At 37.0% G+C, this 144,179-nt stretch overlaps 1 non-coding gene across 1 annotated transcript; it reads left to right on the top strand.

Annotated features, from left to right (window-relative positions):
- Positions 1 to 103,032: 103,032 nt before the first annotated feature.
- Positions 103,033 to 103,139, top strand: LOC141694329 (small nucleolar RNA R71). The gene has a single exon (XR_012563646.1). It is a non-coding gene; the product is annotated as a small nucleolar RNA R71 (small nucleolar RNA).
- Positions 103,140 to 144,179: the final 41,040 nt, after the last annotated feature.

The raw sequence follows: 144,179 nt of genomic DNA, 5'->3' as shown, positions 1-144,179 counted from the left end.
CACGCACTTAAGCAACAATGTATGGTTATTATTCAATACTAAGACGTTAAAAAATTGAGGTTGTTTATAACTAAGAATTACGCTAACTATTATAACTACAAAATTAATATTGACTGAATTAATATATATGACAAACATGGGATTCTAACTTCATTAAATACTTCATTCAATAGCCTTATTATTCTCAACCTTAGCATGCAATGGTGATGACACTAATCGGACAACACGAAACTGATAATTGCCAACTTTCGTTGCACGAGTACCATACTACCAGACATCCACAAAAGAGATAGTAGCTGAATAGACACCAATTATATTGAGACCCTATATGTCTATAGAATTTGACAATATAACGGTTTAAGCACAAGTTATCTATCTTGATTACAAAGGGAAAGTAAGATGGTTAAAATTACCTACGAATCATGTATAACAATAACACATGAACCTATGCTAGCATGGCAAGTTCTAAATCCTTAAATTCACTATCGCTTCATTAAGAATTAACACCCTATCTTACAAGTTCGCGACGCTCATAAGACGAATACGCACAACCAATACTAGGATATCAATCAATCACCACATACTAAGGTATCAAAACAATTTAACCAAAGAAATCCATAAATTAATCCGCTAGAACCCCACGATAACAATTAGCCCATGATCGGACTCATCATCAACGTGGGTTCCGATGAAAGCATTGTATAACAAATGTAGTCTTTATAACGAATAAATAAAATCAAGTACAAACAAGAGTAAAGGTTCACAAGTAAGAAAACTAGCATCCAAATACAACTTAAAACAAAGATTCACAAGTGAAAACAAGATCATCTTCGCCTTCGTTGAATTGTGCTAAACGGTCTTCTTACGGCTCTCCTTGCGCTCTGGTATGTCTCTCTCATAAAAATGTTCTTATTTGAATATATATAGAAGCCCTTTGCAATCTGGAAGTCTCCCCACTTAGAATCGAAATAGAATCAAGATTCATATTTTCCGCACCGGCGCGGCCACGCGCTATCACAGTGCGGGGGCGCCGTCCTTCTGGGAAAAACTCAGATTTCATCTTTTTTCTCACTACTTCGATCCGTCTTTGCACAAGCTTTTATTCCAACACCACCTTGACACCAAATTAGCACCAAAACAATGCTAATTCACCTGATTCACGGATTAATGTCTGAAATGCAAAAACACTAGAAAATATATTAAAACACTTAAAAACTTGAGTACAAATGCATCAATTCAAAGCTTATTAGAGCATTATAAAGTGTCATAAATGCCACTCAACATACCCCCAAAATTGAATCGATGCTTGTCCTCAAGCATAAACAGACTCAAAGAACAAGAGAATAAAAATGCATGAATGCAACTAATATGAATGCAACGACCCCAATAGAAAAACTAAACCAATTGACAAGCAACATATCAACCAATGCAGTTACTCGCATAAAGATCAATTAAATCATGCAAATCAACTTACAAACTAGAGACGTGCGTGTGTGCAGATGCTTACAGATATACTATCACAACTAGATCGATAATCATGACTCACTACTTATCAAGACAATCGCAAGTTTATAAACAGAATAAAAGCTAGACTCAAAATAACTTATAACACTTCAATTCTATATCGGAGTTTAACATGGATTCATGCTTTTATACACAATAAAATAACACAAGTATGCTTATTTGATCGTGCAATAAGTGAGGTCCACAAAAGACTTATACAATAGTACCCATGTAGCGAGCGTTAGGTTAGCGGATCCCAGACTATAAAAGCCTTAGGTTACTAGGCACACAGTTCCCTAAGAACTTAATAACTCGAGTACTAAAGAGCCCACTCGTGATCAATTATACATAACACTTATTCTTTTCTTTTTTTCTTTTTTCTATTTTTTCTACGAATTTCTGAATGAGTGCGTTTCGCTCCATCTCATCCAACCCTAGACTACTCATATAAATATGAGCCGGCTACTAGCCATTTGACACCTAGCCACACAACTAGCAATGAACTCCAATTTCCTCCTATTTTTAAATATCCATGTCTTTTATTATTAAAAGAATATCCAAAATTCTATATATAAACAAGCGATTAAACCTCAACAAAACAACAAACCATGACTATGATCTAGCACTCTAGCAACCTATAAGGCTTAGTGAAATACAAGTGTCTCTCGCATGCAAATCAACTTAATATGATTTAACATCTCCAAACACGACAACACTACACTAGCATCAATATCACAAGTCAATCGGAAAAATTATCTCAGGGATCATGTTATAATGCAAATGCATGAAAACTATATGAAGAAAATAACATAAAACTACCAAAAAACATAAAAAAAAACAAAAAAAACTATATGGTAAAATATGCAAACTATATGAACTAAAATATCATGAACATGCAACTATATGAGACTCACACAAAAACATATTCCTTCAACTACTACCCCCAAACTTAAAATATTCACTGTTCTCAGTGAAGGTAATAGTAAGGAATCAGGCATACCTAATCAGAATCAGAATACTCACCCTCAGCGGGTGGAGTGTCGGGTGTGTCCAGAGGTGGATACACAGAATCCTCACCAAAAACTGGCCACTGGATATCAACTCCGGTGGCTCTGAAAGCTATCCCAAGTGCCTGGGTGAGAACACATGCGAACCTGCTGTGGATGTCATGCATCGCATCCATCCTCCGTGCTAGACACCTGTAATGCGTCATGCCCTTCTTCGACGATTCCTTCAACAGCGACGACTCTATATCCTCACCCAATTGAGCTCTCCAACCCGCTTCACGGGCAAACTTGGAACCACTAGTGTTATGGATAAAAAACTAGAGTATATTAATTGTTGTGCTTATTGCTAAGGTTCGGGAGCTCAAGGCCTATAATGGCTGCTCTCGTGTTTCACGACTTAACTCTGCCTTTACGAGATGCCTACGTATCTCTGTGAATTAGAGAATCAAGCCAAAAAATGTAGTTCTAGGTTGGTGGGGGTGAGACCCCTTATATAGATGTTGGGAGTCCTTGAATTGGACTTGGGTTAAGAGACTTGGTGGACAAGCCTTGGAATTAGAGACTTTGGAGTCCTAGGAAGTAGGAAGCTGATTCCTTATCCCATGAGGTTCATTGGAGACCAATCGACAATGATTTATATCTCCACTAGGACTCATCTTAATATCTGTTTTTCTCCCTTATTAATTAATTATGAAATTAATTAATATTCAGGGTTTTGGGCCTTCTTTGTTCCATCAGGCCTGATCTGGTCCATCAGGCCTGATCAATGTGTTAACCTTTTTGCTCATTTGCCCCCCAACTTTTGGGAAACAATAACTAGGTTTCGCAGAAGTTAAGTTCATTTGTTCCCTTAAAGGGTATCGTTTTCACATAAAGTATGGAATGACCTACACATTTACAACGATTTACTTTTATCCCTATTATTTAGGAACTACCTTAATTTACAGGAATTTCCCTTTAGCTTCTAGGATTTACAGGAAATTTTCCTTAATTTTTGGAATTTTCCCTTAATTTCTAGGATTTTTCCCTTAATTCTTTGGATTATCCCTTAATTCTGGGATTTATCCTTAATTTTCTAGATTTTCCCCTTAATTATGGAATTTTTCCTCAATTTATGGCTTAAAATCGATTAGGGGACATACCAAATCGATCAGGAATCTTGGTCGAAATTGACCAGGATCCTGATCAAACTTACTGTCATATTGTCACTCTGGTCGATAGAATCTTCGATCAGGATTTGTGCAAAATCGATCAGGATTCCTGATTGAAATCGATCAGGATCCTGATCGAACTAGCTTACAATGCACCACTCTAATCGATGGAATCTTCGATCAGGATTTATGTAAAATTGATCAGGATTCGTGATCGAAATCGATCAGGATTCTGATCGATTAATGCATACTTCTACCTTTTTGTTCGCATGAAAATTCGATCAGGATTTTATCCTTTTTCGATTAGGACTCTGATCGAACTAAGTAATTTTTTACCCTTATAATCGAATAACATATTGATCAGGGTTCTTTCCTTTGTCGATCAAAACTCTGATCGAACTAAGTGGCTTTTTACCCTTTAGATCGAATGAAATATCGATCAGGGTTCTTCCCTTTGTCGATCAGGACTCTGATCGAACTAAGTGGCTTTTTACCCTTTAAATCGAATGAAATATCGATCATGGTTCCTACCTTTTATCGATCAGGACTCTGATCGAACCATTTCTTCAAAATTCTGGTCGATTTTTGACTCTTCAGTTTCCATTCCTGCTTCAAGAATACCCCTGAAACTTCCCTATGGCGGGCTTTCCTCAAATTAGGCCTGGCTGTATGGGCCTAAAAATGCCCCGTATTCCGAACTTTTAACCTATAAAAGAGAAGTGAGAAGCGAGAATCCTCACTTCACTTCTCATTTCTCAACTTTTCTCTCAAAAACTCTCTCAAATTTCTCTCAAGCTTCCTCTCTTAGAAAGGTGATTTCCGGTGACTCAACCACCATAGCTCCACCACCTTCAAGTTTTTCTGGGTTTCAAGCCTTCATCCGAAGAATATCAATGGCGGATCATGATCTAGCTTGTTTGGGGAAGATGAACACTTCCAAGAGAGGTACCACCATTTAAATCCAATCTTCGTACAATTCTTTAATAGATATGATAAACTCTAGAGGCGATGAATATCCCTTTTTATCTGAATTAGATTCATATAACCATGTTAACACTTTTCACGAGTTGGATGGTAGAATTGAGTCCATGAACACCATGTATAAACTTGTACCCTATCTTGGGATAGGACATGTAACTGGGAGGGGGACACTCTGTTTATTTATCGAGGAGCCCTGACTGCGGGTCTTAGGTTCCCCTTTCACGAATTTATTCCTCGTTTACTTGCAAACTTAAAAATTAACCCTTGTCAACTCCTTCTGAATGCATGGAGGAATATTATCTGTTTTATGGTTCTGTGTCTTAGAAACAATTTTCCTCTTTCCGTAGCTGTCTTTAGGAAAGTTTTTCAATTTTATAACAGTTCCATGGGTCAACCAGGCTGGGTTTTAATTCATCAACGGCCCAAAATTCCCCATATTTTTGATAGCAACTCTATAATCGAGAACAACCCTAAATGGAGGAATGAGTTTATTAGGTTGACCTGGGCTGGGGGTGATTGGGGCACACTCTTCCATAGGCCCTTTTGCAAAGTGTCAGATGGGAGTCCTGGTAGCATTATGTTAACTGATGAGGAGGAGGTGGCCTATCAAGCCCTCATTTCAGATGATAGAAAAATAGATACTTGGACTCTTTTGGAGGAGTTCTCATTGAAAAAAGTTGGACTTTCTCATGCCAGTGATAAGGGTAACTCTACCTGCGCATCTATTTTACTCCTTCTTTTATTGCAACTCTATTATTTCCAGAATTTTAATACTATTCTTCTTTTTCTTTCAGCTTGTGAGACCATTAACAATATCAACAGGCCTAAGGAGGGGGAATCTGGCCGCCAGAAGAGGGCCAAGCTGAACAGAGACCCCTGGGGCAAGCCTGATGCTCCCACCTTCCTTAGGCCCCACGACCCTGTTGTGGAGCTGGGGGATGATGTGGATCTTCCACTTAAGGCGCACTCCTTTAGGTCTAACTGGGGCTTTAGGAGAAGTGATACGGTGGCTGGATCCACCAAGCATGCCAAGGATTGGTCGTACCATTCCATCACTCCCCATGACTTCACTAACATTGTCACGGGGAGTGACATCGAGTCTATTGAGCTTCTGGGTTCTCAGGCTCAAGCTGCGGTAACATCCCTTTCTTTTCTCCTTAAGTTCCAACCTTCTTGTTTTTAATGAACTTGTGTTAAATCATGCTTCTTTGTGCAGAGTAACACCTACTTCCAGGCGGCCCTCCATCAGGCTAGGTCTTGGAAGGGGAACTCTGATGAGTTTAAAAGGGAGATGAAGAAATGGGAGGAGAGAGCTAAGGTCCTGGAGAAGAAGCTGGACACATAGAAGGAGGAGTTGTTTAAGGCTCATTCGGAGCTGGTGAAACTAAGGAGTGATAAGGAAAAACTCATTGATGGTTACATGGATTCTGATAAATTCAAGAATCTCATTGAAATCCACGATGAGGGTCTTTATTCTTTGCAGTTTACCCATGGATGGGATGCAACCGTGAAGGCGGTCTCGGAGAAGCATCCTAAACTAGTAGATCCCAAGGACTTTATAAGTCCTGAGCAGCCAGAGAGTGAGGATAGCTTGGATGCTCTCTTTAACTCTCTTTCACATGATGATCATATTCTGGATCCCAGCACTGCCTGTACTCCTGCTTCTCTCGCAAAGGACGCTGAGAAAGAAGGTGCCGATAAGGAGCAAGGGAATGAAGGCTCCCGCATGGAGGAGTAGTGTTTCTAGTTTGTAATTGTATTCATAACTTATTGTTGAACTTTATTTGTATCCGGAACTTATTACCCTTCGGGGTTTATTTATGCTGCTTTCTTCTTCATACCTTTTTCCTTTAACTTTCCAGCACTTATTATGCTTTTAATGTTAAATGACCTGAACTACTTGGCCCTTTGTGCAACAAGCACTCCTTATAATAGAAGAATTCTTAAAGTCTTCTTCTTTTAATGATCAAAACATGATCTTTGTTAAAATCACACAAAGTATTATCATAACTTAAATATCCAAAGGTTGAAATAATTTCAAACTCATTAATATGAAGTCTGGTTTTCCAAAACCTTACATAGCATGGGTTTAACCCTTAACAATAATGAATCAAAGATGTAGATACTACTGGAATTAGAATATAAAATCCTACGTGAGCAAAGCTTCAAGGTGCTTTTCAACCTACTTGTCACCTTGACAAGTGAGAATCGTGCTCAACAACTTTACACATAGTAAATCTTCAGGTTTCGTGCATGCCAAGTTTTCGGGACTTCAAAATCATCTATAGTCTCTAACTTGTAGGTTCCTCTTCCTTGAACGCTCTTAACCTTATATGGCCCTTCCCAATTTGGGGCAAGCTTTCCTTTCTGCCCTACTCCAGAGGCTTCCACTTTTCTAAGGACCAAATCTCCTTGCTTGAAGAACCTTTCCTTAACCCTTAGGTTATAATAAAACAAAGCTTTCTTCTGATAGTTCATTATCTTCACATGTGCTTCATCTCGTACTTCATAGATTAAGTCCAAAGCTAATCTTTTCCCTTCCTCATTTTCCTCAATATTAAAAGCCTAGACCCGGGGAGATGAGTGCGATATTTCTACAGGGACAACTGCTTCTACCCCATATGCCAACATGAAGGGAGTGGCTCCGGTAGTCATCCACCCAATTATTCCTGGATTTCTCAATCCTCTTCTTTAGTCCATCCAGGATTATTCGATTTGCCACTTCCGCTTGCCCATTAGCTTGCGGATGAGCCACAGAGGTAAATCGTAACTCGATCTCATTCTCTCCATAATATTTCTTGAATTCTTCATTATTGAACTGTGTTCCATTATCGGTAACCAGAATACGGGGAATTCCATACTAGCACATGATGTTTTCCCACAGGAATTGTGCAATCTGCTTAGTTGTGATTTTGGCCAATGGCTTGGCTTCAATCCATTTAGTAAAAAATTAATGGTTACAATCAGGAACTTTCTTTGTGCCGTGGCCATGGAGAAAGGTCCAAGTATATCCATTCCCCTCATAGCAAAATGGATAGGTGAGTTGATGGAGGTTAGCATTTCGGGGGGTTGTCTAACGACAGGCGCATGCTTCTGACAGCGGTCACACTTCTTCACATACTCTTTGGCATCAGCCATCATTTTTGGCTAATAGAAGCTTAAAAGGGTTATCTTATGAGCTAGCGCTCTGCCCCCCAAGTGTTGCCCACAGATTCCTTCATGTACTTCTTCCAGAGCCAAGCGTGCCTCATTGGGCCTGAGACATCTTAAGTAGGGAATCACATAAGATCTTTTATACAAAATCCCATCTATCAAGGAGTATCTTAGCGCTCGAACAGCCAACTTCCCTGCTTCAATAACATCATTTGGAAACCATCTATCCATGACGTCCCCAGACCAATAGGAGCTACAAGCTTAACATCAATGCTCCGTGTCTTCAAAATGCGGAAGTATACTCTTCCTAAACTTTTCTCTATCTCAGATGAAGCAAACTTTGATAAGGCATCTGTCTTAGCATTTTCCTCCCATGGAATGTGCTCAAAATGGCATTCATCGAATTGGGTCATCACAGCCCTTACTAGGCGGACATACTTAGCCATTGTATCATCCCTTGTCTCAAACTCTTCCTTTACCTGGGATATGACCAACTTCGAGTCTCCACAGACTTTCAAGTTCTTGACTCTCACTGTCCCTGCTAGGCCGAGGCCAGCTATCAGAGTTTCATATCCTGCCTCATTGTTTGTGGTCGGGATGTCTAACTTCATAGCATATTCAATCAAGAACCCATCAGGACTTTGTAAAACTAGGCCTGCTCCACTTGAATTTTTTTTATGCTCCATCAAAATCGAGAACCCAATATTCCTTCTTCTTATCATCTTTACCTTTGTCCTCCTTGTCGACTTTCTTGTCTTGCGGTATAGTATCTTTCTGCCCCCCGACTTCTTGGTTAGGTATGGTACATTCCACCACGAAGTCAGCCAATGCCTGGGCTTTTATTGCCGTTCGTAGCTTATACTTAATGTTGAATTCTCCCAACTCTATTGCCCACTTGATCAGCCTCCCACTAGCCTTGAGACTATGAATAATATTTTGCAAGGGCGGATTTGTTAGTACTTTAATTCTGTGAGCCTGAAAGTAGGGACACAACTTTCTTGAAGCCATTACCAAGGCTGGTGCAAATTTCTCAATAGTTGAATAATTCAACTCAGCTCCATACAGAATTTTGCTGATATATTATACGGATTTATGGATTTTCAGTTCCTCCTTAACCAACACAGCGCTCAAGGCACTTTCCGAAATGGCCAAGTACAAGTACAAGACTTCATTCAAAGCTGGCTTGGCCAACAATGGGGCCTGAGCCATATATATCTTTAACTCCTCGAATGCCTTCTGGCTTTCCTCGTTTCTCATCATTCTCTCGGATATCCAGATCTTCAATAGGCAGAACATGCCCCCCAACTCCATCTACCCTTAAAGAGGCTACGTAACAACTCCTTGCTATTTTTTAATCTCCTCTCTCTTCTCCAATCCCATTCCGGGTGGGAAACTTCATGACTGAATGGTAGGAAGAAGGGACGACCTTGAAGGCATGTATAGTGATGACTGATAATTTTGCGACGTAATTAAGTCAATAAAGTGTGATTTATGTGAAGTGATTATAATTGTGTGATTAAGTGTTGATTAATTGTCTTTTCTATATATTAGAGTCTAGAAGCGTAAATAAAAGCGTTCCAATTTAAAGAGTCAGCTTAGGAGTTAAGTTGTGTAGTCGGACCGTCAAGTTGAACGGAACCCGTCCTAAAAAGGGGTTAAGATATTTAAAATGTGAAGTATATGTTTTTATGTGAAATGAAATGTTTAAGTAAATTATTTCATCCTAGTGACGTGTTGGTCGATAATGATAATGAGAAGCGTAATTGAAACGCTGAGCGTCGGGCCATCAGGTAGAACGTGACCCGGAACACATAAAAAGGAATAATATTAAAGAATGATAATTTATTATGATCAGACATGAGTTTAGACGTGTTCGTATGTGTGCTTACTTGTCTGTATGCATGATTACGTGATCTGTTGATATTTTTATGGATTTAAGGGAATTATTTGATTTAAATAAAGGTTTATTTAACCTTCGTGCATTTTTATAAAATTATCTGAGTAAGATAAAAGCATGGGATTTGTTCTGTTATCTTCATAATAGTCCTAGAGACTTTTTAAAAATGATGAACGAATTTATTTGGTGGTCATTGCATTTTAAATTGATTTTTATGTGATAAAATGTTATTATTAAAGCGAACTTGCGAAAATCATATAAAATCAACCGTACGCTCAAAATCTTATTTTGAGTAATGGTTGTAAAGCTAATTTCGAGATCTACGTTTTAAAATTGTCAATCGCTATAATTTTCAACATTCTGAGAGAGATATATTTATTATTCCACCAATATTCTATGAGAGTAAAAAGAGAAAGGAAAATCAATTTAAAAAGGGAATTTGTTAGTCCCTTGACAATGAAGCAAGAATTACAGAAGGGGGGTTGAATGGAATTCTTGAACCATTTTCTTGAAATAAAAATGCTCAACTCGATTATTGATATATTTGTTTTGATTAGCACAATGCGGAATATAAACTCAAATAAATCAAAACACAAGTAATTAAAAACAAGAGTCTTTAAAAACTTTCTGGTGGATTTAAACAATTCCACCAGAGATATATATATAATATATCGAGAGGACTCTGTGTGCAGAACTGCTCACAGCTGCTTACAAAATAGAACTTCTGAGAATACAGGAAATGCTAAAGATTAAGCTTACAAAGATTTCTCTGTTTTTGTGTTTCTTAACTATCTCAGTTATTTTTCTATTTGCTACTCTCTTGGTTTATATAATACCAAGATTACAAAGTCAAAAAGACTGAACAAATATAAAATCTAACAGTCTTAATCTTTGCTGCTTTTTGTCCTCTATTACCCAGTTAATGAGCTTCCACAATGTGTTTGTATCCAACTCGACGACTGTGTGTCAACTTTCACTGTTCAACTGATGTTTGAATTCTTGATATGATCATCCATCGACTTTCAGATCATCCGTCGATGACTTGATTGATCATCCGTCAACTGTTATGTTAAACATCCGTTGATAGTCATTTGATCATCCGTCGAAGGCTTTGTTAATCATCCGTCGGTAGCTATTTTGGCACTTGACTACATTTCACTTATACAGAATTATAAGACATTACTTATGTACAATTAATCAACCTATTATGCATATCTAATTAAAGTCAACATGACTTATATGCTACTGCAGATTCTATACAAAGGTGCATACATCATTGTGCTACAAACTTATTATTACATAAGCTACTCACTCGATGGATAATAAGTTAATCATTCATCGGGACTATAATGAGTTATCCGTCGGGACTATAATTCTTATCCGTCGAGTGCTACATTATTTCACTAAGTAAAATCTACTTAGATGTTTTGTTTAAGTGATCATCAAGTACACAACATATTCACAACAATCTCCCCCAATTTATGTCTATTGGAATTGTAGCCATAAATTAAGAGACACTTGATGATAACAAAACATCCTAAACATATATCTTTAAAGATAAGTAGATAAAACTGAAAGTGCTTCAAATAAAAAAAGTGTACAAGGTTTGACTCACAGTCAGTTCAAGATGCTCCTCTAGCCTGAGCAGGTTTTTCTAGTTTCTTGAAGGTCTGGATCTTCTTCCAAGCTTTCTATTGTTTTCTTCAATTTGATTCTGGAGCTGCCTGTGGAATTCTAGTTCATCAGATTCTGAGAGATCTAGCATTTCTTGCATCTCCAAGAGAGTCTCATTGCTAGAGATACTCAATTGGTCTTCTAGTCTGAAGAATCTTCTCACACCCTTGTCATCCATGAATTCCATCAGCCAGTAGGGCCTTAGATGCACTCTTCTCCCTGTGTATGGGATGATTATAGTCTTTGGGAGTGCATCTTTAGCTCTAACACTCCTCAGCTCTTCAATCTTCTTCAATACTAGTCTTTTTGCAGTTACATTGAACCCAAAGTTTTTCTTGAAGGATGAATAGACTTTGATCAACACAGCTTGGCTTTCTTGAAGTATCCTGTGAAGAGGCCACTGAATCTCCCTTCCTCCTTTGTATTTGAACACCAACCTTTCAGGTAGGTTTCTGTATGTATCAATTGCCCTTACTTCATCCAATTCCTCCAGATAAAGGTTTAGATCTGAGAATTCTTTGATGTCACACAAGTACAAGTAGTCTCCCCTGTTGACCTTGGGTTGAGCTTTAGCTACTAACTTGGATTTGAGAGGTGACAGCTTCACTTTCTTGACTGCCCTTGATTTTGTCCTTTTTGGCTTGGTAAGGATTGGCAAGTTGAAGTCAGGAATTTGTAATTTATCCCATTCTATTGGCTCATCCTTTGGCACAATAGGCTCTCCATTTATGTTCCTGTAGGGGTCCACCACCCTTATGTCTTCAAATACCACAGAGGGCTTTGATGCTTGAGTTTTAGCTGGTGTGGATTCCTTAGGAAATTGATCTTCCAATTCCTTGTCAACAACATCCAGTTTCCTTTTTGTTCTTCTAGCCAATTCCTTATTTCTTGGGGATTTCTTCTGTTCTTCAATCTTCTTCTTTGATTCAGCAGCTTCAGATGTTTGAGAGGGAATTTGTTGAGAAGAGTTTATAGCCTGTAGCTTGGCCAAGATGACAATCTGCTCTTTCTTTTGTTTAGATTTCTTAGCATCTAGAGCAGCTTGCCTCTTTTCCTTCTTTAATCTTGCTTTCTCTTCTTTCTTTGCTTGAGCAAATTGTGGATGTCCAACTACCACACAAATTTCCTTTCCGTTTCTGAATATCTTAGCAATTCTCCTTTTTGAGGCTGAATCAGCTGGATCTTTATAGAAGACAATGGATCTTGACAGAAGTTTCTTTTCATCAGGCTTAGGTGTCTCATACACAGTGTCCAAGGGATTCTTCAAAGATGGCTTTGGATAATTTGCCCTTGGTTTGAGAATTATTTCAGCCTTTTGTTATTTGATGCATGAAGATTGTCCTTTCTCCTAGTAGTTCATGCTCATCTCATTTACACTTATTGGCTTGACATGAGAGTGATGGATGGCTGACTTAACTGGCTCCTTGACTAGTTCAAACTTTTTCTGTATCTCTTCATCAATCTTATCCTAGTTGATCAAACTCAACTTTCCTTTTTCAGCAACTTTCAAATTTGTTGCTACTGCTTTAATTAGATCTATACCATCTGTAACTGGTGGCTTGGAGATGGTAATTGAAGGTATAATGACTTTGCTGATTTGTACTTGAAGTTTCTCCCCCTCTATTGGTCCTTTCTCCCCTTACTTGATTCTCTCTCCCCCTTTTTGTTATCATCAAGTTGAGGAGTTAGGCCTTGTGCTTTAGCCAGTTGCATGAGAAGATTTGTTTGAGTCTGTTGATTTTGAAGAAGAATAGCCACTGAATCTTCAATAACCTGAACTTATTTTTCCAGCTTGGCTAGCTTCTTTTCAGAGTCTGATTCTCTCCTCAATCTTAGTAGTAGATCTTGCATGGTACCATATGGCATTACTGAATCCAGCTTCTCAGAGTTATAGGTCTTCAAGTCAGCTATATCTCTTTTCAATTCATCCACACTGAGATTCTGTCTTAAGTGTTGGATCTTCATTAGATGTAGAGAGTCTAGGTGAGCTTGAAGAATAGCCTTGGTACCAGCGTCTGAAGTTTCCTGAAGGGCCTGTTGAATAGCTATTACTTGTTTGACCAAAGACACCTCAAATTGTCCTGGTGTAGATTCCTTTGCCCATGCCCATTCAGGTAAACTTAAAGCAGAACTTGGGCCTTCAGCTCCCCCTAAGTTCATGCTTCCATCCAAAGAACCAGAATCATCATCATTAGAATTTACTCCAAATTCTTCAGATGGCTCTCCAGCTTGAGAAGGCATCCTATTCACAGCAGCTTTATCTCTTTGAAGAGATTCTGTGGTGTACACCAAATTCAAAGTCTGTTCTGCCTCCACATTGCCCTGGGCAACCATTAATTGATAGGCCGGCACAGGATGAGTAAAAGTATCAGCATCCAAGGAAATGTTATCAATTACAGCTTTGTAATGTTGCTAAAATTGTCTTTCCTTTTCAGTATCATCCACAATCATTGACTCGCTAGCAATGGCTGGATCCATCCTTATTTCTCCTGTACCTGCCTTTCTCTCATATTCTCTCTTTTGTTGCATCAGGGTCTCACCCTGGCTCCCCACCCTCACACCCTCACCTTCACCTACTAAGGTGGGACTCCTCTCACTCACTTTTTCCAATCCTGAATAAATGGATTGCTGAGATTCACTCTTTTCCTCTCCTTTTGCCTGGGAGCAACCCATCCTCTCACTCAAAGCACTCTCCTCTCTCAGTCCTAAGAGTGATTGTATTACCACTAAATCTTCTGCACTAGAAATAATTAAAGTTTGAAGTTGTGCAGAGACACTCGACGGATAAGTGATATCCATCGGGTGAGTGGTAAAGCTATCCGACGGATAACTGCTGTTAAGCTTATCCGTCGGGATACAATCACTACTCGACGGATGATCAATATCCATCGAGAGAGTAGAAATGAATGAGGTGGGAAGAGAAACTATTGTTGACTCTGTGTTGATTGAAGTTATTTGAGACACAGATGTCACAATAGTGTCTGAAAGAATTGGCAAGTGAGCCAACAAATCATCTAAAAGATTATGCTCACTTGCACTGGATTTTGGCTTCCCCAACAGAGTTAAAGAAGGGGAATCAGGAATTGAAGTGTTTATCATATCCACTTCCAGTGAGTTAGTTGGTGAGTATGGTGTTTCAGTGGCTTCTATTATAAGAGATTTTGGCTGTGACTCCACATTTATTGGAGCCACATCAATCTGAATTTGAGAGGGTGCAGGGACTGTGTCTTTAGCACCAGTTTGCACTGTGTGTGTGCCCTGTGCATCCCCAGTTGTTTTGGATTTCTTCTTTCTAGTGTAAGTTTGGGGTGAGCTTGTGTCCCTAACCCTTTTGGCCTGTGCTCTTGGATGAGAGCTTTGTTCAATAGCTACATCCTTTTGGGAAGATGCAGCTAGAAGTGAGCTTTTATCCTTTTTAAGCACTGCAGTTTGTTGGGAAACTGCAGTGTGGCTAGGCTGGGATTCACTCAACTCTCCAACCTTATCCTTGGGGTTTCTTTGATGTTCACCCCTTCCCTCACCTATCTGACCCTCCTTCACACTCCCCTCTTTGGCTTTGGTAGATTTTTCAACTGGTACCTTTTGAGAGATACCAGAGGGGGTTTTCTTTGATTTGGATTTGGAAATTATAGTTGATTTGGCAGCTTTGGTAGGCAACTGTTTGGTCATTGTTACAGTTGCCATAGCTATGCCGGAAGTCAAAGAAATAGAGGAGATTGGAATAGTTGAAGGTATGGATGAACTTACCTCACTTACCTGAGGTGTCAGCATTACAGGGAAATAGAACATTGGCACATCCCTATGGTGGTTGGCTCTGTTAAAATCTGCAATGATTCTTCTCTCTTGAACCCAACAAGCTAATTTGTTGTTTGGGTTCTCAAGTGCAATTTCTTGACAGAGATGGTTAGCCAATAGCATAAAAAATCTAGCATAATATATGTTCTTTCCCCTTTTGGCTAACTCACCTAGTTTAAAACCTAACTCATATATGACAAGGTCACTGAAATTATAAAATTTGTCTGTAACTAGCATGTATAGCATGTTAAGCATGGAAATGTTCACAGAATCAAAATTACTGATTTTTCCAGAGAAAACTTTAGTTACAACATCACACATAAAACTCCATTCCTTCCTAAGACCTAATCTCCTAATATCACTTAGCTTATTAGTAGGAAGTGCATAATGCATGGAGTTAAGCATATTGATCAAATCAGTGTTAGTGTGTGGTGAAGTTACATTATCATCAGGAATCTTGAAACATGCTTTTATCACATCACTATTGATACAGAATTCATTACCTTTGATGGTCAGAGTGATGGTTTTGTCAGTAGAGTTGTAAATTGCAGAGGTCCACATCTCTTCTACGACTTCACAAAAGATTGTGGGTGATTCAAGCATGGCAAAACTTAACTTGCAGTTCTTCACGAAGTCCATCATCTTGTGATAGTCTTCTGATTGCTGAATGCCCTTGTTGATCAAAGCAGTGAAGTTGTTCTTCTCATAAATGAACCCAGTCTGAGACATAATCTTTACTACATGTGTCATTGTTAGAGAAGGAAAGCTTGAAGAGAAAGAGGATTTTTTCTTGAGAGAGAATGAAATAAACACAGTTGAATTTGAGAATGATAAAAGAAAATGATTACAATGAAATAAGCTTTTATACTTTGCTCAAAAACAACGGATAAAAATAATAAAGAGAAGTAAATTACCCAATAGAAATTGCCTAAATTAGCCGTTTTAAAAATAAGCTGTAAAAATTCCACTCATTATTCGTCGTGTAATGCTTACAAACTGTAAGTATACTCGATGGATAATGTTCAGGGAATTAACGTTTAAGATTTAGACACTTCGACGGATGAGGATAAACTGTTATCCGTCGAGTTTTAAAAGATTCCAGAAAAATAATTGATTTATATTTGCACATTGTATATCGATGGATGACTTAACTCGATGGATAATGGTCACCGTCGAGATGTAAATTTTGACTTAGTCAAAATTTCATTCATGACTAAAAATCAGTTAAATTTCTGGCTACTTTTCAACTTGCAAAATAACTCAGATAGATTCAAGAGTAATTAAGCATACCTAACTCACTTACCAGCCTAGAAAAAGTGGATTCATCCAGTGGCTTGGTAAATATGTCTGCAAGTTGCTTCTCACTTGGAACAAAATGTAACTCTACAGTACCATTCATTACATGTTCCCTTATGAAATGGTACTTGATGTCTATGTGCTTTGTCCTTGAATGTTGTACTGGATTTTCAGTGATGGCAATTGTACTTGTGTTATCACAGAAAATAGGAATCCTTTCAACTTGCAGACCATAGTCTAGCAATTAATTTTTCATCCATAAGATCTGTGCACTACAACTGCCAGCAGCAATATATTCAGCTTCAGCTGTAGAAGTAGGAACTGAATTTTGCTTTTTACTGAACCAGGACACAAGCTTGTTTCCTAGAAATTGACAAGTTCCTGTTGTGCTTTTTCTGTCAATTCTGCAACCTGCATAGTCTACATCTGAATAACCAGTTAGATCAAAACCAGAATCTCTAGGATACCAGATGCCAAGTTTTGGTGTTCCCTTGAGATATCTGAAAATTCTCTTAATAGCTATTAAGTGAGACTCTCTAGGATCAACCTGAAATCTAGCACATAAACATGTAGCAAACATTATATCTGGCCTACTATACCTTGAAATATCCGCAGACCTTTCAGTAGTGTTTAGTTCAAGCTTAGTTGCAGTGGCCATGGGAGTTTTTGCAGATGTGCAATCCATTAGATCAAACTTCTTTAAAAGATCAAAAATATATTTAGTTTGACTAATGAATATTCCATCACTAACTTGCTTAACTTGTAAACCAAGAAAGTAAGTTAGTTCTCCCATCATACTCATTTCATACTTACTTTGCATCAGTTTGGCAAACTTTTTACAAAGTTTCTCATCTATAGAGCCAAAGATAATATCATTTACATAAATTTGAACAAGTATGCTAGAGCCATTAACATTTCTGAAAAATAAAGTTTTATCTACAGTACCTCTTGTGAAGTGATTTTCCAAAAGGAACTTTGATAAAGTGTCATACCAGGCTCTAGGTGCTTGCTTCAGTCCATAAAGTGCTTTCAGTAGATAATAGACATACTCTGGAAAATTTGGATCTTCAAAGCCAGGAGGTTGACTAACATACACTTCTTCCTCCAAATCTCCATTCAGAAAGGCACTTTTGACATCCATTTGATAGACCTTGAAATTGGCATGGGCTGCATAGGCTAAGAAGATTCTGATGGCTTCAAGTCTTGCAACAGGAGCAAATGTTTCATCAAAATCTATTCCTTCTTGCTGGAAATAACCTTTAGCAACCAATCTGGCTTTGTTCCTTACTACTATGCCATTTTCATCCATCTTGTTTCAGAATACCCATTTGGTGTCTATTGGATTCTTTCCTTTAGGCTTGGGTACTAGCTTCCAAACTTTATTCCTTTCAAATTGGTTTAGCTCCTCCTGCATAGCTAAAATCCAATCAGGATCTAACAAGGCTTCTTCTACCTTCTTTGGTTCTTCCTTTGACAGAAAGCTGCTGTATAGACATTCTTCTTGAGTTGCTCTCCTGGTTTGAACTCTAGAAGAAACATCACCAATAATCAATTCAAAGGGGTAATCTTTTATCCATTTCCTTGGTTGAGGTAGATTAGCTCTAGATGAAGAGACCTCAATGTTGTCTTGATGTGTGATTGAGTTTTGATTGCTAGAAACTCCCCCTGAGTTTGTGGATCTTTGATTTGTGAAAGGGTTACTTTCTATAAGTGACCTTCCTTGATTTCCTGCTCCTTTAGATAACCCGACGGATGGTGAATTTTGAGTACCGACGGATGAGGCATGTTGTCTTCCGACGGATAACACAGATTGCCTTCCGATGGATGAAGCATTATGTAACTCGATGGATGTTGAGTTATGTGCTTCATTAGTGGTAGATTTGTCTGCATTATCCTTAGACACTGTTTCTTGATCACTCTCATCATCACCTTCATCACTGACCATCTCAACATTGTCGAATTTGAGGCTCTCATGGTAATCTCCATCTTTTAGTCCTTCAATCTTTTTATCATTAAACACAACATGTATAGATTCAACAACAATGTTGGTTCTTAGATTGTAGACTCTATATGCTTTACCAACAGCATATCCAATAAAAATTCCTTCATCTGCTTTAGCATCAAACTTCCCATTTTGATTTCTCAGAATATAGCATTTACAGCCAAATACATGAAGAAAGTTTAGAGTTGGCTTCTTGTTTTTGAACAATTGATAAGGTGTCATGCATCTTGCTTGATTAATCAGAGAGATGTTCTGAGTGTAGCATGCAGTGTTTACAGCTTCAGCCCAAAAATATGTTGGTAATTTTGATTCTTCAAGCATTGTCCTTGCAGCTTCAATAAGAGATCTATTCTTTCTTTCCACTACACCATTCTGTTGTGGAGTCCTTGCTGCTGAAAACTCATGCAAGATCCCATTTTCCTCACAAAATGCTGTCATGACATAGTTCTTGAACTCAGTTCCATTGTCACTCCTGATTCTTCTAACTTTGAAATCAGGATGATTGTTAACTTGCCTTATGTGGTTGATGATGATTTCACTAGCTTCATCTTTAGACTTTAGAAAATATGTCCAAGAGAACTTTGAGAAATCATCTGCAATTACTAGGCAAAATCTTTTCTTTGAGATTGACAATACATTGACTGGTCCAAACAAATCCATGTGAAGGAGTTGCAGAGGCTCTTCAATTACTGAATCAAGTTTCTTCCTGAATGATGCTTTGATCTGCTTCCCTTTTTGGAAGGCATCACACAATCCATCCATTGTAAACTCCACTAGAGGAATGCCTCTAACTAGCTCTTTCTTTACCAGCTCATTCATGGTCTTGAAGTTTAAATGGGATAGCTTCTTGTGCCATAGCCAACTTTCATCTTGACTTGCTTTACTGAGAAGACAAGTTACAGATTCTGCTTTAGTTGAGTTGAAGTCAGCTAGATACATATTTCCTCTTCTCACACCAGTGAGAACCACTTTGTTGTTTTGATTGTTAGTAACAACACAGGCTTCTTTATTGAAGGTTACTGAGTTGCCTTTGTCACAAAGCTGGCTGATACTCAACAGATTGTGTTTGAGACCATCCACTAAGGCAACCTCTTCAATAATGACATTGTCCTTTGAAATCAAGCCATATCCCACAGTATATCCTTTGTTGTCATCTCCAAAAGTGATACTTGGGCCAGCTCTCTCCTTAAACTCCGTGAGCAGGGTAGAATCACCAGTCATGTGTCTTGAACAACCACTATCCAAGTACCAAAGATTTTTCTATTTCCCTGCACACATCAAAATCAAATCAAGTTATTTTTGGTACCCAAGTTTCCTAGGGTCCTGCCTTGTTAGCTTTCTTCTTCTGTTCCTTAGGCCTTATTTCATTTGACTTAGGAATTTCAGATTCTTCCTTAGTCAATTGGGTTGTACCTTTAAAACCACTAAATGCAACAGAATTATCATGCATGTTATGGCTAACAGGAAATGGCATGCTTGGTACAAACATGTTATTCCAGTAAGGCATGCTAAATGGCATTTGAGGCATATTATATGCAGCATAATATGGATTAGGTGCAAATGGCATATTAGCAAACTGTGCATTCATGTTCTGTGTAGGCATAACATTAATAGGCATGGGAGGCATGGAATTTATGTTAGGAAATTGAGGTTGACCAGACATGGGAGTAGGCATGGCATATTTGCAATTAACAGACAAATGATTTACACTACCACACTTGACACAGATCTTTCTAGGAGTATATTTATCAGGTGTGTAGTTATTGTGTTTGTTAATCCCTATTTTACCATTCCTATTGTTTTTCTTTTTAGTCTCTGTTTTTACCTCTATTTTCTCAAGTCTGTCACTTAACTGTTTAAAATTCATGTGACCAACATTAGCCTTTTTCCCTTTCTTAGCTTGACTTGACTCTCCTGAAACAAAGTTCTTGGAAACAGACCCATACTTATCATTTAGCTTGATTAATTTGGCTTTGCTACTGGGTTTGCTTACAGCCGACGGATGAGGATTTTTATCATTCGACGGATAACACTTTTTGTTATCCGACGGATAGTCCTCATCATCCGTCGAGTCTACATCTGTCAGCAACCCGTCTACCAAAATAGGTTCTAGTTTCTCCTTATTCTTTTTCCAGGCTTCATCACAAAAAAACTCAATTCCTTGAACCTTGGTGATTTGAGCATGAACATCTTTGGATGTTTTCCATGCTTTAATCACCTCTTGTTCACGATCGAGCTGCTTCTTCAAGATTTCTTCCTTTTTCAAGGACTCAGTTAATTCCTCCTTGGCAATCCTACACTCAATTTTTAGTTTCTCAAGCTCAACAAATTGAGACTCAAGCTCATTATTCCTCTCACTTAAAAATAAGTTATTTTCTTTGATTTTAGCATTTTCCTTAGTGAGAGACTTAAGTGTAACACGAAATGATACAATTCTGTAGACATGTCATTTATTGCATCATTACACTCAACTTTAGATAAATGTGCAAGGTTTGTAGTGATTACCTGATTGCTTGAGGAACTTGTCTCTGTTTCATCAGACTTGGCCATAAGGGCTAGATTGACATAGCTGACATCTTCATCTTCATCCAAACCATCAGCTGCCCAGTCATTCTCTTGTGTAATAAAAGCCCTTTCCTTTTGTTTGAGTAGATCAAAGTATTTTTGCTTGTAATCTACAGACTCAAACCTTTTCTTACTGGAATCTGACTTTCTACACTCATTTGCAAAATGCCCTGCCAAGCCACATTTGAAACATTTGAATTTTGACTTAACCACCATGTTTCTATTTGGCTTGGCTGCTCCAAAGTTCTTTTTGAACTTGAGCTTGGCAAATCTTCTTGAAAGGAATGCTAGGTGCTCATCAATGTCCTCCATGTCATCTTGGCTCAATGATTCTTCACTTTCTGCTGCTAGCCCCTTACCCTTGCTTTTATAGACCTTTAAAATTGATTCCACAACTTCCATCTTCACTTCTTTCTCCTTTTCCAGATCAGCAACTAGTGCAATGGATCCTCCTTTCTTCTTTCCTCTCTCCATTCTTTCATCCTGCTCTATCTCAAGCTCATAGGTTTTCAGAATGCCATACAGTCTCTCTAAAGTAAACTCCTTATAATCTTGTGAGTTTCTCAATGAGACTGTCATTGGTTTCTGTTACAACCGGTATTTTCGTGTAATATTATTTGTGGATTTGGTATAATATTAAAGCCGAATGAAATATATTCAATGATTATACGCTTGTGTGAGTAAAAATTTCTGCATTATAAATTTGCTTTATGTAGTATATGATTTTTCAAAGCAAGAGTTTATTTAAATTCTTTATTTTTGATTTATAAGGAATATTCTAAGCCTTGAAAAAATTTTCTTTTAAAAGGGATTTTGTTCACAAATTTTGAAAATGATTTTAAAAAGTCTCTAAAAATCCAAGTTATTTTATGGTATAAATTTTATAATTTTTGAACTTGTATTTTATTTTATAAAAATAAATCTTTACAAATTTTATTTGTTATAATTAGCAAATTACATAGCTATCCTTACATGCAAATACTCTTCCATTTAACGAAGGGGCAAGGAAGACATTTCCAACCCCACTCACTTTCATTCTACTAACCAAGTTACCACTTTGTCCTTGTATGCAAATCTACCTAACTTTAGCTAGAAGGATACTTGTGTCATTTCTTAAATCCACTCACTTGGGGTCAAATCAAAAGCATAAAAACCAAACAAATATGATTATCACTTCATTTTTCACTCCACCATTCCACACCTCCCTCCTTCTTTTTCCCCTCCTCTCGGCTCTCCCCTTTCACTCTCGGCTAAAAGCCGAAACCCCCTCCCCATTTTTTTTTCTTTAATCCTTAACCAAGCTTCCATTCTTTACACAAGTAAATGTTACTTCCCATACCATGATCACTCATATTTCAAAGAGTTTTGAATAGAAAGTTTAAGTTTTGAAGTTGCATGTTAAGGTTCTAGTTGGAACTCAAAGTACAACCTTGATTCTTGTGAGTTTAGGGTTGTTTTTGAGAGGACTACAAGGATTGGATAAGTGCCAAGTCTTTAGAGTGAAACTCTTGATGATTAAATGGCCATTCCCATCCATTTCATTCGGCCATGACCATATGGGAGCCGAATGAATGGTCCTTAAGACTATTCTTGTTGCTTAACTCAATTTTTGCATGTTTATGTGATAATAACTTGAATTTTATGGTGAAAATTGGATAAAACTCTTTGCATGCTAAGTGATCATCTAGGTATGTCTTATGCTAGGTGTGCATGTCAATTTTATGATAGAATATAAGAAGAAAATATGTTGTTTTGGTTTGCAAAACCCGAGGACATGCATGCATGTGGATTTCTCTTAGAATGTTGTAAGATTTTGATCATTTGGAAAGATTTTATTAGAAAGCCTTAATTTCAGTAGGAATAATGTGTTAATATTGATTTATGCTTTTTGTTGCATGGTAAAAATTCGTGGTTATCTTTTATAAAAATGCATATCTTGTTATTTCAAAAGCATGAACATTTGTGATTTGTGAAGTGTAGTTTCTTTTGTTTAGCCATAATTGTACCTTAGGTAAGGATGATCTCACCCAAGGTTATTTTGAGAATAAGGGAGTTAGTTCAGTAGATTACCATGTATAAGTCTTGGTTTAAGTATTGAGTTGTTGTTAGTTGAGTTTGTCAAGTCAAAAACCTTGGAAAATGATAGTTATAGTTTCTGCAGAAAATCAGTTTAGTACCCTGAGGTTTAGAGTGAGTTTTGAACATATCATTGATGTGCACTTTGAGGCCCAAGCTACCAGAAGTTAGTATTGGGAGTATATAAAAGGTTTTAGGAGTTGGTTGGAGGTTTGTATGTCATTTGGTTAGGTGCACAAGTAGAATAACAAAATCTGTCCAGCAGGGGACAGTTTTGTTGTAACTTAGAAATAGGAAGATTTGACCATGTCAAGGGTAGGCCCTCATTAGGCCCTATTGGGCCTTAGTTAGAGGGAGTGTCATAGAAGTTTTTTCAACCATAGTTCATAGGATATGATTTAGAACCATGCGTCACAAGTTAATTCAAGTCAGGGAGTTTTCTGCCCAGAAAAATAGGGGAACCTTAGACTTTTAGCTTAGGCCCAAGAAGGCCCAGGCCAGGCCCTTGAGACACATCAAGTTTGTGAGATGCCCTTAGGTCAGGAGAGTCTTGTGTAAAAGTTTTGAAGGAAAACTTGTAGTTTAAGAGTGTCTAATGCACTCAAGAAACTATAGTTGTCATTCTGAAATTTGCACCAGTGAGCACTTTCACTTATCACATAGTTTTAGAATACTTAGAAGTGAGTATTAGGTCGACCACCATAGTTGTAAGATAGTATAAGGTCAGTAGAGAAAAAGGCACAAGTGAGGGTCAATAGGTTTTGGATAATTTAGGAAAGGCACGTCGAGATTAGAAGACCTTGTCTAGTTTAGCGACCAAGTGACTTAAGTTGTGAGTCGAGATCATCCAAGCCTAGTGTCGCATTATGGTGTATATGGTGTTATTTAGTATTAATCTATGATATGAGAATATGTGGCTATGTGTGTACTTTTGTAATTTAAAGGTGAATATAAAATTAAGTGCGTATAGGCCTAAGTACCATCCGTGTTTAATTTCGGGTTGTAAATAGGTTAAGATGGTAAGAATATATTATAATGAGGATTATTATTTATGTAGGATCTCGAGACGAGGGAAAACTTGCCATAAAGGTCGAGTGAAGCTCCAGTTGTTGCTCCTACCAGTCAGACCAGACCAGCCTTTCTCAAGGCAAGTGATTCAACTTGACCTTCGTATTTACTATAAACAGTTCATATATATCGATGCCATTATCCTGAGTCATTTTGATATGTTTAAATCAAGCATATCTTTCGTTTATCTTTGAATTATATAGAAATGTCATGAACCCTCGAGTATGTATTGCAAGTAGTTCAAAAGTCTTTTCATGATAGTTAAATGCCATGATAAAATGAAGAGTTATTATATTACTTGATTGATCCTCTTGATTAACATGCTGATGATTCCTAAGTATTGATATCTCATCCTGATACTTGAACCCATATATAACCTTACCTTGAACCCTGAAAGTCAGATACTTATCAAAGTGATTCATCATTGATTGATACCCCTCTTTCTTATTCTAAAGCTTGACATTTCTGATATATCCTGAGCTAAAAATCATTTCTTCATACCTTAACACCCTTAGTATTCATGAAGCTTACCTCCTTGATGATCCAACACTTGAACCTTGACGACAAACCATTGCTTTAAGCCCAGTTTGGCAATACCTCTTTATATTATCCATTAGTCCCACCAAATTTTCCTGTCCAAGTTCTGACATATGAAAACCTTTTGGTTACCCTAATAGAGTAAAGTTTTGTGAATCATGGCCCTAAGATTTAGTACCATATTTCCCGTGTTTCGAGTTGATCTATAATCCCTTAATAAAAATGTTTACTATTAAAAGAGATTTTGTTATAATTCGGCATCAGTTTTTAAAATAAATAAAATGTGGGTTTTCAGTCCCAAAGGGGGATAAATATTTTCCTTGAATAGTGGATCTGGACTGAGACGCGAGTCCTTTCCACACTTATATTAGGCTTAAAAGTTGCCTAGGGATTCCCGTTAATATTTTAGAACCCAGCGAGGTTCGGGATTACTTCGCGGCTGATCACCGGCTGTAATCCGTAGCGTCATAAAATGATTTTGATTAAGACATGATTTTAAAATTATTTTGATACAAGCAAAATGATGCCATCTCACATAAGTTTTATCTCTCGTTATCATTGGTTATGTCTTTCCATTGTCATTCTTAAAGGTATATCTCGATTTATGTTTTGTGTCGTACTGTTAGCACTTGTTGAGCATTTGGCTCACTTCTTGCTTTACCCTGATATTACAGATAGCAGCTATGGTTAGATTCAAGCAGACTGCCCGTAAGACCTGTGATGCTGATGCTTATGTTCGAGCTCAGGTAGAATAAGTAATAATAGTTTGTGTGAGGACTCGGTAATTGTAATCAGATGTAATAGTGGGTAGTGTTGGGCTGTTCCAAACCCTAAACTGTAAGATCTTGGAGTTGGTTGTGTATTCTTTCCTTAAAATATTGTAATAGCTATATTTATTTTGCTATTTAAGTTGGGGGTGTGACAGGTTTTGGTATCAGAGCTTCGGTTTAGAGTCCCTGGACAGCCCAAATAGGTTATAGGATATGTGTGTAGGTTATTGATAATATGTGAGAGAGTAGGTTAAGTAAAGTATTATTAATACTCCTTTTATTGGTTGTCAGCAAAGGGCGCATTCATTGTCATCCTCTGGGTCGGACGACACTATTGCTTCCACAGTGTATGCTGAGTTGAGGCACGAGTTCGACATACTTCAGGGCAAGTACGACCGACTGATAGACCGACTGAAGAACGTGTATCCGGACAGCCGAAACTACGAAGGGAAGCCCAAGGAGCAGATAACTGCGAGACTTGAGACCTTGGTTCAGTACGTCAACACTAAGCTTGAGGAGATGCCAGTGCACCGGGACCGTACCAGCCAGTATGTCATTCAGATGGTGGCGGATGAGCTCCAGAGCATTGTTAAGACGCTTCGAGAGGAAAAGACTACCAAGCCCCGTTCAGATGGAGTGGAGCCTTAGTTCTTTCCATTTACCTTTCATGTTGTTGTACTGTCAGACTCTGTGGAATCCCCAGTTGTTTCCGTTGTTCCTTTAAATAAGCCTGTTATTCCTAGAATCAGACTATATCCCAATCTTATGTACCGTGACCTTTACAATTTCAATAATTATGTTCTATTGTTCCATTTGCTCTCAACTGTTATTTTACGTTTTTTATATATATATGCATCACCATATCTGCTTAATTTGGAAACTTGACCCCATATGTAAATAAGATTGCCATGCGATACCCTCGAATCATTTTATCATTCATATCTGTTTTGACATAACTCTTATTTCAGGACCATGCCTCCCAAAAAGAAGAACCCAACAACCACATCCACCACAGACCCAAACATTCTTCGATTACTGGAAACCTTGCAACAACAGACCAATGCTATAGCTCAACAACAACTAACTCTTCAACAATGAATTGAAAACCAAGATAACCGTGAGCCACACCAACCACCTGAACCACCAGTACCACCTAGACAAATTGTCACTTTCAAGGCTTTTCAGAATGTGAATCCACCTATATTTCATGATACCACTGATCCAGTGATAGCTAACACATGGATCAAGGAGATGGAAAGGGCTTTTGAGTTGGTACAGTTAGGAGACGATCAGAAGACGCCGTATGCCACTTACTTCTTGAAGGGAGAAGTCATCTATTGGTGGGAATCAGTAAAAGCTATGGAAGTCACTCAGCAGGTTTCTTGGGAGAGATTTAAGAAGTTATTTCTGGACAAGTATTACCCTAAGTACATGCAGAATCAGATGGAGCTAAAATTTCTTGAGTTGAAGCAAGGGAATATGACTATATTGGAGTATGAAAAGATGTTCACTGAGTTGTCAAGGTTTGTGACAAAGTATACCAGCACTGAGGAGGAAAAAGCAAAGAAATTTCAGCAAGGATTGGAGCCTTGGATCAGAGATAGGGTGGCTATGTTTGAGCTTGAAACTTATGCGGGAGTAGTACAGAAAGCTGCTCTGATTGAGAATAATGGGATGCAGTTAAGGAAAGAGAGGGATAACAAGAAGAGGAAGGTTCCACTTTATGGAGAAAAGTCTGAAGCCGGAAGTTCATAAGATCGGAATGTAAAAATGATGGGTTTCCAGAAGGGCGAAAATTTTCAAAAGAAAGGAAATTTGGGTAAAAGGCAAGAATCGAAGGGGAACAATCAGGCAAGCCAAGGGCAAGTTGGAGAAAACAGGTTCCAGAGGCCAGAATGCAAGCACTGCGGAAGAAGGCACCCCGGAGTGTGTAATAAGCTGAGCATGACATGCTTCAGGTGCAATCAGAAGGGACATTTGGCGAATGAGTGCAAGATGCAGAAGCCAGGAGTTACGTGTTACAAGTGTGGGAAGACTGGACACATAGCTAGGGAGTGCAAGGCAACCGGACCAGTCAAAGCTCTGATGAATGTGGCAAGTACCATTGCAAGCGTTCCAGATGAGGTATTGGCATTACCTCCACCACCCGCACCAACCCCGCAAGCAACAACAAGGACATTTGATTTGAGGATGAAGGATGCTGTACAGAATTCAGAGGTGATAGCAGGTACACTTTTACTCAATAATGTCAAAGCTAAAGTATTGATTGATTCGGGAGCAACAAGATCTTTCATATCAGAATCTTTTGTTGATAAGCTTAAATGTGATAAAATGGTTATGAGTGAGGTAGTAAATGTGGTAATTGCGAACCAAGAGAAGATTCCTGTGAATCAATTTTGTCCAAAATATGAGATTGATATTTCGGGGTATAAGTTTTCAGCCGACTTGATACTCTTCAAGTTGGGAGAGTTTGACATAATTTTAGGAATGGATTGGTTAGGAGAGAATAACGCTCAGATTAATTGTAAGACCAAGAAAGTGTATTTAAAGACGAAGAGTGGAGAGAAGGTAATATTTAAGGGGCAGAGGCAAGAGCAATTATTTTTTACAATTGTTCAGGCTAAGAAGCTACTTAGAAAAGGTTGTGAGTCGTTCCTAGCTTATGTAGTGGATTCGGAAAAAGGCAGCCCCAGTATGGAAGATATCCCTGTAGTTAACGAGTTCCCAGATGTGTTTCCCGACGAACTACCAGGCTTACCACCAGATCGACAAATAGAGTTCGAAATCAACCTTGCTCCAGGAACGGAACCAGTTTCAAAGGCCCCATATAGGATAACACCAGCAGAAATGAAAGAGTTGGCGAGCCAGCTACAAGAATTATTGGATAAGGGAGTGATACGGCCAAGTGCGTCGCCATGGGGAGCACCTGTTCTGTTTGTAAAGAAGAAAGATGGGAGTATGCGTCTATGCATAGATTATCGGGAGTTGAATAAGGTAACGATCAAGAACCGCTACCCGCTACCAAGGATAAATGACCTTTTTGATCAGTTGAAGGGAGCAAAATGCTTTTCGAAGATTGATTTGAGATCGGGATACCATCAATTAAAGATCAAAGAAGAAGATGTTCCCAAGACTGTATTCAGGACCAGATATGGGCATTATGAATTCCTAGTAATGCCGTTTGGATTGACCAACGCTCCGGCCGCATTTATGGATCTGATGAATCGGGTATTTAAGAAGTATTTGGACAAATTTATCGTGGTATTTATTGATGACATCCTTATTTATTCTAAATCGGAAGAAGAACATAAGCAGCACCTCTAGATAGCATTGGAGATGCTCCGACAAGAGAAGTTGTATGCCAAGTTTACCAAATGTGAGTTTTGGTTAAAGGAAGTTCAATTTTTGGGGCATGTCATTGGAAATGAGGGAGTTAAAGTGGATCCGGCAAAGATTGAGGCAGTTATGAGTTGGGAGAGGCCAAAGACTCTTACGGAAGTGCGAAGTTTTCTAGGATTGGTCGGATACTATAGAAGATTTGTCAAGGATTTCTCGAAGATCGCCACGCCATTGACCAAGTTAACCAGAAAGAATCAAAAGTTTGAATGGAGTGCAGAATGTGAAGATAGCTTTCAAGAGTTGAAGCAGAAGTTGGTAACAGCTCCGGTGTTAGTACTTCCAGATGACCAAGAAAACTTTGTAATATTCAGCGATGCTTTACATAAGGGTTTGGGTTGTGTGTTGATGCAACACAGCAAAGTGATCGCGTATACGTCAACACAGTTGAAACCGCATGAGTTAAAGTACCCGACGCATGACCTGGAACTAGCCTCCATAGTGTTCGCACTCAAGATTTGGAGACACTACCTCTATGGAGAGAAGTGTGAAATCTACACGGATCACAAGAGTTTAAAGTACATTTTTACTCAGAAAGAGCTCAATATGAGGCAGAGGAGATGGTTGGAATTGATCAAGGACTATGACTGTTCGATAAATTACCATCCTGGAAAGGCGAATGTAGTGGCCGATGCTCTGAGTAGGAAGGAGAGACTGAATATGATGATAACATCAAAAGAGTTATCTGAAGAAATCGAAAGATTGGAATTGGAACTTTGTGCTTATGGAAAAGTCGAGGAAGTTTGTCGTGTAATGACCTTTCAGCCAACACTAGTGGAAAAGATAAAGAAGTGTCAAGAAGAAGTAATGGAGAAAGAGAATAATCAGTTATCTGGAGAGGAGATTAATACTCAAAAGGATGAGCAAGGGATACTAAGGTTTTAATCCAGAATATGGATTCCTCATGTACTTGAATTAAAGAATGAGATCCTCCATGAAGCCCACAATTCGAAATTTTCAATCCACCCGGGAAGCACCAAGATGTTTCGAGACTTAAAGAAGAACTTTTGATGGCCAAATATGAGCGAGACGTGGCAGAATGGGTTACGAAGTGCTATACTTGTCAGAAAGTAAAGGCAGAACATCAACGACCAAGCGGATTAATTCAGCCCCTGAAGATTCCAGAATGGAAATGGGAAAATATCGCTATGGACTTTATAGTAGGACTACCGCGAACGAAATCCGGACATGACGCAATATGGGTTATAGTTGATCGTCTTACGAAGTCGGCGCATTTCCTTCCAATAAATGAGAAGTCGTCACTGGATAAGTTGGTTCATCTGTATGTGCGCGAAATCGTACTAAGGCATGAAGTACCCGTATCAATAGTTTCAGACAGAGATCCCCGATTTAATTCGAGATTTTGGAAGCAATTTCAGGAATGTCTTGGCACGAAGTTGAATATGAGCACGGCGTACCACCCGCAGACTGATGGCCAGAGTGAAAGGATAATTCAAATAATTGAAGATATGTTGCGCAGTTGTGCAATTGATTTTGTAGGAAGTTGGGACGATCATTTGCCGTTGATTGAATTCTCTTACAACAACAGCTATCATTCCAGTATCGGCATGCCACCATACGAAGCTTTGTACGGGAGAAAATATAGATCACCAACAAATTGGGATGAAGTTGGGGAAGGAAGAATTCTCGGCTCGGAATTGGTACAACAGTTGCATGACTCGGTCAAGTTAATTCAAAAAAGGTTGATTGCTGCTCAAGATAGACAAAGGAAGTATGCGGATCTAGCGCGTAAGGATGTTCAATTCCAAATTGGCGAAGTTGTGTTGCTGAAGGTGTCACCTAGAAAAGGGTTGATGAGATTTGGCAAGAAAGGGAAGTTAGCACCTAGATACATAGGTCCTTTTGAGATTTTGAGTCAAGTGGGAAAGGTGGCCTACGAGTTGGCCTTACCACCTCAGTATCAGCATGTGCATAATATGTTCCATGTGTCGTTGCTTAAGAAGTATAATCCTGACGCTAGCCATGTGATAGAATATGAACCTGTAGAAATTCAGGCAGACCAGTCATTTATGGAGCAACCGGTTACAATACTCGACTGGCAAGTAAAGAGTCTTAGAAATAAGTCGGTAAGGTTAGTGAAAGTGCTTTGGAGGAACCCTAAGGTCGAAGAATCGACTTGGGAGTTAGAGTCTGATATGCGTTCCCGGTATCCTCATCTGTTCTCTTAGATTCTGGGGACAGAATCCCTTAAAGGGGAGAGGATGTTACAACCGGTATTTTCGTGTAATATTATTTATGGATTTGGTATAATATTAAAGCCGAATGAAATATATTCAATGATTGTACGCTTGTGTGAGTGAAAATTTCTGCATTATAAATTTGCTTTATGTAGTATATGATTTTTCAAAGCAAGAATTTATGTAAATTCTTTATTTTTGATTTATAAGGAATATTCTAAGCCTTGGAAAAATTTTCTTTTAAAAGGGATTTTGTTCACAAATTTTGAAAATGATTTTAAAAAGTCTCTAAAAATCCAAGTTATTTTATGGTATAAATTTTATAATTTTTGAACTTGTATTTTATTTTATAAAAATAAATCTTTACAAATTTTATTTGTTATAATTAGCAAATTACATAGCTATCCTTGCATGCAAATACTCTTCCATTTAACTAAGGGCAAGGAAGACATTTCCAACCCCACTCACTTTTATTCTACTAACCAAGTTACCACTTTGTCCTTGCATGCAAATCTACCTAACTTTAACTAGAAGGATACTTGTGTCATTTCTTAAATCCACTAACTTGGGGTCAAATCAAAAGTATAAAAACCAAACAAATATGATTACCACTTCATTTTTCACTCCACCATTCCACACCTCCCTCCTTCTTTTCCCCCTCCTCTCGGCTCTCCCCTCTCACTCTCGGCTAAAAGTCGAAACCTCCTCCCCATTTTTTTTCTTCAATCCTCAACCAAGCTTCCACTCTTTACACAAGTAAATGTTACTTCCCATACCATGATCACTCATATTTCAAAGAGTTTTGAACAGAAAGTTTAAGTTTTGAAGTTGCATGTTAAGGTTCTAGTTGGAACTCAAAGTACAACCTTGATTCTTGTGAGTTTAGGGTTGTTTTTGAGAGGACTACAAGGATTGGATAAGTGCCAAGTCTTGAGAGTGAAACTCTTGATGATTAAATGGCCATTCCAATCCATTTCATTCGTCCATGACCATATGGGAGCCGAATGAATGGTTCTTAAGACTATTCTTGTTGCTTAACTCAATTTTTGCATGTTTATGTGATAATAACTTGAATTTTATGGTGAAAATTGGATAAAACTCTTTGCATGCTAATCATCTAGGTATATCTTATGCTAGGTTTGCATGTCAATTTTATGATAGAATATAAGTAGAAAATGTGTTATTTTGGTTTGCAAAACCCGAGGACATGCATGCATGTGGATTTCTCTTAGAATGTTGTAAGATTTTGATCATTTGGAAAGATTTTGTTAGAAAGCCTTAATTTCAGTAGGAATAATGTGTTAATATTGATTTATGCTTCTTGTTGCATGGTAAAAATTCATGGTTATCTTTTATTAAAATGCATATCTTGTTATTTCAAAAGCATGAAGATTTGTGATTTGTGAAGTGTAGTTTCTTTTGTTTAGCCATAATTGTACCTTAGGTAAGGATGATCTCACCCAAGGTTATTTTGAGAATAAGGGAGTTAGTTCAGTAGATTACCATGTATAAGTCTTGGTTTAAGTATTGAGTTGTTGTTAGTTGAGTTTGTCAAGTCAAAAACCTTGGAAAATGAGAGTTATAGTTTCTGCAGAAAATCAGTTTAGTACCCTGAGGTTTAGAGTGAGTTTTGACCATGTCATTGATGTGCACTTTGAGGCCCAAGCTACCATAAGTTAGTATTGGGAGTATATAAAAGGTTTTAGGAGTTGGTTGGAGCTTTGTATGTCATTTGGTTAGGTGCACAAGTAGAATAACAAAATCTGTCCAGTAGGGGACAGTTTTGTTGTAACTTAGAAATAGGAAGATTTGACCATGTCAAGGGTATGCCCTCATTAGGACCTATTGGGCCTTAGTTAGAGGGAGTGTCAGAGAAGTTTTTCCAACCATAGTTCATAGGATATGAGTTAGAACCATGCGTCACAAGTTAATTCAAGTCAGGGCGTTTTCTGCCCAGAAAATAGGGGAACCTTGGACTTTTAGCTTAGGCCCAAGAAGGCCCAAGCCAGGCCCTTGAGCCACATCAAGTTTGTGAGATGGCCTTAGGTCAGGAGAGTCTTGTGTAAAAGTTTTGAAGGAAAACTTGTAGTTTAAGAGTGTCTAATGCACTCAAGAAACTATAGTTGTCATTCTGAAATTTGCACCAGTGAGCACTTTCACTTATCACATAGTTTTAGAACACTTAGAAGTGAGTATTAGGTCGACCACCATAGTTGTAAGGTAGTATAAGTTCAGTAGAGCAAAAGGCACAAGTGAGGGTCAATAGTTTTGGATAATTTAGGAAAGGCACATCGAGATTAGAAGACCTTGTTTAGTTTAGCGACCAAGTGACTTAAGTTGTGAGTCGAGATCATCCAAGCCTAGTGTCGCATTATGGTGTATATGGTGTTATTTGGTATTAATCTATGATATGAGAATATGTGGCTATGTGTGTACTTTTGTAATTTAAAGGTGAATATAAAATTAAGTGCGTATAGGCCTAAGTGCCATCCGTGTTTAATTTCGGGTTGTAAATAGGTTAAGATGGTAAGAATATATTATAATGAGGATTATTATTTATGTAGGATCTCGAGACGAGGGAAAACTTGCCATAAAGGTCGAGTGAAGCTCCAGTTGTTGCTCCTACCAGTCAGACCAGACCAGCCTTTCTCAAGGAAAGTGATTCAACTTGACCTTCGTATTTACTATAAACAGTTCATATATATCGATGCCATTATCCTGAGTCATTTTGATATGTTTAAATCAAGCGTATCTTTCATTTATCTTTGAATTATATAGAAATGCCATGAACCCTCGAGTATGTATTGCAAGTAGTTCAAAAGTCTTTTCATGATAGTTAAATGCCATGATAAAATGAAGAGTTGTTATATTACTTGATTGATCCTCTTGATTAACATGCTGATGATTCCTAAGTATTGATATCTCATCCTGATACTTGAACCCCTGTAGAACCTTACCTTGAACCCTGAAAGTTAGATACTTATCAAAGTGATTCCTCATTGATTGATACCCCTCTTTCTTATTCTAAAGCTTGACATTTCTGATATATCCTGAGCTAAAAATCATTTCTTCATACCTTAACACCCTTAGTATTCATGAAGCTTACCTCCTTGATGATCCAACACTTGAACCTTGACGAGAAACCATTGCTTTAAGCCCAGTTTAGCAATACCCCTTCATATTATCCATTAGTCCCACCAAATTTTCCTGTCCAAGTTCTGACATATGAAAACCTTTTGGTTACCCTAATAGAGTAAAGTTTTGTGAATCATGGCCCTGAGATTTAGTACCATATTTCCCGTATTTCGAGTTGATCTATAATCCCTTAATAAAAATGTTTACTATTAAAAGAGATTTTGTTATAATTCGGCATCAGTTTTTGAAATAAATAAAATGTGGGTTTTCAGTCCCAAAGGGGGATAAATGTTTTCCTTGAATAGTGGATTTGAACTGAGACGCGAGTCCTTTCCACACTTATATTAGGCTTAAAAGTTGCCTAGGGATTCCCGTTAATGTTTTAGAACCCAGGGAGGTTCGGGATTACTTCGCGGCTGATCTCCGGCTATAATCCGTAGCGTCATAAAATGATTTTGATTAAGACATGATTTTAAAATTGTTTTGATACAAGCAAAATGATGCCATCTCACATAAGTTTTATCTCTCGTTATCATTGGTTATGTCTTTCCATTGTCATTCTTAAAGGTATATCTCGATTTATGTTTTGTGTCATACTGTTAGCACTTGTTGAGCATTTGGCTCACTTCTTGCTTTACCCTGATATTACTGCTAGCGGCTATGGTTAGATTCAAGCAGACTGCCCGTAAGACCTGTGATGCTGATGCTTATGTTCGAGCTCAGGTAGAATAAGTAATAATAGTTTGTGTGAGGACTCGGTAATTGTAATCAGATGTAATAGTTGGTAGTGTTGGGCTGTTCCAAACCCTAAACTGTAAGATCTTGGAGTTTGTTGTGTATTCTTTCCTTAAAATGTTGTAATAGCTATATTTATTTTGCTGTTTAAGTTGGGGGTGTGACAGTTTCCATTCCTTTGGAAGAGATCTGAGAAATTTCAGATTGGAGTCTTTAGTCTGATAGACTCTTCCATGCAACTTAAGAGCATTTAGTAGTTTTTGGAATCTACTAAAAATGTCAGTGAGTGACTCACTTTCTTCATTGTGAAAATGCTCATATTGCTGAATCAGGAGCTGCATTTTATTTTCTCTTACTTGCTCAGTACCATCACAGATTATCTGTATTGTGTCCCAAACTTCCTTGGCAGTCTTGTAGTTGATGATGTTATCAAACATGTCTGCATCAACACCATTGAACATAATGTTCATGGCCTTTTTATCTTTCCTGACTTGTTCAATGTCAGGATCAGACCATTCATGCCTTGGCTTTGGAACAGATGGCTCATTTCCTGTTGCAGCTCTCATTGGAACATGAGGGCCTCTTTCTATGCAGTCCACATAGGCCTCATCTTGAGAAAGCATATGAAGATGCATCTTTACCTTCCAATGATGGTAATTATCTTTATCAAGAAAAGGAATCTTGACTCCAACATCTTTCTTGTTCATCTTGCTGAATTGTTTTGATCTTTAAACTCTTTGTAGATTAAGAGCTTGCTCTGATACCAATTATTAGTCCCTTGACAATGAAGAAAGAATTACAGAAGGGGGGTTGAATGGAATTCTTGAACCTTTTTCTTGAAATAAAAATGTTCAACTCGATTATTGATATATTTGTTTTGATTAGCACAATGCGGAATATAAACTCAAATGAATCAAAACACAAGTAATTAAAAACAAGAGTCTTTAAAAAATTTCTGGTGGATTTAAACAATTCCACCAGATATATATATAATATATCGAGAGGACTCTGTGTGCAGAACTGCTCACAGTTGCTTACAAAATAGAACTTCTGAGAATACAGGAAATGCTAAAGATTAAGCTTACAAATATTTCTCTGTTTTTGTGTTTCTCAACTATCTCAGTTATTTTCTATTTGCTACTCTCTTGGTTTATATAATACCAAGATTACAAAGTCAAAAAGACTGAACAAATATAAAATCTAACAGTCTTAATCTTTGCTGCTTTTTGTCCTCTATTACCCAGTTAATGAGCTTCCACAATGTGTTTGTATCCAACTCGACGGCTGTGTGTCAGCTTTCACTGTTCAACTGATGTTTGAATTCTTGATATGATCATCCGTCGACTTTCAGATCATCCATCGATGACTTGATTGATCATCTGTCGACTGCTATGTTAAACATCCGTTGATAGTCATTTGATCATCCGTCGAAGGCTTTGTTAATCATCCGTCGGTAGCTATTTTGGCACTTGACTTCATTTCACTTATACAGAATTACAAGACATTACTTATGTACAATTAATCAACCTATTCTGCATATCTAATTAAAGTCAACATGACTTATATGCTACTGCAGATTCTATACAAAGGTGCATACATCATTGTGCTACAAACTTATTATTACATAAGCTACTCACTCGATGGATAATAAGTTAATCATCCATCGGGACTATAATGAGTTATCCATCAGGACTATAATTCTTATCCGTCGAGTGCTACATTATTTCACTAAGTAAAATCTACTTAGATGTTTTGTTGAAGTGATCATCAAGTACACAACATATTCACAACAGAATTAGAGAAGTACTAAATTTCCCTTGTCCTTATTATTTATAAACTCATCCTCCCCTTCCTTTTCTTTTTCCCCCGTGCATACCCTTCTCTCTTTTCTCTCTTTCTTTCTCACTCTCTCTCTCGGCTACTCTCTCTCTCTCTCTCTCTCGGCTCTCTTTTCTCTCTTGGTATACTACTTGTTCCTTTGATAAATCTCACCAATTCTTCTCAAAATCTCTTGATAAACACATATAAGTAGGTATTAGAGTGTGCATGTGTGTATATCCACTTGCATGCAAGCTCGATGTGCGTGTGTGTGTGTGTGAGTGTTCATGTTTGATGCGTGTGTACGTATGTATATATGATCCAATATGTGCTTAAGGAGGTGATTTTATGATTGAAAAATGAGTTTCAAAGCTAAATGAGTCTTGCATATGCCTTGTGTGTGCATAAATCGGAGGTTTCAAGGTTGGAAACCCCGAAATGGGGCACCACCGAGAAACCACCGCCACCGGTGATGAACTCCGGTGAACCGGTGGTGAGTTATGATGGTAAAACTATACTCTAATTCCACAAAACTTAATTTTTGGTGTTTGCATGCTTGGTTTGTTTGAATTTCAAAAAGGGTTTTGATTTCTAAAAGTAAAGTTGATAATTGCTTAATAGGAATGAGTTGTTGAAGTTTAAGTCTATGAATTATGATTTGATTTGAATGATTAGATGAATTTAAAGCTAAATTAGACCATGCATGTGTTTATTTGATGTAAAAGCCGCATAGGGCTTTGGGGTATCAAAAAGGGATTGATTATAGTTGATAAAAATGATTGTTTGAAAATGATAAGTTAAATAGAGTGTTTAATGGAATTAGGGATGAGAAATTCGAATATAAATATGAGATTATAGGTTGCCTTGGTTCGAATTTTTATTGATAAAGGAAGAAGAATTAAATTGGTGTGTTGTTCTTGCTTGGATTCATTAGAATTTAGGATTAAACCATGGAAAGATGCTTGCATGCTATGTATGAGATCAAAAATTGAATGCATGTTGGTTGTTCTTGAAAATCCGAATGATATGGTTATTTTTATGGGAATATTAAGTTGGATTAAGTGAATGTTTGATTGATTATATGTTATATGGATTTGGTATGAAAATTTACTTGATTTTGGGTGATGTTTATAGAATGGACGAATGGTTTATAGTAGTTAAAAGGGTCAAATTCTAATTTAAGTGTTTGAATTGATCATGAAGATTAGCTAAGGATTGTATGTAAGATTTTGCTTGATTTGCTATGTTTGGTTCGAATTAAAGTATAAAAGAAAGGGTATGATTGATTTGTGTTAACTATGGTTGTCGTGTTAGTTTAAAGATGACTTTAGGGTCGTTATTGTAAGTTTTGTCATTTGTTTATTCGTATAAGAATTTCAAGTATAAAGAGCTATGTGTACTAATATAAAGTTTGATTTGACTTCGAGTTGAGATAAGGATTTTATAAGTCGATTGTCGAGTATATAAAGGTGTAAAGGTTAAGAGTAAAGTATATTACGTGTGATGTGCTATGTGCTTATGTGTATAAGCTATACTCGTATATTCGAGTCAAGGGTATAATCGAGCTATCGTATTGAGTAATCGTTCCGGGAACGAGAGTTGAAAAACTGATTAAGATTTCGGTTTTATTGTAGATTCGGAGCGTGAGGGCATTCAGGATAGGAAAGGAAAGGGTATACTAGGTGGCAGTAGTTCAACCTTCAGGAAAGGGAATTCAGGCAAGTAACTCTCATTACTTGTGAGAATAGTTATAGAGAGGTTATTGTTCATACCATGTAGAGTATGGAAGTGTTAATGATTTGAGATACCCTATTTTTTATCTTGATAAACTGTTATTGATAAGCTTACTGATTCAACCCTTTGGTAACCTGTCCTTTCTGTTCAAGTTATTTGTTAAGCCATGAATTGTATTGAACTCTATAATTAACTTTACGAACCCTTTTTAATGATACCTTATTTCTTGATCACCCTATTGATCCTTGAAATATATATTGATCCTTCTGATTTAAGTACCTTGTTATATCTGATTCAGAATCCTTAGAGATGTTCCTTGCTTGTCTTTGAATCACTTCCTTAACTTTGTTTTCTTGAAATTTGATTTAATAATGAGTTTCGACTCGAAAGAGTCTGAATGATTTCATATTCTTGGTAATGATAAAATGAATTTAGAAAAACCTACTTTTTCCACCTCAAGGTTTTCCAAACGAATTCATGATGGATTGGATTGGGACGTAAGAGGCTAGTGGGACTAGTACAGTCATGGTAAGAGGCTAGCGAGGCTAGTCCAATTTAAGGCTGAAATTATGCCGATTGGTACCTTAAAGACCGGATGGAGGTCGGTACGGGCTGATCACCCGTATTATAATGAAATGGAAAGATAAAGTGATCCAATCAAGGGTTCTATATTGATTATTTAAAATGGAACTGAAACATCCTGTTCAAAAATTGATTCTTGAAAATGAAAATGGTTTATATCGCTTTGAAAAGAGTTGATTGTGATATTGTGAAGCTTAAAGCTCATGAACCCTGATCTTAATCTGTTGATCATATAATTGGTTTCATATAGTGAAATGCTGTTGCTTTCCTTTCTGAAAGATCTGTTCTGATCCTTTAATGATTTGTGATGAATGTCGGCTTTCACCTTGCTTTGAGCCTTCTTCCTTGACAACCCCACATTTTTTCCTTCATAACCCTTCCTTAACCCAAAAGATGGAAATCTGCCACCTTGAACAAATAAAGTCGAATGCCCTGAGATTGGTAAAGTATATTGTGGATTTCATATCGTAGAACTGCTTCATAGTTACTTGCTGAGTTTTATACTCATATGTTTTGTTTCAATCTAACCATGACAGTTAAGCAAGAAGATGGCCAGGCTTAGGCGCACTGCTCATAAGAGCGTACCTGGTGGTCTCTATCGTGTTAAGAGCTTCCGGTTTCCAGAGCAGGTAGTGCTATTTCTGAGTGAGCAAGCGCTTAGCCTGAAAATTATAAAGATACAATGGGTTATCTGTCGGTTCCAAGCCGGAATCGATTATGTTTATTTAATATTATTTTGGGGTTGTAAGTTATATTTTATGATTGGTAGTTGTAATCTTGTCTCATACTTTATCCTGTTTGATCCTGTTAGTAGTTCATCGGGGTTTATGCTTATTTAATTATTAGATTAAAGGTGTATGGTCCTCATTTCCTAACCCCGAGATTGAGGGTGTCACAAGTTGGTATCAGAGCTACAGGATCTAGTCCTTGAGACAAGTTAGGAATAAAAAGGGGTATTTTGGGTATATATGTATATCGCGAGAGAGTTCGACTCATATAGAGTTGAGTTAGACTATTAGGTATAGTCTAAGGAAAGTGTGTAATAGTGAAGTGGAAACTAGAGTTAGGGTGTGAGTTAGCCGGAAGCTTTATTTAACCCTAACATTGTTTCTTGGTTATTGTTTTGTGTTTTCTCTCAGGATCCCAGTAGTGGCAGTGACTCAGATTCAGAGATTAGTTTGACCGGTACCCTAGTGGACCCCATTCCAGCCTCTCCAGAGGAGCCTATGTATGTTAGTTCAGACCCAGAGGAGGACCCTTCTAAGAGTAGTGAGATCCCTATGCCGATTTCACCCTTGAGGCCAGATTCAGAGACCCCTGCCCCTGAGCCAGAGTCTGAGATGCCTAAGACTGTACCTCTCAGTGTTGGTGGCAAGTTAGCCCAGGATCGAGACTTTGTTTACTCCCGTATTCCTGAGTTGGGAGCTTTGGTGGATAGGTTAGCCCAATAGTCTAGGCAGAGCACTTCAGTTATGGATGATGAGTGGCGAGTTCGGGTTAAGATGGTGGAGCAGGTTGCCCGGAAGAGATTGGATGAGGGACCATCCACTAGTGATGCTGATGCTGAGGCCCGGAGGCTGCATAAGATTATTTGTTGGATGTTGGTTGTGTTGAGGGAGATTCTGGATAATTAGACGGGACTGTAGGTTGAGCCCGTAGTTGTTGTTTTTCAGCGCCAGTAGGCTTTGGGATACTTGGTCAGATGCTGGGATCCCTTTTTCAATTGTTATGTTGTATTTCAGATCATTGTAGTAGTAGTTGGTAGAAGTTAGGGGTAGATAGGGGGATGTTTTCCAGTTTTACCTCTGTTTAACCCTCCTATATTATTGTACCTTATTTCAGAATTTGTGATAGCCAGACTTTTCTTTATGTACCCTTTGTTTAAATAAATCTATTATCTTGTTTTCCATTGTGCACCCTAAACATCTCATAAACTGTTCTAAATATCATGTTTCCGTACAACCATTCGTAATATCCTATCCTGTGCCATGATAAAACAACACTGATATGAGAATTATGTAGTAATAGGATTGCATGTGCAAAATTGGGTAAAGCTTAAAACCCGCAAAAGAGATTTTATAGTAAAATGTTGTTATATATGCCATGCTATCGTATTGCTAAATAATTGCTCAATCAGGTTTGTAAGAAATGGCCAACTCACCAGATCACCAAGAAGAAGAAATTCCAACCCAAGACCCAGAAGTAAACCCAGAAACCACCATGATGAGCAGACTTGCTCAGCTTTTGCAACAACATGTGGCCCCTAAAGTTGGAAACTTCAAACACTTTCAATCTGTTCATCCCCCAGAATTCTTAGGTTTGCCAGACCCGATTAAAGCTCAGTCATGGTTAAGAGAAATGGAAAAAGCTTTTGAGTTAGCAGAAGTTAAGGACGACAAGAAAGCTTAGTATGCGAGTTATTACCTTAAAGATGAAGCAAGTTTCTGGTGGGAGTCTTCGAAAGCGTTGTTGGAAGGAAAGAACTTATCATATGAGAAGTTCACTGAGATGTTTCTGGAGAAGTATTTGCCAAACTATATGCAAGATCAGTTGGAGATGAAATTTCTGGACCTTAGGCAAGAGGATATATCGGTAGCGAAGTATGAAGTGAAGTTCTCGGAGTTGTCTAGATTCGTACCTGAGTATGTGGACACGGAGGCAAAGAAGGCTAAGAGGTTCCAACAGGGACTTAAGCCATGGATTAGGAGTCAAGTAGCGTTATTGGAGATCAAGAATTATGCTACCTTGGTACAGAAGGCAATGATAGTGGAAGGTGAGCGTGAAGCTGCGAGGAGAGAAAATGAAGGAAGAGAAAGGAAATTTGAAAGCTCGGAGCAAGAGCAAAGGAGTTCAAAGTTTAGAGGAAAGTTTGGAAAGAATGGTGGAGGTCAGAACCAAAAGTTTCAAAAGTTTAAACCCGGTAATGGAGCTCAGAAGAACCGTTTTCAGAAAGCAGGCAGCCAGGGAAGGATAACAGACGTCAAATTCAAGAATGCAAGAATTGTGGAAAGAGACACCCGGGAAGGTGTAGTAAGTTGGATGTGACATGTTTCAAGTGCAACCAGAAAGGGCATTATTCTTTAGAATTCCCAAGTAGAGCAAGGAAGCCTGACTTGGCTTGTTTCAAGTGCGGAAAGGTGGGCCATATGGCCAGGAATTCCAAAGAGCCTGTTCAGAAGGCCAATGTTCTTAGGATTGCTGGACCGCCGTCTCTCCCAACACCATCAGCTCAACCCAGAGCTAGAACCTTTAATATGACAATAAAAGACGCGGTGCAAGATGTGGACGTGGTAGAAGGTATGCTTGTTATTAACTTACTAGAAGTAAAAGTATTGATGGATTCTGGAGAAACTAGATCTTTTATCTCTAAAAGTATTCTTGATAAGTTAAATTGTGTTGCGTACCCTCTGGAACCTAATTTGATTATAGAGGTAGCAAATTACGAGAAAGTTATTGTTAGCAAAGTCTGTCCCGATTGTGATGTGGCCATAGAAGGTCGGCACTTTTTTGCTGACTTAATTCCCTTTAAGTTAGGAGAATTTGAAGTTATACTGTGAATGGATTGGTTGTCAAACCATGAGGCGCAAATAGAATGTAAAAGTAAGAAGGTGAATTTAAGAACCAAGGATGGTGAGGAAGTGATATTCAAAGGAAAGAGGCAAGAGAAGAAATTCCTAACGGCTATCGAGACGAGGAGATTAATACGTCAAGGATGCGAAGTTTATTTGGCTCATGTTATGGATGTAGAGCAAGAGTCCATAAGGATCAAGGATATTCCAATAGAAAGAGATTTTCCGGATGTGTTTCCAGATGAATTGCCTGGACTACCTCCAGACAGAGAGATCGAGTTTACGATTGATTTGGCTCCTGGAACGGAACCAGTATCGAAAGCTCCCTATCGTATGGCGCCATTCGAGATGAAGGAATTGGCCGCTCAGTTGCAAGAATTATTGGATAAAGGAGTAATTCGGCCGAGTGTATCCCCGTGGGGTGCACCGGTGTTGTTTGTAAAGAAGAAGGATGGAAGTATGAGATTGTGCATTGATTGTCGCGAATTAAATAAGTTGACGATTAAGAATAAGTACCCGCGAATTGATGACTTGTTTGATCAGTTAAAAGGAGCTTCATGTTTCTCCAAGATTGATTTAAGATCTGGGTATCATCAACTAATGATTAAAGCGGAAGACATACCCAAGACAGCGTTTCGAATGAGATATGGGCACTATGAGTTCTTGGTAATGGCATTTGGTTTGACGAATGCGACAGCCGCATTTATGGATCTTATGAACAGAGTGTTCAAGCAATATTTGGATAAGTTCGTTATTGTGTTTATTGATGACATACTAATTTACTCCAAGACGGAAAAAGATCATAAGGAGCATTTGAGGATTTCTTTGAAAACTCTGAGGAAAGAGGAGCTGTATGCTAAATTTTCGAAGTGTGAATTTTGGCTAAAGGAAGTGCAATTTCTTGGTCATGTAGTTAATAAAGAAGGAATCAAAGTGGACCCAGCCAAGATAGAAGCTGTAATGAATTGGGAAAGACCCAAGAATCCTACGGAAGTTAGAAGCTTTCTGGGATTAGCCGGATACTACAGGAGGTTTGTGCAAGATTTCTCTAAGATTGTTGTCCCATTAACGAAGTTGACAAGAAAGAACGAGAAGTTTGTATGGACGGAAAAGTGCGAGGAAAGTTTCCAAAAGTTAAAGAAGAGGCTGGTAACCGGCCCAGTGTTGGTGTTACCAGATGAAAAAGGGGAATTTGTGATATTCAGTGATGCTTCATATAAAGGACTTAGATGTGTGTTAATGCAATACGGGAAGGTAATAGCATATGCGTCAAGGCAACTCAAGCCGCACGAGCAAAAGTATCCAACGCATGATTTGGAATTGGCAGCAATTGTGTTTGCCCTTAAGATTTGGAGGCATTATTTATACGGGGAAAAGTGCGAGATTTATATAGATCATAAGAGTTTAAAATATATCTTCACCCAAAAGGAATTGAATATGAGACAAAGAAGGTGATTAGAATTGATCAAAGATTATGATTGTGCGATAAACAATCATCATAGAAAGGCAAACGTGGTAGCAGACGCTCTAAGTCGCAAGGAAAGGTTGAATATGATAACGTCATCGGAAGAATTGATCAAGGATTTTGAAAAGATGGAAATAGAAGTGTAGACTCCAGAATTTGGAGGTGAAGCTATATATCCGATGTCATTCCGGCCTGAAATATTGGAAAAGATTCGATGCTGTCAAGAGCAAGTGATGAATTGTGAAAATGATAAGTTGACAGGAGAAGAAATTAAAGCTCAAAAGGATGGAAAAGGAATTTACCGTGTTAACTCACGTATTTGGATACCTAATGTTGTGGAGCTAAAGCATGAGATTTTGCAAGAAGCACATAACTCAAGATTTTCAATTCACCCTGGAAGTACGAAAATGTACCAGGATTTAAAAGAGAGTTATTGGTGGCCAAACATGAAAAAAGAAATTGCGGAATGGATAAGTAAGTGTTATACATGTCAAAGAGTCAAAGCGGAACATCAGTGGCCAAGCGGATTGCTTCAACCCCTGGATATACTATAATGGAAATGGGAACATATTGCGATGGATTTCGTGGTGAAATTACCTAAAACCAAGTCTAATCATGATGCGATTTGGGTGGTAATCGATCGGTTGACAAAGTCAGCACATTTCTTGCCGATAAATGAAAGGTTTTCATTGGAAAAGTTGGTCAAATTGTATTTGGATGAGATTGTGATGTGTCACGGAGTTCCTGTATCTATCGTGTCTGATAGAGATATAAGATTCAACTCGAGATTTTGGAGACAATTCCATGATCATTTGGGAACTAAGCTAAAAATGAGTACGGCATATCATCCGTAGACAGACAGACAAAGTGAAAGGACTATTCAGACAATTGAAGATATATTGCGAACCTGTGTAATAGATTTCAAAGGAAATTGGGACGATCATTTGCCGTTAATTGAGTTTTCCTACAACAACAGTTATCACACGAGTATTGGAAAGCATGCCGCCTTATGAAGCGTTGTATGGAAGAAAATGTAGGTCCCCTACATATTGGGACGAGGTTGGTGAGCGCAAATTAATTGGCCCAGAGCTAGTTCAACAGATGAAGGAAAAAGTAGAAATGATTCGGAAAAGATTAATTGCAGCTCAAGATCGACAAGCAAAGTACGCAAATCAAGAACGAAAAGATGTGTAATTCGAATCTGGAGACAAAGTCTTGTTAAAGATATCTCCTTGGAAGGGTTTAACCCAATTCGGAAAGAAAGGGAAGTTGAGTCCTAGGTATATTGGACCATTTGAAGTACTGCAATGAGTTGGGAATGTGGCATATGAATTGGCGCTACCTCCGCAAATGCAACATCTGCACTATGTATTTCATGTATCTCTTCTAAAGAAGTATAATACGGATGCGAGCCATGTGATTGAATTGGAACCAGTGGAAATCCAACCAGATTTGTCTAATGTGGAACAGCCAGTTCAAATTTTGGACCGAAAGGAGAGGACACTTAGAAATAAAGCTGTACCTCTAGTAAGAGTGTTGTGGAGAAATCCACTAGTAGAAGAATCGACTTGGGAATTAGAGAGTGAAATGAAAGAAAAGTATCCCCATCTATTTGCTTAGACTAGATACTGGGGACAGAATCCTTTTAACGAGGGTAAATTGTGACGACTGAGAATTTTGTGACGTAATTAAGTCAATAAAGTGTGATTTATGTGAAGTGATTATAATAGTGTGATTAAGTGTTGATTAATTGTGTTTTCTATATATTAGAGTCTAGGAGCGTAAATAAAAGCGTTCCAATTTAAAGAGTCAGCTTAGGAGTTAAGCTGTGTTGTCGGGCCGTCAGGTTGAACGGAACCCGTCCTAAAAAGGGGTTAAGATATTTAAAATGTGAAGTATGTGTTTTTATGTGAAATGAAATGTTTAAGTAAAGTATTTCATCCTAGTGACGTGTCGGTCGATAATGATAATGAGAAGCATAATTGAAACGCTGAGCGTCGGGCCGTTAGGTAGAACGTGGCCCGGAACGCGTAAAAAGGAATAATATTAAAGAAGGATAAATTTTTATGATCAGACATGAGTTGAGACGTGTTCGTATGTGTGCTTACTTGTCTGCATGTATGATTATGTGATCTATTGACATTTTTATGGATTTTAGGGAATTATTTGATTTAAATAAAGGTTTATTTAACCTTCGCGCATTTTTATAAAATTATCTGAGTAAGATAAAAGTATGGGATTTGTTCTGTTATCTTCATAATAGTCCTAGAGACTTTTTAAAAATGATGAACGGATTTATTTGGTGGTCATTGCATTTTAAATTGATTTTTATGTGATAAAATGTTAATATTAAAGCGAACTTGTGAAAATCATATAAAATAAACCGTACGCTCAAAATCTTATTATGAGTAATGGTTGGAAAGCTAATTTCGAGATATACGTTTTAAAATTGTGAATCGCTATAATTTTCAAATTTCTAAGAGAGATATATTTATTATTCCACCAATATTCTATGGGAGTAAAAAGAGAAAGGAAAATCAATTTAAAAAGGGAATTAGAGAAGTACTAAATTGCCCTTGTCCTTATTATTTATAAACTCATCCTCCTCCCCTCCTTTTCTTTTTTTCTCCCGTGCACACCCTTCTCTCTTTTCTCTCTTTCTTTCTCACTCTCTGTCTCGGCAACTCTCTCTCTCTCTCTCGGCTCTCTTTTCTCTCTTGGTATACTACTTGTTCCTTTGATAAATCTCACCAATTCTTCTCAAAATCTCTTGTTAAACACATATAAGTAGGTATTATAGTGTGCATGTGTGTATATCCACTTGCATGCAAGCTCGATGTGTGTGTGTGTGTGTTCATGCTTGATGCGTGTGTACGTATATATATATATATATATATATATATATATATATATATATATATGATCCAATATGTGCATAAGGAGGTGATTTTATGATTGAAAAATGATTTTCAAAGCTAAATGAGTCTTGTATGTGCCTTGTGTGTGCATAAATTGGAGGTTTCAAGGTTGGAAACCCCGAAATGGGGCATCACTGAGAAACCACCACCACCGGTGATGAACTCCGGTGAACCGGTGGTGAGTTATGATGGTAAAACTGAACTCTAATTCCACAAAACTTAATTTTTGGTGTTTGCATGCTTGGTTTGTTTGAATTTCAAAAAGGGTTTTGATTTCTAAAAGTTAAGTTGATAATTGCTTAATAGGAATGAGTTGTTGAAGTTTAAGTCTATGAATTATGATTTGATTTGAATGATTAGATGAATTTAAAGCTAAATTAGACCATGCATGTGTTTATTTGATGTAAAAGCCGCATAGGGCTTTAGTGTATCAAAAAGGGATTGATTATAGTTGATAAAAATGATTGTTTGATGGTTGTTTGAAAATGATAAGTTAAATAGAGTGTTTAATGGAATTAGGGATGAGAAATTCGAATATAAATATGAGATTATGGGTTGCCTTGGTTCGAATTTTTATTGATAAAGGAAGAAGAATTAAATTGGTGTGTTGTTCTTGCTTAGATTCATTAGAATTTAGGATTAAACTATGGAAAGATGCTTGCATGCTATGTATGAGATCAAAAATTGAATGCATGTTGGTTGTTCTTGAAAATCCGAATGATATGGTTATTTTTATAGGGAATATTAAGTTGGATTAAGTAAATGTTTGATTGATTATATGTTATATGGATTTGGTATGAAAATTTACTTGATTTTGGGTGATGTTTGTAAAATGGCCGAATGGTTTATCGTAGTTAAAAGGGTCTAATTCTAATTTAAGTGTTTGAATTGATCATGAAGATTAGTTAAGGATTGTATGTAAGATTTTGCTTGATTTTCTATGTTTGGTTCGAATTAAAGTATAAAAGAAAGGGGATGATTGATTTGTGTTAACTATGGTTGTCGTGTTGGTTTAAAGATGACTTTAGGGTCGTTATTGTAAGTTTTGTCATTTTTTATTCGTGTAAGAATTTCAAGTATAAAGAGCTATGTGTACTAATATAAAGTATGATTTGACTTCGAGTTGAGATAAGGATGTTTATAAGTCGATTGTCGAGTATATAAAGGTGTAAAGGTTAAGAGTAAAGTATATGACGTGTGATGTGCTATGTGCTTATGTGTATAAGCTATACTCGTATATTAGAGTCAAGGGTATAATCGAGCTATCGTATTGAGTAATCGTTCCGGGAATGAGAGTTGAGAAACTAATTAAGATTTTGGTTTTATTGTAAATTCGGAGCGTGAGGGAATTCAGGCTAGGAAAGGAAAGGGTATACTAGGTGGCAGTAGTTCAACCTTCAGGAAAGCGAATTCAGGAAAGTAACTTTCATTACTTGTGAGAATTGTTATAGAGAGGTTATTGTTCATACCATATAGAGTATAGAAGTGTTAATGATTTGAGATAACCTGTTTTTGATCTTGATAAACTGTTATTGATAAGCTTACTGATTCAACCCTTTGGTAACCTGTCCTTTCTGTCCAAGTTATTTGTTAAGCCATGAATTGTATTGAACTCTATAATTAACTATACGAACCCTTTTTAATGATACCTTTATTTCTTGATCACCCTATTGATCCTTGAAACAGATATTGATCCTTCTAATTTAAGTACCTTGTTATCCCTGATTCAGAATCCTTAGAGTTGTTCCTTGCTTGTCTTTGAATCACTTCCTTAACTTTGTTTTCTTGAAATTTGACTTAAGAATGAGTTTCGACTCGAAAGAGTCTGAATGATTTCATATTCTTGGTAATGATAAAATGAATTTAGAAAAATCTACTTTTTCCAACTCAAGGTTTTCCAAACGAATTCCTGATGGATTGGATTGGGAGGTAAGAGGCTAGTGGGACTAGTCCAGTCATGGTAAGAGGCTAGCGGGGCTAGTCCAATTTAAGGCTGAAATTATGCCGATTGGTACCTTAAAGACCGGATGAAGGTCGGGTTGGGCTGATCACCCGTATTATAATGAAATGGAAAGATAAAGTGATCCAATCAAGGCTTCTATATTGATTATTTAAAATGGAACTAAAACATCTTGTTCAAAAATTGATTCTTGAAAATGAAAATGGTTTATATCGTTTTGAAAAGAGTTGATTGTGATATTGTGAAGCTTAAAGCTCGTGAACCCTGATCTTAATCTGTTGATCATATAATTGGTTTCATATAGTGAAATACTGTTGCTTTCCTTTCTGAAAGATCTGTTCTGATCCTTTAATGATTTGTGATGAATGTCGACTTTCACCCTGCTTTGAGCCTTATTCCTTGAAAGCCCCACATTTTTTCCTTCATAACCCTTCCTTAACCCAAAAGATGGAAATCTGCCACCTAGAACAAATAAAGTCGAATGCCCTGAGATTGGTAAAGTATATTGTGGATTTCATATCGTAGAACTGCTTCATAGTTACTTGCTGAGTTTTATACTCATATGTATTATTTCAATCGAACTATGGCAGTTAAGCAAGAAGATGGCGATGCTTAGGCGCACTGCTCGTAAGAGCGTACCTGGTGGTCCCTATCGTGTTGAGGGCTTCCGGTTGCCAGAGCAGGTAGTGGTATTTCTGAGTGAGCAAGCGCTTAGCCAGAGAATTGTAAAGATACAATGTGTTATCAGTCGGTTCCAAGCCGGAATCGATTATGTTTATTTAATATTATTTTAGGGTTGTAAGTTATATTTTATGATTGGTAGTTGTAATCGTGTCTCATACTTTATCCTGTTTGATCTTGTTAGTAGTTAATCGGGGTTTATGCTTATTTAATTATTAGATTAAAGGTATGTGGGTCCTCATTTCCTAACCCCGAGATTGAGGGCATCACATGTATCCCTGTTCTTCCCATGATAGCGTTATAAGTTGAACTAGACTTCACCACCACGAAGTCCAACATATGTGTTGATTGCCTTGGTTCCTGACCTATGGTTATTGGCAACTTGATTATTCCTTCCACGGGGCACTCTACTCCCGCAAATCCATATATCGGCATATCGGTTGGGGTCAATTGGGAATCATTGTAACCCATCCTTAAAAAGGTATCATGGAGTAAGATGTCGACTGAGGCACCGTTATCTACGAGGACCCTCTTCACCGGGATGTTCCCTATTATTGGGGTTATGACCAACGGGTCGTCATGGGGAAATTTCACACCCTCCAGATCAGAATCATCAAAATCTATTGTTATTCCTGTCCTGGCCCTCTTCGGGGCTTCTCCAACAATATGCATAACTTCTCGGGTATACGATTTCCTGGAGTTCTTGGATAATCCAGCAGCGGTTGGTCCTCCAAAAATTGTGTTTATCACAGGCCCTCGAGGCCGCGGTCCTCTAAAGATTGCATTTATCACCGGTCCCCTAGTTGGGGATTTCGCCCTTGATCATCTTGATCTCTTCTTTGATCATCAAAGTTCTTTCTCACGTTATTGCTCCTATCTCCTCCATCTCTAGTGTACTTGTAACAACCGAGAATTTTGTGTCGTAATTAAAAAAGTAAAGTATGTGTTATGTGATGAAATTAAGTGGTGATTATTTGTCTTATCTGTATACTAGAGTTAAGGATCGTGGATAAAAACGTTCCAATTTAAAGAGTCAGCTTAGAAGTTAAGCTTGGTGTCGGGCCGTCAGGTAGAACGGAACCCGTCATAATATGGAATTAAATATTATAAAACGTGAATTATATGTGAAGTGAATGAATAAAGTATTTCGTCTTAAGAGACGTGTTGATTGGCAAAGATAATGAGAAGCGTAATCGAAACGCTGAGCATCGGGCCGTCAGGCTGAACGTGACCCGGTACGAGTAAAAGATGATAAAGATTAAAGAGGGATAGATTCTATGATCAGACCTGAGTTGTTATGTGACTATATGTGTGTGATTGCTTGACTGTGTGCATGACTATGTGTTATGTGTCAATTTTGTGAATTTTAAAGGAATTACGTGATTTAAGTAAAGGTTTAATTAACCTTCGCGCATTTTTATAAAATCATCCGAGAAGGATAAAAATATGGGATTTGTTCTGTTATCCTCGTAAAGACCTTAGAGACTTTTTAAAAATAATAAGTGAATTTGATTGTGGATCTTTGCATTTTTAAATTGATTTTATGTGAAAAATGTATTTATTAAAGCAAGTTTGCGAAATTCATATAAAATCAACCGTTCACTCAATTTCTTATTATGAGTAATGGATAAAAAGCTAATTTCGAGACCTACGTGTTAAAGATTTTTATTCAAGACAATTTCATCTTTCCGAGAGAGAAATATTTTTATTTTGAATTTCGTTGCATTTAAGTAAAAAGAGAAAGAAAGTGCAAGTCAAAAAGGAATTATTGAATTACTATTTTGCCCTTAATCTTGGTAGAGTATAAAATACTCCTTCCTCCCCCATTTTCTTCTTCTTTTCCGTGTACCCACTCTTTTCTCTCTTCTTTTTCTCTCCTCTCTCTCGAACACTCTCTCTCACTCCCTCTCGGCTCTCTCATCTCTCACCTCTCTCACTCGCATGCAACCATTAAAACACACTCAAACACCGAGATATTGCTTCCATTAGTTGTTATTCTTGGTATATACTTCGATTCTTACTTACATGTACGTGATTATAAAGTTTTTGTTGAAGTGATCACTATGGTTGTGTTTAAGAAAAACTATTTCTTGAAGCATAACTAAGAGAGTGAATTTAAGCGTGATTGGAGGTCATACACTCGAGAAGAGATCCGTTATGGACTCTCTCAAGTTCGACCACCACCGGCCATGATCCAAAGGAGAGCCGGTGGATTTTCCATGATGTGATCATTGGATTTTAGTGTTGCATGCTATGATTTCTTGAAAATTTAGAAAAGGGTTTTGCTTCTTTGATGAAATTCAAGTGTGTGCTTGATTAAATGATTCCATTGATTGTGTTAGGAAGAAAATGAATGTGTACATGTGATTATTGCTTAGAAAATCAAAAATTGAGGATTTGCATGTGAGTTTTTGCTTCGGATTTTTGCTAATTAAGAAGGAAAATTTGGTTTTGTGGGTTAATCTTGTTGAACACTAGGATTATGTGGCTTAAAAGTGATTACATGATAATTTTAAAGAAGATCAATTAGTGCATGTTATTGATTAGACCTTGAGTTGAAAATTATGTTCTTGCCGAATGAAAACAAGATAAAAAGGGGTTAAATATTGATTGAGCAAATGCATGTTGGTTGAATGAGTTAGGTGTTACATGATTTGGTGTTTAAGTGAATGGAATGACCTAGTTAAGAACTAAAATAAGTGGGAAATGTGATGTATTGCCTTGCATGTTAAAATCCATTCTTGTATGTTGATTTATGGAAAAATCCGAATGGATTCTTAGGAATAAAAAGGTGAATTAAGTGGATTGAATTGCTAAGTAAGAGTTGGATGCATGATAAAGATCAAGTAGTGTTGTGTTCGAATTTTTGATGATTAAAATAATCGAGTTAATACGATTCATAAATGTAAAGACTATACCAATCAACATTCGTATGCTCGAGTCAAAGATATAATCGAGTTATCGTATAGAGTGATCGTTCCGGGAACGAGAGTTGGGAATCTAATTAAGATTTTTGGTTTTATTGTAGATTCGGAGCGTGAGGGCATTCAGGCTAGGAAAGGAAAGGATTTACTAGGTGGCAGTAGTTCAACCCTCAGGAAAGCAATTTCAGGATAGTAACTCTGATTACTTGTGTAAATGATTATAAAGGAAATATTGTTCATACCATGTAGAGTATTGAACTGTTAAAGTATGAAACCCTTGCTTTATGAAACCCTGATATTGATTTGAAGTACCCTTGTTCTTGATAACGTGTTATTGATAATCCTATTGAATTCACCCTTTGATAATCTGCCTTTCTATTCAAGTTACCTATAATGCCATGAATCATATTGAACCTATTGATTACCTTGGTTAACTCTGTTTAATGATACCCTGTTTCTCTTGATCACCCTATTGATCCCTAAGTTATTGCTGATCCTTCAAATTCAGTGCCTTGTTGTCCCTGATACAGAATTCTTGTGAATTGTTCCTTGCGTATCTTTGATTCACTCCCTGAACCTTGTTTCTTTAAAATCTGATTTAAGAATGAGTTTTGACTTGAAAGAGTCTGAATGATTTCAAATACTTAGTAATGATAAAATGGATTTTAGAAAACCTATTTGTTTTTCCAATTCAAGGTTTTCCAAATGAATTCCTGATGGATTGGATTGAGACGTAAGAGGCTAGTGAGACTAGTCCAGTCGTGGTAAGAGGCTAGTGGGACTAGCCCAATTTAAGGCTGAAATTATGCTGATTGGTACCTTAAAGACCGGAATGGAGGTCGATACGGGCTGATCACCCGTATATAATGAAATGGAAAGATAAAGTGATCCAATCAAGGGTTCTAAATGATTATTTAAAAAGGGAACTGAAAATTTTATTCAGTAAATTGATTTTTTGAAATGAAAATGGTTTATAATGCTTTGAAAAGAGTTGATTATGTTATTGTGGAGCTTAAAGCTCGAGAACCCCGATTCTTGAAATTGTTGATCATATGAATGATTCTATATCTTGAAATACTGTTTCTTTCCTCTATTGAAAGATTTATTTTGATCCTATAATGATTTATGATGAATGTCGGCTTTCGTCCTGTTTCGAGCCTTGTTTCTTGAAAGCCCTACTATTCTTCAGATACCTTTCCTTATTCTAAAAAAAAGAAGGAAATCTGCCACCTAGATTAGTTAAAGTAGAATGCCCTAGTTTGTTCAAAGTATATTGAGATTTAATATTGTAGAACTGCTATATAGTTACTTGCTGAGTTTTATACTCATTTGTTTTGTCTTAATCTAACCATGGCAGTTAAGCAAGAAGATGGCCGGGCTTAGACGTACTGCTCGTAAGAGCGTACCTGGTGGTCCCTACCATGTTGAAGGCTTCCGGTTGCCAGAGCAGGTAGTGGTTTGTATGAGTGAGCTCGCGCCTAGAAAGAGGTGTATAAAGATACAATGGGTTATCTGTCGGTTTCCATCTGGAATCGATATTGTTTATTTAATAGTATTTTGGGTTTGTAAGTTATATTTTATGATTGGTAGTTGTAATCTTGTCTCATACTTTATCCTGTTGATCCTGTTAGTAGTTAATCGGGGTTTATGCATATTTAATTATTAGAATAGAGGTGTGTGAATCCTCAATTCCTAACCCCGAGATTGAGGGTGTCACAAGTTGGTATCAGAGCTACATGATCTAGTCCCTGAGACAAGTTAGGTTTTAAAAAGGGGTATTTTGGGAATATATCTATATCGCGAGAGAGTTCGACTCATGTAGAGTTGAGTTAGACTATTATGGATAGTCTAAGGAAAGTGTTGATTGGTAAAGTGGAAACTAGAGTTAGGGTGTGAGTTAGCTGGAAGCTTTATTTAACCCTAACATTGTTTCTTGGTTACTGTTTTGTGTTTTCTCTCAGGATCCTAGTAGTGGTAGTGACTCAGACTCAGAGATTAGCTTGACTGGTACCCCTGTGGACCCTATTCCACCCTCTCCAGAGGAGCCTGTATATGTTAGTTCAGACCCAGAGGAGGACCCTTCTGAGAGTAGTGAGATCCCCATACAGATTTCACCCTTGAGGCCTGGTTCAGAGACCCCTGCCCCTGAGCCAGAGTCGGAGATGCCTAAGACTGTTCCTGTCAGTGTTGGTGGCAAGTTAGCCCAGGACCGAGACTTTGTGTACTCCCGCATTCCTGAGTTGGGAGCTTTGGTAGATAGGTTGATTCGAGACTCTAGGCAGAGGACTTCTGTGGTGATGGAGGAGTGGAGAGCTAGGATTCAGTTGGTGGAGCAGGTTTCCAGGAGGAGATTGGATGAGGGACCATCCACTAGCGATGCTGATGCTGAGGCCCGGAGGCTGCATAAGATCATTCGCTGGATGTTGGTTGTGTTAAGAGAGATTCTAGATGATTAGACGGGACTGTTGGTTGAGCCCGTAGATTGTTGTTGTTGTTTTCAGCGCTGGTAGGCTTTGGGATACTTGGTCAGATGCCGGGATCCCTTTTTCATTTATCTTATTGTATTTCAGACCAGTGTAGTAGTAGTAGTTGGAAGTTAGGGGTAGATAGGGGGATGTTTTCCAGTTTTTCCTCTGTTTAACCCTGCTATTTATTGTACCTTGTTTCAGAACCTTAAAATCCAGAATATTTCCTATGTAACCTTTGATTAAATAAATCTATTATCTTGCTTTCCTTTGTGCAACTTGATTATCTTATAAACTGTTCTCAATGCCATGTTTTAAATACAACCATATTTTCGTATAACTATGTTTAAAGATCGTAAAACCCTATTCCGTGCCATGATAAAATAACACTGATATGAGAATTATGTTGTAATAGCATTGCATGTGCAAATTGGGTAAAACTTAAAATCCACAAAAGAGATTTCATAAAAATTGTTGTTATATATATGCCATGCTATCGTATTGCTAAATAATTGCTCAGCTAGGTTTGTAAGAAATGGCCAACTCACCAGATCACCAAGAAGAAGAAATGCCTACCCAAGACCCAGAAATAAACCCAGAAACCACTTTGATGAGCAGACTTGCTCAACTTTTGCAACAACCTGTGGCCCCAAAAGTTGGAAATTTCAAGTACTTTCAATATGTTCATCCTCCAGAGTTCTTAGGTTTGCCAGATCCGATTAAAGCGCAATCGTGGTTGAGAGAGATGGAAAAAGCCTTTGAGTTAGCCGAAGTTAAGGATGATAAGAAAGCTCAGTACGCAAGTTATTATTTGGGGGATGAAGCAAGTTTCTGGTGGGAGTCTTCTAAGGCGTTGTTGGAAGGCAAAGACTTATCTTGGGAGAAGTTTACCGAGATGTTTCTGGAAAAGTATTTGCCAAGTTATATGCAAGATCAGTTGGAGATGAAATTTTTGGATCTTAGACAGGAGGAAATGTCGGTAGCAGAATATGAGGTGAAGTTTTCGGAATTGTCAAGGTTCGTACCAGAGTATGTGAATACTGAAGCGAAGAAGGCTAAGAGGTTCCAGCAGGGACTTAAGCCGTGGATTAGGAGTCAAATAGCAATGTTGGAGATCAAGAACTATGCTGCTTTGGTTCAGAAAGCAATGATAGTGGAAGGTGAGCGGGAAGCTGCTCGAAGAGAAAATGAAGGAAGAAAGAGGAAGTTTGAAAGCTCTGAGCAAGAGCAAGGAAGTTCAAAGTTTAGAGGAAAGTTTGGGAAGAATGGTGGAGGTTAGAACCAGAAGTTCCAGAAGTTTAGACCCGGGAATGGAGCTCAGAAGAACCGTTTCCAGAAAGCTGGACAACCGGGAAAGGAAAGCAGACCCCAGATGCAAGAATGTAGGAACTGTGGAAAGAGACACCCGGGGAGGTGTAATAAGCTGGATATAACATGTTTTAAGTGCAACCAGAAGGGGCATTATTCTTCAGAATGTTCAAATGGAGTAAGGAAGCCTGATTTGGCTTGTTTCAAGTGTGGCAAAATAGGCCATATGGCTAGAAATTACAAGGAGCCTGTGCAGAAGGCTAATGTTCTCAGAATTGCTGGACCGCCGTCACTCCCAGCACCATCAGCTCAACCCAGAGCTAGGACCTTTAGCATGTCAATGAAAGATGCGGTGCAAGATGTGGACGTGGTAGCAGGTATGCTTGTTATAAACTCAGTAGAAGTAAAAGTTTTGATGGATTCTGGAGCAACCGGATCTTTTATCTCTGAAAGTATTCTTAATAAAGTAAAATGTGTTGCGTACCCTCTAGAGCCTAATTTGATTATAGAGGTAGCAAATCAAGAGAAAGTTGTTGTTAATAAGATTTGTCCTGACTGTGATGTGTCTATAGAAGGTCGGCACTTTTCGGCTGACTTAATTCCTTTTAAGTTGGGAGAGTTTGAGGTTATACTAGGAATGGATTGGTTGTCAAACCATGAGGCGCAAATAGAGTGTAAAAGTAAGAAAGTGAAGTTAAGAACCAAGGATGGTGAGGAAGTGATATTTAAAGGAAAGAGACAAGAGAAGAAATTTCTAACGGCTATTGAGGCAAGAAGAATAATACGTCAAGGATGCGAAGTTTATTTGGCACATGTCGTGGACGTGGAGAAAGAATCTGTAAAGATCGACGATATTCCGATAGTAAGAGATTTTCCGGACGTGTTTCCTGATGAATTGCCTGGACTACCTCCAGACAGAGAGATCGAGTTTATGATTGACTTGGCTCCTAGTACGGAACCAGTGTCGAAAGCTCCCTATCGCATGGCGCCGGTTGAAATGAAGGAATTGGCAGCTCAGTTGCAAGAGTTGTTGGACAAAGGAGTAATCCGACCGAGTGTATTCCCGTGGGGCGCACCGGTGTTTTTTGTAAAGAAGAAGGATGGAAGTATGCGATTGTGTATCGATTACCGTGAGCTGAATAAGTTGACAATTAAGAATAAGTACCCTCTACCGCGGATTGATGACTTGTTTGACCAATTGAAAGGAGCTTCATGTTTCTCAAAGATTGATTTAAGATCTGGGTATCATCAACTAAAGATCAAAGCGGAAGATATACCCAAGACAGCGTTCCGAACAAGATACGGACACTATGAGTTTTTGGTGATGGCATTTGTCTTGACGAATGTGCCAGCTGCATTTATGGATCTTATAAACAGAGTGTTCAAGCAGTATTTGGACGAGTTCGTGATTGTGTTTATCGACGATATACTGATTTATTCCAAAACGGAGGAAGATCATAAGGAGCATTTGAGGATTTCCTTGGAAATTCTGCGAAAAGAGAAGCTGTATGCAAAGTTTTCAAAGTGTGAATTTTGGCTAAAGGAAGTGCAATTTCTTGGTCATGTAGTGAATAAAGAAGGAATTAAAGTGGATCCAGCCAAGATAGAAGCTGTAATGAATTGGGAAATGCCCAAGACTCCGACGGAAGTTAGAAGTTTTCTGGGATTAGCCGGATACTATAGAAGATTTGTGCAAGATTTCTCAAAGATTGCCGTTCCATTGACAAAGTTGACGAGAAAGAATGAGAAGTTCGTTTGGACAGAAAAGTGTGAGGAAAGTTTTCAAGAGTTAAAGAAGAGATTGGTAACCGCCCCAGTGTTGGTATTACCAGATGATAAAGGTGAATTTGTGATATTCAGTGATGCTTCATATAAAGGACTTGGATGCGTGTTAATGCAACACGGGAAGGTAATAGCATATGCGTCAAGGCAACTCAAGCCGCATGAGCAAAAGTATCCAAGGCACGATTTGGAATTGGCAGCAATTGTATTTGCCCTTAAGATTTGGAGGCATTATCTGTACGGGGAAAAGTGCGAGATTTATACGGACCATAAGAGCTTAAAGTATATCTTTACTTAGAAAGAACTGAATATGCGACAAAGAAGGTGGTTGGAATTGATCAAAGATTATGATTGTGCGATAAACTATCATCCTGGAAAGGCAAATGTGGTAGCTAATGCTTTAAGTCGAAAGGAAAGGTTGAATATGTTAACGTCATCGGAAGAATTAATCAAAGACTTTGACAAGATGGAAATAGATGTGCAGACTCCAAAATGTGGAGCTATTTATGCAATGTGGTTTCAACCTGAAATTTTGGAAAAGATTAGATGCTGTCAAGAGCAAGTGATGAATCACGAAAGGAATAAGTTGACGGGAGAAGAAATTAAAGCTCAAAAGGATGGAAAAGGGATATACCATGTTAACTCACGTATTTGGATACCTAATGTTGTGGAACTAAAGTACGAGATTTTGCAAGAAGCGCATAACTCGAGATTTTCAATTCACCCTGGGAGTACGAAGATGTACCAGGATTTGAAAGAAAATTTTTGGTGGCCAAACATGAATAAGGAAATTGCGGAATGGATAAGTAAATGTTACACATGCCAAAGAGTTAAAGCGGAACATCAAAGGCCAAGCGGACTACTTCAGCCACTGGACATACCTGAATGGAAATGGGAACATATCGTGATGGATTTCGTGGTAGGATTACCTAAAACCAAGTCAAATCATGATGCGATTTGGGTGATAATCGATCGATTAACAAAGTTAGCACATTTCTTGCCGATAAACGAAAGGTTTTCATTAGAGAAGCTGGTCAAATTGTATTTGGATGAAATCGTGATGCGTCATGAAGTTCCTGTATCTATCGTGTCTGATAGAGATCCAAGGTTTAATTCGAGATTTTGGCGACAATTCCATGATCATTTGGGAACGAAATTGAAAATGAGTACGGCATATCATCCGCAGACAGACGGACAAAGTGAAAGGATAATTCAGACAATTGAAGTTATGTTGCGAACGTGCGCAATAGATTTCAAAGGAAATTGGGACGATCATTTGCCCTTAATTGAGTTTTCCTACAACAACAGTTATCACGCAAGTATTGGCATGCCGCCTTATGAAGCGTTGTATGGAAGAAAGTGTAGATCCCCTACTCATTGGGACGAAGTTGGTGAGCGCAAGTTAATTGGCCCAGAGCTAGTGCAGCAAATGAAGGAAAAGGTTGAAATGATACGAAAGAGATTAATTACAGCTCAAGACCGACATGCAAAGTACGCGAATCAAGAGCGAAAAGATGTGCAATTTGAAACTGGAGACAAAGTCTTGTTGAAGATATCTCCTTGGAAAGGTTTAACTCGATTTGGAAAGAAAGGAAAGCTAAGTCCAAGGTACATTGGACCATTTGAAGTATTGCGACAAGTTGGGAAAGTAGCGTATGAATTAGCGCTACCGCTGCAAATGAAACATCTGCACAATGTGTTTCATGTATCTCTCCTGAAGAAGTATAATGTCGATGCGAGCCATGTGATCGAGTTGGAACCAGTAGAAATCCAACCAGATTTATCCTATATAGAACAGCCAGTGAGAATTTTGCGTCGTAATTAAGAAAGTAAAGTATGTGTTATGTGATGAGATTAAGTGGTGATTATTTGTCTTATCTGTATACTAGAGTTAAGGATCGTGGATAAAAACGTTCCAATTTAAAGAGTCAGCTTAGAAGTTAAGCTTGGTGTCGGGCCGTCAGGTAGAACGGAACCCGTCCAAATATGGAATTAAATAATATAAAATGTGAATTATATGTGAAGTGAATGAATAAAGTATTTCATCTTAAGAGACGTGTTGATTGGAAAAGATAATGAGAAGCGTAATCGAAACGCTGAGCGTCAGGCCGTCAGGCTGAACGTGACCCGGTACGCGTAAAAGATGATAAAGATTAAAGAGGGATAGATTCTATGATCAGACCTGAGTCGTTATGTGACTATATGTATGTGATTGCTTGACTATGTGTTCTATGTCAATTTTGTAAATTTTAAAGGAATTACGTGATTTAAGTAAAGGTTTAATTAACCTTCGCGCATTTTTATAAAATCATCCGAGAAGGATAAAAATATGGGATTTGTTCTGTTATCCTCGTAAAGACCTTAGCGACTTTTTAAAAATAATAAGTGAATTTGATTGTGGATCTTTGCATTTTTAAATTGATTTTATGTGGAAAATGTATTTATTAAAGCAAGTTTGCGAAATTCATATAAAATCAACCGTTCACTCAATTTCTTATTATGAGTAATGGATAAAAAGCTAATTTCGAGACCTACGTGTTAAAGATTTTTATTCAAGACAATTTCATCTTTCCGAGAGAGAAATATTTTTATTTTGAATTTCATTGCATTTAAGTAAAAAGAGAAAGAAAGTGCAAGTCAGAAAGGAATTATTGAATTACTATTTTGCCCTTAATCTTGGTAGAGTATAAAATACTCCTTCCTCCCCCATTTTCTTCTTCTTTTCCGTGCACCCACTCTTTTCTCTCTTCATTTTCTCTCCTCTCTCTCTCGAACACTCTCTCTCACTCCCTCTCGGCTCTCTCATCTCTCACCTCTCTCACTCGTATGCAACCATTAAAACACACTCAAACACCGAGATATTGCTTCCATTAGTCGTTATTCTTGGTATATACTTCGATTCTTATTTGCATGTAAGTGATTATAAAGGTTTTATTGAAGTGATCACTATGGTTGTGTTTAAGAAAAACAATTTCTTGAAGCATAACTAAAACAATGAATTTAAGCGTGATTGGAGGTCATACACTCGAGAAGAGATCCGTTATGGACTCTCTCAAGTTCGACCACCACCGGCCATGATCCAAAGGAGAGCCGGTGGATTTTCCATGATGTGATCGGTGGATTTTAGTGTTGCATGCTATGATTTCTTGAAAATTTAGAAAAGGGTTTTGCTTCTTTGATGAAATTCAAGTGTGTGCTTGATTAAATGATTCCATTGATTGTGTTGGGAAGAAAATGAATGTGTGCATGTGATTGTTGCTTAGAAAATCAAAAATTGAGGATTTGCATATGAGTTTTTGCTTCGGCTTTTTGCTAATTAAGAAGGAAAATTCGGTTTTGTGGGTTAATCTTGTTGAACACTAGGATTATGTGGCTTAAAAGTGATTACATGATAATTTTAAAGAAGATCAATTAGTGCATGTTATTGATTAGACCTTGAGTTGAAAATTATGTTCTTGCCGAATGAAAACAAGATAAAAAGGGGTTAAATATTGATTGAGCAAATGCATGTTGGTTGAATGAGTTAGGTGTTACATGATTTGGTGTTTAAGTGAATGGAATGACCTAGTTAAGAACTAAAATAAGTGGGAAATGTGATGTATTGCCTTGCATGTTAAAATCCATTCTTGTATGTTGATTTATGGAAAAACCCGAATGGATTCTTAGGAATAGAAAGGTGAATTAAGTGGATTGAATTGCTAAGTAAAAGTTGGATGCATGATAAAGATCAAGTAGTGTTGTGTTCGAATTTTTGATGATTAAAAGAAGTTGATTTTGGCCCTTAACGTGGTTATAATTCGGATTTTTGATTAAAAAGGATAAGGCTAAAAGTGAATAAATGAATCTTGTGAATTTCATTAGTTGTGCATGAATGTGAGATTGAAATTGAATATATGTGAATGTGTTTTGTATGTATGGTTCGAATTAAGGAGCAAAAGAAAAGGAAATTAAGTTGATTGATATAAGTGATAGTACATACGTAAATGTTTGGTTGTAAATGGGTCTTGTACTCATAAAAGAGAGTCGTGTTAGTGTGAATTGAGACATAGCCAAGGTCAAGCGAGTACGCTTTGATTGCTAGGTATATAAGGATTATGCTATGTGCTAAGTGCTATGTGCTTATATGTATAAGCTACATTCATATGCTCGAGTCAAAGATATAATCGAGTTATCGTATAGAGTGATCGTTCCGGGAACGAGAGTTGGGAATCTAATTAAGATTTTTGGTTTTATTGTAGATTCGGAGCGTGAGGGCATTCAGTCTAGGAAAGGAAAGGATTTACTAGGTGGCAGTAGTTCAACCCCCAGGAAAGCAATTTCAGGCAAGTAACTCTGATTACTTGTGTAAATGATTATAAAGGAAATGTTGTTCATACCATGTAGAGTATTGAACTGTTAAAGTATGAAACCCTTACTTTATGAAACCCTGATATTGATTTGAAGTACCCTTGTTCTTGATAACGTGGTATTGATAATCCTATTGAATTCACCCTTTGATAATCTACCTTTCTGTTCAAGTTACATATAATGCCATGAATCATATTGAACCTATTGATTACCTTGGTTAACTCTGTTTAATGATACCCTGTTTCTCTTGATCACCCTATTGATCCCTAAGTTATTGCTGATCCTTCAAATTTAGTGCCTTGTTGTCCCTGATACAGAATTCTTGTGAATTGTTCCTTGCGTATCTTTGATTCACTCCCTGAACCTTGTTTCTTTAAAATCTGATTTAAGAATGAGTTTCGACTTGAAAGAGTCCGAATAATTTCAAATACTTAGTAATGATAAAATGGATTTTAGAAAACCTATTTGTTTTTCCAACTCAAGGTTTTCCAAATGAATTCCTGATGGATTGGATTGAGACGTAAGAGGCTAGTGGGACTAGTCCAGTCATGGTAAGAGGCTAGTGGGACTAGCCCAATTTAAGGCTGAAATTATGTCGATTGGTACCTTAAAGACCGGAATGGAGGTCGATACGGGCTGATCACCCGTATATAATGAAATGGAAAGATAAAGTGATCCAATCAAGGGTTCTAAATGATTATTTAAAAAGGGAACTGAAACTTTTATTCAGTAAATTGATTTTTGGAAATGAAAATGGTTTATAATACTTTGAAAAGAGTTGATTATGTTATTGTGGAGCTTAAAGCTCGAGAACCCTGATTCTTGAAATTGTTGATCATATGAATGATTCTATATCTTGAAATACTGTTGCTTTCCTCTATCGAAAGATTTATTTTGATCCTATAATGATTTGTGATGAATGTCGGCTTTTATCCTGTTTCGAGCCTTGTTTCTTGAAAGCCCTACTATTCTTCAGATACCTTTCCTTATTCCAAAAAAAAAATGGAAATCTGCCACCTAGATTAGTTAAAGTAGAATGCTCTAGTTTGTTCAAAGTATATTGAGATTTAATATTGTAGAACTGCTATATAGTTACTTGCTGAGTTTTATACTCATTTGTTTTGTCTTAATCTAACCATGGCAGTTAAGCAAGAAGATGGTCAGGCTTAGGCGCACTGCTCGTAAGAGCGTACCTGGTGGTCCCTACCATGTTGAGGGCTTCCGGTTTCCAGAGCAGGTAGTGGTTTGTATGAGTGAGCTCACGCCTAGAAAGAGGTGTATAAAGATACAATGGGTTATCTATCGGTTTTCAGTCGGAATCGATATTGTTTATTTAATAGTATTTTGGGTTTGTAAGTTATATTTTATGATTGGTAGTTGTAATCTTGTCTCATACTTTATCCTGTTGATCCTGTTAGTAGTTAATCGGGGTTTATGCATATTTAATTATTAGAATAGAGGTGTGTGAGTCCTCATTTCCTAACCCCGAGATTGAGGGCGTCACAGTACTTGTTTAATCTTCCTTTTCTAATGAGGAATTCAATTTCATCTTTCAATTGTCTACACTCATCGGTGTCATGACCAATATCCTTGTGAAATCTACAATATTTGCTCTTATCTAGCTTGGTAGGATCAGCCTTCAAAGGTTTAGGCCATCGAATATCTCGATCTTTCTCAATTTTCATTAAAGTCTAGATTCTAGGAGCATTCAGCTTAGCATACTTAATGAACTTTTATCCAGGTCCTCCCTTCTTCGGGGTTGAGTCATTGCTTTGCTCAGTTCTAGGATACTTGTCCTTTGCAATATATTCCAGATCGGTTTCCGTTTCTTGCCTCCAGCGGTCTCATTACTTACTATAGTCTTCCTCATGCTCTCTTCCACCTTGATATACTTCCCAGCTCTATCTTGGAGCTGCAACATGCTTTCAGGGGGCGCTTGGCCAAGGACATCTTGAAGAATTCATCCCTAGTTCCCTGTTGCAGTGCTATCATAGCCACCTTGTCATCAAGGTCTGGGACTTTTAAAGTTTCTTTTGTAAAACGATTCAGGTAATCTCTTAAGGATTCCTTCGCTCCCTGCACAATGCTCATGAGGGATGCTGAACTTTTCTCATGCACTCTCCCGCTGATGAACTGCTTAATAAAAGCCTGACTTAATTCTTTGAAGGACCCAATAGAGTTCGGGGGCAAATGACTATACCATCTTTGAGCCATACCCGACATGGTTTGAGGAAAGGCCTGGCACTTAATAGCATCATTCACGGGCTACAACAACAGTGCATTAGAGAATGTCCTGACATGATTGGCAGGATCTCCAGGATCTCCAAGGGGAAGAAGATTTCTTGGATCAGCCTTTGGAACAACAGCCCTTCTCTGTATTGGACCCTCCAGGTCTATGATAGGAGGAGGATTCCTCCCCCTTGGAGGTACTGGGGGTCTGGTGTTCTGGTGTGCGTCTAAGTCGCGCTTCAACCTTTGAATCTCAGCATCGTGAGCCCTGATCCCTTCCTGCACTTCTTGGGGATTCACCCCTCGGGTACTCCTAGGACGTTGGTTGCCATCAGCCATCGGTTCTTTGCCAGCACGTCTCCTCTTTGGGGCCACTTCATCGTCTGAAGATTCGGAATCTCTCTCAGTATAAGGACCAGAAAATTCCTGATCCTCCGGGATAAGAGCCAAACCTCGAATATAGGGGGGTGTTTTCCTTTGTGCTTCACTCCGTCCAGTATACCCACTTCCCCCAATCTCGGGGTAAAGGGGCATCCCATAAGGGGGATTAGTAGTCACAATAGTTGAATACTCATACCCAATGGGTCGAGAATTCACTGGTGTGTGTAGTTGCTGAAGTTGGAAATTCGTCCCTTGAGTAGCCGGGGGAATCGTCCCTTGAGGTTGAGGTTCAGTTGCCCCTACCTGGGCTCCTCCTTGGGTGACGGTATAGGTCGAATGCGGAGGTATCTCCACTGTTGACGAAATCGCTTGGGTTGTCGCAGCTGGTGTACTTCCATGGGTACTGTTGCCACTCCGTGTTCTTGCCATGGTTATTGTTGTGCCTTCCCACAGACGGCGCCAAATGTTATGTTTAAAAAACTAGAGTATATTAATTGTTGTGCTTATTGCTAAGGTTCGGGAGCTCAAGGCCTATAATGGCTGCTCTCGTGTTTCGTGACTTAACTCTGCCTTCACGGGATGCCTACGTATCTCTGTGAATTAGAGAATCAAGCCAAAAAACGTAGTTCTAGGTTGGTGGGGGTGAGACCCCTTATATAGATGTTGGGAGTCCTTGAATTGGACTTGGGTTAGGAGACTTGGTGGACAAGCGTTGGAATTAGAATGGACTTTGGAGTCCTAGGAAGTAGGAAGTTGATTCCTTATCCCATGAGGTTCCTTGGAGACCAATCTACAAGGATTTATATCCCCACTAGGACTCATCTTAATAGCTGTTTTTCTCCCTTATTAATTAATTACGAAATTAATTAATATTCAGGGTTTTGGGCCTTCTTTGTTCCATCAGGTCTGATCTGGTCCATCAGGCCTGATCTGGTCCATCAAGCCTGCTCAATATGTTAATCTTTTTGGTCTGAATGTCATACATCTTCTTATTGGGCCTTGTAGCCCCAATTATGTATAATTAATGCAATATTAATTACGTAATCGGGATTTATTTATTCCCTATCAACCAGCATAATACTGATCATAGGGCCGCTTTCCTGGAAGCATATCAAATGAATAACCTAACCCCTTAGGATCGGGATTACCCCCATACCACTCCACCATGTGCAATATAATCGAACTATCAATGGCAGCACTAGGGAGCTGAAGTTGTTCATGTGTGGCCCAACGAACACGAGTTGCCACACACAACCTCATCACTATGGACGCATAGGGTATGGAACTCGTAGTGCTCCCTCTCAAAAATCACAGAATACCACGGTGAATAATCCTACTAATGTCCATATAATCCCCCTTCAGAATACCCCATAATAAATGTGCTCACTCTACAGTCACCTAATGTATATGAGACGATGGCAGAATATTAGCACAAATAAAGGCATTCCAAGCACGGGCAAATCTGTTCATACAAGAAGCAGTGAATGTGGCATAACCAGTTGTGCCCCTCTCGAATTTCCAATGAGTCTTAGGCACACATAGAGTAGCAACAATCAAATCCAAGTCAAAATCCTCCAGAGTCTTATCATTCCAAATGGTTTGACCGAATATTTTCGCGGACTAATTAATTACCCTCCTTATCGCTCCAACACTATACTCCACCTTCATCCCCCTAACCACCGTGAAACCATTCTTCTCCGCCCTCGCATTAGCATAAAACTCTCGCACAACACTCATAGGCACATCAGCGGGTTCCTCACAAAAAGAAACCCAACCCATCTCCTGAATCATTTCCAACAGTTGATCATCCTTCCCTGATGGCAGACAACCTCGCTCCTTGATGATTGGCTTCGAAAGAAGCCTAGTATACTCCACTTCAACCTCGGGAGTAGAGAACCTTGGACTTACACCACCCACACTTGATGAATCGGTGGTCCTGCTATCGACTTGTGTTCTTTGTCTATTATTGGAAGTGAGAAGAGAGAATAAGAGTTATATTTGAGAGAGAATTTGTGTTTGAGAATTTGTGAATTGGTGAAGAAGTTGTGTATGAGGTGTATGTATATATAGGTGGTGAAAGAGAATTATATATGGAATAGAAGTGGGAATTGATTATGGGAATAATGGGAGTATTGGGTTTGATTTGGAGAGGGAATTATGGGATGTGGGGGAGTAAAATTAGGTTGGGAATTGATTTTGGAACAAAATTCCCGTTTTTTCCCCTTTAACTGCCTTTTAATTTTTTTCTGAGTCAGGACCCGGCGCGGCCGCGCGCTGAGACAGCACGGGCGCGTGCTGAGACAGCGCGGGCGGGCGCTACTTCTGCCAAATCGGCGCGGCCGCGCGCTATAACAGCACGGGCGCACCATGTTTCCATGAAATCAGCGCGGCCGCGCGCTAGGACAACGCGGGCGCGCCATGCTTCTGAAGTGGGCCCTGAATTTTTTTTCTTTTTCTGATTTTTTTGTGATTTTCTCCTTTTTTCTTGCTTCTTCTACTTACTAATGTACAACAAACTTGGGTTGCCTCCCAAGAAGCGCTTCTTTTACGTCGCTAGCTCGATGTAGAATCTCGAGATCAAACGGACAATAGAACGGCACTCACCACCTCGCGGTTTGCCATGTCACCATAGTAATGCTTCAACCTCTGACCATTTACCTTGAATGGTGGCCCAGATCATTCTCAAAAATTTCCACCGCTCCATGTGGAAACATAATTTTGACAAGAAACGGCCCTGACCATCTTGACTTCAACTTTCTAGGAAAAAGACGAAGATGAGAGTTGAACAAAAGAACTTGTTGCCCTGACACAAATGATTTGAGCACTAAACACTACAAGAAATAGTGCAAAAGACATCACGCTTTTAACAACGATCTGAAAAGCCACCGATGTTAACAAGTTTTTTAACATCGCTTAGTTTTTATTCGATGTTAAAGGGTTTGTAGACATCGGTTTCAAACTTAACTGTTATCTAATCTCAATTTTTTAAAAAAAATAAAAAAAGAACTACTACAGTACAATATACGTTCCCCCTTAACTAAAATTCTAATTCCCCCACCCCAAAATTTATTCCACATTTCCCCCTTTCTTCTCCCCTATCTTCGCCTATCTCTCTCTCTACTCTCCACTCCTCTACTCTTCTCTCATCTGCTCTAGCTCACTATTCAAGCTTCAGAGCCTAAATTTACCATTAATTTCACAACAGAACCCCCATTTTAAGAATATGTAAACCCTAATTTCAATTAGTTACAAATGGAGTAAAATTAGTTCAACACATCTTCAATTTCTTAGTTTAATTTCTACAATCAGTGGAACCCATCTTTAATTACCAAGATTGGGTTAATATTTCTTTATATTTTGTGTAAATTTTCTTTTTTCTCCCAACAGATTTGAGAGTTACGGAGAAAGAGAGTGGAAGAAAATAAGAAAAGAATGCAAGAGCTCAATCTCAACAAGCTGACTGAGGCTCTAAAACCCGTCTATTCTGTGATGAAGAGGTTCTTTGTTCATTTGTTGTAACATTTAATAAAGGGGCTTTGATGATTTTATATGATTTTGTTTGTTATTGATGGTATAGGTGATGAAGAAGCCCCAGACTCCACGCCAAGATGTTGATCTATTGCCTGTCCGGAGGTCTACTCGTGTTGCTGATTTGCCGCCTCCTAATTACAAAGAAGTAAATTTATATACCCTTTTAGCAAACTATTTGTTTTCGTGTTTTTTGAATTTATTGGCATGTGTTATTTTGGGGGTTTTATGTTTATTATATATTTTTATATATTCCATTTGGTAGACTAGTTTTGAGTCTACGTAGTAACGTAGAACCCGGTTTGGGTGTACGAAGAAGAGTATAAGACCTTACCCGTTACCTTACTCAGAAAAGTAGAGTAATTGTTTCTGTGAAGATCTCCCTTCTGAAAGCATTATGGGAAAAAGTGCAGAAGAAGAGCTAATTCTGGATGAAGAACCCCAGGTAAAACTGTTTGATGCATATATAAAATCCTTAGTTATTTACTGTTTTTGAAGTTTATTTACCGTGTTTTCAGAATATGATAGAAGCTGAACTTGGAGAAAAATTGCTAGCTTCTATTTCGAAATTGCCAAATAAGAGTAGACCTGCCAGTATAGTTATGAAGGCAAGTTAGGTCACCGTATTTTCAGTTACTGGATACTAATTCTTTGATGTTTTGTGATCAATTTTGCGCATGTTTCTTGTTCAAAAACAGAAAGCACACATTGTATTTCCAGCACACTTGATAGCTGTGGCCATATCAACTCTACATAATCTTGATTTAAGATGGTCTGGATCGATCATGCCTAATGAGTATTTTCTGCGTATATGAATTTGGATAAGCTTGAAGCATTAAACTCTTCTAAAACTGGTGACAAGTAGGGTATAGAAAATCGCGAGGATATAAACAGTAAAGTAAGTGGTACCAAGACAAATGGCGATAACAGTGATAATGAAGCTACAAGCAGTGTAAATGAAAGTGATAACAGTATGCAAAGACCTGGAATCTCATCATCTACTAAAAAAAGGGAAGGGCTCAAAAGAAATGCTGGAGGGGATATTGCTCCAACGAGCAGACACTATAGAAGCATCTCAATTTACTCGGGATGGTAGGTTCTTGGGGCATTTTAAGCCACTGGATGGAAAACCTGAAGTCTGGGAGTTGGATACCACCCAGTGTTATAGTGCATATCGCTATGGTCAACAATACGCTGATGAGAATGGAAGGTATGGACTAGCTGAAGTAACTATGAAGCTAATGGATATTGTTCTTAGTTTACTAGTAACCTGCAATATGCATAAGAAGTTGTGTACTTGTCTTATAAAGCTGATGTATTTGCTCTTCTCTAATATCTTGCGGATGCATTTTGCCTTTTTTCTAATTAGTTATAGACGTATATTGTGTTGCTCTAATTACTCGTGTTCTGCATATTAGGTCATTCATCCACAGATCGTTGTCCGAGAATATACTTCATGAAAACAGATTCCTGATGTCGAACTCGAACAACAAGGGTTTATCTAAATCTGCCTCGTCTGATAGATGCCAAGACGGAAGCAAGGTGTTTGGTAAGTCAACAACAGATGTTTCAGCTTGTGAAACTAACCTAAGTTTCTCAAGGTTTGTTTAATTTTAAAGAAGTTGTATTGAATATAAGTAATTGGGTTATTGATCTAATTACATGGTTAGCTGATAATAAGATAAGAGAGGGAGGATGATAAGAAAACGAAAACCATGAAAAGATGCTATGGATAGTAATGTTGCACAACCCTGAGGGCACTTGCAAATAAAATGCTGATGTGTGGATGTATGAGCACAATTGTTTACATGTATTTCATCACCCAATTTCCCTAGACTTCAGGTTCCATCCAGTGGTAAAAAATCTTCTTCATTTGTTCGAATTAATAAGATTCTTATTCCTCTGATTTAGTGAGAATCAGATTTTGTTTGTTTGCATGCCTTTGTGTAGAACATATTTCCCCTAAATGTTATATGTTATGTGAGTTATGTGTCTCTGTAAATATTCTTCCTTAAATGTGCTAGTATAACAGATAACCTTTTTGATTTTCTTTATTTCTTGGCATCAACTAGACTGGCTTGTTTTATACTTGGTTAAAATAGTAGCTTTTAAAACTAAAAAATTCTTCAAGCTGTTTAAAATGTATGGTTCCGTGCCTTGTGGACTTGAAGAGCTCAAATAAATACCATTCCATCTGACAGCACTCTTGTATTATACAAGATTTTGAGTGTTCTCTAGATAGTCTACTACTCTCCTTCAACCTTATTTCCAACGACTTGGAAATGAAAGTAGAAAGAATTCTTCAAGCTGTTTAAAATGTATGGTTCTGTGCCTTATGGACTTGAAGAGCTCACATAAATACCATTCCATCTGACAACACTCTTGTATCCTACAAGATTTTGAGTGTTCTTTAGATAGTCTACTACTCTCCTTCAACCTTGTTTCCAACGACTTGGAAATGAAAGTAGAAATTTTGTTTCCTTCCTATAGTGACTGGTCTTCTTCCTACATTCCCACTGTATATATGGCCTGCGGACGTAGCATGATGAGATATTTTGTGTTGCTGAAGTGTTTGATAAATTATATGTAACTTATAAATTATTGGATGTGATGCCAACTACTAAACTTGTGGAGGTATTCAATTTCTTGTTTGAATTGGCAGGTGCATGATGCAGGTCATATGGTACCCATGGATCAGCCCAAGGCTGCACTTGAAATGTTGAGAAGGTGGACTCGAGGCTTACTTTCCGAGGAAACAAGTGATCCATAAGATTTGGTTGCTTCAATATGATCTTTAACAAAAAATTATAATCTAATAATAGCTTGTAAATATGTACCAAAACTTGAATCTTAGATTTGGTTGTATTATTGTTTGTTCTAAATAAACCGATTATCTGATACAAAATAAACATGCCTACAAAACCGATGTCTGGGACAGTTATTAACATCAGTTAGAGAAAACAACGATGTTAAAAGGGCTTATTTACAACGTTTATTTTAAATAAATATTGTCTTTATATTTTTTTCCTTGTGTGAGACATGCTTAAAGTGATATAATTTGCAATATATCACTATATTGAACTGGTGATCATAAGTTAAAATGTGAGATACTAAGAAAAAAGACATCAGCTTGTTAACTAGAACCGTTGTATATTGGTCTCTTAGACATCGGTTCCTAACTGATGTCTAAAATTATGGACCTTTCTCTACACATGCAAAGACATCGCTTTCAAAAAGTTTTAACATTGGTTTATAACTGATATCTTTTGACATGTTTCTTGTAGTGAAACCCCGATCGTGCCACCTCTTGACTTTCTCCTTATACATTTTGTTCTCATAAGCTTGAAGTCGAAACTCGTCGAGTTCATTCAATTGAAGCATCCTCTTCTTTTCAGCCACATCCAAGTCCAGATTCAACTTCTTCAAAGCCCAATATGCCTTATACTTGAGCTCCACAGGCAAATGACACCCTTACCATAAACCAACTGAAACGGCGACATTCCCAATTGAGTCTTATATGCTATTCTATAAGCACAAACAGCTTCATCAATCTTCAAAGACCAATATTTCCTTGATGGACACACAACCTTCTCTAAAATGCGCTTGATCTCTCTATTAGATACCTCAGCTTGACCATTTGTCTGAGGATGATAAGCCGTAGCAATGCGATGATTCACATTATACCTTTTCATCATAGCAGTAAACTTGCGATTGCAAAAATGCGATCACTCATCACTGATTATGACTCTTGGAGTTCCAAACCTTGTAAATATCTGCTTGTGAAGAAAATTAAGCACCACTTTCGCATCGTTCGTTGGCAACGCCTTAACTTCAACCCATTTCGACACGTAATCAACTGCCAACAAGATATACTGATTGTTACAAGATGAGACAAATGGCCCCATGAAGTCAATTCCCTAAACATCGAAGACCTCAACCTTGAGAAGCACATTAAGAGGCATCTCATCCCTCTTAGACATATTACCCACTCGTTGACATTGATCACATTTCAAAATGAACTAGTGAACATCTTTAAACAATGTCGGCCAAAAGAAACCTGCTTGAAGAACACGAGCTGTTGTCTTTTCTCCACCATAATGTCCTCCATAATCCGTTGAGTGGCAATCTCGCAAGATCCCCCCCCCATTTCGCTGTAAGGAATACATCTCATGATGATTTGGTCAGCTCTTTGTCGAAAAAGAAACGGGTCATCCCACATATACCACTTCACTTCATGTAGAAACTTCTTCCTTTAAGCATAAGATAAGTCGGGAGGGTAGTTCACAATATCTGCGAACCACGATTCTTCTTCTTGCACTCCAAGCAGCTGCTCATCAGGAAAAGATTTATTTATCAATGTCTTATCTAATGAAGTAGCATTAGGATTCTATAAACGTGAGAGATGATCAGTGACTTGGTGTTCAGTCCCATTTCTGTCCCTGATCTCTAGTTCAAATTCTTGAAGCAAAAGAACCCATCTAATCAATCTAGAATTCGAGTCCTTCTTTGAGACTAAATATCGAATTGCAGCGTGATCAGTGAAAACTGTCACCTTAGTCCCAAGTAGATACGATCGAAATTTCTCAAAACCATAGACAATAGCTAAAAGTTCTTTCTTAGTAGTAGTATAATTCAGTTGAGCACCATTTAGGGTCTTACTAGCATAGTAGACCACATGAAATATGTTGTTCTTCCTCTGCCCAAGAACTGCTCCAACTGCATAGTCACTTGCATCGCACATCATCTCAAAAGGTTCATTCCAATCAGGTGCAGTTATGACCGGTGTCGTGATTAAATTCTTCTTCAATGTATCAAAATCTTCAAGGCACTCATCATCAAACTTGAAAGGAACATCTTTCTCTAACAAACTGCACAATGGCTTTGAAATTTTCGAGAAGTCTTTGATGAAACGCCTGTAGAAACCCGCGTGACCAAGAAAACTGCGAATTCCCTTAACAGAAATGGGTGGAGGAAGATTCTTAATGACCCCCACCTTGGCCTTGTCCACCTCTAAACCATTACTAGAAACCTTGTGCCCGAGAATAATGCCTTGACGCACCATAAAGTTACATTTCTCCCAATTGAGAACCAGATTGGTCTCAACGCACCTCTTGAGAACATGTCCAAGATTTTACAAGCATTCATCAAAAGAATCGCCAAAGACTGAGAAGTCATCCATGAACACCTCCACATTCTGGCCAATCATGTCAGAAAAGATGGCCATCATGCATCTCTGAAATGTGGCTGGTGCACCACACAGACCAAAAGAAACTCGTCTGAAGGCGAAAGTACCAAATAGAAAAGTGAAGGTAGTTTTCTCCTGATCTTCTGGGGCGATACAAATCTGATTGTAACCTGAATAACCATCCAGAACATAATAGTACTCATGACCATCCAAGCTGTCAAGCATCTGATCAATAAAGGGCAAAAGGAAATGATCTTTTCTAGTGGCTTTGTTCAGCTTCCTGTAGTCCATACAAACTCTCCACCCCGTGACTGTTCTAGTAGAAATAAGCTCATTCTTCTCATTTGCTACCACAGTAGTACCACCTTTCTTTGGCACACATTGAACCGGGCTTACCCATGGTCTGTCAGAAATAGGGTAGATGATCCCTGCATCTAGCCACTTGAGAATTTCCTTCTTCACTACCTCCTTTATGATTGGATTGAGTCTTCTTTGCTACTCAACCGTAGGCTTGCTACCTTCCTCTAGCATAATTTTATGCATACAGTAAGAAGGGCTGATTCCCTTGATATTTGCTATTGTCCATCCAATTGCCGATTTGAACTCTCTTAGAATCCTCAATAGCTTTTCCTCATCACTACCTGAAATGTCAGATGCAATAACAATAGGCAGAGTAGATGCATCACCTAAAAATGCATACCTCAAATGCTTAGGTAAAGGCTTAAGCTCAAGAGTGGGAGCTTCCTCAATAGATGACTTGAGGCGTTTAGGAGCTTTGTTCAATTCCTCCATTCCAAGAGATTCAAAATGCATATCTATCTTCCTCTTCCAGGGAGAAGCATTCAAATACTGCAATTATTCTTCACCTTTATCATCTTCACTATCTGAATTCCCTAATAAGGCTTTTTCTAAGGATCAGACCTTAGCAATTGATCAAGTTCTGATGTGACCACCGAATCGACCAACTCCACTTTTAAGCACTCATCATTATCAGTAGGAAATTTCATAGCATTGAACACATTAAAAGTCACATCCTGATCCAGAACTCGTATTGTGAGCTCACCCCTCTGCACATCTATTAAGGTTCGACCAGTCGCCAAGAAAGGTATCCCCAAGATTATGGGAATCTTCTTATCCTACTCGAAATCAAGAATGACAAAATTAACAGGGAAGATGAGTTTATCAACCTTGACCAAGACATCCTCCACAATACCTCGCGGATATGTAATAGAACGGTCGGCTAATTGCAAGGTCATATAAGTCGGTTTTGGATCAGGCAAGTCCAACTGCTTGAAGATTGACAAAGGCATCTGTGGTGCCCCAAAATCCGGGGTCAGGAATTTCGGAGGCCACGCCATCTAAACTACTACAAACCATATACCTCACACTATAATATATAAATACTCACACTTTACGACCCCACACTTATCACACACACACTTACAGGTTATTGTCTTGGAAACGAATCATTCATAGCTAGAGTAATTCAACCATAAAGTGATAATTATTACAACCCAAAAGTAATTAAATCTTAGCGGGGAGTAACCTTTAAGTAAGGCTAGTCCGTCGGTCAAATATACGTTTCTTATTTATTACCTTACATAAGTCATACTTATATATAAGCCGAACTAAAAATAACTGAAAACCAATCCAGCTTATTCGGACTACCTGTGATACAACACCAAACAATCTACGGAACAGCTGGCCATTTCCTACCCATTTCCTGGCTGTGGTTCTCATGGTAGGCATCTTGATTCACTGTTGTGTTGTGTCAATTTAAGAAAACAAGTGTGAGCTATAATGCCCAACATAATAATGTACAGTATACTAATGACTGTATGATAACTTACGTAAAACATCATATATAATAATTATGTTCTATTCGAAATTAGTTTTCCTTGGTGATACACACCTTCTTATGAAAACAATACTTTAGGGGATTTTATTATCCTACGAATACCTTAATATTAAAACCTAGCACCTAGGCTTGGGTTACGGTATTGCATCACAATTTCAATTGGAATAATTAGGACACCTGTTGGAGCCACCGCATATAATGATCAGTCGTAATATGATAATAATAACCTATTCTACTAGTAGAAGGACGACACCTTCGTATCCCGGTTATCACCCTTGCCGCATTCGGGCTACGTGTCCCATTTTTGGGTATACATATACTTCACAAGTTCCTGAGTACACAGAGTACCTTCGCCTGCAGTACCTTTGGTAGTCCATCTAGCACACATAGTACCAGAGTCTACCCCTCCCTTGTCCTTTTAAAAAGAATTCTATTATATCTCGAGAACTCGAACCACATCGAAGTTCCCCAAGCATTTTGCTTGTTAATAGAAACAGTTTATCTTACTAAGATATGAATGTATATATATATATATACGTACTTCCGAAATTTTCGGAGGAAGTACTAAGGATGTGAGTTGACCGTTGTCAATAGATAATTAAATAATGGGAAAAGTCTCTCCTTGAAACGATATCCAAAATATTAAATAAGTTAGGATAATATTCTCCGACCATCTGAAATTATTCGAATGATTTTCGAAAATCAGAAAGTAATTTAAATCCGGTTCTATGATTTTTAAATCATAAATAAACCCTTTGATTAATAGTAAATAGTTAAATAATTAAACCTCGAAGGAGTTTACTTTTAAAAAAAATAAAATAATATTCCTCAACTAATTTATGTTTAATACATTAATAACTTTAATATTTAATCGAGATTGAAGTAAATATTTACTGGAGAATACTTCTCCTTAATAAATGAATACTAAGTAAATATTTCTTGTCCAAATGATAAAGTATAGTTGAGGGATTACGATCTTTGGAAATCATTTTAATAAAACCTCGAGGTATTCAATATTGGTAAGTGGACGTCGAGTCCCTTTAAAACGTACTACTATGGACTTATAATCGTCCTATAATATCATCGGAATGATTCCCGGGTTTTTATCTTGAAATCCCGACCGACTCTCGGTCTTATTATAATACTTTAAGCTTATAGCGGAATTAAACATTTCACGATATATACTTATCGTACAACATCGCTAAATCATGCAAAAATTCAATAACTACGTATCATGGCAAACATGGTACTTATGCAATGATAATAAAACAATCCTTTCACAACACAACAGTAAATAGAGTTGGGTTCATAAACTTGCCTGGGTATCTCGAGGTGGAGGATGCTTTAGGTTCCGCTCGAAAATTTATAATCATAAACACAATTCATTTTGTTAGGTCCCGTTCTAATTTACGGCGACTCGCACTCATGCGCTACTTATTATGCACCCTCTCAACTTATATTACCCTTATTATTCCTTTAAGTCCTTATTCACATCATGGTCGCTTCATTTTTCTAAGTATCTTAGGTTCATTTTTATTTTCGTCGTCGGCTCCGCTTATGGATTCTACTGTTTCTAATCGCGCGGTCTCGGCTCCAATATTTTTATAAAACTGAAAAATCATTATTTTCACTTGAAATTTTTATGGCAGTTAGGAACTCAAAATACTACTCTCTGTAAAAATTTCATGATTTATGAACATTCTTAAGTCGATCCTTTATATTTTCAAAGTTCGTAATTCGTAGCAGTTTTTGTCGCGTAAATCACTTTTAGTAAAACAACTATAACTTTTTATCTGTAAATTAGAATCAAGCGATTAAAGCACCTAAAAGATCCTTATAACATTTTCTATCACAATCAAGGGTTATTTTTCAATAAACTATAGTTTACATCTTCGGGACTTTCTGCAGAAACTTAAAGTTATGTTTTGTTCATTTTAGCGAGATTACATTTACGATTGAAGTTTCGTTTACGCCTTAAATCTTATAATACCACCAACAATCATCATATCATCATCAACACACTAACTCCTCTCAAGAACATCATGTTCTTAAGGCAACAACAATCAACCTTAAATCTACTTAGCTAAACATCAAGATTTCAACAATATCACCTCTAAAACTAGGTTTATAACTACATACTAAAAGGATCTTGAAATTGAATCTTAAATAAATTTGGGTCAAAGAGTTTTACCTTTCTTGAAAGCTTGAGATGTTTTCTTGAGGATGGTGGAGTCTTGGGAGTGCTTGGTATGGTTTTTGGAACCTATAACCACCATTGAAATCAAGAAACCAAAGAAGAGTTACTATTCATACTATTCATTCTCAACTTTCTTAATTTTATTACACCCATCAAACCTTGATAAAAAGAGATCAAAGAATTATCTTATCTTAGTTTGGTTGTTAGGAAGCTTGAGAATTAAAGGGAGGATTTAACCATGGCTAGAACTTGAGGTTTTGAATTTGATTTCTTGGCTTGAAGATTAAGGGCCGAATGAAGATTGATGAAGAAGGGGGCGAGAGTTTTTATGCTTGCTCCTTGGTTGCTTCTAGGAAATGATGTTGGTGATATCTTATATTGATTTGATATTCTCTAGTTTAGGATCCTAGGTTTATTCTTGTTGCCAAATCCAAGGCAAATCTAAGTAGCTTCCTAGTTTACAAGCTAAGCTACTTGTTTTAGCTTCCTTAGCACACTATTTGATTAGCCTTGGTTGATCATCCTATATCTAGCTCACTATTTGATAAAGTAACCATGGTTACTTTCTTACCATGGTTAGTTAGTGTGTTACATTTATTTAATCATTTACGTGTTCGCTCGGTCGCTTAAACATTTTCGTAATACTTTCTCGTAAATGGTTCGCGATATAATTCCTTTCGCATGTATTCCTTATGTTTTAAATTATCATACTTGGATATAAATCTGTAGGGTTTTAATCTTGTAATTACATTGGGATTCCCGTAATCCTCGATGAGTCATAAATATGGTCGTTTTTCAAAGTTCATTTATTTCAAAAACTATTAACATTTACATATACTCATTTGGTGTGTATAACCGTAATATCAACTCCGAGACTCATTTTCTCATGTACTACATAGTGTGGGCTCAAAAGTTTTTCCCGCCCGTTAGGGTTACTATTCATTAAACGTTTTACAAGGTCTCAAAAATTCGAGTTATTACAGTCTTCCCCTCTAACAAGGATTCCGTCCCGGAATCAGTTGGAAAATAAGTGGGGGTATTTATTCCTCATTGCGTCTTCAAGTTCCCAAGTTGACTCCTAGACATTTTGATTCCTTCACAAGATTCTAACCAGCTTCACAGTCTTGTTCCTCAGCACTTGTTCTTTTTAGTCCATTATCCTTACTGGCTGCTCGATGTAGGTCAGGTCTGGTTGTAAATCTACCTGCTCGTATTCTATTACATATCGTGCATCTGCAAGGTACTTCCTTAACATGGACACATGGAACACGTTGTGCACTTGTTGCAGATTAGGAGGCAAGGCGAGCTCGTAAGCTAAAGGTCTTATTCTCCTCAAAATTTCAAAGGGTCCTATGAATCTGGGACTTAGCTTCCCTTTCTTCCCAAATCTCATCACTCCTTTCCACGGAGATACCTTCAATAGCACATAATCTCCTACTTCATATTCCCTATCCTTCTTGGTATGGTCGGCGTACTTCTTTTATCTATCCTGACCTGCTACAAGTCTTTTCCTGATGAGTCTCACCATTTCCCTGGTCTGTTGGACTAACTCTGGTCCTAATATCTTGTGTTCTCCAACTTCATCCCAACATAGGGGAGAGCGAAATCTCCGTCCATAAAGAGCTTTATACGGAGGCATTCCTATGCTAGCGTGATAACTATTGTTGTAAACAAATTCGATCAAGGGTAAGTGGTCATCCCAATTTCCTTTGAAATCAATGGCACATACTCGTAGCATATCTTCTAGGGTCTGAATAGTCCTTTCGCTTTGTCCATCAGTCTGGGGGTGGTAAGCGGTACTCATGTTTAGTCTGGTACCTACGCATTCCTGGAAGCTTCTCCAAAATCAGGAATTAAACCTTGGGTCTCTATCTAACACTATGGCTACAGGAACGCCGTATCTCACTACAATTTCCTTCATGTAAATATCCACCAACTTGTCTACGGTGTACCTTTCGTTGATTGGTAGGAAGTGTGCGGACTTGGTCAATCTATCTATGATAACCCATATGGCGTCGTGATTGGTCTTTGTCCTTGGTAGGCCTGTCACAAAATCCATGGCTATATGCTCCCATTTCCATTCCGAATTTCCAGGGGGCGTAATAGTCCACTAGATCGATGATGTTCCGCCTTCACTCTCTGGCATGTCAAGCACTTTGTGACCCACTCTGATACTTCTCTCTTCATGATAGGCCACCAATAATATTCCTTAAGGTCACGGTACATTTTCATACTTCCTGGGTGGATTGAATATCTGGAGTTGTACCTTTCATGCAACAGCTCATCCTTTAACTCTTGCACATTTGGAATTCAAATTCGGGACGCATACCTCATGATCCCTTTCTCATCCTTCTTGTATCTCACTCCTTCATCGGTCAATGTTTCTCATTCTTCACCCGCCTTCTTTTCCTGACACACTCGTATCTTTTCAGTCAGTTCCGGCACTAGCTTAATTTCAAATAATCCTTCCATTCCTTTACCGATCATTCTCACGTCAATTTCCATTTTCTCAAATTCTTTAATTAACTCCTCTGATGTCATTATCATTTTGAGTCTTTCCTTCCTACTAAGGGCGTCAGCCACCACATTGGCTTTACCTGGGTGATACAAAATTTCACAGTCGTAGTCCTTTATCAACTCTAACCATCTCCTATGTCTCATGTTCAGTTCCTTCTGAGTGAAAATATATTTGAGGCTTTTATGGTCTGTGTAGATCTCGCATTTCTCATCGTATAGGTAGTGTCTCCAAATTTTCAGGGCAAACACTATGGCTGCTAGTTCTAGATCATGAGTCGAGTATTTGCTATCATACTCCTTCAATTACCGAGAGGCATACGCTATAACTTTGCCATGCTGCATCAGTACACATCCTAATCCTTTAAGCGATGCGTCACTGTATATCATAAACTCTCCCTTTCCATCGAGAAGAGCGAGCACTGGTGCTGACACCAGCCTCCTTTTCAGTTCCTGAAAGCTTTTCTCACATTTCTCTGTCCATATGAACTTTTCTTTCTTTCGGGTAAGTCTAGTCAGTGGACCGGCTATCTTAGCAAAATCTTGCACGAATCTTCGGTAATATCCTGCTAAACCCATAAAACTCTTAACCTCTGTTGGGGTAGTTGGTCTTTCCCAGTTGGATACCGCCTCTATTTTGGCAGGGTCAACTAAAACTCCTTTTCTACTCACCACATGTCCTAAAAACTGAACTTCTCTTAACCAAAACTCGCACTTCGAGAACTTGGCATACAATTTCTCATTCCTCAAGATTTCTAAGACTATTCTCAAATGTTCTGCATGTTCTTACTCTGTCTTTAAGTAGATCATAATATCATCTATAAAAACTATCATGCATATATCTAGGTACTTTTTGAACACTCTGTTCATCAAATCCATAAAGGATCCGGGTGGATTGGTTAGCCCAAACGACATGACTAAGAACTCACAGTGCCCATACCTAGTGCAAAAAGCAGTCTTCGGTATATCCTCAGGTTTGATTTTTAATTGGTGATATCGTGTTCTCAAATCTATTTTGGAAAAATGTACAGCTCCCTTGAGTTGGTCAAATAGGTCATCAATCCAGGGGAGAGGGTACCTATTCTTAATAGTCAGCTTATTCAATTCTCGATAGTCTATGCATAATCTCATACTGTCGTCCTTTTTCTTTATGAACAGTACTGGCGCTCCCCATGGCGACACACTGGGTCTTATCATTCCATTATCTAATAACTCTTGCAGTTGAGAAGCTAGTTCCTTCATCTCAACTGGGGCTAGCCTATATGGGGCCTTGGATACTGGTGCCGTTCCTGGTGCTAATTCTATAGCGAATTCTACTTCCTGTCAGGTGGCAACCCTGGTAAGTTCTCTGGAAACACATCCTCGAATTCATTCACTATGGGTATGTCCTGTATATTAGGGACTCCCTTCTTGGTATCTACCACATAAGCTAAATAGGCCTCGTTACCTTTCCTTAATAACCTTTTTGCATGTAGCATGGTCAGAAATTTCTGGTTCCGTCGTCAACCTCTAAACACTACTTCTTTCCCATTTTGCACTCGTATCTTTACCCTCTTCTGTTCACAATCTATTTACGCTCCATTACTGGATAACCAATCCATTCCTAAGATTACATCAAATTCTCCTAACGCAAATGGGATAAGGTCAACCTCGAAGACCTCCCCTTCTAATTTCAACTTGCACTTAGGGTGTACTTGATTCACAAGAATTATTTCTTTGTTTGCTATTTCCACTTGTAATACCTCACGTAAGGGTACGGTGTTAAGTTTTAACTTTTTAGAAAAATCTTGAGATATAAATGACTTGGTTGCTCCGGAATCAAATAGGACATTTGCATGTTCGGAATTTAACAAAAGGGTACCTGCTATCACGTTCGTGTTTCGGACAGCATCCTGAACAGTCATGTTGAAGGTCCTAGCAGCTGGGGGTCAGTTGGATGCAGCTCTGCTCATCCCTGAGGCTGGGGGCTTCAGTGTCGGGTAATCCTTCCTCATGTGTCCTACTTTCCCACATTAGAAACATGTTAAGTTGGGTTGGTTGCAGTTATTGGCAAGGTTTCCGGTTTGACCACACCTATAGCATTTCAAAGGGGCTCTCGCCTGGCTGCATACTCCAAGGTGCCTCCTCTTACAGGTTTGACACTCCGGTATTGGGGCGCGGGGTTGGCTATGAAATGTTGCCCTAGATTGTCCGCCGCTCTGGCCAACACTTTCACTTGGGGATTTTCTGAATCCGGGGCCTCGTGCAGGTTGGGACACCACTCCCCTGACGAACCTACTTGGAAGGCTCCTGTTCCTGGTTCCTATTCCTTGGTTTCCTATCTTCCTCTTCTTATTTTCCTTTTCCTTCACACTCTACTCACTGCCAGCTTCAACAATCGAGGCTTTTTGTACTAAGGTGGCATACTCTGTCAGCTCTAACACCGGCACTCAGTTTTGCATCCACTGTTTCAGACCAAGCTGAAACCTTCGCGCTTTCTTCTCTTCGGTATTCACAAACTCAGGCACAAATCTCGACAACTCAGTGAACTTGGCCTCATATCCGGCCGCAGTCATCTTATCCTGTTTCAACTCCAGAAACTTAATCTCCATTTGGGTCTCCATAAACCTAAGGAAATACTTGTCTAAGAACAGTCGGGTAAATCTATCCCATGGGATCACAGTATAAGTCTCTAGGTTTCATTTGGACTCCCACCAGTAGTTAGCTTCTCCGTTCAGCATGTAAGAAGCGAAAATGGTCTTGTGTCGTTCCTCTACACCTAGTATCTCGAAGGACTTTTCTATCTCTTTGAGCCAGGCCCGTGCTTCAACGGGGTCGGCAGATCCTAGAAACTCCGGGGGTTTGAGAGATTTGAAGGCCCTAAAGGCAGTGGCTGCAGTCTGTTGGGCAGCATGTGGCTGTGTTGGAATAGGCTGTTGGTTCAGATTTGCTCTTAACAGTTCCATAAATTCATTCATGGGGTTCTCTCCCTGATGGGTATCCTCAGTCTCTTCTTCTACATAGTCTTCCTCGTCATATTCATTATAGTCTAGGTCCTCTTCACTTTCCTCATTTACTACAGGGTCAGATTCATGCTGTTGTTGGTTAACAGATTCTGCGGGCTGTGCCCTGATTCCTCTTCTACGGGGTGGCATTGTTCTGATAATGAAAATTTGTCAATATAGTTGTAATATTTTATAATTGGATTAATTTATTCATATGTAAGCATGTCATCTATTATCTAGCATGTTTTTTATAAAGTACAATAATATGGACATCAATTTCTTAATAACTGCTAGATATATATTTCATAAGGTCTCCCACTTACATCTGGGGGACAAAAGAACTAGTTGAGTTCATACATGCCTGATTATAATACATCACTACTTGTCCTGAATACTGAAATGCAATTACATAAGCCGTGTACCCTGAAGGGCTAGGAACGCTATCTACTACTAGCTATCCTATCAAAATTGGTGACAAGTCACCCAGCCTTCTTCAAGGTCTATATCTAGTCACTAGTCCCTCAGTCACTGTCACTGTGCGGGAGGTCACGCACCCTCATCATCGCTCCTGCCAACATCAGCTCTGCATCAACTACCGAAATGTACCCTCCAATCATTGTCATCCTCATCTGAACCCGCGTACGGAGCTCGATCCCATAACTCTCCCTGCGGGCTATGGCTGGGGAAGCAGCTCTGAAGTCCCCTGGGTATCCTAGTCTGATGGCTCTCTCAGCTGTCAGTGCCTGGCGTAACTCCACGATGCGAGCAGATGTCGTAGTGATCTCAGCGTTAAGCTGAGCCACCATCCAGTCGTGTACAGCTACATGTATGGTCGTCGGGGGAGGTAGAGGTGAGTTTGGGTCGCTAGAGGATATGTCGTAAGCCTCGTAGACCTGTGCATATATCCCATCCTCGTCATCATCATCAATATAGGGCATATGGCTCTGAATCCCTGGGGGTGGGGTAGGAGAGCGAATGGTCAGGTGAGGGTACATCTCTACATCCCTCCAGGCTAAGCCATCTCCCTGGGTCATCTTAACGTCATCAGCTATGGGGACAGGAAGGACGGTCTCCTCCTCCGGGACATCCTCAGTAGGGTCATCATCTGAGTCATCAATGGGTGGGTCCTCTGGCTCGGGAGTAGGGTCATGCTCAGGAACCATGAAAGGCATATGTCATAGCCTATTTGTTTATTCGAGGATTTAACTCAACTCAAATAAGACTGTAACAAGTAAATAGTAGTTCTATCGTCAAAGAGGTCTCTCAAAGTAACATCTGTCAAAGGATTAAGAAACATTGTTCATCTACAGACTTGAGGAATTAATTCACTGGAAGAAGTTCAAGGAATTGATCAAGCCTCAGTGATATAAATTAAGATTGTGGATTTAATCAAGTAACAGAGATCTTGTCAGGGTATCGGATAATTACAGGGATTTAATCTGAAGAAAATCAAGTTATCAAAGTCAAGACATGAAGAAACGTCACGGAAGTTAGTCACTCATGAACCAGATAGTACATCGAGTGTCAACATTGAAGTGGTGAAATTGATTCATAATTTTCAGAAGATTTTCAGAAGAGTGGTTGATGTTCAAGAGTAGTATTAATTCTCTATTAATTAATTAAGTCATATAATTTAATTAAGAAAATAAATTATATCTACAAAGATTAATTTATTGATTAATTGAATTAATTGATTAATTAATTCTGAATTAATATTATGAATTTTCAGAATTGATTTTGAATTTATATTCAATATTAATTCAGCATTACAATCAATTGAACCAGTATGACAATCAATTGTCATACCGAAAGTCATGCTAGTTCAAATGGATTGTCATACCGAAAGTTCTACCAGCTATGGAATTGTCTTGCTAGTTCAACAGATTGTCATGCTGATTGTCTTGCTAGTTCAAGCAATTGTCATACCAATTGTCTTGCTAGTTCAACAGATTGTCATGCCGATTGTCATGCCAGTTCAAGCAATTGTCATACCGATTGTCTTGTCAGTTCAAGTGGATTCTGTTGATTGAATTATAAAAGAAACGAAGCAGCAGACATTCAAGACATTGATTAAAAATTCAACAGACATCAACCATTTCAAGAACAAAAGAAAAGCAGCAGCAGCAAAATATTTCATCTCTCAACTGCATTCAAAATCATTAATTTCTAGTAACTAAAGTTAAATCCAAACCACTAGAAATCATTCTCTAGTTCTTGTGTAACTATCTAGCGGATCAAAATCCCTAGAACTTAATCTCAAATTGTTTTTAGCATTTGATCTTTTTATTACAAAAATAGAAAAAGTTCATGTCAAATTTATTCTAGATTTATGATAATTTATTTGAGATTAATCCCTTGTAAACGATATCATTGTTGTAACACCTTTCAAGTTTAATAATAGTTTTATTTAACTTGAATTTTGTTTCACTTTTTTATTCCGCATTAGATTCGATTAAACGGTATAGTTTGTATTCAACCCCCCTTCTACAAATATAATGGGATCTAAAAATTGGTATCAGAGACTTCTGATTAATGAACAAATTAAGATCCTAGACTTTTGTGATTTTTCAACTCCTTGAAATTTTATTTCTTTAAGAATTCATAATGATTTCATGAAAAGTTGGAACCGTTAAAATTCCACTGTTTGATAAAGAAAAATATATTATGTGGAAGAAGAAGATGCTCTTGTTTTTACAAGTTGCAAATCCCAAATATCTGGATGTGTTAAAGAAGGGTCCAAAAATTCCGATGGTTATTGAACCAGAGGTTATAGAAGATAATGTTGTAATTACCAAAGCTAGAACCTATGCAAAAGAGCCTGAGGATTTTACTCCTGCTGAAAAGGAAGAAGCCTCATTGGATGCCAGCCTTCAATTAATTTTAGTTGATTCCCTTGATCCCTTGATGAACAGACATGTGATGAACTCTAAAAATTCCAAACACATCTGGGAAACTATTGAGGTGATTAATGAAGGCACAGAGGAAGTTAGGGAGAACAAGTTAGAGATCATAACCTCTGAGTATGAACATTTTAAATCCAATCCAGGAGAAGGAATTACTGAAGTGTTTGAGAGGTACAATGCATTGATCAACAACCTGAACATAAATGGAAAATATTATTCAATTAGGGAGGTCAACAAAAAGTTCCTTTTAAGACTGCCAACTCATCTTGAACCTAGAATCATTGGCATAAGAGAAGCGAGAGATCTGAGTGAGATTTCTTTGGAAAGGCTCTATGGTGTGTTAAAAACCTATGAATTGGAGCAGATTCAGCAGAAGGAAGTCTACGGGAAAGGTAGAGTGGTCAGCACGTCTACTGCTCTAGTAGTTGAAGGTCAACAACAATAACAACAATCTCAACAGTCAGAGAGAATGGTACAGTCTTCCAAGGCTGAGGAAAATGTGATAGTAGCAGAATATGATCCTCCTACTACAAATCAATTCGGTGATGATATTTACTCCTTGGAAGACCTGGAGCAATTGGAAGATGAGTCAATGGCCCAGAATGTCAAGAGATTCTCCAATGTCAGATTCAAGAGAAATCCCAAGTTCAAGTACAAGTCCAACTACAACAGATTCCAGAAAGGTGGATCTTCATCCTCTAACACCAGCAGTGGTGGATACAAAACATGGATGGTTGATCAGAGCATCATTCGATGATTTAACTGCAATGAGTTGGGGCACTTTGCCACAGAATGCAGGAAGCCAAAGCAAGTAAGGAAGAACTCTTATGATTCAAATCAGAAGAGTAACTCTGAAAGGGCTTATTTGGCAAATGGAAGAAGCTGGGATGATACTGATAGTGAAGATGATGAAGATGGGAATCTTCCTCTTATGGCTATTGATGGAAATACTTCATCGTCAAGAAAAGAGGTAAAATTTACTAATGCTGAATTAGTTTATCATCTAGGAGCTTCCTTAGATTGTGCTCGTCGTGATAATGAACTATTAATTCAACAGATCAAAGACCTTGAGAAAGAGGTCAATGAATTAAAACTTGTGCACATTAATCAAGACAAGGTAAAAGAACAAGTATCTTTTCTAGAGAATAGAGTTAACTGTTATAGACAACTCGAAACTATTCTCAAAGACAAGATCACCGGTCTTGAGACTAAGGTTAAAGCTTACTTTAATTCTTGTTCGAAGGCTAAAGAGTTCTACAATAAGCAAGATATTAATAAAACATCTGGAATAGGTTTTGATTACAATGTTGCTATTGGAGATTTAGGCATAAACTCCCCTCCTCATGTCTGTGCTAAAGGTAGGGAAGTACCACATGTGCTTAAGGGTGTTGATAAACCCCTCTATAAAGAATCAATTGTTGAACCATTTGATGAGACCTCCTTTATTATTCAAGAAGAAATACGTGCTGAAGATCTTACTAATGAAAAGGTTATTTCCAAGCCAAGTGTGTCGAAAGTTCCAGTCAAAGTTGTGAAAGCAACTGAGACTAACTCAAACACACATGAGTTGGATAACAAAAATGCTATGTCTACCATGCATAATTTGCCTGTTGCTAATCCCTCTCATAAAGTATGTGGTGTTCCTAATTGTATGTCTTGTGTTTTTAATTTGATGTATGCTTATTTTAATGGTAAGCATGTTTCTAGTGATAAGACTACTCCTCGTCAGCATGTGAATAATAGGAAGCATGATAGGTCTAAGACTGCTAGTCCTCCTAAGGCTAGAAAGGAGACATTTGTGCCTAAGCCTAAAAAGAAATTTGTTAAGGCTGTTTACAAGGTCAAATGTCCAGTCGTTGGGAAAGTTGAGAACATAAAAAATAAGAATGTTGTTTTGCCTGATAAAGGCCAATTCTATAAGTATGCCGGACCCAACCAAGTTTGGGTTCCGAAGAAGGTCTAATCCATTTGTATTGCAGGGTATTAAATAGGTGGAACCGGCAGGGTGGATTCTTGACAGCGGATCATCAAGTCATATGACCGGAGATAGAGCCTGTAGGATTTTATACATCACAGAAGCATGGTAAAACAATTTTCTTGATATAAAATCCAAATAAAGGCATACAAATCGTGATTAAATCATATGGGATCGATTTCTAACCTTTAAAAGCGATCCAAGAACGATGAGCGGAGATCCATAATAGCTGATCCTCAAGTGTGAAGCACTCCACCGGTATCCACCAAGAGATCAATGTAATGGAGGAGGAAGGGGTGGGAGAATTAGGGTTTGCTCAACTTTTTAGGTTAAGGCAAAATTAGGGTTTATAATAGTATATTTATAGGCAAAATTTTCAGCTGAAAATTTTCCCATAAAATATTATTATTATTAACCCTTTATTCTTATTAACCAATTAACTAATAATTAAAACACCTTTTAATTATTAATCCTTTTTCTAAACACTTTAGAAATAATTCTCACACTTGATTTAATTTCCAAAAATTAAATTCTTAATTAATAATATTAAGAACTATTTCTTAATTAATTTATAATCAATTAAATCTCATTTAATCAATTATTAAATTTTCCAATTAATTGTTTATTACATAAATAAATAATTATCAGCCATTATTAATTAATTCCTCCACCATTAAATCATTCTCTTTTATGGTGTGACCCTGTAGGTTTAATACTAAGCTGGTAGTAGAAATAAATAATAATAAAACTATTTTATCATTATTTATATAAATTCTCTAATTCATTAAATATGATTAATTAATTAATCATATTTATTCTACATCATGAGGGATACTTCTTAGCATATCGCGACTATCCAGATAATACGAATTCACTGCTTAGAATACCAAGAACCCATTCAGTGAATAGTTACCATACAATCAATTCCTTCTATCCTGCAATGTCACGATTAAATACAAGGCATGAAACTTGTGTCAAGCCTATCTTATTTAATCATATGCTTTCCCATTCACTATGCTTAGTTCTAATTAATTTAAATTAGAAACTCCTTTCTAATTTCATTCATTCTGGCCAGAGATTCCTGAACTAGCATAAGTGGATCAGCATTGAACATTCTCTTCCTTCACTGGAAGGGGTAGATCCTTTATTGATCATACACTATCTTCGTGTACAAATTCTTTTACCCAGTAGAGCCCTTATAATTGTCCATGGAGACTAAGAACTAAACCAAAGCATAGTTCAGTGTACACAAGATGACTATGATGACCTCAAGTCTAAGGATACTTGTACAACTATCACTATGTGAACAACTGCTGACACGTGAGTGAACTCCATCAGTTATTCAGCTGTGTGAGTCATGTTCAGTGAACTTATTCTATAATAAGCACCTACATACTAGCTATAGTGTCTCCACACAAATGTCTATGAGAATAAACAACCTTCATAATGAAGCAAGCATAGTATTTATCGATCTTGGCGGATTATTAATTACCAGTTAGTAATCCTACGACCAGGAACTATTTAAGTTTAGATTTATCATCTTTTAGGTCTCATTATTATGATGTCATCACAATCCATAAAAAGCTTTACTCTAAACTATGGTGTATCTTATTTAAACGCTTAAAATAAATAAAGCCCGTAATAAAAACAAAACAAGTCTTTTATTAATATCAATGAAATCAAAACAAATTACATAAAAGTTATTCCTAAATCCTCATACATGATTGGACTTAGGACACATCTCTTTCAATCTCCCACTTGTACTAAAGCCAATCACTCTGGTATCTAATACCCATCTTGTCTTTATGACGATCAAAGTGACTTTGAGAAAGTGGCTTTGTTAAAGGGTTTGCTATGTTGTTATGTGTGTCAACTCTCTCCACATTGACATCTCCTCTTTCAACAATCTCCCTAATCAGATGAAAGCGCCGCAGGACATGTTTGGAATTTTTATGAGACCTAGGTTCCTTTGCTTGTGCTATTGCTGCGTTGTTATCACAATACAACATAATAGGCTCTTCAACGCTAGGAACAAATCCCAACTCAGAAACAAATTTCCTCATCCAGACGGCTTCTTTTGCAGCCTCACTTGCAACTATATATTCTGCTTCCGCTGTGAAGTCGGCCGTTGTAGACTGTTTGGAACTCTTCCAACTAATCGCACCACCATTCAGAGTAAACACGTACCCTGACATGGATTTGCTATCATCACTTTCTGATTGAAAACTGGAGTCAGTATAACCCTCTATTTTCAACTCAGATTCACCACCAAAAACAAGAAAAATGTCCTTAGTCCTTCGCAAGTACTTAAGGATGTTCTTCACTGCTTTCCAGTGGTCTTCACCTGGATTGGACTGATATCTGCTCGTCACACTAATTGAATAAGCAACATCAGGCCTAGTACACAACATCGCGTACATGATAGATCATATTGCTGAAGCATAAGGAATCTTACTCATACGCTCTCTTTTCTTAGGTGTCTTAGGAGACATCTTTCCGAAAAGGGACACTCCATGGCTCATCGGTATGAGACCTCTTTTGGAGTTTTCTATGCTAAACCTTTTAAGCACTTTCTGGATGTATGTACCCTGGGTAAGACCTATCATTCTTCTAGATCTATCTCTATAGATCTTCATACCGAGAATGTAGGATGCTTCTCCCAAGTCCTTCATGGTGAAGTTCTTTGATAGCCATACTTTGACTGATTGAAGCATCGATATATCATTTCCTATAAGAAGTATGTCATCTACATACAATACAAGAAATGTTACCGCGCTCCCACTAACCTTCTTGTAGACACATGGTTCATCTATGTTTTTGATAAAACCAAACTCTTTGATTGTCTCATCAAAACGGATGTTCCATCTACGAGAAGCTTGCCTTAAACCATATATGGTTCGCAGTAGCTTACACACTAGGTGTTCATTTCTCTTGGAAAGAAAACCCTCTGGTTGTGTCATATACACTTCCTCCTCAAGTTCCCCATTGAGGAAGGCCGTTTTCACGTCCATTTGCCAGATTTCATAGTCGTAGTAAGCAGCAATCACAAGCAAAATCCGAATTGATTTTAACAGGGCTACACGAGAAAAAGTTTCATCAAAGTCAATCCCTTGCCTTTGTTTGAATCCTTTTGCCATGAGCCTGGCCTTATAGGTCTCCACCTGGCCATCTGCTCCAATCTTTCTTTTGTTTACCCACTTGCACCCAATAGGCTTAACACCTTCAGGCGCCTCAACCAGAGTCCATACTTGGTTGGTATATATAGATTCCATTTCGGATTTCATGGCACTATGCCATTTTTCTGAGTCAACACTACTCATATCCTAATTATAGGCCACAGGGTCGTCATCATCAATGATTGACAACTCATTGTCATTCTCAATGACAAGGCCATAATACCTCTCAGGTTGGCGAGACACTCTCCCTGACCGACGAATGGGCTGTTCCACAGAAGGTTGTTCAGTCTGAACAGGTGTTTCCACTTGATCCGTAGTAGTTTGTGCTTCTTGAACTTCATCAAGTTCAATTTTGCTCCCACTGTTTCCTTCAAGGATAAACTGCTTTTCCAAGAAGGTAGCATGTCTGGAGACAAACACCCGATGATCGGTGTAAAAGTAATACCCTAAAGTCTCTTTAGAATATCCCACAAAATTACATTTTACGGATCGAGATTCCAGCTTATCTGGGTCAACTTTCTTGACATAAGCTGGACATCCCCAAATCTTAACGTGTTTAAGACTCAGTTTCCTTTCTTTCCATATCTCATATGGAGTTTGAGGAACAGATTTGGAAGGCACCTTATTCAGTAAATATGCTGAGATTTCTAATGCATAACCCCATAGGAATACTGGAAGATTCATATAGCTCGTCATGGACCGAACCATATCTAACAAAGTTCGATTTATCCTTTCAGATACCCCATTCAACTGTGGAGTATATGGAGGAGTCCACTGGGAGACTATACCATTTTCTTTGAGATAATCTAGAAACTCTCCATTCAAGTATTCACCGCCTCGATCTGATCGAAGAGTTATAATACTATGTTTGGTTTGTTTCTCCACTTCATGCTTAAATTCTTTGAACTTTTCAAAGGCTTCAGACTTGTGTTTCATCAAATACACATATCCGAATCTAGATCGATCATCTATGAAAGTAATGAAGTATGAAAATCCACCCATGGCTTGCGTAGACATTGGTCCACATACATCTGTGTGTACCAATCCTAGCAAATCTGCAGCCCTCTCTCCATGTTCACTAAATGGAGATTTGGTCATTTTACCCAATAGACAAGACTCGCATGTAGGATATGATCCTCAAGTGTGAAGCACTCCACCGGTATCCACCAAGAGATCAATGTAATGGAGGAGGAAGGGGTGGGAGAATTAGGGTTTGCTCAACTTTTTAGGTTAAGGCAAAATTAGGGTTTATAATAGAATATTTATAGGCAAAATTTTTAGCTGAAATTTTTTTCATAAAATATTATTATTATTAACCCTTTATTCTTATTAACCAATTAACTAATAATTAAAACACCTTTTAATTATTAATCCTTTTTCTAAACACTTTAGAAATAATTCTCTCACTTGATTTAATTTTCAAAAATCAAATTCTTAATTAATAATATTAAAAAAATTTCTTAATTAATTTATAATCAATTAAATCTCATTTAATCAATTATTAAAATTTTCCAATTATTTATTTATTACATAAATAAATAATTATCAGTCATTATTAATTAATTCCTCCACCATTAAATCATTCTCTTTTATGGTTTAACCCTGTAGGTTCAATATTAAGCCGGTAGTAGAAATAAATAATAATAAAACTATTTTATCATTATTTATATAAATTCTCTAATTCATTAAATATGATTAATTAATTAATCATATTTATTCTACATCGTGAGGGATACTTCTCAGCATATCACGACTATCCAGATAATACAAATTCATTGCTTAGAATACCAAGAACCCATTCAGTGAATAGTTACCGTACAATCAATTCCTTCTACCGTGCAATATCACGATTAAATACAAGGCATGGAACTTATGTCAAGCCTATATTATTTAATCATATGCTTTCCCATTCACTATGCTTAGTTGTAATTAATGTAAATTAGAAACTCCTTTCTAATTTCATTCACTCTGGCCAGAGATTCCTAAACTAGCATAAGTGGATCAGCATTGAATATTTTCTTCCTTCACTGTAAGGGGTAGATCCTTTATTGATCATACAATATCTTCGTGTACAAATTCCTATACCCAGTAGAGCCCTTATAATTGTCCCTGAAGACTAAGAACTAAACCAAAGCATAGTTCAGTGTACACAAGATGACTATGATGACCTCAAGTCTAAGTTTAGAGTTATCATCTTTTAGGTCTCATTATTATGTTCTCATCACAATCCATAAAAAGCTTTACTCTAAACTGTGGTATATCTTATTTAAACACTTAAAATACATAAAGCCCGTAATAAAAACAAAATAAGTCTTTTATTAATATCAATGAAATCAAAACAGATTACATAAAAGTTATTCCTAAATCCTCATACATGATTGGACTTAGGACACATCTCTTTCAGAGACCTGCTATCAAATGTGGTTGAGAAAGCTGCCCCAGTGGTTACCTTTGGAGATAACAACAAAGGTTTAACTGAGGGATATGGCTATTTGCAAGATGGATATGTTATCATTAAAAATATGTATATTGTGCAAGGACTTGAACACAATCTGCTTAGTATCAGTCAGTTCTGTGACAAAGGCTACTATGTTTTATTCGACAAGCTGAAGTGTCAAATCCTGCATAAGAAAAATGAAAAACCCTCCTTGATGGGAATCCGGAAAGGAAATCTGTTCGTAGCTGACATTATTACGAGGGACAAGGCCAAACTGGATGCTAGGTTATTATCAGGAAGCAGTATCTAACATTTAGCACCAGTGACGAGACTTGAGAATATTACGACATATCAGGCACCTGATGCACATTACACTTGGAATTGGACTCTAGTAGATATGTACAAGTGCACTCCTGGTTGGTGAGTCAAAAGAGGAAGTCAATGCACCACAGTTCATAGACTTTGCAGTTTTAGATCTATTGGACTATGCAATCTCTTCTTCACAATCTCACTTCAGGTTGGTATGAACTAGTGTACTACTCAAGCAATCGTCAAGGACATGGTATGGCACTCTAACTGAAGTTACAGTTGAATATGAACTAGTAGAGTCGTCATATTAATAACTCTCTTATCACTAGGCACAAACATATTATTTTAAATGTGCAGTGATATATTGATAATGTTATATGTTGGTCTACAAACAGACTTGTGCACTCGAACAGTTTTAGGAGAAAATTAAACTTCTTTCTACTTTAGTGATTTCTTATTTCATTAAAATCTTTTGAAATCACTATTGTAAATCATTTCTCTCAAAAGATTAAATGTATATTTTTTATTCATTATAGATCTTAAGTACATTTTATTTCTATTACCATATATTCTGTGATACAGGTTCAGCCTCCAATGGCCTTCTTTCATTGATAGTCATGAGGTTGAAAACCCACAACTTCTATCCCAGACTGTAAAGACAAATACGGAAACAGAACCAACCAACACTCTCTTACCACTAAAATGAAGTATGAATGAGCGTGAGGGAGATAGTGCCTTAGTGCACCACATAAGGAAGGTTATAAAGTCAACCCAGCAACTCTATCTCCTACAAAGATGAGTAGTATTTAAACCGAGATAACTGCTAGCCCCCATACATCTTCTCAAAAAGATGTAATGGCTGAAAAGGCACAAAAACAGTTACTAGATTCATCCTCTCAACAGGGTGCGTCTATTGAAATTTGTCTGTCGGCCAGGGTATCCGATGTAATGTCACCACCTCAAACATAAACAATTCTTGATGCACAAGGAAAGGTTACACACACAAAGGAGGAGTTGACGGAAACAAGAGTTTCGACCATTTTAAGGTCAGATTCGATTGTTCTAGGTTCTTTAATGGACCAATTGCCTTTATAGGTGTTAGGAGAGGATACTGATCCAATAGCCATATGTCAGTGGTCAATGTCTACTTCCTCAGGCTTAAATCCCCTGGATACATCTGCGGATAGTGGATCTGACATAGGCGCAGATCGAACACTTGTTGACAATGATTCAGATATTACCTGATGAGTCACAAGAAAATGTCTTCACAGACATTAGAAGGGAACTTTTATCTTTATGCTAAATTCGTTGGATCATTATTTACCTTCCCAGAGTTCAAATCTGGAACCCTAAAAGGGAAACTAGCAGCTTGTAGATTATTACTCATATTCATCTGACGATTTTAACAAGGATGGGGATTTGCGAACTCTCATTGCACCACATGTGACCTCCTTAAGGATGGCTAAGGTGATTTTCCTTGCAGGTATAGCTGAATTTTGGAGCTATGAGAGGAGTGATACACTTGTGAGAATGAGTGTAAACACGAGTGGAGAGAAGAGTGAAACACATGTGAGGTACACTAAACAGAATCACACATTCATAGTGGGGAAGAAAGAGAATCTACCTGTTATTTCTTTTCCAACCAAGTGAAATATGAGAACTCCTTCAGACAACGGCATACATTTCTTCTCTAAGGGGGATATAAAAGCTTACGTAATAGTTTGGAGGATTGCTCAACTAAGGGGGAGAAATAGCAGGGAGGAAAGAAAAAAAATAAGGTAAAGCACATGTACACTACACCACACCATTGTTGTTTGTAACTACGGATCCCATTGTATGGGAGAGGTGGTAAACACAAGTTGATTTCCTAGTAATCAGAAGAAGTGGTTTGGTTCATCACTATTCTTCATAAGGGAAGAAGTTGTTTTCCAAAAGGGGAGTACCATTGGTTTTTATCTGCGGATCCTATTGTACGGGAGATGTGGTAAACGAAGGTGATCTCCTTTAAGCAGTTGATTCTCATAGGGGGAGAAGCAAGAGAGATATGCGCTTCTTAACAGGAAATGTGGTTGTACAAAAGAAGCTGCTGATAATTACTTCAAGATTAAGAAGTATTATCTGATAGAGATTTGAAGAACCAAGGAAATGAAGATGAAACTATTTAAAGATATGTTCAGTCTAGAGGAACATCTATCTTAATTTCTTTTGGAATCTGGAAAATGTTAAATATAATACAGAACTTTTCTGCTATTTACTTTACATTTCTGTTTACATTTTTTTCTTATTTGTTAGTTGAGTTATCCTCTAGGTATTTGTTGTTATTGTCTAACAAACAAATAGGGGGAGATTGAAAGGCATATGTCATAGCCTATTTATTTATTTGAGGATTTAACTCAACTCAAATAAGACTGTAACAAGTAAATAGTTGTTTTATCGTCAAAGAGATCTCTCAAAGTAACATCTGTCAAAGGATTAAGAAATATTATTCATCTACAGACTTGAGGAATTAATTCACTGGAAGAAGTTCAAGGAATTGATCAAGCCTCAGTGATATAAATCAAGATTGTGGATTTAATCAAGTGACAGACATCTTATCAGGGTATCAGATAATTACAGGGATTTAATCTTAAGAAAATCAAGTTATCAAAGTCAATACATGAAGAAACGTCATAGAAGTTAGTCGCTCATGAACCAGACAGTACATCGAGTGTCAACATTGAAGTGGTGGAATTGATTCATAATTTTCAGAAGATTTTCAGAAGAGTGGTTGTTGTTCAAGAGTAGTATTAATTCTCTATTAATTAATTAAGTCATATAATTTAATTAAGAAAATAAATTATATCTGTAAAGATTAATTTATTGATTAATTGAATTAATTGATTAATTAATTCTGAATTAATATTATGAATTTTTAGAATTGATTTTGAATTTATATTCAATATTAATTCAGCATGACAATCAATTGAACCAGTATGACAAGTATGACAATCAATTGTCATACCGAAAGTCATGCTAGTTCAAATGGATTGTCATACCGAAAGTTCTACCAGCTATGGAATTGTTTTACTAGTTTAACAGATTGTCATACCGATTATTTTGCTAGTTCAAGCAATTGTCATACCGATTGTCTTGCTAGTTCAACAGATTGTCATGTCGATTGTCATGCCAGTTCAAGCAATTGTCATACCGATTGTCTTTCCAGTTCAAGTGGATTCTGTTGATTGAATTATAAAAGAAACGAAGCAGCAGACATTCAAGATATTGATTAAAAATTCAACAGACTTAAACCACTTCAAGAACGAAAGAAAAACAGCAACAGCAAAATATTTCATCTCTCAACTGCATTCAAGATCATTAATTTCTAGTAATTAAAGTTAAATCCAAACCACTAGAAATCATTCTCTGGTTCTTGTGTAACTATCTAGCGGATCAAAATCCCTAGAACTTAATCTTAAATTGCTTCTAGCATTTGATCTTTTTATTGCAAAAATAGAAAAATTTCATGTCGAATTTATTCTAGATTTGTGATAAGTTATTTGAGATTAATCCCTTGTAAACGCTACCGTTGTTGTAACACCTTTCAAGTTTAATAATAGTTTTATTTAACTTGAATTTTGTTTTACTTTTTTATTCCACATTAAATTCGATTAAACGATATAGTTTGAATTCAATTCCCCCCCCTTCTACAAACATATTGGGACTAACAAACCATAACATCATCAACAGGGTCAACTTCCCATATAGGCTCCACTGGTACCTGACACAATAGGCAAGGTGTTACTAACTTAGAGTCGGAATTCCCTTGAGGGTAAAAACTGTCAAGACTACCCGTGTAGCCCGACGACGAACTCGACTTGAGCTCTAATTGATTATTTATTATCTTTATTTCTTCGTATTTATATCCTATCATTTCCAAGATTTGATAACCTAAGGCTCTGATACCATTTCCGTGGTGCCCCAAAATCCGAGGTCAGGAATCTCGGAGGTCACGCCATATAAACTACTACAAACCACATACCTCACACTACAATATATAAATACTCACACTTTACGACCCCACACTTATCACACACACACAATTAGAGGTTATTAACTTGGAAACGAATCATTCATAGCTAGAGTAATTCAACCATAAAGTGATAATTATTACAACCCAAAAGTAATTAAATCTTAGCGGGGAGTAACCTTTAAGTAAGGCTAGTCCGTCGGTCAAATATACGTTTGTTATTTATTACCTTACATAAGTCATACTTATATATAAGCCGAACTAAAAATAACTGAAAACCAATCCAGCTTATTCGGACTACATGTGGTACAACACCAAACAATCTACGGAACTGCTGGCCATTTCCTACCCTTTTCCTGGCTGTGGTTCTCATGGTAGGCATCTTGATTCACTGTTATGTTGTGTCAATTTAAGAAAATAAGTATGAGCTATAATGCCCAGCATAATAGTGTACAGTATGAAAATGATTGTATAATAACTTACGTAAAACATCATATATAATAATTATATTTTATTCGAAATTAGTTTTCCTTGGTGATACACACCTTCTTATGAGAACAATACTTTAGGGGATTTTATTATCCTGCGAATACCTTAATAGTAAACCCAGCACCTAGGCTTGGGTTAAGGTTTTGCATCACAATTCCAATTGAAAGAATTAGGACACCCGTTGGAGCCACCGCATACGATAAACACCTTCGTATCCCGATTAACACCCTTGCCGCATTCGGGCTACGTGTCCCATTTTTGGGTATACACATACTTCACAAGTTCCCGAGTACACAGAGTACCTTCACCTGCAGTACCTTTGGTAGTCCATCTAGCACACATAGTACCATAGTCTACCCCTCCCTTGTCCTTTTAAAAAGAATTCTATCATATCTCGAGAACTCGAACCACATCGAAGTTCCCCAAGCGTTTTACTTGTTGATAGAAACAGTTTATCTTACTAAGATATGAATGTATATATATATATATCTATATATATATACACTTCCGAATGTGAGTTGACCATTGTCAACAGATAATTAAATAAGGGGAAAAATCTCTCCTTGAAACGATATTCAAAATATTAAATAAGTCATGATAATATTCTCCGATGATCTGAAATTATTCGAATGATTTTAGAAAATCAGAAAGTAATATAAATCCGGTTCTATGATTTTTAAGTCATAAATAAACCCTTTAATAAATAGTAAATAGTTAAATAATTAAACCTCGAAGGAGTTTACTTTAAAAAAAAAATAATATTCCTCAACTAATTTATGTTTAATACATTAATAACTTTAATATTTAATTGGGATTGAAGTAAATATTTACTGGAGAATACTTCTCCCTAATAAATGAATAGTAAGTAAATATTTCTTGTCCAAATGATAAAGTATAGTTGAGGGAATACGATTTTGGAAATCATTTTAATAAAAGCTCGAGGTGTTTAATATTGGTAAGTGCACGTCGAGTCCCTTTAAAATGTACTACAATGGACTTGTAATCATCCTATAATATCACCGGAATGATTCCCGGGTTTTTATCTTGAAATCCCGACCAACTCTCGGTCTTATTATAATACTTTACGCTTATAGCGGAATTAAACATTTCACGATATATACCTATCGTACAACATCGCTATATCATGCAAAAATTCAATAACTACGTATCATGGCAAACATGGTACTTATGCAATGATAATAAAACAATCCTTTCACAACACAACAGTAAATGGAGTTGGGTTTGTAAACTTGCCTGGGTATCTCGAGGTGGAGGATGCTCTAGGTTCCGCTCAGAAATCTATAATCATAAACACAATTCGTTTTGTTAGGTACCGTTCTAATTTACGGCCACTCGCACTCATGCGCTACTTATTATGCACCCTCTCAACTTATATTACCCTTATTATTCCTTTAATTCCTTATTCACATCATGGTCGCTTCATTTTTTTTAAATATCTTAGGTTCATTTTTATTTTCGCCGTCGGCTCAGCTTATGGATTCTACGGTTTCTAATCGCGCGGTCTCGGCTCCGATATTTTTCTAAAACTGAAAAATCATTATTTTCACTTGAATTTTTTTCTGAAGTTTGGAAAATCAAAATACTACTCTCTGTAAAACTTTCATGATTTATGAACATTCTTAAGTCGATCCTTTATATTTTCAAAGTTCGTAATTCGTAGCAGTTTTTATCGCGTAAATCACTTTTAGTAAAACGGCCATAACTTTTGATCCGTAAATCGGAATCAAGTGATGCAGGCGCCTAAACGATCCTTATAACATTTTGTATCACAATAAAGGGTTATTTTTCAAGAAACTACAATTTAAATCTTCTGGAATTTCTGCAGAAACTTAAAGTTATGTTTTGTTCGTTTTAGCGAGATTACGTTTACGATCGGAGTTTCGTTTACGCCTTAAATCTTTATAATACCACCAACAATCATCATATCATTATCAACACACTAACTCCTCTCAAGAACATCATGTTCTTGAGGCAACAACAATCAACCTTAAATCTACTTAGCTAAACATCAAGATTTCAACAATATCACCTCTAAAACTAGGTTAATAACTACATACTAAAAGGATCTTGAAATTGAATCTTAAATAAAGTTGGGTCAAATATTTTTACCTTTCTTGAATGCTTGAGATATTTTCTTGAGGATGGTGGAGTCTTGGGAGTGCTTGTTATGGTTTTTGGAACCTAAAACCACCATTGAAATCAAGAAACCAAAGAAGAGTTAATATTCATACTATTCATTCTTAACTTTCTTGATTTTATTACACCCATCAAACTTTTATAAAAAGGGATCAAAGAATTATATTACCTTAGTTTGGTTATTAGGAATCTTGAGAATTAATTGGAGGATTTAACCATGGCTAGAACTTGAGGTTTTGAATTTGATTTCTTGGCTTGAAGATGAAGGGCCGAATGAAGCTTGATGAAGAAGGGGGAGAGAGTTTTTATGCTTGCTCCTTGGTTGCTTCTAGGAAATGATGTTGGTGATATCTTATATTGATTTGATATTCTCTAGTTTAGGATCCTAGGTTTATTCTTGTTTCCAAATCCATGGACAAATCTAAGTAGCTTCCTAGTTTACAAGTTAAGCTACTTGTTTTAGCTTCTTTAGCACACTATTTGATTAGCCTTGGTTGATCATCCTATATCTAGATCACTATTTGATAAAGTAACCATGGTTAATTTCTTACCATGGTTAGTTAGTGTGTTACGTTTATTTAATCGTTTACGCGTTCGCTCGGTCGCTTGAACGTTTTCGTAATACTTCCTCGTAAATGGTTCGTGATGTAATTCTTTTCGCATTTATTCCTTATGTTTTGAATTATCATACTTGGATATAAATCCATAGGGTTTTAATCTTGTAATTATATTGGGATTCCCGTAATCCTCGATGAGTCGTAAATATTATCATTTTTCAAAGTTCGTTTTCTTCGAAAACTAATAGCATTTACATACACTCATTTGGTGCGTATAACCGTAATATCAACTCCGAGACTCATTTTCTCATGTACTACATAGTGTGGGCTCAAAAGTTTTTCCCGCCCGTCAGGGTTACTATTCATTAAACGTTTTACAAGGTCTCAAAAATTTGATTTATTACAGCATCAGATTGATGCTAGCTCCCAAGTCCCATAAGCATCTGTCAAAAGACACTTTTCCAATAGTACACGAAATAGTGAAGCTTCCTGGATCCTTAAGCTTTGGAGGTAACTTCTGTTGTAGCACAACACTGCATTCCTCAGTGAGAATGACTGTCTCTAAATCAACTAGCTTCACCTTCCGAGAGAGAATACCTTTCATAAACTTTGCATAACTAAGCATCTGCTCAAGAGCCTCAGCGAAAGGTATATTGATATGAAGTTTCTTGAACACCTCTAGAAACTTCTCAAATTGCTTGTCCAGCTTTTTCTTCTGTAGCCGCTTGGGAAAAGGCGGTGGAGGATAGATCTGCTTCTCCCCTGTATTACCCTCAGGAGGAGTGTGCTCAACAGTAGTCTTTATTGGTTCCACTTCTACTTCCTGCTGCTCTACTTTTTTCTCAGCCTTAGCTTCTTCAGTCAACACTTGAGTTTGTTCGGGATTCGCAACCTTTCTAGACCTTAAAATGATTGCCTTTACCTGCTCCTTAGCTTCCCTCTTTCTTGGCACTTCAGTGTCACTAGGTAGTGTACCAAGCTGACGATTTAGCAAGGCATTGGCAATTTGCCCAATTTGATTTTCAAAGGTCTTGATAGAAATGGCTTGACTCTTGCACATAAGCTTCAACTCCTCTAATTCAGATTTTTCATTGGCTTGTTGCAGCTGGAGTTGTTGTCTTGGTGCATATTGCGGTTACTGAAAACCAGGGGGGTTGTACTGCTTAGCTGGATATTGCTGATAAGGCTGTTGAACCGCATTCTGAGTGTTGCTCCAGCTGAAATTAGGATGATTGTGGTTGTTGGGATGATAGGTGGCTGGCACTGGTTGCTACGATAGCTGCAAGTTGCTCACAAACAGAGCTGATTCACAAGAAATTGCGCACTGATCAGTCTCGTGGGCACCAACACAAAGCTCACAGACACTAGCAATTTGATTAACTCCATAATTAGCCAAAGTATCCACCTTCATCGTCAAAGCCTTAAGTTGGGCAGCGATAGCAGTTGCTACGTCCAACTCCAGAATTCCTGCGACTTTTCCCTGAGTCAGCCTCTGGGAAGGATTCTGGTACTCATTAGCAACCATCAGTTCAATAAGTTCATAAGCTTCATCATAGCTTTTATCCTACAAGGCTCCTCCTGATGCTGCATCAAGCATGGGTCTAGAAGTAGCACCCAATCCATTATAGAGATAGTTGATAATCATCCAATCAGGCATGCCATGATGTGGGCACTTCCTTAGCATCTCCTTATATCGATCCCAAGCCTCACACAGAGATTCTTCAGTTTGCTGAGCAAACTGAGTAAGAGCATTCCTGATTGCAGCAGTCTTCGCCATAGGGAGGAATTTAGTCAGAAACTTTTACGCAAGATCCTCCCAAGTGGTGATAGACCCTGCGGTCAGAGAGTGTAACCAGCACTTAGCTTTATGCCTTAGAGAGAATGGGAAGAGGCGTAGTTTGATAGCAACTTCAGTCACATCATTAAACTTGAAGGTGTCACAGATCTCGATGAAATCCCTGATGTGCATGTTGGGGTCTTCAGTAGGAGAACCCCCAAACTGAACTGAGTTCTGTATCATTTGAATCGTGCTTGACTTGATATCAAAAGTGTTAGCCTTGATGGCTGGTCTGATGATGCTTGACTGAATGTCATTAATCTTAGGCTGAGAATAGTCCATTAAATCCTTCGGATTTTCCGCTTGATCACCCATCTTTACTAAAGCTGGTTCTTCAACTTTCTCTTCTTCTTCTACCTTCTTTTCTTCCTCAAAAACTTCCTTACGAACTACCACAAGTTCTTCCTCGGCTTTATCCAGTGTTCTCTTACGAGTGCGCGAACGCGTATGCATACACCCTCGCTAGAGTACCTGAAATAAAACAAGGAACGAATAAATAATAATGTCCAAGTCAATGAACTTTAACGACCACTGATGGAAAGCACATAAACTATAAATTAACACTGCAGTCCCCAGAAGTGGCGCCAAAAACTTGTTAGTCGCTAAACAGGCGCTAATATTACACGCAAGTATACGAGTTCACAAGTAGTATAGAATCTTTTCTAGTTCGTTCCCACAGAGACTATATTGGTTAAGTAATTAATTCATGCACTTAAGCAACAATGTATGGTTATTGTTCAATGCTAAGATGATAACAAATTGAGGTTGTTTATAACTAAGAATTATGCTAACTATTATAACTATGAAATTAAGATTGACTGAATTAATATATATGACAAATATGGGATTCTAACTTCATTAAATACTTCATTCAATAGCCTTATTGTTCTCAACCTTAGCATGCAATGGTGATGACACTAATCAGACAACACGAAACTGATAAACGTCAACTTTCGTTGCACGAGTACCATACTACCAGATATCCACAAAAGAGATAGAAGGTGAATAGACACCAATTATATTGAGACCCTATATGTCTATAGAATTTGACAACATAATGGTTTAAGCACAAGTTATTTATCTTTATTACACAGGGCAAGTAAGATGGTTAAAATTACCTAGGAATCATGTATAACAAGAACACGTGAACCTATGCTAGCATGGCAAGTTCTAAATCCTTAAATTCACTGTCGCTTTATTAAGAATTAACACCCTATCTTATAAGTTCGTGAAGCTCATAAGACGAATACGCACAACCAATACTAGGATATCAATCAATCACCACATACTAAGGTATCAAAACAATATAACTAAAGAAATCCATAAATAAATCTGCTAGAACCCCACGATAACGATTAGCCCATGATCGGACTCATCATCAACGTGGGTTCCGATGAAAGCATGATATAACAAATGTAGTCTTTATAACGAATAAATAAAACAAAGTACAAACAAAAGTAAAGGTTCACAAGTAAGAAAACTAGCATCTAAATACAACTTAAAACAAAGATTCACAAGTAAAAACAAGATCTTCTTCGCCTTCGTTGAATTGTGCTAAACGGTCTTCTTACGGCTCTCTTTGCGCTCTGGTATATCTCTCTCATAAAAACTTTCTTATTTCAATATATATAGTAGCTCTTTCCAATCTGGAAGTCTCCCCACTTAGAATCAAAATAGAATCAGGATTCAAATTTTCCGCACAGGCGTGGCCGCGCGCTATCACAGGGCGGGCGCGCTGTCATTCTGGAATCCTGGCGTGGTCGCGCGCTATCACTATGCGGGCGTGCCGTCCTTCTGGGAAGAACTCAGATTTCATCTTTTTACTTGCTGCTTCTGAAAGAGATGTGTCCTAAGTCCAATCATGTATGGTGATTTAGGAATAACTTTTATGTAATCTGTTTTGATTTTATTGATATTAATAAAAGACTTTTTTGGTTTTATTGCGGGCTTTATCTATTTAAGTGTTTAAATAAGATATACCATAGTTTAGAGTAAAGCTTTTTATGGATTATGATGAGATCATAATAATGAGACCGAAAAGATGATAACTCTGAACTTAAATATTTCCTGGTCGTAGGATTACTAACTGGTAATTAGTAATCCACAAAGATCGGTACATACTATGCTTGCTTCATTATGAAGGATGTCTATTCTCATAGACATTTGTGTGGTGATACTATAGCTAGTATATAGGTGCTTATTATAGAATAAGTTCACTGAACATGACTCACACAGCTGAACAACTAATGGAGTTCACTCACGTGTCAGCAGATATTCACATAGTGATAGTTGTACAAGTATTTTTAGACTTGAGGTCATCATAGTCATCTTGTGTACACTGAACTATACTTTGGTTTATTTCTTAGTCTCTAGGGACAATAATAAGGGCTCTACTGGGTGTAAGAATTTGTACACGAAGATAGTGTATGATCAATAAAGGATCTACCCCTTCCAGTGAAGGAAGAGAATGTTCAATACTGATCCACTTATGCTAGTTCAAGAATCTCTGGCCAGAGTGAATGAAATTAGAAAGGAGTTTCTAATTTACATTAATTAGAACTAAGCATAGTGAATGGGAAAGCATATGATTAAATAAGATAGGCTTGACATAAGTTCCATGCCTTGTATTTAATCGTGACATTGCAGGATAGAAGGAATTGATTGTACGATAACTATTCATTGAATGGGTTCTTGGTATTCTAAGTAGTGAATTCGTAATATCCGGATAGTCGCGATATGCTGAGAAGTATCCCTCACGATGTAGAATAAATATGATTAATTAATTAATCATATTTAATGAATTAGAGAATTTATATAAATAATAATAAAATAGTTTTATTATTATTTATTTCTACTACCAGCTTAATATTGAACCTACAGGGTCACACCATAAAAGAAAATGATTTAATGGTGGAGGAATTAATTAATAATGGATGATAATTATTTATTTGTGAAATAAATAATTAATTAGCAAATTTAATAATTGATTAAATGAGATTTAATTAATTATAAATTAATTAAGAAAAGTTCTTAATATTATTAATTAAGAATTTAATTTTGGAAATTAAATCAAGTGAGAGAATTATTTTTCTAAAGTATTTAGAAAAGGGATTAATGATTAAAAGGTATTTTAATTATTAGTGAATTGGTTAATAAGAATAATCAATTAAAGGGTTAATAATAATAATATTTTATGGAAAATTTTCAACTGAAAATTTTACCTATAAATATACTATTATAAACCCTATTTGCCTTAACCCAAATAAAAACCCTAATTCTAAAGTAGAAATAGAGGGAGACAACTAATTCTTTCAACCTCTTCCTCCTCCATTACATTGATCTCTTGGTAGATACCGGTGGAGTGCTTCACACTTGAGAAACAGCTGTTAGGGATCTCCGCTCATCGTTCTTGGATCGCTATTAAAGACCTCCATCTTTCCATTAACGTAAAACTTCTTAAGATAAACATACTGAACTACGAATTAAATATTATTTTTCGCATGGATCTTACGGAGGGTTTCGTTTTTTTTAAGATTTAAATTTACGTTTTCGTTGCGTTTATGTGCTAAAAACCCTTCAATGGTATCAGAGCTACTTGCGAAAAGTTTTTAATTCATTTATGTGTTTAACTGTTTTCGATATATGAGCATGTATGTGATTCGCCATGATTTGATGTTGATATAATATGCTTATATATGTATGGTTTTGAATATATGATATTCATGTGAGTTGTATAATCATAAGATGATTATGTAATCTGTATATATACTGATATATACATGATTTATGTTTGTTCTAATTATGAGAATCATATTAGATACGGATTATGAATTGGCTGCTGCAGATTTGCTGAAATCTGGGTCTGGTGTCCGATTTACACAAACGAATACTCTATTCTATAGGTAAACGAGCGTCTCGACAAAACTGATAGCTAAAGCTATCAACGAGCCGTCTGTAAGGTATTTGACGTCGTTTACTACCCGTAAATAGTGATTCTTGTTTTTCTGATTTGATTCTGATTTTTCTGATTTTTGTCATTTTTTTATGATTAGATCATGGATAATATGATATGTTAAGATCAGATTATGTGTTTTAACATGCTTTTATGTGTTGTATGAGCATGGTGGATGGTTATGACCTTTCGACCTTAGTGTAATGGTTTTGGTTTTGGTTTTAAATACGACTTGCATGTCGTCAATCTTTGTAATCATAAATCTCGAATGTAACTTGAGTTATTCTTATAAGTTCATTAGATTAGTTTTACTTTCAATCATGTAATGTAATTGAAGACTCAAGAAGGCTATCCAATGGTGGTGATACAAAGAAGAAGACGAGGCATACAAAAAGTCTAAACAAAGAAGAAGACTTATATAATAAGTAGTTGTATTTATTTCCATCACCATATTAGATTGACCTTGATCTTTATCATGAGCTTGATAAAGATCACATAGGATGGGGCCATAACCAAACACATTTACTTTATTGCACTTTACATTTACTTGTTTATTTAATTTTATATATAAGATATATGCCTATGTTTACCATGCGATGATAGATTTAGGTGAACTTAAATCAATATAAGGCGTGCTCTAGAAAATCTAGAATAGGAATCGTTTTTTGCCTTAACAATAATATTATGAATACAATCATGAGATTCTTGTGTTTATGAAACACGTAATTAAATATGAATTTTCAATATTGAGAGAAATGATGATTCTGTCAAAAGCAGATTTCTATCTGTAAGAAAGGGGTATTAAGTGACGCCTTTTGACAATGCTGCCCTTGATCTGGGAATCATCTGATTATCGATTATTGATTTGAAATATTTAATTTAAAAGGAAGAATCTCTTTATAATATGATTATGATTGTAACATAATATAATCCCTCTAAAATTAAATAATATCAAGTAGTAATTGGCCAATGACACAACGGGCTTGTGTCGGTCAAAGCCTTCCAACATGGTAGAAAGTAGTTCTTATTTTTAAATCATTGTCGTTTCGTGCTACAGCCGAGGGCTTTGATTTTGAAATAAGAAATACTTGTCTATTACATAAAGATGTGTACATTGAATTAGAATCTAAAGGTCGTTACGTGCTACAGCCATGGGCCGTTGGAGACTGATTCAATTTTACGAAATGTTGGGTTAGACTTGACTTAGAATATTGAGTTTGTCGTGCTACAGCCGTGACTCAATTATTCAAGAGGCTAAAGTTTTATAGGGAATAACATAAGATGTAATTGACAAAAGTTGTCTGCCTATTGAACATCACATGACATTTTGTGCTACAGCCGAGGTTGTGTGATGGAATGTAGGATCCCTATTCCCACTAACATTATGAATGCTTAATTTTCAATTAGGGATTGTATAAATTAGATAAACTAGTGGGAGCCACTTATAAATAAAGACCCGATTCATATAGTATTTTGAAATGAAATTGAATATTTGCTAAGTGTTGTTATGTGTTCATCATTTACAGATTTACTATGTTCGTTATGTATTCTGCACTATCACTCCGGAGTATACTAGATGCTCACAAGTTGACTGGTCCTAATTTTGCTGACTGGCTTCGAAACTTGAGAATTGTTCTCAGGGTTGAGAAGCTGGAATATGTGCTTGACTCACCTAAGCCTACTGAACCTGCTAGCGATGCACATAATGATGAACATGTTGTGTATCGTAAGTGGATAGATGATGCAAATGTTGCTCAATGCATCATGCTAGCTTCCATGAACATTGAGCTACAGAAGCAACATGAGCATATGGATGCTCACACTATCCTTATGAATCTACAAGAGTTGTATGATGTGGCAGGGAGGACAGCTCGATATAAGATATCGAAGGAGCTGTTCGGTTGTAGGATGTCTGAGGGATCATCTATGAATGACCATGTACTTAAGATGATCAATTTGATTGAACGTCTTGGACAACTTGGTTTTGCCATGGATGGGGAGCTGAGCCAAGACTTGGTCTTGCAATCACTTCCGAGTTCGTTCTCGCAATTTTTTGTGAACTTTCACATGAATAAGCTGGATGTCAGCCTGCCTGAACTCCACAACATGTTGAAGACTGCGGAATCGAATTTCCCCCTAAGAAGAGTTATGTTCTTCTAATTGATGAAGGTTCCAATCCTAAGAAAAGGAAGAAGAGCCCTTCCAAGAAGAAGAAAGTAGGTGAGAAAAAGCCGGTTCCATCAAAAGCTGAAGACCCCAAGAGCAAAGCTGTTTGCTTTCACTGTAATAAGGTGGAGCACTGGATGAGGAACTGCAAGGTTTACCTTGCAGAATTAAAGAAGAAGAAGGGTAGTGAGACTACCGCTTCTGATTCAGGTATGTTCATGATCGAAGTTGATATGTCACTAAGTCAAATTTCTACTTGGGTATTAGATACCGCCTGTGGTTCTCATATTTGTAATTCGTTGCAGGGACAAAAGAGAAGTAGGACTCTTGAAGAAGATGAGGTGATTTTACTGATGGGAAATGGAGCAAGAGTTGATGCTGAAGCTGTAGGATCATTTCATTTACATATGCCTACAGGCAAGACTATTGTTCTAAATAATAGTTATTTTGTTCACTCGACTATGAGGAATATTATTTCTATTCCATGTTAGACTTGGCTGGATTTTCGTTTGTTATTTAGAATAATAAATGTTCAATTCTTAGAGATAACGTTCTTTATGGAAGTGGTATTTTAAACAATGGTCTGTATGTATGTGACGTAGAGCATAATTTACTACAAATTGAACATACTAATAAAAGAAAAAGGGATGATGAAAATCTCACTTTCATGTGGCATTGCGGACTTGGTCATATTAGTGAAAATAGACTGCAGACATTGCATAAGGAAGGGTTACTTGACCCCTTTGATTTTGAATCATATCCTACATGCGAGTCTTGTCTATTGGGTAAAATGACCAAATCTCCATTTAGTGGACATGGAGAGAGGGCTGCAGATATGCTAGGATTGGTACACACAGATGTATGTGGACCAATGTCTATGCAAGCCATGGGCGGATTTTTATACTTCATTGCTTTCAAAGATGTTCGATCTAGATTCAGATATGTGTATTTGATGAAACACAAGTCTGAAGCCTTTGAAAAGTTCAAAGAATATAAGTATGAAGTGGAGAAACAAACCAAACATAGTATTATAACTCTTCGATCAGATCGAGGTGGTGAATACTTAAATAGAGAGTTTCTAGCTTATCTCAAATAAAATGGTATAGTCTCCCAGTAGACTCCTCCATATACTCCGCAGTTGAATGGGGTATCTGAAAGGAGAAATCAAACTTTGTTAGACATGGTTCGGTCCATGATGAGCTATGTGAATCTTCCAGTATTCCCATGGGGTTATGCATTGGAAACCTCAGCATATTTACTGAATAAGGTGCCTTCCAAATCTATTCCTCAAACTCCATATGAGATATGGAAAGAAAGGAAACCGAGTCTTAAACACGTTAAGATTTGGGGATGTCCAGCTTATGTCAAGAAAGTTGACCTAGATAAGCTGGAATCTCGATCCGTAAAATGTAATCTTGTGGGATATCCTAAAGAGACTTTAGGGTATTACTTTTACACCGATCATCGGGTGTTTGTCTCCAGACATGCTACCTTCTTGGAAAAGCAGTTTATCCGTGAAGGAAACAGTGAGAGCAAAATTGAACTAGATGAAGTTCAAGAAGCACAAACTACTACAGATCATGTGGAAACACCTGTTCAGACTAAATAACCTTCTGTGGAACAGCCCATTCGTAGGTCAGGGAGAGTGTCTCGCCAACCTTAGAGATATTATGGCCTTGTCATTGAGAATTACAATGAGTTGTCAATCATTGATGATGACGACCCTGTGACCTATAATGAGGCTATGAATAGTGTTGACTCAGAGAAATGACATAGTGCCATGAAATCCGAAATGGAATCTATGTATGCTAACCAAGTATGGACTCTGGTTGAGGCGCATGAAGGTGTTAAGCCTATTGGGTGCAAGTGGGTATACAAAATAAAGATTGGAGCAGATGGCCAGGTGGAGACCTATAAGGCCAGGCTCATGGCAAAAGGATTCAAACAAAGGCAAGGGATTAACTTTGATGAAACTTTTTCGCCTGTAGTCCTGTTAAAATCAATTCGGATTTTGCTTGCGATTGCTGCTTACTACGACTATGAGATCTGGCAAATGGACGTGAAAATGACCTTCCTCAATGGGGAACTTGAAGAGGAAGTGTATATGACACGGCCAGAGGGTTTTCTTTCCAAGGGAAATGAACACCTAGTGTGTAAGCTGCTGCGAACCATATATGGTTTAAGGCAAGCTTCTCATAGATGGAACATCCATTTTGATGAGACAATCAAAGAATTTGTTTTATCAAAAACATAGATGAACCATGTATCTACAAGAAGGTTAGTGGGAGCGCGGTAACATTTCTTGTATTGTATGTGGATGACATACTTCTTATAGGAAATGTTTTGCGACGCTTTCATCAGATTAGGGAGATTATTGAAAGAGGAGATGTCAACATCAAGAGAGTTGACACACATAACAACATAGCAGACCCTTTAACAAAGCCACTTTCTCAAAGTCACTTTGATCGTCATAAAGACAAGATGGGTATTAGATACCAGAGTGATTGGCTTTAGTACAAGTGGGAGATTGAAAGAGATGTATCCTAAGTCCAATCATGTATGATGATTTAGGAATAACTTTTATGTAATCAGTTTTGATTTCATTGATATTAATAAAAGACTTGTTTTGGTTTTATTACGGGCTTTATCTATTTAAGTGTTTAAATAAGATATATCATAGTTTAGATTAAAGCATTATATGGATTATGATGAGATCATAATAATGAGACCGAAAAGATGATAACTCTAAACTTAAATATTTCCTTATCGTAGGATTGTTAACTGGTAATTAGTAATCCGCAAAGATCGGTACATACTATGCTTGCTTCAATATGAAGGATGTCTGTTCTCATAGACATTTGTGTGGTGACACTATAGCTAGTATGTAGGTGCTTATTATAGAATAAGTTCACTGAACATGACTCACACAGCTGAACAACTGATGGAGTTCACTCACGTGTCAACAGATGTTCACATAGTGATAGTTGTACAAGTATCCTTAGACTTGAGGTCATCATAGTCATCTTGTGTACACTGAACTATACTTTGGTTTAGTTCTTAGTCTCTAGGGTTAATAATAATAATAATAATATTTTATGGAAAATTTTCAACTGAAAATTTTGTCTATAAATATACTATTATAAACCCTATTTGCCTTAACCCAAATAAAAACCCTAATTCTAAAGTAGAAATAGAGGGAGGCAACTAATTCTTTCAACCTCTTCCTCCTCCATTACATTGATCTCTTGGTGGATACCGGTGGAGTGCTTCACACTTGAGGAACAGCTGCTAGGGATCTCCGCTCATCATTCTTGGATAGCTATTAAAGACCTCCATCTTTCCATTAACGTAAAGCTTCTTAAGGTAAACATACTGAAATATGAATTAAATATTATTTTTCGCATGGATCCTGCGGAGGGTTTCGGTTTTTTTAAGATTTAAATTTACATTTTCGTTGCGTTTATGTGCTAAAAACCCTTCAGCTTCGAGCCGACTTTCCACGAGCTTTTATTTCAACACCACCTTGACACCAAATTAGCACCAAAACCGTGTTAATTTACCTGATTCATAGATTAATGCCTGAAATGCAAAAACACTAGAAAACACGTTAAAACACTCAACAACTTGAGTATAAATGCATCAATTCAGAGCTTATTAGAGCATTATAAAGTGTCATAAATGCCACTCAACAATAGTCTATACTTATTTTCACAGTAGCATCCTTATTCAAACTGAGGTCAATCCATATGGGCTCCAAAAGATAACAACGTTTATTCGCTTTTCTTGCCTGATTTGGTAATGATAGCAGGGATGTTCTGGAAGATATTGGTCGTGTTCAACGTGACTTTTTTTTGTTCTAATTACTCATTTACCTTTATTATTTATCTTAACAGTCATCTCAATGTTGGGATATCTTTTGTACCTGGTGTCTCCTTTTGGGTATCAAGTCACTGGTGTTAAATACACCTCATATTCTTGAAGGTCACTTCCTTCATCCAATTTCCTATTCTTGCTTTCATGTCTTCTCGGTCCATCCGTGTTTCCTTATTAATCCATCGATCTATCTCGAAATTTCATCGAATACTCCCAACTTAAAGGGGATTAATTATATGTATCATTTACGCTTTCAAAACTTGACTTTATCTCATGATCAGTCACCATGCGCTGATGATGACTCACTTCTCTATATTTATTACTAGGGTTTCTTAAGGTTTCATATACCTCACTCCCTTATTGCTTCTGAACTTTATTTCCTTTAAATCCATTTATACTCCTTCCATTTTCAGTCTTTTATTTTCGGGTCTGTTACAACCATTTCATGAACCAACACAACATAAGCATTGATTTCAATTATCCCGTCATTCTGGATTCGTATCCTTCAGACGAACCTTGATTACTTTCACAACCTAGATTCATGATTCATCATACATGCCCGCCTCTGGTCTGGTTCTAAAAATTCTACACTATCTCTCTATCTTCCTTAGCCTTCCACCAGTGGGTGGCCTCTCTCTGGAAGGTAAGTGGCAAAAATAGTCTTTTGCGCTTCGTCAATCATTTAGAATCTCAAATGATTCCCTATTTCCTTTAGCCAGGCTCTTGTCTCGACTGGCCCAGCTTGTTCCTTGGAACTTTGAGAGCATAGCGACTTAAAGGTCCTAAAAGAATTTCCCACCACATTGTTTCCTCGGAGTGGTGGTTGGGGATAAAAGTATAAGTTTTGTTTAGGCAGGTCCATGAATTTCCCCATAGGAGTACCATCCCGGTTCTCCCTATCTTGCTCGACTTCTGTTGTCTCGGTATGAAATATTTCATCGTTCTCCCATAATCGGAGTTATCTTATACGTTAAAATCCTTGTTTTCCACTTCCTTATATGATGGGTTCCTTCTATCTTGATGGCTACCTCCCTGATTATCACATTCAGGGTTTGCCCTAAATCTTATTCCTCAAACTATGGCTTTCATCTAAGATCTCGTCTTTAAGCTCTTGAACATTGAAACCCAATTTCTGTCGGAATACCTCATTATTCCCTTATCATCTTTCTTGGTATTAATCTCTTCTTCATTCGTTGGCTCTCTGCCTTCATTCATCACTTTTTCCTGGCACAATCTGATCTTTTCCAATAATTCAGGATGCATTGCGATCTTAAACAGCTTTTCGGTACCGGCTCCAGTTACCTTCATAACTATTTCCATTTTCTCAAAATCTCTTATCAACTCTCCTAAAGACATTATCATCTTGAGTCTCTCCTTTCTACTAAGGGCGTCAGCCACCACATTGGCTTTCCTTGGATGATAAAGAATATCATGATCGTAATCCTTGATTACCTCTAACCACCTCCTCTGGTGCATGTTGAGCTCTTTCTGCGTGAAAATATACTTGATTTCTTATGGTTTATGTAAATCTCACACTTCTCTCCATACAAGTAGTGCCTCCAATCTTTAGGGAAAAATTATTTCCATGAGCCCGAGATCATGGGTGGGATATCGAATTTCATATTCCCTTAATTATCTTGACGCGTACACGATTACCTGGACGTACTATATAAGAACGCCCCCGAATTCTTTGTGTGAAGCATCACTACAAATCATAAAATCTCTTTTTCCATCCGGAAATGCCAACATAAGGGCCATCACCAATCTTTTCTTAGTTCTTGGAAGTTGTTCTCACATTTCTCTGTTCATTCGAACTTCTCAGTCTTACGAGTATGCCGCGTTAAAGTGATTGTGATCTTTGCAAACTTGAACGAACCTACGTTAGTAACCGGCCAATCCTATCTCTGGTAGTCACCCTGACTACGGTCATTAATTCCTTAGCGATCATCTCTCCAGTCTTGTTAGGATCCTTCACGAGATCCTCCTCAGCAAAAATCCATTTTGGGATAACATCCTCACCGCTACATCCTCAATATGAACATCATCTGGTCCCTCGTTAGGGTGCTCCATTGGATCCACAATCTAATCCCCAATATATAGTAAAACATCATTGTATTATTGCTCTTGAACTTCAGGGTTCGGAGTCCCGCTACCATATACGATAACGAACTACGCTTCTATCATGATATTCATAAGGTTTCCCGTAAGGGTTTTAACTGTCAGTATTACGTTAGGTAGTCCAACTATGAACTTGGCAAGAGTTCTTATTATCTTAGTGAACTTATTATTTTAACGTCACATCATCTCTGAGGTTTATAACGCTTCGCTCTGATACCATTTCTGTAACACCCCCAAATCCGGGGTCGGGGATCTGGGTTGTCACAAGTTCCATTTCCCTTAACAACACTTAATCTAAATAAACAACCAATTACTGTGTACTGTGACCCCACAATATATACACACACACACCACAAGTTATAGTCTCAGAGATGAATACCAAAATAACACAAGTCATTTTATTCCATAATTATAAGTCGTTACACCTCAAAAGGGTTTCTGAATAAATTTACATTTTTTTGCCATTATTACAATTCATAAATATACATAAGTCTGGTACATCAAAAGTTGAAATCCTAGCCTATTGGTAGTTCCTACCTCAGCTACAGCGACATCAACGCCTACCGGAAACTGCAGAACATTTCCTATCCGCTCGCGAATTGGGAGCTTGGTCATGTTCATCTTGTCTAGCTGTTGTTGTGTGATGAAAGAATAAAGAAAGGGTGAGCAAAAAGCCCACCAAAATAACATGTATAATAATTAACAATATATGAGCATTCTCATAGTACTCATGAAAGTGTTGGTCAACCAGAATTGAACCAAGTTTGATATCTTAACACGACCAAGTCGCAAAATAATCAGTATATATGTATATATACTTTTCAAAATCTTGGAAATCCTCTTCCATGCATAATATACACGGAGTTCCAGTTTATAACTGTATAAAAATATCATTGCAAGGTGATCTCATATATCTAACCTTGTCTCAACATTTTTCTGAAAATCTTTGTCATGCATAAGATAATCATTAACTAGATATAAGTTGAAAAGATGAAGTTACAAGATACTCCAATATACTTATATCTTTTCCGAATACTACTTGAACTACCACCATTCAAGGTATAATCAGTTTCAAAAGTTCACCACATAGATGAGACTACAAGATTAGACTTGAATAAAATCAATCTTTAAAATATCATTCAAAAAAATAAAGTTACGAGATACTTCATTAAGTCCTGATATATATACACCTATATATATACATTTCATACACTCCTTGAAAACCTTTGTTATGAAAATTATAAACAGAGTTGAAATATCCAATGAATTTGGAAAGGAGAAAACCTTGGCATAAACCTGATATCTTGCTGATCAGGCAAAGATACCAATAAGTAACCTTTTCTACTAGTAGATGGACGAATTCCCCACTGGTCATCACCCTGGCCACATTAGGACCTATGCTGGACTGCCACTCAGCCACTTACGGATTGATGGACTTCCACTGAGCCACTTACACTTTCATGGACGCCCACTGAGCCCATGTTGCTTATGCCGACTCAAATAGATGGACTTACTTCCCGAACGTTGGGTAAGTAATCAATTCATTTATCAAAACAGCAACCTCATTGCGAATATAAAATACACCACAGAGTCGGATCCCTTAGATTTTTGAGCGAGTATTCAAGTCCCCTTCAAAAAGGAAGATCTTAAATTTGAAAACGAGTTTTGGGATCCGCTCTAACCTTTCAAAATCATTTTGAAGACTCGAAAATATTTTTAAGAATGTTTGGAGTAATGCTGATCTAATGAAATAAATCAGTCCTGATATATTAGAAAATATCTGAATATTATTATTAAATAATATTCCCATAAAGGATAATCTTTATAAAAATAATTGAAGTAGAAGTTTTAATCTTATACATGAAATGAATAATAAATAACCAAAGATATAATTATATGAAAGTACGATCTTTATTTGAATAATCGGAAATAAGTTTGATTATCGAAACATTATTCTTTAATAAAATAAAGAATAATATTTAATAAAAGGAGCGGAGTCATAAGCCCTCAAATGAATATTCAAAATAATATTCATTAAATAAAGTAAGCGGAGTCATAAGTTCTCGAATGAATATTCAAAATAATATTCATTAAATAAAGTAAGCGGAGTCATTAGTCCTCGAATGAATATTCAAAATAATATTCATCAAATAAAATAAAGTTATTGAATAAACCTTATTCGATTAATAGTTTTGAAAACTATATCAATATATATATAAATATATATATATTATACTCGGGAACATCGACTCCCGGTTTAGAAAATATTCGCCTTTGGGTCCCTTATACTAAGGGTATACGCAACTACTGCTTATCTCTAGCATAGGTATTATGCAACTTATAAGCATTTGAATCAACAATTAGATATCAAGATTACGAAACAGACATGCATATATACCATATCAGCATGCTCCAATATATCGCAAAATTTTGCTAATAACAATCATGCACTTATCACAAGATAATGCATATACATATATATACATCACAACAACAGTATAACGGGTAGAAAACTTGTCTGAGTGCTCCGGGGTAGACTTAAGCTTAGAGTGGGTCCGGTAACCTATGAACAACAACATAAGCCGGAATTAATCCACAGTCGCTTAAGAAACTAGACTTTAACCAATTGAACCCTAACGTTTGCTTATGGTCATTTCTAAGCTTAACAAATCACATAAGTCGTTCGAGTACCCTCGGCTCCACCATTTTCAACAAATTAACCGTTACGAATTCTAATGCGACGCTTTCGCGAATACCCTACCAACTGCTTAGTCCACTTTACATAATTGTTGCATACTCCAATTAGTCATTTAAGGGCCTTAACCAAGGTTTCAAAGTAAGGCGAGGGGTAATGGTTCGTTCGCGAAACGCCGTTACTTAAAACGGTCGTTTCTCTTAAACCGTACATCAAGTGAACCACATATCAAAACGAAGCTCGTAACATGAACTATCTAAACATGGCAAAGGTTAGAATTTTTCAGTGAGTTCACGGGTCCTAAAGTTAAGAACAGAACAGTTAAGGAAAATCGGGCATTATGACGCTTATGTTTACGCGATTTCCAATTTTTAAACCACTCCAAACAACCACCATTCAACTCACAACCAACAATACAACCAACCCTCATCCAAACCTTACTACATCAGTCCCCAAACCTCAAGATTTTCCAATTTATACAACCCCACACATGAACTACTAGCTATACTTAAGTTTCATTAACTATAAACAAGATTTCAACATCCAAATCACTACAAATCCAATCCAAACTCTTGACACACAAGCATCATGCTTCTCATTTACTATAACCATCAAAACCATCATAATACTCAAAGTAAAGTTAGGTTTTGGAGGTGTTATACCTTCCTTGGAGTGATTAGAGTAGCTAGGAAGTCTTAGGGAGCCTCCTACAAGCTTGATCTTTCCAAAGAAATCAAGAACACAAAGTTAGGTTTTGAAGTTTCTAAAAGTCATATTGAAAGAACTGTCAAAACGAGGGTATTACCATGCTTATTTGGACGAGACTTGTGAACAAGAGTTGTAGGCCATATCAATACCTTTCCAAAGAGCTATAGAACATACTATTTGAGTGAGTATTGAAGGAGATATGGTAGTTTGAATTTGCTGCTCTGGTTTTGGCCGAGAGCTTTTTGAAGGAAATGAAAGTCAACTTGTATTTTGTGTTTTTGATTTGTTTTGGCTTGGTTGCTTTGTTTTGTTTTGTTAATTATCCTTTTACCATGGTAAAAAATGAATGGCTTAAAATCAACCAACCAATCCCTCCATTTGTCATGCTTATATCACCATGCCTATGTCATCCATTTGCCATATATCTCTTCCTTGTGGTTTGATGATGTCACAATCCTTGGCTTCTTGTACAAGCTTGTCTCTTGGTCGCTTATTTGTTTTACGGTTCGCTTAACTTTCGTTCTCGTTCGTCGTTTGAGGGATCATATCCGGGATCTTATTACTTGGGTTCCCCTAAACCTTTCTCAATATTTTATATTCCTTTTATGATCCTCTCTTATAATCCTTGAATTTAAATCCTTTTAATCATGTTACCTTATACTCAATTCTTTCGGTATCTGGTGGATTTTCGGGAAAAATCAAAGTGTTCGAATTTGGATTCTGACGATCTTTACATACACTTATTTACTTTATGGAGTACTAATACGATCTTAGAATTTCCATAACAGTACTCCTATATAGCGTGTTCTGATAATTTTCCTTAATCAGCATCATCAGCAAAAGTTAATATTCATCCGTGTTTCAAAAATTTCCAAAAATTGGGGTTATTACAGTCTCCCCTCCTTAAAAGGATTCCGTCCCGGAATCAGATAGAAAATGAATAGGAATGCTCTCCTAGCATTGCACTTTCTAAGTCTCAAGTAAATTTTCCCACATTGTGGTTCTACCACCAAATTCTGCCTAGTTTGATAACCCTACTCCTAAGCACTTGTTCCTTTTCGATCTATAACCCTTTCTGGTTGCTCCATATAGGTTACGTCTGGTTGCATGCCTATGCGCTCATATGCCCCTATTTGTCTGGCATCCGAATTATACTTCCTTAACATTGATACGTGGAACACGTTATGAACTTGCTACATGTTCGGGGGTAGGGATAGCTCATATGCTAACTTCCCAATACGTCTTAATACCTCAAAGGGTCCAACAATTCGTAGGCTTAGCTTTCCTTTCTTTTGGAACCTCATCCATCCTTTCCCAGGGAATACCTGTAACAACACTAGGTCCCCTACTTCCTATTCTTTGTCCTTTCGTGTCGAATCCACATACTTCTTATGTCCATCTCGGGCTACTACCAGCCGTCCTCTGATTAGATCTATTATATCCTTGGTCCTTTGGACTACTGTGGGTCCGAGCATCTTGCGCTCTACAACTTCATTCTAACATAAGGGAGATCGACATTATCTTCCCTCAAGGATCTCATAAGGCGATACCTCGATACTGACATACGATCGATTATCGTAAGAAAACTCAATCCGCGTTAAGTGATCATTCCAAATTTCTTTCAAGTCTATTATACAGACTCTCATTATCTAATCTAGATCTACAGCTTTTGCTTCTCAATACCCACTCTTTTCCAGTTCGTAATCGTTACTACCTTCCGTACCAAATTTTATACTGATTACACTTTTGCTCGTTAGCGTTCTATAACCTTTTAATAATCGCGTCAACCTTAGTATCACGAACGCGTTAGAATCGGAATACCACCATACTTGGTACCACTTCATCTCTAGCTGCCTCCATCTTCGAAAGCTTGGTCCTTCATATAGAAGTAAAAGAATTTATTAAGAGAACACTATGATCATGAACACTTGTTACATTGCATAGTTAGTACATAAGGTGGTTAGCCTTTAGTACTTGACAAGCAATTAAACAATAGATGGTATCCTACTAGGCTTCTATCACACAGATAGATAGTCATTCGGTAATACCTCCCCTTCTGGAAGGGTTGTTCTTCTCAGCTTATATGAAATGAAAAGGAGAGAAAAGAACGAATTGAAGAGAATTGTATATATATAAAATATACTGCCACAAAATATCTGGCTTGGAATCTACCTCTGAACTATAGAGGTTTGTCATAGGAGAATAAAACATATATGTATATATATCAACATCAAGTATTATAGCATCGTATTTCACGTGTCTGAATATTTACTATTCCGTCCATCATTCTATGGACCCATGCTCTTGCTCGAGCTTATAAACAATCACCGTTAAAACTCCCTCGACAGCGAAAATCGAATCTGGGATTTCATTCTAGACCTCCTCTTTACTAGAATTTTATGCTTTCATCGCAACCTTCCTCGTATAGTAATACGACTCTCTATTGATAAGAAGAAATAAATATTCAATAGGTAGATAATCGACTTAATTAGTCTATCAATGATAACTTATACATCACCACGACCCGATTAGTGGTACTTAATCTCAACATCCATTACCATACAACTCTCGCGGTTGTAATCGGCTCATTATTCAAAGAATCGTTGATGCATTACTATAGTCCACCACGGACCTACGATAGTCATTCGTTTTCCTTGGAATCTTAATAGCTAACCATAGGGAGTCCATACCTGTCGTATCAAATTCTTCTAAGGAGGTAACATGATCACCGCTCATAATTCATGAAGAACACTCCTGAACTTGACGCACATATGACATGAAGCAGATAAAATTTCAAAAGAGTTTCAATGAAAGCAACGATAGCAGGTTAATACCATTATTAACCATATGTCTTTATTAGTAGACATGAAGCTCACAGGTTCATTTAGTCCTCTCGTAACATGGTCCTGGCTTATCTCAAGATAGGACCTTCTAAAATAGATAGCCCTCTCACAGTGCTAACATCAATTAAATCTTTACCAAACTACTATTACGGTTGAGTATCGTACAATCATCAGAAGAAATGTCAATCTTTCAAACCATAATACAACCTTCACGGCTTTAACCATCGTCACTGTATTCCTCTGGCACGTGTGCTTATAATTGTTCTCTTACACTTAAAGTGTCAGCCACCTCTTTGACCTTTCTTGATAGTAAAATTTCCTTACAGTCAATGTCATTTTTTTTAACCACCTCCAAATAAATTTTCTACCTCATTTCAATCAATGCTTATGTGAAAATGCTTTTCTTAAGTCCTGGTGAGAAGAAAAAAAATCACCATTTTTTTCCATAAGTCATTGCCTTAGTCTTTAGATGTGAACATTGCCACGACTGACTCTCGATCATACTTAGGACGTCTCTTATCTTGGGTCCTTCTTGTTTTCACCAATCTCGACCCTCATTGGGTCGATCTATACTTTCTTATGGTTCAACATGTGCCCCACCCGGCATTATTATAATTACGTCATATTTCCTTTATCAAAATTTGTATTCTTGAGAACTTTGAATATTACCTTTTCTCCTTGTAAGACCTCTAAGGTTATCCTTAAATCCTTCATCAGGTACACCCTAGGCACAGGGCATATCAAGATACCATTTACTAATACCAGAATCATTGTCTATATACTTCTGAAAAATTTCTCCAATGATCCTTAAAGGTTGTTGTTACCTTAATCCTTTCCAATTCATACTGTCAAAACTCATGCTTTCCCTATTAAGGGTGAAATTCCAACCTTTTTGCATTCTCCTAGGATTCATTTCAAGTTATCGGGGTTTTATCCTTAATTCCACCTTCACAAGATACTTACACTCTTCCATGGATAAATCAAGTCATATATACTTGATACATTACCTAATTCAATCATTCTCACTTCGATAGTCTATACTTAATTTCATAATAGCATCCTTATTGAAACTGAGGTCAATCCATATGGCCTCCAAAAGATAACAATGGTTTTTTTTCCGCTTTGCTTGCCTAGTTTGGTAATGACAACAGGGATGTTCTGGAAGATATTGGTCGTGTTCAACATGAACTTCTTCTTAATAATTCCTTATTTACTTTTGTTGTTTATCTCAACAGTCATCTCAATATTGGGATATCTTTCATACCTGGCGTCTCCCTTTCTGGGTATCAAGCCACCGGTCTTACACTTCACATTCTTGAAGGTCACTTCCTTCATCCAATTTTCCTAATTTCTTACTTCCTTTTCTCCTCAGTCTATCCGCGTCTCATTATTTATCCTTCGAACTATCTCAAGGTTTCCTCGAATCCTCCCAACTTATAGGGGATAAAATATATGTATCTCTTATGCCTTCAACCATCAATTTTAACTCATGGTGAATCACCCTCATCCTGAGGATTACATACTTTTCTATTTCTATTGCTACGAGTCTTTAGGATTTCCTCATACCCAACTCCCTTATCATTCCTCAAACTCTATTGCCTTTATGTTCCTTTCCACTTCAGTTTCTTTTTATTTTCCTTTCTTTTATCATTATTTCATGAACCAACACAACATAAGCATTGATTTCAAACATCCCGTCATTCTGGATTCGTGTCCTCAGAACGAATCTTGACAACTTTTACAACTTAGATTCATAATTCATCATACTCGTCTGCCTTTGTTCTGGCTCTAAAGCTTTTACACTATCTCCATAACCTTGGGAAGTACTTTCCTGAAAACAATTGACTGAACTTAAATCAGTTTATTATAATCTCTTGCTCCGTGCCTTCCTTGGCATTTCACCAGCGGCTGGCCTCTCTCTTAGGAGGGCAAGTGACAAAAACAGTCTTTTGTGATTCATCAATCATTTAGAATCTCAAATGATTCATATATTTCCTTTAGCCAGGCTCTTGCCTCGACTGGGTCAGCTTGTTCCTTGGAACTCTGAGAGCTTAGCGACTTAAAGGTCCTGAAAGAATTTCTCACCGCATTGTTTCCTCAGGATGGTGGTTGGGGATAATAGTCTAAGTTCTGTCTAGAAAGGTCCATAAATTATCGTATAGGAGTACCGTCTCGGTCTCCTTTCCTTACTCGACTTCTGTTTCCTTAGTCTGAACATTCCCTCCTCCTGCCCATAATCGGGGTCATCCTACATGTTTTAAATCCTCATTTTCCACTTCATTATGTTATGGGTTCCTTCTATCTTGATGGCGACCTCTCTGACTATCACGTTCAGGGTTTGCTCTAAATCTTATTCCTCAAACTAGCTTTCATCTAAGATCCCATCTTTAAGCTCTTGAACATTTGGAACCCAAATTCTGTAGGGATACCTCATTATTCCCTCATCATCTTTCTAGGTATTAATCTCTTCTCCAATCATTGGTTCTCTCCCTCTATTCATCACCTTTTTTTCTTGGCGCAATATGATCTTCTCCAATAATTCGGGCTGTATTGCAATCTCAAACAGCTTTTCGGTACCGGCTCCGGTTACCTTCACTTCTATTTCCATTTTCTCAAAGTCTCTTATAAACTTTCCCAAAGACATTATCATCTTGAGTCTCTCCTTTTTACTAAGGGCATCAGCCACCACATTGGCTTTCCCCGAATGATAAAGAATCTCCCAATCAAAATTCTTGATTAGCTCTAACCGCCTCATCTGGCGTATGTTGAGCTCTTTCTATGTAAAAATGTACTAGAGCTCCTATGGTTTGTGTAAATCTTGCACTTCTCTCCATACAAGTAGTGCCTCCAATCTTTAGGGAAAAACTATTTCCACGAGCCCAAGCTCATGGGTGGGGATATCGAATTTTATATTCCCTTAATTGTCTTGACGCGTACGCGATTACCTTGTTGTGCTGTATAAGAAGCACCCTAATTCCTTATGTGAAGCGTCACTACACATCACAAAATCTCCTTTTCCATCCGACAACGCCATCATAGGGGCCGTCACCAATCTTTGGTTCAGTTCTTAAAAGCTGATCTCGTATTTTTCTGTCCATTCAAACTTCTCAGTCTTACGAGTAAGCCGCGTTAAAGGGGCTACTATCTTTACAAACTTGAACGAACCTCCGGTAGTGACCGGCCAATCCTACCTCTGGTAGTCGCCCTAACCATGGTTATCAATTCCTCAGTGGTCCTTTATTCATTATTGTCAGGATCCTCCACGGGATCCTTCTCAGCAATAATCCCTTCTAGGACAACATCCTTAACCGCTACATCCTCAATATGAACATCATCCGGTCTCGTGTTAGGACGCTCTATCGAATCCACAATCTGATCTCCAATAATTAATAAAACATCATCGCGTTGTTGCTCCTCAACGTCAGGGTTCGGAGTCCCGCTACCATATACGATAATGAACTACGCTTCTATCACGATATTTATAAGGGTTCCCATAAGGGTTTTAACTGTCAGTACTACGTTAGGTAGTCCGACTATGAACTTGGCAAGAGTTCTTATTATCTTAGTGAACTTATTATTTTAACGTCATTTCATCTCTGAGGTTTATAACACTTAGCTCTGATACCATTTCTATAACACCCCCAAATCCGGGGTCGGGGATCCGGGTTGTCACGACTTCCAATTCCCTTAATAACACCCAATCTTAATAAACAATCAACTACTCCGTACTGTGACCCCACAATATACACACACACGCCACAAGTTATTGTCTCAGAGATGAATACCAAAAATAACACAAGTCATTTTATTCCACATTATAAGCCATTACACCTCAAGAGGGTTTCTGAATAAATTTACATTTCTTTGCCATTATTACAATTCATATAGATACATAAGTCCGGTACAATAAAAGTTGAAAGCCTAGCCTACTGGTAGTTCCTACCTCAACTACAACGGCATCAACACCTACAGGAAACTGCGGAACGTTTCCTAACCGCTCACGAATTGGGAGCTTGATCCTGTTCATCATGTCTATCTGTTATTGTGTGATGAAAGAAGAAAGCAAGGGTGAGCAACAAGCCCACCGAAATAATATGTATAATAATTAACAATATATGAGCATTCTCAGAGTACTCATGAAAGTCTCGGTCAAGAAGAAATGAACCAAGTTTGATATCTTAACGCGACCAAGTCGCAAAATATTCAGTATATATGTACATATACTTTTCAAAATCTTGGAAGTCCTCTTCCATGCATAATAAACACAGAGTTCCAGTTTATAACTGTATAAAAATATCGTTGCAAGGTGATCTAATATATCTAACCTTATCTCAATGTTTTGGTGAAAATCTTTGTCATGCATAAGATAATCATTAACCAGATATAAGTTGAAAAGATGAAGTTACAAGATACTCCAATATACTTATATCTTTTCCGAATACTACTTGAACTACCACCGTTCAAGGTATAATCAGTTTCAAAAGTTCATCACATAGATGAGATTACAAGAAAAGACTTGGATAGATTCAGTCTTTGAAATATCATTATAAATAATGAAGTTACGAGATACTTCATTAAGTCCCGATATATATATACACCTATATATATACATTTCATACACTCCTTGAAGACCTCTGTTATAAAAATTATAAACAGAGTTGCAATATCCAATGAATTTGGAAAGGAGAAAACCTTGGCATAAACCTGATATCTTGTTGATCAGGCAAAGATACCAATAAGTAACCTTTTCTACTAGTAGATGGATGAATTCCTCACTGGTCATCACCCTGGCCACATTAGGACCTATGATGGACTGCCACTCAGCCACTTACGCATTGATGGACTCCCACTGAGCCACTTACACTTTCATGGACGCCCACTGAGCCCATGTTGCTTATGCCGACTCAAATAGATGGACTTACTTCCCGAACGTTGGGTAAGTAATCAATTCATTTATCAAAACAGCAACCTCGTTGCGAATATAAAATACACCACAGAGCCGGATCCCTTAGATTTTTGAGCGAGTATTCAAGTCCCCTTCAAAAAGGAAGATCTTAAATTTGAAAACGAGTTTTGGGATCCGCTCTAACCTTTCAAAATTATTTTGAAGACTCGAAAACATTTTTAAGAATGTTTGGAGTAATGCTGATTTAATGAAATAAATCAGTCCCGATATATTATAAAATATCTGAATATTATTATTAAATAATATTCCCATAAATGATAATCTTTATAAAAATAATTAAAGTAGAAGTTTTAAGACTCATACTTGAAATGAATAATAAATAACCAAAGATATACTTATATGAAAGTACGATCTTTATTTGAATAATCGAAAATAAGTTTGATTATCGAAACATTATTCTTAAATAAAATAAAGAATAATATTTAATAAAAGGAGCAGAGTCATAAACCCTCGAATGAATATTCAAAATAATATTTATTAAATAAAGTAAGCGGAGTCATAAGTCCTCGAATGAATATTCAAAATAATATTCATTAAATAAAGTAAGCGGAGTCATAAGTCCTCGAATGAATATTCGAAATAATATTCATTAAATAAAATAAAGTTATCGAATAAACCTTATTCAATTAATAGTTTTGAAAACTATATCAATATATATATATATAAAAATATATATATATATATATATATATTATACTCGGGAACATCGACTCCCGGTTTAGAAAATATTCGCCTTTGGGTCCCCTATACTAAGGGTATACGCAACTACTGCTTATCTCTAGCATAGGTATTATGCAACTTATAAGCATTTGAATCAACAATTAGATATCAAGATTACGAAACAGACATGCATATATACCATATCAGCATGCTCCAATATATCGTAAAATTTGCTAATAACAATCATGCACTTATCACAAGGTAATGCATATACATATATATATATATATATATATCACAACAACAGTATAACGGGTAGAAAACTTGCCTAAGTGCTCCGGGGTAGACTTAAGCTTAGAGTGGGTCCGGTAACCTATGAACAACAACATAAGCCAGAATTAAACCACGGTCGCTAAAGAAACTAGACTTTAACCAATTGAACCCTAACGTTTGCTTATGGTCATTTTTAAGCTTAACAAATCACATAAGTCGTTCGAGTACCCTCGGCTCCACCATTTTTAATAAATTAACCGTTACGAATTCTAATACGATGCTTTCGCGAATACCCTACCAACTGCTTAGTCCACTTTACATAATTGTTTCATACTCCAATTAGTCATTTAAGGGCCTTAACCAAGGTTTCAAACTAAGGCGAGGGGTAATGGTGCGTTCGCGAAACGCCGTTACTTAAAACGGTCGTTTCTCTTAAACCGTACATCGGATTCAAGCGAACCACATATTAAAACGAAGCTCGTAACATGAACTATCTAAACATGGCAAAGGTTAGAATCTTTCAGTGAGTTCACGGGTCCTAAAGTTAAGAACAGAACAGTTAAGGAAAATCGGGCATTATGACGTTTATGTTTACGCGATTTCCAATTTTTAAACCACTCCAAACAACCACCATTCAACTCACAACCAACAATACAACCAACCCTCATCCAAACCTTACTACATCAGTCCCCAAACCTCAAGATTTTCCAATTTATACAACCCCACACATGAACTACTAGCTATACTTAAGTTTCATTAACTATAAACAAGATTTCAACATCCAAATCACTACAAATCCAATCCAAACTCTTAACACACAAGCATCATGCTTCTCATTTACTATAACCATCAAAACCATCATAATACTCAAAGTAAAGTTAGGTTTTCGAGGTGTTATACCTTCCTTGGAGTGATTAGAGTAGCTAGGAAGTCTTAGGGAGCCTCCTACAACCTTGATCTTTCCAAAGAAATCAAGAACACAAAGTTAGGTTTTGAAGTTTCTAAAAGTCATATTGAAAGAACTGTCAAAACGAGGGTCTTACCATGCTTATTTGGACGAGACTTGTGAACAAGAGTTGTAGGCCATATCAATACCTTTCCAAAGCGCTATAGAACATACTATTTCAGTGAGTATTGAAGGAGATATGGTAGTTTGAAGTTGCTGCTCTGGTTTTGGCCGAGAGCTTTTTGAAGGAAATGAAAGTCAACTTGTATTTTGTGTTTTTGATTTGTTTTGGCTTGGTTTCTTTGTTTTGTTTTGTTAATTATCCTTTTACCATGGTAAAAAATGAATGGCTTAAAATTAACCAACCAATCCCTCCATTTGTCATGCTTATGTCACCATGCCTATGTCATCCATTTGCCACATATCTCTTCCTTGTGGTTTGATGATGTCACAATCCTTGGCTTCTTGTACAAGCTTGTCTCTTGGTCGCTTATCTGTTTTACGGTTCGCTTAACTTTCGTTCTCATTCATCGTTTGAGGGATCATATCTGGGATCTTATTACTTGGGTTCCCCTAAACCTTTCTCAATATTTTATATTCCTTTTATGATCCTCTCTTATAATCCTTGAATTTAAATCCTTTTAATCATGTTACCTTATACTCAATTCTTTCGGTATCTGGTGGATTTTCGGGAAAAATCAAAGTGTTCGAATTTGGATTATGACGGTCTTTACCTACACTTATTTACTTTATGGAGTACTAATACGATCTTAGAATTTCCATAACAGTACTCCTATATAGCGTGTTCTGATAATTTTCCTTAATAAGCATCATCAGCAAAAGTTACTATTCATCCGTATTTCAAAAATTTCCAAAAATTGGGGTTATTACAACTACCAATTAAGTAACATTTTCTACTAGTAGATGGATGAATTCCCCACTGGTCATCACCCTGGCCGCATTAGGACCTTATGATGGACTACCACTCAGCCACTTACACTTTGATGGACTACCACTCAGCCACTTACACCTTGATGGACTCCCACTGAGCCCATGTCGCTTATGCCGACGTATTTTGATTGGGCTTACTTCCCGAATGTTGGGCAATTAATCAAACTCTTTTATCAAATTAACCACTTTGTTGCGCCAAAAATACACCACGGAGCCAGATCCCTTAGGTTTTGAGCGAGTATTTAAATCCCCTTCGAAAGGAAGATCTTAAATTTGAAAATGAGTTTTGGGATCCGCTCTAACTTTTAAAACCATTTTGAAGACTCGAAAACATATTTAAGAATGTTTGGAGTAATATTGATTTAATAAAATAAATTAGTCCCGATATGTTGGAAAATATCAGAATATTATTATTTAAATAATATTCCCATAAAGGATAATCTTTATAAAAATAAGTGAAGTAGAAGTTTTAAAACTCATACTTGAAACGTATAATAAATAACAAAAGATATACTTATACGAAAGTAAAATCTTTATTTAAATAATCGAAAATAAGTTTGATTATTATTCAAAACTATCGAATATACCTTATTCGATTAATAGTTATAAAAAACTATATAAAATATACTCGGGAACCTCGCCTCCCGGTTTTAGAAAAATGTTCAACTTTGAGTCCTTTATACTAAGGGTATACGCAAATAATGTCTATCTCTAGCATAGGTATTATGCAGTGTATAACAATTGAATCGACAATGAAATATCAAGATTACGAAACAGGCATGCATATATATATATATATATATATCATATCAACATGCTCCAATATATAGCAAGACTTGCTAATAACAACCATGCACTTATCTCACGATAATGCATCAATATATTTACATCACAACAACAGTATAACGCGTAGAAAACTTGCCCGAGTGTTCCGGGGTACACTTAAGTTAGAGTGGGTCCGGTAACCTATGAATAACAACATAAGCCGGAATTAGACCACAGTCGCTTAAGAAACTAGTCAAAACTCACTCATACCCTAACGGTCGCTTACGGTCGCTTGTACGCTTAACGATTTGCGTTAATCCCTCGCGTACTCTTGGCTCCACTAATTTTAATAAATTAACCGTTACGAATTTTATGGCGAGTCTTTTGTGAGAACTTTAATAACTGCCTTATTCACTTGTCATAATTCTCTCATGTTTCAATTAATCATTTAAGGGTCTCAATTATGGTCTCAAAGTTACTTAAGGTTTCGGCGTTCGCTCACGAAATGCCGTTACTTAAAATGGTCGTTTCTCATCGCTCGTAACTCGGATTTAGATGAACAACATATCAAAACGAAGCTCGTAACATGAACTATCTAAACATGTCAAAGTTCAGAATCTTACAGTGAGTTCACGGGTCCTAAAGTTAATCACAGAAACAGTTAAGGAAAATCGGGCATTATGACGGCTAGAACTTAGCGATTTCCAATATTTTTACCACTCCAAATCAATCCCTTCCAACTACAATCCATCCACAACTTCAAGATTCAAACCTAGGATACTGATCTTAGCAAAAACAAGCTCAAGAATATAAATCTAACTCAATATTATACCATCTCCATAATCAACTAATCTACTTAACAATCAAAGTTCAATTCAAGCTTAATCATTCAAACAACTACTCATCCATCCAAACCATCCCAAAATTCAAGCAAACAAACTTAGTACTTAAAGGTCCAGAAGTTTTATACCTTTATTTGTGAGGGGAAAGTTTCTAGGATGCCTTAAAACCTTGATTAATCCTTATACAAGCTTGGATCTCACAAACAATCAAGAAAATACAAAGTTAGATTTGGAAGTTTCTAAAAGTCCAATTGAAAGAACTGTAAAAATGACGGTCTTACCTTACTTATTTGGATGAGACTTGTGAACAAGAGTTGTAGGCCATCTCAATACCTTTCTAAAGAGTTATAGAACATACTATTTGAGTGATTATTAAAGGAGATATGGCAGTTTGAAGTGTCTGCTCTGGTTTTGGCCGAGAGCAAGCTTTGAAAAATGGGGTGATGAAATGCTTCTTTGATTTGCCTTGGTTAATTGGTGTGATGTTTTATTTGTTTAGTTAATCTAAGCTTGATTTGATTAACCAAGGTCATAATACATGGCCATAAATCATCCTTGGATAAATATCATTTAAACCATGTTTATGTCATCAAGCACATGTCATCTTGCAACCACTTGTCCACACCTTGTGGTTTGATGATGTCATAATCATTGGCTTCTTGTACAAGCTTGTCTCTTGGTCACTTATTTATTTTACGATTCACTTAACTCTCGTTCTCGTTAATAGTTTGAGGGATCATATTCGTGATCTTATTACTTGGGCTTCCCTAAACCTTTATTAATATCTTATATTCCTTTAATGATCATCTGCTATAATCCTTAAATAAAAATCCTTTTAATTATGTTACCTTATACTTAATCCTTTCGATATCTTGTGGATTTTCGGGAAAAACCAAAGTGTTCGGATCCCAATTCTGATGACCTTTACATACACTCATTTACTTTATGGAATACTAATACGATCTCAGAATTTCCATAACAGTACTCCTATATAGTGTGGTCTGATGATTTTCCTTTATCAGCACAATCAGCAAAAAGTTACTATTCATCAGGCTTTCAAAGATTCCAAAAATTGGGGTTATTACATGTTGGTTATCAGGAGTTGAACCAGTTAACTAATAAGAACAAGTGTATGTTCTCAAGAATGGATAAATTATTAATTAGAGAGCTTGAATTGAAACACAAACTAGAAGAATTCTAAAATAATTTGTAATTGTAGTTAGCAGTGATATTCTGTTATAATCAGAAAATATGAGAAAAAGGTATGGTATAATAAGAATTATTCGCTATAATCTTAAGTTGAACTAAAGACATGGGTTGTACTGATTAATATTAAATGAGGTGGTGAAATGGTGAGTTTAGAAAGTGGCAGTGGATTGGTATACTTGGGGGTTAATTGTTGATTGTTTGATTGATTGTTGGTGTCGGCTTGAGCCCGACTGGTAGTCAATAATATAAAGGAGATGCTGCCCAAATTTTCAGAAATTACCCTACTTTTAAAAATAGAATGTATACTTCCGTGTGTTATTGATATTCCTGTTGATACTCCAAATAATTGTGATCTCGGTTCTTGAAAGAGGTTGCTACAACCAATTCGACTATATATAATTGGTCTTTGATTTCATTTAGCTAGTCATCATTTGGTGTAATTGATCAATTAAGTGAGTTAACTGGTTAATTTTACCAATTAATGGTCAGTTAGATGGAAATCGATTCCAATTAGATTAAGTCAAATTTTGATGTGACTTTCAAATTCGAAATCAAAGCAATGAGGAATTGGGGAAAAAGTAAGGACACCGGTAGAATTCAGAATTTGCTGCAAATGTGTGAGTTTTTACTTAGATGACTATGCCCTTCATAATGGACAAGAGAAATTAAATTTTTTGTATGGACAAGTGAGAAGAATGTTTTCAAGAGCTAAAGAGCTAAGATAAAGCAACGAGAAGGAAGGAAGGAAATGAAGAAGGGAGGTGGAATAAAGCAGAGATTAATAACTACACCAATATGGATTTTATTATATAGTCAAAGAGATTTTATCATCTGCAACAAAGATTTATCAAAGGACATCTTGTTTCCAAATTGTTTTGATAATCATACAATAAATGAATTACCAAGTATTTTTGTTTTGGATAAAGTGTGAGATATAGTCTTAACTCAGTTCCGATTGATGTCGATACATAGGTTGTTGTTAAATATCGAAAGTGGTATTAATATAGATGATTGATGTTTACTTCAGAATGGGATGTGTGAGCATCAAAGTTCGTATTAATATCTAATTTGATATGACAACAAAATGAGTATTAATGTCAAGAGTTCGGCTTTGAATGAGCTATGAGAATGAAGAACGGAGAAGAGGAACCAAAAGGGTGATAAAAAAAACTTTATAAGATGCCAGGATATAGGTAAGATATGGGTTATATGAAAGACAGAAGTAAGGTGAAAAAATTTAGGTAACATTTGTAAATTGAGATAGGGAATGTATCCCAAGAGTACGATCAAGTACCAAAGACTAAAAGAAAATATCTAGTGACCAGACGTGAAGGGAAAATGGGAGAAAACATGTAAATAAATGTTATACCTACCCAAGAATTAAGGCGGGAGATTAAATGCTAGATGGATACATTTCGCCAGGAGACGTCGTAGTGAAATCACCTGAAAACTAAAGGTGAAGAAAACGTTAATTGCATCATTATCGATAGGTTATCCAAACCTAATCATTCTCTTTTATAAATAAACAGTTCGTCCAATAAGTGGGTTAGTTTCTGCTTGAAGAAATGGTGGTACGTCATTAGATCCAGAAATTTATTATAAATGATCAATATTGTTTAATGTGAGATTTGACAGGAGTATTCAAAATATGATGAATTATGTCAAACCAGAATAGTATATACCACTCTTATATGAACAGGCATTAAGTAAGGAGGAACTAAAAGATAATAATTTGACTACGATAACTCAAGGGATTCAAGCTACTCCGAGAATATGATACGAGACATAAATGTTAAAGAAGGTGTTTTGATGGTATGGCACCAAGAAAGAATAAACGTTATATGTGAACTAGACGTCAAAGAGAGCTTTACAGTCATTTTTGTATGAAAACTTCCTAGAACCAAAATAAATGATAATATGGGTTAGAAAATGTCGGTGAAGCCTTCAGGCTAGTGCATTTCCTTCAAAGTAGTAAGAGATTTTTACTCAACAAATATACTCGATTATGATTCAAGGGAAATAAGATATGGTGATGAGTTTGTGCGTCAATTATATCCAGTCGAGATTTTCTCGTTAACTCTTAATTCTAAAGTAATTTTAAGGACATTACAAATTGAATATGCCCTGGTTTTAATATATCATTCACAGATGGACAAGAAGATTAAAGGGACGCTTAAAGAGCCTCGAATGTGATTGAAAGCAATTACGAACTAGGTTAATTGAACAGAGAAACATGTAGGAATGAGTTTCTACAACCAGTAATTATTACAAATGTTCATGAGCACGAATTATTAGAATTAGTAAGAAAAGATAATTAGTATGCATTATATTGGTCCTTTTGAGATAGTAAAATAGTTAGGATAAGTGTAAGTAAGTTGGCTTCACCGCCACACGTTTAGCAGATTCATAAGGTATTTATATGTGTATATTCAGGAAGAGTAATTTAGCTCCATTATATATAAAATGGAGACTTGAGTTGAATTATATAAGCAATAGATAGAATATGATGTCAGCAAGAGGCTGTTAAGTAATGAGTGATGCTGTGAGTAAAAATTTATGAAAAGTTGTAAGGTTGAGGGATCAACCCAAGAAAATGAAAGTAAGATACTTGAATGTATCATTATCTGATCCTTAGTGTGATTCTGAGGACAGAATCCTTTTAAGGGGGAAGTATGTAATATCCGGGACATAGCGTGTAATTATTTTTATCAATAAATGATTACTATGTTCTTATTATGTGATTTTTGGTGAATTATTTGATGATTGGTGTGGATATGTGGATGCTTATATGTGGTAAAGTATAAGTATATTAATTTTAATATGTCCAGAATAAAATATAGATAATTGTGGTATTTTTCTGGTAATTTTTGGATCGTTATATAATTTTATAATGATTTACAGATTTGTTAGGTCACACAACACTGTAGAAGGGGGTTGAATACAGTGTAGAATACAATCAAATCGATTTCGAACACAAGTAACAGTATACAGATATATTCAATATGATAAACTCTGTTACAATGGAACTGTTCTCTCTCAATGATGAACAAATATCACGAGAATTGCTGGGTTACAATGTATGATCTTCTCGATAATGATAACACCTATAGTGTAAACCTATGTCTATGTTTATATAGTACACAATTACAAGATAACTTCTAATTGATATGGAATATAATTATGTCTCCAAAAATATATCAATCAGATATCTTATACAATTCTTTCAATCCTCTAACTCTTTCCATGCATATCTTCTTTTGTATTAGTGTCGATCTTCTTTCCTGTAAATCAGCTTCCTTTCTTAGCTGTTAGTCCTCCCGTACTTAAGTTCTTATATCCATCTTCTGATATTTATCTTCTGATAATCTAAGTTCTGATATCCTTAAGTTCATACTTTCAGTAAGTATTGATTCCAGTAATTACTGATATTTCCTATTTGTTAAGATCTGAAAACTAAACATGAAACATATTAGACATGACATCTCAAATATATCTAACAATCTCCCCCAACTTGTAAATTATGCAAAATATACAAATTAATAGATTTGATGATGTCAAAAACATTTAAGTTCGAATGCAATGAGAGTTTAATAAGACTATTAACTACAACTTACAGTCCTTGTAGCTTTATCAACATCATTGGATCAATCGGAATCCATAATGATTCTTAATAAAATCTTTTACCAGCTTGTCTTCAGCTTTTCTCAGAACTTCAACTAACTGTGCTTTGACTTGCATCAGTTCTTCATCTTTACTATCACTAATTTGATAAATGGCTATTCTGAGAGCTTGAATTGATGTTCTTTCAAGTCCATCACCAAGCCTGATAACTCTAGGATGTGAAGAGTTTTCATTATAACATAAGCATTTTCCTTTCAGAATAACTTCCACCTTAGCAGAGTTCTTCAATATAGGAATTTCTCTTCCATCACCTTCAGTAATCATTGGTATATACTGAAAAGTCTTTGTACCAGAGATTCTAAATAGATCTCTTATAGCCTTCAAAATGTATTCTGACCATCTTCTTGTAACATCAGATTTTACTTCCAGAAGATAGTGAATATGTTGAAGTTCTCTGACAGACTTCTTTAGCACATCAGTATTAGCTAGTCTGTAAGTTAATCCATCATTGAGATATAAAATCAATTTCTCCATTAGATTATCCTTATCATAAGCATCTATCACAATTTGAGCAGACAGCACTTTGTCAAGGTGCTTTTGTTTGATTTGTTCATATGGTTTGTCTGTCAACATGAAAGGATCTCTTAGAGTAACTTCTACTCATGTTTGTATGTTCTCTTCATCAGAACCTAATCCAGTTCAATCTCTAGGTTCCTTGGATCTCAACCCAAATGTTGCGAGTTGATTCATCATAAGATTGGATTTTGGTTCAACTGGAGTAACTTTCTTCCATAACAGCTTCTTCTTATCAACAATTATCATCTTTTCCAAATTAACTTGATCAGAATTTGTTGTTTCTTCTGTAACTTGCTGTTCTTCATTCGGAACAACTTGAGCAGTGTCAGAGGTTGTTTTAGATTCTTCAATTATCTTTCTTTTCTTCAGAATTTGAACAGTTTCATCTTCTATCAAATCATCATCATGCATTGTTATTTGATAGACTGGAACAGAAGAACTTATCTTTTTCTCAATCTTTAAAGGATCACCAACCTTTTCTTTTCCTTTTGACTTAAGATCAATCTCAGTTTGTGATCTAGTCTTGGACTTTGAAGTCTCAGAATTTGACTTTTCCCTGATCACAATGCCTTTTTTCCTTAGTCCTGGGAGGTTTCTCTGTATTAGAAGCTTTAGACTTAAGATTTGTCTTTTCAGCTGCAAATCTAGCTTCTTCCTCCTTGAGAGTTTCCAAATCCATTCCTGGATTTTGTTTCAAAAATAATCTTCTAGCTATCTCCTCATCAAGTGTCTGGATTTTAGGATTTTTGTAATAAACAGTAGTCTGCTTCCCTTTTAGCTTCAGAGTTTATAAAAACTTCTGAGAGTCTTTAGATCCTGACTAAATCAGAATATTAGAACCTGGGATCAGACTTTATTTGTTAGAACTTAACTTCATAATTTTAACATTCACAGCATCAGAACTTGACTTTTTCTGTGTAGAAGATTTTCCTTGAACTTTTCCTTGACCTCTGCTCTTATCAGAGTTTCCCTGGTCATCACCTTTATCATCATTTTTCTTCAGGATTTGAGTAGGTGAGCATTTGGACTTAACTACCTTCTCCCCCTTTTTGGCATCATCAGGAAGTAAGAGAGAAATAAGAAGTTCAACTGAAGATTGGATTTCCTCCAATTTAGCTTTCTGAGAAACTTGGTTAGCCAGAACCTCATCAATTTGGGCCTGTTACTTCTCTTGAATCTTCTCAATGGCTTCAATTTTCTCAAGAGTAGGTCTGATATATCTGTTCTTGTCAAGCTTGATCTGTAGATCTAGCTTATCAGCATGTTCCTTTAGTGTATCAACCTTTTCATGAGTAGAAGAATGTAGACCTTGAAGATGTTTGGTAGAAAGAGCAGTGATCTTGAGTTGTATCTTTAAATCAGCATTTGTGAGCAACTCATCAGCTTTAGAAATATGCTCTGTCAGAACGTTAGGGCTTGGAATGAAATCAGTGTCATTCCACTTCTTGGTCCACTCCACACCTCTGTGAGTATCCTCCCAAGGAATAGGTGCTTCCTGTTCAACAAATTTCTTCACCAATTCTTCCTTTCCCAGAATAGAAATTGGAGTCTCAACAGAAACATTGTCTTCAGAACTTGAGGAAGACTCATTATGTTCTGACAGCACAACAGTGTGTGAAGCAACTGGAGATTCAGGAACAGCTTCATTTAAATTCTGAACATCAGAATTTATCTCCAGAGCTGGTGTGGTTGGTATAGATGGTATCTCAGCATTTAAAATTGGAAAATGAGTTGGAGATTGCTGAGCTTCTTTAGATGGAGCTTCCAGATAAAGAACATTTGGTATATTCAAATTATGAATATCTATTTCAGAAGTTGTAGCTTATTCTTTAACATCACCTGTAGCTTTAATAGGAGAAACAGGAGGTGTTGACTCAGTATTCTGAGCTTGAGTAGGGAATGGCAGAGCTTCAATTACTACAGGTTCTGATGAGATCAGAGATTCCTGATCCCCTTCCTCAGCTTCAGTTGAATCCTCAGATATAGGATTGGCCTTGTACCTTTATGCCCTCATTTTCTTTAGTCTCCTTGCCAGTGAAGGAGTTGTTTTAGCAGCTTCAGAACTTACAGATATCCTCTTTAATGTATCAGAACTTTGAGCTGCAGTTTCTTTCTGAGAAGTAACATTCTCAGCCCCAACTATCACAGGTTCTGATGCATGAACCCATGCTTCAACTGTTTCCTCAAATCATCACAATTTATTATTGACCATAATTTTAATCAAAACATTCATCAAAGGATAAAGTTCAAATAGATGAAGTAAAGATTAACAAATTACAATTAGAACATTCACAGTCACATAATATGAGAGAAACAGAGACTAAATCTTGCAATTAAGGGAAATTCCATTAATATATCAAACGAGTACATTTCACGAAATTTATAGATCATATGAAAAAATTACAAGATAGTCCTAGTCTAAGAAGCTTAACATCAACAGCCTTAGTCCTAGTCTAAGAAAACCTATCGACTAGTTCCTCCTGCTGCTGACAAAGAGCACTGCAAGACGGATTACCCGTTCTGCTGAAGGAGAGCCTCTCTCCTTTCTTCTTCCAATCGATCAAGATGGAGCTGCTAGTCCATCGAAAAGAACAAGAGGTCTGTGTGAACCTCTTGTGGAACAGAGTTCCAGATCTCTTCAGGAATGGCGGTGACATGCCACTCTTGTTACCAGTCATCACAACTCAACTCTATATTGAAAGTTTCATAGTTCATGAGCAAATTGAAAAGAACCATTTTTGATTATGAAGAAGAAAAATGATGAGAATTAAAAGAGAGAGTGAGTTTGTGAGAAAATGGAAGATGATTTTGCTGACATAAATTTTCGGTTTATATAGCCATCAGAATATCAAGCGACTCGGGACTATTTAACGATTAGGAGTAGAAATAATGATGCCTCGTCTCCCTAGACCGATGTGTAACAATCAGTAAAAAGTTATAGCAGGAGTTAATGAGCATGAGAAATAAACAATAATTACTGTGCATATGCAGTTTTTCAAGACAAACACGTTTACCACTAACCCTTAATGATTATGACTGTTTTTATCTCACCTAAATATTCTGATTAAATTTGATTGTTTCAGTTTTTATCACAAATAAGTCAAGTAAAGAATAATGCCACGTAAGCATCAGAGATTGTATCGGGATTTAATATCAGAACTTGAACTTATATCAGAACTTAATAGTCATCAGAATATGGCTTATGTACTCAAAAAGTTAATATCTTTTTCTGTGATTCTTCATACAAATACTGACTTGTTTTCTTCAGAGTTTAAACATCAGAACTTCTATCAGAACTTGTCCTCAGAATTTATGCAAATGACACTTAACTGTTTGTCAAAAACAACTTAATCACCACAGTAATTTTTATCAATCATATGGAGTGAAAGTGTGTGTATTCAGCAGAATATCAGATAAAGATTAAAGTCTGATAAACTTCAGTACATCTTAGAAATAAAACATAACTAAGAAAAGTGCTTAAAATATGTCATCAATCCTGAGGTCTACTATAGAACAAATTTATGCAAGACATAACTGTTTGTGCTCATTGTATGCATCTTTAAAATTCCTTTTTACAGTGGCTTCTCAGTGTAAGTGAGTCACGACTGCTTATCAGAATTTATGCTGTTGTCATAGTATTTCTCCAGTAATCAGAGAATGTGAAAAGTCACCAAGAAAATTTATTTGCTTTTCTAATGCATATTACTTAATACCAGCAATGCATTTGGGTCTTCCTTTCCACATATTTACTCTAGATCTCAAAGGAGTACCTGACTTATCTTTTCTTTTCTTTTCTTTTGATAAGTGAGGCTTATCAGCATTTAGTTCATCCTTAAGATTTATTGACATCAAAATTTGACAGATAAGAAGCAAGAATCTAGTTTGTGACTTAGTAATAAGATACACAAAGTAAACTTGACTAAGCTCAAAATCAGAATTTGCTTGTGTTAATGAGTTTCCACATAAATAACAAATTCAAACATGGGATTTCTAGTATGTTAAAGACTACTAGGTCAGCATCTAGCACAGTTATCCTCATTGGATTGAATAGTCACAGAACATTCAAAACACTATCAGAGTTTAAAGATCCACATCAGATAATAATCAGTATTTAATTAATTTCAATTAAAGAACATATTTCATGAAGATAAGATAATCTATAAACACTGAACATAAAGTCCGATGCATGAGAACAAAAACTAAGCAGATTTAGAGAAAGAACCTGAAACCATTCCAAGTTCATTTACCAGTCTTGTAAAAGTAGCTTCACCTAGTGGTTTTGTGAAGATATCTTCTAGTTGTTGATCTGTTGGAACAAAATGCAATTCCACTGTACCTTCCATCACATGTTCCCTTATGAAATGGTACCTAATGTTGATGTGCTTTGTCATTGAGTGTTGAATTGGATTACCTGTCATAGCAATAGCACTTTGATTATCACAGTAAATAGGGATTTTAAAAAAATCCAAACCCATAATCCAGTAACTGATTCTTCATCTAAAGAATCTGTACACAACAGCTTCTTGTAGCAATATATTCTGCTTCTGCAGTTGATGTGGAAATTGACTTCTGTTTCTTGCTAAACCAAGAAACCAGTCTACCTCCAAGAAATTGGCAGCTTCCACTAGTGTTTTTCCTATCTATTTTATATCCTGCAAAATCTATATCTGAGTAACCTATTAGCTTAAAATCTGATTCTCTAGGATACCACAAACCTGGATCAGCTGTACCCTTAAAGTACTTGAAAATTCTTTTCCCAGCTATTAAGTGAGGTTCTCTTGGATCAGCCTGAAATCTTGCACAAAACAGGTAGCATACATGATATCAGGTCTACTTGCAGTTAAATAGAGTAATGAACCAATTATACCTCTGTAGTTAGTAATATCTACTGGTGAGCCAGTATCTTTATCTAACTTGGTTGCAGTGGCCATGGGAGTGGATGCAGTTGAACAATCTTGCATTCCAAATTTCTTCAGTAAATTTCTGGTGTACTTTGGTTTGACAGATATAAGTACCTTCTTCATTTTGCTTGACTTGAAGGCCCAGAAAATAACTAAGTTCTCCCATCATACTCATTTGATATCTTGACTTCATTACCTTTGCAAACCTCTCACAGAGTTTGGCATTTATAGAACCAAATATGATATCATCAACATATATATGTACCAAAAGTAAGTCCTTTCCATGGTTGAGGTAGAACAGTGTTTTATCAATTGTACCTCTATGAAATCCACTTTCCAGAAGAAATTGAGCTAAAGTCTCATACCATGCTCTTGGAGCTTGCTTAAGGCCATAAAGTGCTTTGTCAAGCCTGTAGACATGATTTAGAAATTTTGAATCTACAAAGCCTGGAGGTTGTTCAACATACACCTCTTCTTCCAATTCTCCATTGAGAAAATCAATTTTTACATCCATTTGAAAGACTTTAAACTTTTTGTAAGCAGCATAACCCAAAAAGATTCTTATGGTTTCCAATCTAGCTACTGGTGCAAATGTTTCATCATAATCAATACCCTCCTGTTGAGAGTAACCCTTAGCAACCAGCCTAGCTTTGTTCCTTGTAATTATCACTATCAGTTTTGTTTCTCAACACCCATTTTGTGCCAACAACTGATCTATTTTTTTGTCTTGGCACTAGGGTCCAGACTTTGTTTCTTTCAAATTCATTTAACTCTTCCTGCATTGCTTGCACCCAATCAGCATCTTGAAGAGCTTCTTCCACTTTCTTTGGTTCCGTCTGAGATAGAAAAGAATAATAGAGACATTCATTTGATGTTACAGTTCTAGTTTTGATACCTGCTTCAGGATCTCCAATAATTAAGTCAGGTGTATGTGATTTGGTCCACTTCCTTGCAGATGGAAGTTGATTTCTAGAACTGGATCCTCCCCCATAATCCATGCTATCTCCATCAGCATTTTATGATGCTCCCACTGTAGTTATGCTCTTTGAGACTTCAGAATTTGTGTTGGATCGTTCAGGACTTGAAGTATCAGAGTTTCCAGAATTATCAGAATTTGGCTCATCAGAACTTGATGAATCAGAACTTGAAGAGCCAGAGACAGATTTTGATGCTTTTTGAGAGTCTTGAGTTGTGGTAGGATCTTCAGCTTGCTCCCCCTGGACAGGTGCATTTTCCTTTGGAGTTATTACCACAGTTTCAATGACATCAGAACTTTACCCGTCAGAACTTACAGGATCAGAGTTTAAGTCATCATAATTTACAGAATCAGAATTTAAGTCTTCATTTTAAAATCTCAGCTGATCGTGATCATTGAAATCTTCAAGTCCAGTAATTTTCTTATCATCAAAAGATACATTGATAGATTCCATGAAAACCCTTATTCTTAAATTGTAGACTCTGAAGGCTTTTGTGGAAAGTGGATATCCAATAAAAATTATTTCATCAGCTTTTAGATCAAATTTTGACAGTTGTTCAGGATGAGACTTAAAAACAAAACACTTACATCCAAATACATGAAAGTATTTCAGATTTGGCTTCTTTTTCTTCACCATCTCATATGGTGTTTTTCCATGCTTGTTTATGAGTGTAGCATTCTGTGTAAAACAAGCAGTCTGCACACCTTCAGCCCAAAAGTAGGTTGGTAGCTTTGCTTCATCAAGCATAGTTCGCGCAGCTTCAACGAGAGTCATGTTCTTTCTTTCTACAACTCCATTTTGTTGTGGACTTCCAGGTGCAGACTTGCTTGGATCCTGTGGTCTTTTTAAGTTTGTTTACATTTGCAGCGGATTTAATATCAGAGTTTATGCTAACATGCTGTTTATCAGAACTTATATCAGACTTTGCATCAGACTTTACACTAGAAGGAATTAAAGTAACTTTCTTCAAAGAAGGTTTTATTTGATAATAATCATAGTACAAACTATGATATTCCTTACAAGTATAAATGGAATGCCATAAACTACCACAATGAAAACAAGAGTTTTGTGGTTTAAACCTAATAGACTGACTCTTAATTCCTGACTTAGGAGGTAAAGAGTTTATATTCTTATTCTTCCTGCAAAAAGAAGCAAGATGGTTAGAGTTTCCACAGTTATAACATTTCTTTTTAGGAACATTAGGAACAGACATATAATTATTTCTTTTGTTCACACCTTCCTTTCCATTTTTATTTTTCCTCGCTGCCTTTACCTTGTTAACATTCCTAATTTCTTTCATCTTATGCTTAAGCTGCTTCTTCATCATTAAGAACTTAAGCTGGTTTATCTTGTTCTAATTTGTCAAAAGTTGACTTTTCCTTAACTTCAGCTACAGACTCTTTCATCTTTTCATAATCAGATTTTACAGTTTTAGCTACAAACTTAACAGGATTCACCTTTGGCTTAGGAGTCTGTTTAACAACAATTGGCTCAATTTGTTCAGTTCCTTTTTCACTTTTATCATCTCCATAACCTAAGCCCTCTTTCCACTTTCCACTACTTAATAAATTCTAAGTTGTTTTGCCAGAGTTAGTCCAAGTTCTGATAATCTCTCTTTCTTTTTCTAACTCAGTTTTTAGAAATTCATTCAATTTTAGCACTTCATCTCTAACATAAAAAGCATCATCTCTTTCTTCCTGAGTTTGATGGAACATAACTAACTCTTTTTCTAAATAGTCATTCCTTTTCTTATAAGCAAGATTTTCAGAAGTTAATCTTTTACATGTTAAAGTTTGATCTCTGTAACTAATAAACATGGTTTTAAGATATAATCTTAACTCAGTAATATCATCAGTATGAAAAGCATAAGTTATTTGAGGTACCTTCAATTCAGCAGTTTCAGGGCTGCCATCAGCATTTGCC

Source organism: Apium graveolens, chromosome 10 (assembly GCF_009905375.1).
Source record: "Apium graveolens cultivar Ventura chromosome 10, ASM990537v1, whole genome shotgun sequence".
NCBI classification, from domain to species: domain Eukaryota; kingdom Viridiplantae; phylum Streptophyta; class Magnoliopsida; order Apiales; family Apiaceae; genus Apium; species Apium graveolens.
Note: the sequence above shows the minus strand (reverse complement) of the source record. Positions and strands in the feature narration are given on the sequence as shown.